The sequence below is a fragment of the Rana temporaria genome, chromosome 2 (genome assembly GCF_905171775.1).
Source record: "Rana temporaria chromosome 2, aRanTem1.1, whole genome shotgun sequence".
In the NCBI taxonomy this organism is placed as follows: domain Eukaryota; kingdom Metazoa; phylum Chordata; class Amphibia; order Anura; family Ranidae; genus Rana; species Rana temporaria.
This window is the reverse complement of record NC_053490.1, coordinates 56,472,615-56,616,793: the sequence shown is the minus strand read 5'-3', so window position 1 is coordinate 56,616,793 and position 144,179 is coordinate 56,472,615. Positions and strand designations below refer to the sequence as shown.

Genomic DNA, 144,179 nt, shown 5'->3' with positions numbered 1-144,179 from the left:
CGTTCCCTTCTTCCCATAACGAAAATCACCCCAATATTCCACGAGGAGGGATATCCCTGGAATCGCCCAGAAAGCCACACATGAGACCAGCTTACTGCTTGAACAACACAGACTTTAATGTTATAACACACAGCTTATATGTCATTTCCAAAACTGTTACAATGACAAATCTCCGCCCCCCTCACACTGGGGCTTCCATACAGATGAGTAGGTAGACACGACAGGGCCGATGCTGAAACACATTTTCTTTAGACAATGACATCAATGACGCTGAGCACTAGCTGTACTGAATACATCAACCAGACCGCTCGACCCCGCATATAGAGAGATAATTACCACAATGAAGCAATCAGAATAATTAACACAAGCCACTTAAACCCAGCTCTCCTTCACACAACACAATAGATCAATTAACCTTTAGAAATAGTGAGGGGACATTAGCACATCAATAACCTGGCTAGCAGGGAGCAGTAAACTGAGACATATAGGCACATGTATCACAATGGCCCCCCTTTTGCTCCCTGCTCCGGCAAACCCGGTTGGACCTTCCCTGGTCCAGTAGGGTTGACGGGTTCAGAGCTATTAGTCAGAGGTTAACTCCGTTTGGCATGACTGACCTCCCTTGGCAACTGCTTCAGACTCAGGTATGTCACCGGGTCGTCAGATCACACGCCGGTCAGTCCCCAAGTCTTTGTGCGATCTGCAAAGTCACCAGAAGTCAGTGTGAAGACAGCGAATGGGTCTGTGCGCCGCCGTCTAGGTGTCCCGCTATGGGAGGGGGCAGGTTATGGCTCTGAAGTGACAATCCCAGGAGATTCATAAAAAGAAAAAGTTATATTTGTTGAAATGCTGTAGCACTGGTGCTCAGAGTCCGGGGGGGGGGGGAGGGGAATCAGAGCCCCATAAGGTCAGCCACCCCCTGCTCCCTCCGCAGCCGCCGGTTCTCCTCTTGGAGCTTCTCCAGCTCCATCTCCAGTTCATGCTGCTGTGACCTCAGGTGGTTGTTCTCCTCCTCCATGCGGCTTATGCACTCCTCCAGCTCTATGTACTCACGGATCAGCTCCTGCTTGCTCATGTCCTGCAGGCTCTCCACGTGGTCCTTCATCATCAGGAACTGGGTGGTGGTGTAAGGGGCCACCGGTGGGCCCTTGGCGAACATCTCGGCACGCATCTGGGACGCCCGCTGCGACTCCCTCTCCTCCAGTCGCTTCTTCTCCTCCCAGGTCAGCTTGTTATACGGCTTCCAGGACCTCTTCTTCTTGAAGGGTGGCCGGCGGTGCCTCTTTCTGCCCAGCTCCCTCCAGGGCCCCTCCGGCTCAGGGCTGTCGCCCATGACCAGCTGACAATGGTGTTCCCTGTTGTCCGTAATAACAGATTGTACCATGAGGGCTTCGTAAGGGGTGCCCAATGGTTCTTCCTGACCCAGCTCCTTTGGATCCCAAGCCGAGTCTACACAATGGGCTGCTGATGGTGGGCGGTACCCAGGTTGAGACCAATTTGACCTGGTGTTGTCATTCATGGGGCAATTCTGCTTGAAGTGACCCAGCTGTTTGCACCGGAAGCAGCGTTGTTCGTTGCCCTCCTGGCGATGATAGCGAGGGCTAGATGTCACCGGTCTGTTAGGAGGTTGGTATCTAGCGGTTGGTGGGTGTGAGGGCACCGTTTGTGGTGGAGGTTGTTCCTGTGGTGTGACCTGGTTCGTCTTGCGAGTATCTGCATATTCATCCGCCAACTTCGCGGCCTCTGGTAGAGTCATGGGCCTGCGATCTCTCACCCAATCCTTGACGTCCGTCTGGATGTGATTGTAAAATTGCTCCAGGAGCATTAGTTGCAAAATGTCCTCTGCGGTGGTGGCCTGGCTGCTGTTAGCCCAGTTAGAGGCCGACCGGGACAATTGGCATGCCCATTCCGCATAAGAGTCTTTCGTGGTTTTGCGTGAGTCCCTGAACTTCTGTCGGTGGGACTCTGGGGTTACTGCATAACGAGCCAGGAGCACTTCTTTAACCCGGGCGTAGCTATGAATATCCTGATCTGGCACGGTCCGGAAAGCATCAGAAGCTTTGCCTGACAGTTTGCCTGACAATATTGCAACCCAGTCTCCTCTAGCTATTCGGTGCAGGTTACATTGTCGCTCAAAATCCGCCAGGAAGTTATCAATCTCACAGTCCTTTTCATCAAAAGCTTTAAAAGCGCTAAACGGAATCTTCCTTGCGTCTGCTGTGCTGTACTCACTGTTTGGAGAAGGTGCGGCTGCTTGTTGGACTGCTGCCAGTTTTAACTGTAGCTCTGCGTCTCTTATTTGTTTATCCTTCTGTAGCTCTGCGTTTACTAACATGTCCATCACTTTCAGTACCACATCTGGCGTTGGGTTCGGGCCGAACCACGCTAGCTTCTCTCTCATTAGCTTGTTGGCTGGCGATTCCTCCTCCTGAATCACTGGTGTCTCCATCTCTTGTACTGCTGGCGTTGCTGCAATCCCGTCCTCCTGGTCTAGCTCCATTGATTCTGCTATGATGACCCGCTTGGTTTTGTTGCTAGCAATCCTTCCACGAACTTCCAGTAGTTCTTCCAGTGTCTGCTTGGAATCCGGGTGTGAAGGGGAATAGAAGGGAAAAATCCCACTGCTACCAACCAATTGTGACGGTATCGGTATGATATCCCCGTCAACGTTCCCTTCTTCCCATAACGAAAATCACCCCAATATTCCACGAGGAGGGATATCCCTGGAATCGCCCAGAAAGCCACACATGAGACCAGCTTACTGCTTGAACAACACAGACTTTAATGTTATAACACACAGCTTATATGTCATTTCCAAAACTGTTACAATGACAAATCTCCGCCCCCCTCACACTGGGGCTTCCATACAGATGAGTAGGTAGACACGACGGGGCCGATGCTGAAACACATTTTCTTTAGACAATGACATCAATGACGCTGAGCACTAGCTGTACTGAATACATCAACCAGACCGCTCGACCCCGCATATAGAGAGATAATTACCACAATGAAGCAATCAGAATAATTAACACAAGCCACTTAAACCCAGCTCTCCTTCACACAACACAATAGATCAATTAACCTTTAGAAATAGTGAGGGGACATTAGCACATCAATAACCTGGCTAGCAGGGAGCAGTAAACTGAGACATATAGGCACATGTATCACAACATGTACAGTATGCTGTTTTTTTTTTTTTTTTCGCCGTACATACAGTTTAATTGTTATTTTCACCCCGGCTTCCGGGTTCTGATTCCCGCGGGACTGGGCGTTCCTATTGAGAGCTTAGATGATTGACGTCTGGTGAAAAACTTCCCATGGCGCATCACCAGTTTTCCGTAAATAGCCGACCTGCGAGTCGGCTCTATATGGCGCCTGCGCAGTCAGCTCTACACGGCGGGCGCAGGCGCCGTATAGCGTTGACTCGCAGGTCGGCTATTTACGGAAAACTGGTGACGCGCTTTATGCGCCATGGGAAGTTTTTCACCAGACGTCCATCATCTAAGCTCTCAATTGGGACGCTCAGTCCCGCAGGAATCAGAACCCAGAAGCCGGGGTGAAAATAACAATTAAACGGTATGTACGGCGGAAAAAAAAAATACCAGCATACTGTACATGTCGTTAGTATGCTGGATGTAATGTTAGATAATTGTTTTAGGGTGAACCTCCACTTTAAATGCCAACAAGGGTAGAAGGCATTAGTGCACACCTCATGTTTCCCAAAATACATTCAAGAGCCTACTATACAGCAGGGCTGGTCCCACTGTGAGTGATTGGTGCACATTGGACCAGAAGCATCTCAACTACATGGGCACAAACATGATAGGAAGGACAGACAAACTGTTCCTCTTATATCACATTCCTTCAACACTACTAATGGCCTCAGCAGCCCTTACTACTGCTGATTTTGGTGAGAAGGCTGGAGCTTTAGTTTCTTTTAAAATAGGACTTGCGTAAAAGAGAGTTCCACCCAAAAGTGGAACTTCTGCTTATCTTATCCCCCCCCCCTGATGCCACATTAGTCACCTTTTGGGCGGAGTCGGAGCGGGTACCTGTTTTTTACAGATAGCATGTCCCCACTTCTGGGAGACCGGGCCATGGCGAAGTACGTCAGCAGCTCGGCCCCCCTCCGCCTTCCTCCTCTCCCCCCTTCTGCCAGGCCAGTGAGAGAGTGCAGCGCGCTTTGCGGAACCCAGCCATGAGGCCGAAATGTCGGTACCCAGCCATGAGGCCGAAATGTCGGTACCCAGCCATGAGGCCGAAATGCTACACTGCCGGGTTCCCTTACCAGCAATGGCGGCAGCACAGCACCCGACCAGCCCATGTGAACCTTGACTGCAGTGCTGACATCGCTGGACTCCAGGACAGGTAAGTGTCCTAATGTTAAAAGTCAGCTGCTACAGTATGTATGCTGACTTTTAATTTTTAAAGGAAAGGGGTGGGTGGAACTCCTCTTTAAGCTTCTCACCCTGGTAGCTAGCTAGCAGTGGCAGCTGGTTGGAAGCTTGTGATCGATCGACAGATGGAACACAGTGGTGATCCACTTGTCACACTACACAACACCCACCCCCCCGCTCTATAGGCGGCAATGTCAACATAGCTTGGCACTGGTCCTGTGGGCAGAGATGGGCATGCTATATTACCATATGTGTGCTACCAGGGGTTGGTTCTAGCAAAGGAAAATTATGAGGTAAGCATGATACAATTTTCTGATTTGTATTTTTTTTGGGTGCAGGAGGTCTTACTGAGATCAAGTCTGTTGCAAAGCAGGTCGAATGTAAGACTGAACCCAAAGCATTTTTCAATGCATTACTCTGCTTTAGATTGTTTAGAGACAATTATTGTGCCTTCTGACCATGTGATCTTAGCCTAGGCTGCATGGGATTAAAAGAAGAAAGAAGTAACTTTTGCCCAAAAGAACACATCTGATTATTAATGAGATGTATGGATTTTATCATCAGTCAGCAGTGCTTTTTAGGGAGTTTTTGCAACAAAATAGTGTAAATAGGAATGGATACACAACTGTTTTTTTCTAAGATAGACTAGAGCATTCATATGAAATTTACAGCCTTTACACGACTTCTTGCAACCTGCTACAGGTCTGTTTGCTTGCTGAAGATGGGCACACAAGTGGGTCTCTACAAATGAAAATGGAAAGGCAGGCGCCACAGCTGAGACTTACTGGTGGTGGGCAGGCAAGCACCATAGTCAGTGCAGCAGTGGATACAACCAGTGAGTTTCAGTCAGCGGGTGGGCACAATAGTCAGCGCAGCGTTAGTTCTAATGTGACGCTAGTGCGAGCAAGCACTTACATGAGGGTCTTGTCACTTGTGCGAAGATGGTGGACAAGTAGTAAATGGTGTGAAGATGGTAGGCACATGGGGCAGATTCACATAGAATTAGATTGGCGCAGCGTATCAGAGATACGCTACGCCGCTGTAACTTACTTTTGGCTGGTTCGAATCCTGGAAGAATTTGCGCCGTAAGTTACGGCGGCGTAGTGTATCTCTGGCGGCGGAATTCAAATCGGCGATTAGGGGGCGTGTTTCATTTAAATGAAGCGCGTCCCCACGCCGAATAAACTGTGCATGCTCCGTTTCTAAATTTCCTGCTGTGCATTGCGCGAAATGACGTCGCAAGGACGTCATTTTTTAAACTTAGACGTGACTTATGTACATTCCGATTCACGGACGACTTACGCAAAAAAAAGAAAAAATTCAAATTTCGATGCGGGAACGACGGCCATACTTAACATGGCAAATCTAACTATACGCGACGAAATAGCAGCTTTAACTATACACCGGAAAAAGCCGACTACAGACGACGTAAAAAAATGCGCCGGCCGCTCGTACGTTCGTGGATCGTCGGAAATAGCTAATTTGCATACCCGACGCGGAAAACGACGTGAACGCCACCCAGCGGACGCCGAAGAATTGCATCCTAGATCCGAAGGCGTACGAAGGCGACCTGTCGGATCTAACCCAGAAGCCGTCATATCTTGTTTTGAGAGTTCAAAACAACGATACGACGCGGGAAATTTGAAAGTACGCCGGCGTATCAGTAGATACACCGGCCTACTCTGTCTGTGGATCTGCCCCATGGTTGCCAGTGCATTTAAGCTGAGAAATTCCAAATATATACATTCATCAAGATTTTATTTGGACATCTTGCTGCCCTAGACACACCTGGTAGATGAAGCCCTTTAGTACAAGCCCTGCCCCTTGTGTTTTGTTATTATTTCATGATAATTGTCTCATGCTTCTTAAACTTTAAGGAGCTTCTTTTCATATCTTGCACACCTTTCCCTTTTTTTTAATTGTCATACCTAATTTACCCAGAAATGTGGATAGAAGAGGGAAGCACAATAAGGTAAAAGTCATAACAACTCATAAATGTTGGGTCTTGGTGCTTCCCCTCCGACCCTTCTGCCCTAGACACCCACCTATGCATGTTTTTTAGTAAATACAACCCTTCATTCACCTTGCTGAACAATTTGTGATAGATTTCTATGCACCAATCCTACGGTCCAATTGGTGATCAGGAGAGGATTTGGCCATCTAGATCTTCTCATAATTTGGGTCTCTTACCATCAAAAGTGCTCATTATGTTAATTAAGATTTTACAATTCCTTTCTTGTTAAAAAAAAAAAAGATTTTACAATTTCTGCTAAAATCTCCATACAGCATGACTGTCTCATTTAGAACAATGGAAGGAAGTGATTTAATTGCAGTGATCCACTTCCACCAGTTGGCCAATTTACACAGAAGATCTTACCTAGTTTAAGCAGGTTTGAGGACAGGCGGATGTTTTGCCATCTGTTTTTCTCAATGAGAAATCTGTCTGTGTATTTCTAGCCTTAGGCATGATATTATTTCCATGTAAATAGTGTCGGCAAAGATTTTTCTGTGTTGTGCAATATATCTTATACAAACCAAACAGTCACTCTGTATACAAATATCACTACGATGTCTAGCCTCCAGTAATGCATGAATAATATTTTCTAATCGGCATAACTTCCCCTAACTGAATGATTATCTGATACAGGAAACAGATCTTAGTAGCTCTCAGACAGATACAATACAAGTAACCTTACATCATCATCTCAATCAGGAGCACTGATCCCTGGAGAATTTATTGCCACGGTGTTGACAGACTCTTTAACAAAGGCATACACAGACATCAGCTAATGGTTTAAAGCGGATGTGCCACGGAAACAAAATATTAAAAGCCAGCAGCTACAAATACTGCAGCTGCTGACTTTTAATATTAGGACACTTACCCGTCCTGGAGTCCAGCGCCGATCGCAGCAGAGCACGAGCGATCGCTCGTCACTCTGCTGCTCCCCCCGCCATCCACGCTGAGGGAACCAGGAAGTGAAGCGCTGCGGCTTCACTGCCCGGTTCCCTACGGCGCATGCGCGAGTCGCGCTGCGCCCGCCGATTGGCTCCCGCTGTGTGCTGGGAGCCGAGTGTTCCCAGCACACAACGGGCGAAAGACGGGATGTGACGGAATGCCCGTCTTTTGCCCGTAGCGTGTGGCCGGAAGTGGGTGCAAATACCTGTCTTTAGACAGGTATCTGCACCCCCCTCCCCCCTGAAAGGTGTCAAATGTGACACCGGAGGGGGGGAGGGTTCCGATCAGCGGGACTCCACTTTAGGGTGGAGAACCGCTTTAATGATGGTAACAGGTTCTTTACAGCAGATATCCAGAATTTGTGTCCTTAAAGGGGTTGTAAAGGTTCAAATATATATATAAGAAAAAAAAAATAACAAACATGTCATACTTACCTCCACTGTGCAGCTCGTTTTGCACAGAGTGGCCCTGATCCTGGTCTTCTGGGGTCCCTTGGCGGCTGTCTCAGCTCCTCCCCACATGAGCTAACCTCCTTCATGGGAAGCTCTCTCCCAAGCTTGCATGTGCGCTCCCATGATACAGCCAGCGGCTATATCAGCCGACTGTATCACTTGGCCCCGCCCCCCGGCGCGCAGCATCATTGGTTAGATTGACAGCAGTGGGAGCCAATGGCTGTGCTGCTATCAATCTCCAATGAAGAGCCGAGAACAGCCTGAAGACAGGGGCGAGTAGCCAGCGTGTTCTCGACGCTGGACTTTCGAGGGCTCAGGTAAGTAAACCGGGGGGCTGGGGGGCTTGTAAGCATCAGATGTTTTTTCACCTTAAAGGAGTTGTAAAGGATTTTTTTTTTTTTGCTGAAATGACTGTTTACAGGGTATAGAGACATAATAGTTAACTGATTCCTTTTAAAAATGATTAAAAATAGATAAAAATCAATCATATAATGTACCTGCAGTTTTTAGTTTCGTTTTTGCATGTTGTTTCCTGCTTCTGTGATGTACGGAGCCACAGAGCCAATACAGGGCAGTGATGGTTTGGAAAACGAAATTGATTGGTGCTGTGGGGTTTTAGACACACAGTAATCACACCTCTTTGATTAGTGACCACAGAGAGAAAGCTCCCAGTACTGTGGTCATCGGGAAACAGACAACCAGGAAGTGTGGAGATCAGAGAAGAATTACAGCAACTTGAGAGCAAAAACAAGCAATGAGGACATGAAACCAGGACTGCATTAAGGTAAAGGAAGCTATTACAGTAAGATAAAAAAAAATTCCTTTACAAACCCTGTAATGCATTAAGATGAAAAAAACAAAGCTTTACAACCCCTTAAAAGCCCAACTCCAGCATTTATCCTAGGTCATAGGAATAAGCAATAATTCTTACCTTATTCCTTGTGCCTGTAGCCTTCCTTCCAGCTGCCCAACATGTCCCCTGAAGACCCATTCCTTCACTGCTCTACCCATTGCAGGCACTTTGCATCACTTACAACGCAGGACCAGCAAGAGTGACATCCTGGATCGTCAGAGAGAGAAGAAGAGTGTTGGTTGCCAGGGGAAGGAGGAATGAGGTTGCTTAGTTTATTCCCCTATCCTAGATAAACAAAACAAGCATTTAAATCCTGCTGGACGGGGGAACCCTCACTGCATGGTTTGAAGCCCAGCTCTGGGAAATTTGAAAATGCCCTTGCAATGGGCCAGCGCCAGCTCCACCCCTCTTGAAGACTCCTCTGATGTATGACATACTTTGCCAAGGCAAGAAACCAGGAAGTAACTAGTGCTGCCACCTTTTCTTGAAGTCAAACCCGAACACTTCAGCAGCGCACAGTAATTTTTTTTTTATAAACTATACATAGATTTTGCTATTAAAGCGACGCTCCACCGTAATAAAAAATAAATAAAAGCCAGCAGCTACAAATACTGCAGCTGCTGACTTTTAATATTACCAGTCCTGGAGTCCAGCGACGTCGGCAGCAGAAGATGAGCGATTGCTCGCCTCTCGGCTGCCCCCACCGCCATCATGGGTGAGGGAATCAGCAAGTGAAGCGTTGCAGCTTCACTTCCCGGTTCCCTACTGCGCATGCGCGAGCAGCGCTGAGTGTCTTTCACTGGTCACCGTTGTGTTCTGGGAGCCGTGTGTTTCCCAAAACACAATAAGGGGGGGGTAGGGAAGTGATGTACTACCCGCAGTCTACCCGCAGACTGTAAGCACGGAAGTGGGTGCAAATACCTGTCTTAGACAGGTATCTGCACCCCCCTCCCCCTGAAAGGTGCCAATTGTGGCACCGGAGGGGGGGAGGAATACGATGAGCGGAAGTTCCACTTTAAAGAAAGGGGGGTGAATGGCAAATGTATGCTTGTACCACATCCAGTATATATGAGAAAAGAAAAAGGGGGTTCCCCTGGTGGACTTTTAAGGCACTAATAGTATTCCAAAATATACAGGATATTGAGAGTAAAAAAATAGTTTTATTCACAATTGTACATATTTATCAAAAGAATGAAATATTGAATTAAAATATACAGTTCCAATGATTGTCACCATATAAGTAAATACATGAAGAGCCTTCTTTACATCCGACGCGTTTCGGGGTAACCTTCTTCAGGGGTGTGTAGAGAAGGACAATTAATCTCTTGCCTCATCGTATCCAATGAAATATTAATCATCCTTTATAATACGTGAATGATTACATGTATATACATCACATATAAAGAAAACTGTTTGTATATATTTAATAATGTTCTAAATGCATGTAATTAACTTTATGTATTTTTATGCTTAGATGAACTAATTGTCCTTCTCTACACACCCCTGAAGAAGGTTACCCCGAAACGCGTTGGGGTAAAGAAGGGTCTTCATGTATTTACTTATATGGTGACAATCATTGGAACTGTATATTTTAATTCAATATTTCATTTTTTTTTTTTTTTACAAACAATTTTCACATCATCTTTACAGGGCATATATATTGTCATTACTATTAATATAATTCAAAATCAAAAGGTCGGTACATAATTAAATATATTTTCCCACCATCTTATTCTTTACATACATTTCAAACAAACAAACTATGGTTAGGGTCAGAGGATTCTATGCATCGCACATTGTAAATTCCCATTCTCTAAGGAATAAAAAACTAAAAACGGGGAAAGAAAAGAAAAGAAAAGAAGAAAGAGAAAAGAAGAACCAGGGATGCAGAAGGGCACATAAAAAACATCTCTCCACCATCATATACCCTCCCAATGTCCCGTCATGGGGCGACGCTTCCCCAGACCCGACCTCTGCATCCCCGGTTCTCACCACTCCATCTCCCCTCTCCCTGCCTCTGATTCCTGCCTATCTGACTTCATACCTCTGTACCTCCCATCATCCCTCCCCCCCCCCCAAAAAAAAAAAAAAAAAAAGGCCCATAAATAGAAAACAAACTACCCCTCCGCTCCCCCTCCCTCTCCCCCCCCCCCCCCCCCCCCCCCCCCCGCCATCTCCCTACCCTCCTCTGACAGAGCCAAATCATTCCATGGTGACCATATTTTAATATATCTTTCTCTATTCTTCCTGCTTGTCCATATTAATTCCTCCATTCTGTTAACCTCTTCGACCTTCCTAAACCACATATTCAAAGTAGGGGGTTGTGATTGTTTCCATTTTAGTGGGATACACGCTTTAGCAGCGTTCAGCAAATGGTGTATTAGTGGATTCCCTTTTATTCCCCCCGGTATATTTGACAGGTGTAGAAGGAAGAATGCCGGGTCGTTTGGTATATCAGTCTCGGTAAATTTTTGGACTACTTCCCGGATTTCGCCCCAATATTTCTGAATTTTTGAGCAGTTCCAGAAGATATGCATCATCGAGCCTTCTTCTACTCGACATCTCCAACATACATTTTTGATACTTGGGAAGTATCTATGCAGCTTCTCTGGAGTCCTGTACCATTGTGATATTACTTTATAATTATTTTCTTGCATTTTAGTACAGGTTGCTGTTGTAAATATAGCCTGTATCATTCTAGTTTTTTGAGTTTCTGCAAAGACTCTTCCCAAGTCTTTTTCCCATTTTTGAATAAAGGGCAACTGGGAATTCGCAGCTTGGTTATTCAATAACGTATACATCTTTGATATTGTGTGCGTACTTAAATCTTTTCTCATACACAACTCCTCGAATACTGTTAGTTTACGTTCCACATAAAATGGAATCACTTTACTTTTTAAAAAGTGTATCAATTGCGCAGCTTGCCAAAATTCTAGTTTATAAGGTCCACTTTTATCCACTAGATCACGCAATGTAGCCCAGTTGCCCCTCTTTCTAAAATGAGAAATCTGGTATATACCTTTCTCGATTAATACGCTAAAAGGGCCTTTTTGCATACCTGGTATAAAACGTGGGTTTCCCAATATAGGTGTTAAAGGTGAGTCATACTTCGATATTTGTTCTCTTAAGAAGAGGTCATGACAAATCCGCAACGTAGTTCCAATTGTTGGGTGTTTTTTTATGTCCGCTGATATTTCTCTATAACACCACGGGGTCCTAAATAGTAACTCTCTACACTGTGCTTGTTCTATATTTGGCCATATCTTTGTTTCCTTATGCCGACACCAGTCTATCACCCTCCCTAAGTGGACCGCCTGATAGTATTTAAAAATGTCTGGGATGGCCAATCCTCCATATTGTTTAGGCAATGATAGAAGAGACCTTTTTATTCTTGATTGTTTACCTGCCCAAATAAACTTAGTAACAAGTGTTTGTAAGTTCCTAAAAAACGATCTCGGTAAGGAAATTGGAATTGTCTGGAGGAGGTATAGGATCTTTGGTAATACATTCATTTTAATTACATTACTTCTACCAAACCAAGAGAACATGCCCTTGTTCCATTTTTCTAATAATCCACGAATTTTGTTTAGAAGAGGTAAAAAATTCAATTCAAACATTTTCGCTGGACTAATGGCTATGTTTGTCCCTAAATATTTCAGACTTTGGTCTGTCCATTTTAATTTATAGCTCAAAATCATTGCTTTTGACATTTCCCTTGGGACCTATACTATCAGGGCCTCTGATTTACTGCAATTAATTTTGAAATTTGAAAGTCTTCCATATGTACCCATTTCTTTAATCAAATTTGGTAGTGCTACCACTGGGTTTGTGATTGAAAACAGCATATCATCAGCATATGCAGTTATTTTATGCTGTCTATCTCCTATCTGAATACCTTTAATGTCTTTATTAAGTCGTATTTTACATAAGAAGGGTTCTAAGGTAAGTGCAAATATCAAGGGTGAAAGTGGGCAGCCCTGTCTTGTCCCATTGTTGATCTTAAAAGCAGATGATATTACTCCATTTGCCTTAACTTGGGCAGTCGGATTCCTGTACATGCTAGCAATCCACCTTATCATTCTCTCCCCTAAATTTATGTGTCGCAAGACAGAGAACAGGAATTCCCACCCCACCCGGTCAAAGGCCTTTTCGGCATCGCTTCCAAGAAAAACACATGGAGTTCCCACTGTATTTGCTATATGTAACAGATTTATGGCCTTGATAGTATCATCTCTTGCCTCTCTTGTCGGTATGAAGCCTGCTTGGTCTTGGTGAATTAAGGAGGGGAGGTGTGTTTGTAACCTAAGCGCCAATATTTTACTGAAGATTTTAAGATCTACGTTCAGTAATGAAATTGGCCTATAACTACCACAGGCCTTTGGGTCTTTACCCTCTTTAGGGATTACTGTTATTGTGGCCTTAACTGTTTCAGAATGAAAAAAAAGTTTTATCTCCTATCTCGTTAAACAATTTAACTAAAAAAGGTATCAGTTCTGGACCCAATGACTTATAATAATACGCTGTAAACCCGTCTGGGCCTGGTGCTTTCCCATTTTCCAGTAAACTTATTGCATTTCTTATTTCTTCTGGTGTTATTGGTGATTCCAACTCCTCGCCTACAATGTTTGGTAAACCCGGCATTCCACTTAGTGCCAGATATTCCTCTATTTCTTCTCGGTCCGGTGTCCCCAGTTCCAAGTTATAGAGCGAGGAGTAGAAATCACCAAACGTTTCTGCAATCTGATCCGGTAACTGTACCTCCGATCCATCATTTCTCTTAATTGAGGGTATATATGTTTTGGTTTGTATTTCCCTTAATGCTCTGGCAAGTTGCCTGCCACATTTATTTCCTGATTCGTAGGTACATTTACGTCCAATCTGCAATGCCATTTTTGCTCTGTATTGTAGTAATTTAGTTACCTGGGACCTTACTTTAAATAGTTCTTGTTCATCTTCAATTGTCTGAGCATGTTTATGTCTTGCCTCTAAGATGTGAATCTTTGTTAGTAATTCTGTTAGTTTAGCCTCCCTTATCTTCTTAATTCTTGAGCCATGCTTGATCAAAATCCCTCGAATGACAGCTTTGTGTGTTTCCCAAATTGTCCCTTTAGTGCATTCTAAATTATCATTTGTTTGAAAAAAAAAAAGACAGCTCTTTCTGAATATCCTCTATCACCTCAGGTTCTTGGAGAAGACTCTCGTTTAATTTCCAAGTTGTAGGTGTAGAGCGAGATCTCTCTGTTAATTTATATTTTAAAAATATTGGTGCGTGGTCAGACCAGGTAATTATACCGATCGAGGTTTCTGTAACTGAATGTAATTGTTTGTGTGGTATTAAAAAAATGTCAATTCGTGAGTATATCTTATGGGGGTTGGAAAAGTAAGAAAAGTATTTTTCCTTTGGATGTTGTAATCTCCATATATCTATTATCTTTGCCTCCACCATTGCTCTTGAAATCCCCTTTCTTACTTTAGCTGGTATTGATGATGTCCCTCCTGAAGTGTCTTCGCTGGGTATCAATGGGACATTAGCGTCTCCTCCTAAGATTAAATGCCCCTCTGAAAAATCCATAAGTTTACCCAACATTTTTTTAAAAATAATATCTTGTTGTGTATTCGGCGCATAGTAAGTTGCAAATGTTGTCATGACCCCTCCTATTTTCCCTTTAATGAACAGATATCTTCCTCCTACGTCTATCAAAACTTCCCTATATTCCCACGCCACTCTATTTGAGATCATAATAGCGACTCCCTTGGTCTTAGCTTCTGGATTGGTTGAATGGTATACCGTTGGGTAATCTCCGCTCTTAAGTAAGAACAAGTTTTCCCCCTTAAAATGAGTTTCTTGGATAAAGGCGTATCCACCTTATTCCGCTTAAGGTCCTGTATTAACATTCGGCGTTTTTCAGGGATATTAAGTCCCCTAACGTTTAATGACATGATCTTTAATGTTTCCATTCTGCCTTACTCAGATTTGTGCCAGTTCTGAAAGAGACCAGGGGAGTACACAGAGGAGGTCCAAAGGGGAGGAGGAGAGGGCAACAGGAGAGGGCAGAGAGAGAGGAAAGAAAAAAAAGAAAAAAAACCCGCACCCCACCCCTAATCTAACCCACCCCGCTCCCCCCACCCCAGATATCTAGGGACACTACAACCAATTCCCCACTTGGCTGACAGAGCCCGTAAAGCTTCCAATGCTTTATACACTCAGCACCAATCTATGGATCTTGAGTGTTGGCCCATTCAGGGGCCGAGATTGAGCACAGCTGCTTCAGACCCGGCCTCCTATCCACGTTCCACCTTATAAAAAAAAAAAAATTGATAGCTTTTTAACTTAGACTTCATCTTTTACTTTAAGCTTTAAGTTTGAGAGAGCTTCCAGGAGAGATTCCAACGGAAAAAAAAAAAAAAAAAAAACACAAAATGTGTTTCTTTCTCTTTTCCCCCCTTTCCTCCTTATATAAAAAACCCATATAAACTTCAGTTATTTCATATCTTATCCCATGCCAGTAGGAGAGGTTCCCACCCACACCTCAAAAAAAAGAAAAAAAAAAAGAGAAAGCAAAAAAAAAAAAGGGGGACCTCATCAACTCCTCCCCCCTCCACCAATAATAAATAGTAATGTTAGTGCTCTATTTTAATTCCTTTCAGTCTCCCCCCCAACCCCACTCCTCATCTTCCTCCCCCTCCCCCTACCCCTACCCGTCCCCCCCCTCCCGTCCCCCATCCATCCCCTATCCCCCCTATCCAAGGGGAAGTCTCCACTTCGGGTTAGACCTCCGTTACCCCTCCCCCCCCAAAAACAATTGTGTATAGAGTGTATTACGTATCAGTGATAACTAATATTGAAAAAAGTGTTCATCTATTAAGATGATATAACAACTCACCCCTCATACCCCTACCCCCCCCATCTGGCACCCGTTTAATGATTGATATAACATAATATTCAATAATAATATTTAGCAACCACATTATTCATTTGGCGTTCAGTGAAACATGTAAATATTGATAAATCTCATGCAAAAAAAAGAAAAAAAAAAAAAAAGAAAAAGACAGAAAAAAAAAACAGAAAGAAGGAGAATCACAGAGAATCCTGATAATACATCAAATCTCAGGGGTTCACTAGAAAAAGAGGTAAAATAATAAAAAAGGTAAAAAAAATTCCTTTCTCTTTCTTCAAAGATTCACAAATCCCAATTGACCGTACCCCCAACTAAAAAAAAAAAATGGGATGGGGGTCATAGGATATCATAATAGTAATACGTAAAATCTCGGGTATTCCCCCATCCCAATTAACCATTTCCCAAAAAAAAAAAAAGATCGCAGAGGAAAAGACCTGATAATACGTAAACTCTCAAAAATTTCACAGATCCCAACCGACCCTCCCCCCCCCAAGAAAAAACAAAAATTTTCAGGGATTCATAGTAAATTTTAAACAGTTCATAAAATCCCTTCTTTTTTTCTTCTTTTCTATCTCTTTATCTCTTCTCCCTCCCTCTCTCTCTCCTTTCCTCCTCTAAGTCACCATTTTATCTAACTCCTGCAATAATTATTATTGTCTTGCGAGAGCAATTCAGTTGTCCCCTGTTTTGGCCAGTCTTGCCAATTTCACAAACTTTTCTCTTTCTTTTTATTTTCTTTTTTTTTTCTTTCCCTTTTCTTCCCTTCTTCTTTTCCTTTCTCCTCCCCCCCGATTTACTTCGTATCTTGCTTATTTCTATTTTCTCTCATATTTCTTAAGGGGAGCCTCCAGTTTGGTACCTCAAAGGAGTCCACATTTAAAAAGGAAAACAGTCCAGGAAGATCACTATGCGTTTGTAAAATGTACGTAGCTGCGTTCTTTCTTACGGCAACTGCAATGGGGTATCTCCACCGATATGTGCCCCCCGCACTCCGCACACAGTCCAGGACTGTCCGTAACATTCCTCTACGCTGTAACGTAGCTCGAGAAAGGTCTGGTAAAATTTTCACCTTGGCCCCCTCAAAGTCCACCACCCCCAGGTCCCAAGCTTTCCTTAGCAGGGCCTCTTTATGTGCATACCTGTGCAAACGACAAATAATGTCCCGGGGTCTCTGAGGGTCAACTGATTTGGGACCCAAGGCCCTATGTACTCTGTCCAGGTCCATATTTAAAGGAATATTCCCTTCCAATATAACATGAAATATACTCATTGCTTTTTCCTGTAAATTTTCCTGTTCTATAACTTCTGGGACCCCACGGATCCTCAAATTACAGCGGCGGCTTCGGTCCCCTAATTCTTCAATCTGCAATTGCATCTCTACCAGCATCTCATTATGCTCCTCTCTTTCTTTATCCAGCATGCACATTTTACCTTCAAGTCCTGTTATCTTCACTTCTCCAGCCTCTACCCGCTCTGAGACCTCCTGTATCTCAGTGTAAATCTGCTGCATCTCAGCGCGGTGTGTCTCCTCCACTTTGGCAATCAAAGCCTCTATATCTCCCTTAGTGGGGAGCGCTTCTAAATCCACCCTTGTTGGTAGGGCTTAAATCAGAGCCCTCAAATCTGGCTCCATCTCGCTAATACAATTTAATACCCCTGGAGAAGTGCTTACCGCAGTTGCCGCACTCACCGTGCTCACAGTGTCCGTGCAGCGCTCGCCGTCTCGCTGTCTCAGGCTTCCCCCCGAGCCGCTGGCAGTGCTGGAGGGTTCCGGACGGCTGTTTGGTTCCTGCCTCCGCACAACGCTCACAGTGTCCGTGCAACTTGCGCTGTCCCTCTGTCTCAGGCTTCCCCCCCAAAACACTGGCAGCACTGGAGGGTTCCGGACCGCTGTTAGATTCCTGCCTCCGTATCGCTGGGAAGAATTCCTGTATAGCAGACTGGTACTGGTATGTAGGCTGGATAGAAGGCTGGGTAAAAGGCTGCTGTGCACACTGCTCCCCCGCCTTGCGAGAGTTCCTTGTCAAGCGCTGTTTTTGTGTTTTCATGCCGGTTTTCCACGCTCTCAGACTGCAGGGTCTTCTTTCACAAGCTCACAGTCTCATTAAACCACGGTGGAGTGGACGGAGCTCCAGCTCTGTGCGTCTCACTCAGCCATGCTCAGATCACGCCCCCAATATTTCATTTTTTTTATAAATATGTAAAATTGTGAATAAAACTATTTTTTTTACTCTCAATATCCTGTATATTTTGGAATACTATTAGTGCCTTTAAAGTCCACCCAGGGGAATCCCCTTTTTCTTTTCCGAAGTTCCACTTTAGGGTGGAGTTCCGCTTTAACCACTTAAGACCCGGGCCAAAATGCAGCTAAAGGACCAGGCCCCTTTTTGCAAATCGGGACTACGTCACTTTAACTGACAATTGCGCGGTCGTGCGACGTGGCTCCCACACAAAATTGGCGTAATTTTTTTCCCCGCAAATATAGCTTTCTTTTGGTGGTATTTTATCACCTCTGCGGTTTTTATTTTTTGCGCTATAAACAAAAATATAGCGACAATTTTGAAAAAAATTCAATATTTTTTATTTGTTGCTATAATAAATATCCCCCAAAAATATATAATTTTTTTTTCCCTCAGTTTAGGCCGATATGTATTCTTCTACCTATTTTTGGTTAAAAAAAATCGCAAAAAGCGTTTATCGGTTGGTTTGCTCAAAATTTATAGCGTTTACAAAATAGAGGATAATGGAATAAAAATCTCGCGCCAAAAAGTATATAACTAAAACAAAATATGTGTATATAGAATAGCTGCTCCCCAAACCAATTCAAATAAGAATAAATTCAAATAAGAATGAACATATGGAAAAAAATTATTAAATAGGGGGCGCTGACATTGATAAAAAATAAATAAGAAGTGGCAGTAAAGTGCCTGTGCAAACAATACAAGAGGTTTTTTTGAAAAACCAGTGTGAACGTAAAGTTAATAAATATGGGTATAAATACCTAACATATGTGTGCCAAAAAACAAGTGAATAAAGTGCATGTGCAATTTATAAACAGGAAAAAAATGTATGAACCTTCGATGTAAATCACACAGGAAAAGACTTTAACATATGTGCACTAAACAATGTATGTGTCAAGTAATCATATATGTGCACTGAGTCCCCCAAAAAAAAGAAAGGGGGGAAAACTCAGCATAGGATTTAAGAGCAAAAGAACAAAAACAAAAACTCAAAAATCCAAAACAATAATGGTGATTTGTGGAAATTACACAAAGATGAAAACCAGTGAAGAGTCACAAGAAAAAAAGTCCAAAATCATAAATGGTATGAGTCCATAGATTTCTTATTCTTTACTACTTGTGTGGTAAGTTGCAGAGAAGTAGTAAAAAAAGATCAAATAAGCTTTGCTGTCACCCTGGACAGATGGTGGATGATCCACCATCTGTCCAGGGTGACAGCAAAGCTTATTTGATCTTTTTTTAGTTAAAAAGATCAACTCCATGCGGTAAGGGGCCATCCTTTATGCACATTTGGGTGATAGGATTGGTGAAGGTGTAACTCCTACTTCTCTGCAATTTACCACACAAGTAGTAAAGAATAAGAAATCTATGGACTCATACCATTTATGATTTTGGACTTTTTTTCTTGTGACTCTTCACTGGTTTTCATCTTTGTGTAATTTCCACAAATCACCATTATTGTTTTGGATTTTTGAGTTTTTGTTTTTGTTCTTTTGCTCTTAAATCCTATGCTGAGTTTTCCCCCCTTTCTTTTTTGGGGGACTCAGTGCACATATATGATTACTTGACACATACATTGTTTAGTGCACATATGTTAAAGTTTTTTCCTGTGTGATTTACATCGAAGGTTCATACATTTTTTTCCTGTTTATAAATTGCACATGCACTTTATTCACTTGTTTTTTGGCACACATATGTTAGGTATTTATACCCATATTTATTAACTTTACGTTCACACTGGTTTTTCAAAAAAACCTCTTGTATTGTTTGCACAGGCACTTTACTGCCACTTCTTATTTATTTTTTATCAATGTCAGCGCCCCCTATTTAATAATTTTTTTCCAAAATAGAGGATAGTTTTATTGCATTTTTTATCAATTTTTTTTTTTTTACTACTAATGGCGGCGATCAGCGATTTTTCACGTGACTGCGACATTATGGCAGACACTTCGGACAATTTTGACACATTTTTGGGACCATTGTCATTATCACAGCAAAAAATGCATTTAAAATGCATTGTTTACTGTGCAAATGACAGTTGCAGTTTGGGAGTTAACCACAGGGGGCGCTGAAGGGGTGTGTTTACAACTGTAGGGGGGTGTGGCTGTAGGTGTGACGTCATCGATTGTGGATCCCTATAAAAGATATTACACGATCGATGACACCGCCACAGTGAAGAACGGGGAAGCCGTGTTTACACACGGCTCTCCCCGTTCTTCAGCTCCGGGGGGGACCGATCGCGGGACTCCAGCGGCGATCGGGTCCGCGGGTCCCGTGGTCCCGGAGCTTCGGACCGGGTCGCAAGAGCACGCCCGCGGGCGCGCACCCGCGACCCACAGCTAGGCTTAAAGATCAACGTACATATACGTTGATGTGCCCAGCCGTGCCATTCTGCCGACGTATATGTGCAGGAGGCGGTCCTTAAGTGGTTAAATAACCTTTCTAATCATATAAAGTTAATAACAAGAGTCCCCCTTTACGTCAGAGTCCACAGAGTTCCCCTTTTACATCTGAGTCCACAGAGTTCCCTTTCACTGTAAGGGGGGACTCTGCAGACTCTGATTTAAGGAAGGACTCTGGGGCCTCTAACATAAGGGATGCTCTTGGAACCCTGACTTAAAGGAGTTGTAACGGATTTTTTTTTTTTTTTTTTTGCTGAAATGACTGTTTACAAGGTATAGAGACATAATAGTTAACTGATTCCTTTTAAAAATCATTAAAAATAGATAAAAATCAATCATATAATGTACCTGTAGTTTCAGTTTCGTTTTTGCATCTAGTTTAATGCTTCTGTGATGAACAGAAACAAAGAGCCAATACAGGGCAGTGATGGTTTGTAAAACAAAACTGATTGGTGCTGAGGGGTTTTAGACACACAGTTATCACACCTCCTTGATTAGTGACCACAGAGAGAAAGCTCCCATGACTTTTTTCATCAGGAAACAGACTGCTCAGAACAGAGATGGATTACAGCAACATCAGAGCAAAAACGAACAATGAGGACATGAAACCAGGACTGCAGTAAGGCAAAGGAAGCTATTTAGCTAAAAAAAAAAAAAAATTCCTTTAGTGACCCTTTAAAGCGGATCTCCACTCTAAAGTGGAGTCCCGCTGATCGGAACCCTCCCCCCCTCCGGTGTCACATTTGACACCTTTCAGGGGGGAGGGGGGTGCAGATACCTGTCTACAGACAGGTATCTGCACCCACTTCCGGCCCTACGATACGGGCAAAGGACGGGTTTTTTCCTTGCTTCCCGTCCGTCCCCCGTTGTATGCTGGGAACACTCGGCTCCCAGCACACAGCGGGAGCCAATCGGCGGGCGCAGCGCGACTCGCGCATGCGCCGTAGGGAACCGGGCAGTGAAGCCGGAGCGCTTCACTTCCTGGTTCCCTCACCGAGGATGGAGGGGGGAGCAGCAGGGTGACGAGCGATCGGCTCGTCATCTGCTGCGATCGGCGCTGGACTCCAGGACAGGTAAGTGTCCTTATATTAAAAGTCAGCAGCTGCAGTATTTGTAGCTGCTGGCTTTTAATATATTTTTTTAGTGGCACATCCGCTTTAAGAGGGAACACTGAGAATTCTGATGTATGGAGAAGACTCTGATGTAAGAGGAAACACTGTGGCCCTTGGTGTAAAGGGTAACCAGGGATGGACTGGGACAGAAATTTGGCCCTGGACTTCATCCAGACTGGCCCACTTTGACAGGTCTCTCCCTTGGCAGCCGGACAACTCCCGCACCCCCCCCCCCCCCCGGCCACCCGCACCCCCTCTCCCCCTTCACTAGCCACTAGCCATTCTACTTTATTAGAGTAGAACGGCTGGTACTGGTATTCTTATAGGCAGTACCAGTGGGGAAGCTAGACATTATTTCACCCGAATCAGTTTGGTGCCCCCCCTTATGGTACAAGATTAGGCAGAAGTGAGAAACTCCCAGGCCTTAGCTGTTGAGTCAGCTGTCTGTCCCCTCCCCCCATGCTCCTCTGTCGTCCCCCCTGCTCCTCTGGTCCTCCCCCTGCTTCTTTGTTACCCCCAGGTGAGTGCTGTGGGGAGGGAGAGACAGAGGAGCGGAGGGGGGCAGCAGTCCGCTGTCACTGAAGCCGGCCCACTGAGCCATCGGCCCACCGGGAAACTCCCTGTGGTCCCAATGGCCAGTCCATCCCTGAGGGTAACTCTGGTGTAAGGGGTGCTCTGAGAACCCTGATTTGCCTTAGTGTACTCACTCAGAGGTAAGAGAGAGAAGGGGGAGACTTCAGTCACAGATAGGGATGGATTGTGAGCCCACTCACCCCTTGGCAGTCAGTACCTCTCATCCAGATGTATCTAAAGCTGCTCGACTTCAAATTTCCGGCCCCAACTTTCCTTTTCTAAAGGCACAGACAGTGCTGGGGATTGGAGTGTGAACAGACACATAGGGGTAGGGGTGTTGGGGGGGGGGGGGGGCAGTGTGAAAGAGTGTAACAGACACTCTCAGCTCAGACAACTGCAGCCAGCAAACCTGCTGGGAAGCTATAGTCCAGTCTAAATAATGTGTCCGTGTTTCACACGGTCTGAAACCCAGACTCATGATTCCAAATCCCAAACTGTCCGGGTGAATCCTGGACAGGTGGCAACCCTAGAAGTAACTGAAGAATTGTAGAATTTTTTTTTTTTTTTAAACAAGTAAATATGATATATGTTTGTATCTATTTGCTAATGCTAGCATGAGGATTAAAAATAATCAATGTTGATTGGGAGAGTGAAGTTCCACTTTAACTTACCTGATCCTCTTCTTCCCCAGGGGGTGGTACCCCCTTATGCTCCAGGGGTGTACTCTCGCTCCTTCAGTATCACCATGTCCAAGGCATAGCTATGGACCCTGTGTTGGTCTTGATGACGTCAGGACCGCTGTAGAATGTGGAAGAAGATGATGCAGGGACCAATCTAGCAGTGCGGAGGAGCAGAGGATCAGGTACGTAGATCATTTCTATGTCCCCTAGACCTAAACAAACAAATAACCCTTGCAGTGTAGACACAGACCTACTGATGATTTTTAAGTTTACCAGAGTTGGGCTTTAACCTTTCCTGGAGTTTAGCTTTATATTAATGAAACTTGTCAAAAGATTTCTCTCAGTGGGATCTGATTACTAGATGTTGAAAGGACAAGATATGTACTGTTTTATAGGGTGTACACATTCACACATCTCATATATTTTTTTTCTACGCTATAGTTTTTAAAAAAATGAGATTTACTGCTTTTTAACCATTTTCAGATTGTGCTATAGTAGAAAAACGACTACAGCATGGTCGTCCAGTTCTAGAAGGACATCCATGCCCCCCCCCCCCCAGAATCACACCCCCTGCATGTCCCCTTAAGAGGAAAGGAGAGCTAATAACTGACAAGGCTGTCAGTACATAGTTTACACTCATTATCAGGGCCCTGATTATCAGTGCAGCCCCACCAGTGCCAATCAGTGCCCATTAGATCAGTGCCCATTAGATCAGTGCAGCTTATCAGGGCCCATCAATGTAGCTTATCAGTGCCCATCATTGCCCATTGGTGCCCTTCAGATCTGTCTGAACGGTGCAGACTCATCAGTGCAGCCTCATCAGTACAGCCTATCAGTACCCATCAGTGCAACCTCATCAGTGCCTCCTTATCAGTGTCCATCAGTGTCACACCATCATTGCAGCCTCATCAGTGCACATCAGTGCAACCTCAACAGTGCCTCCTCATCAGTGACCATCAGTGCAGCCTCATCAATGCCCATCATTGCCGACCCAACAGTGCAGCCTCATCAGTGCCCGTTAGTGCAGCCTCATCAGTGCACATCAGAGCAGCCTCATCAGGGCCCATCAGTGCACATCAGTGCAGCCTCATCAGCACACATGACTGAAGAAGAAAAATTACTTATTTGCAAAAGTTCATAACAGAAACTAAAAAATGTTTTGAGTTCTTTTTCAAAATGTTCTTTTTTGTTTTTGTTTAACAAACAAAAAAAATCCAGTGTTGATTAAATACCACCAAAATAAAGCTATATCTGTCTCAAAATATGATACAAATTTAATATGGGTACAGTGTTGCATGACCGCGCAATTGTCATTCAAGATGCGAGAACACTGAAAGCTGAATATTAGTCTGGGCAGGAAGGGTGAAAGTGCTCGATATTGAAGTGGCTAAAGCCCAGTATGTTTTGTTTGGGATAAAGTGGCGGAGGGTTAGAAGCTAAGTCAGGGTTTATTGAGGCGATTTATCATCACTTCCTGTCCTGACGACAGGGGGGTCAGAGGGGCGCTAAGGGCTGTGAAGTCAACAGGGGATCAAAAGAGCAGCAAAATATGTTGTTTAGAAGTGAGAAGAGTATACTGCGGAAGTGGTTAATTGAGACAGGTATACACTATAGAGCAGTGGTTCTCAACCTTTCTAGTGCCGTGACCCCTTGATAAAATTTCACAAGTTGTGGGGACCCCTAACAGTAGAATTTTCGTAGCATGGGTTGTCAGCACCTAAGGCCAGACAAGTAATTTGCGCCCCTAGCCCATGGACATTTAGGGCTCCCTAAGTCCCTTACACTTGTTCAGTATTAAAACCCTTTATGATACATTTTAGGAGTGCTGGCGGGGAGTTCTGATCAGCCAGCTTAGATGCTCTTGATCAAGATCATCTGCTGATCTGAGAACGGTAGTGGGGACTTTAAATGGCAACTATAATCACAGGTAGTGTTACTCACTGTATCTCCAGCTCTGTGGTGTCCCGCAGCGGTGACACCTATGCCGAAATCAGGAGATAGGGTCTCCTCCAGCCCCTCCCACTTCACATTTCTCACCAGTCAGCTGACCTCTAGTTTATGCCCCACAGTCATGCCGTGAACCGAATGGGTGGGCAAGGGCTCCAGGAGCAGCCCAGCTGGGCGGCCACAAGCTCCAGGGATAGCCCTGCTGGATGGCTGCGGGCTTCAGGAACAGCCCAGGATTCAGTGACCCCTGGCAAATTGTCATTTGACCCCCGAGGGTGTCCCAAACCCCAGGTTGAGAACCACTGCTATAGAGGGTTATGTTTTGTTCATATTTCATGTCTGAGGTTTGCAGCCAGTGTTGCCAACCGCCAGTAAAAAATGGGCAATTTTCTCCTGCCAGTAAATGCCAGTAAGAGGAAAAGGTTGCCAGTAAAAAATATGGCTGTGACACTCAGCTCGGAACTGTGCATGGGCAGCTCGGGTCCGGAGGCGGCTGAGACCATCCAAGTGCCTGCTACAGTGTGTTTGGGCAGTGCTGGTGGGGGCACGGGTCTGATGGAGGCCGTGTCTGAGTGTGTTGTGTGATGTCATGGTGCAAAGGAGCCGAGCCGAGCGGCCAGAGCCTCGTGTGTGGGTCTGCACGATGGGAGTAAGGCAAGCCAGGAGCAGGACTGTCAGTGCTGTTTGGACTGGAGGGGACTGAAGAAACCACCTGGCATGGAGAGAGACTGTCACTGTGACTCAGGAGAGGACGTGTCATGTTGGTGAGGAGTCATCATCATCTGTGCTGCTGAACACTAGACATGTGCACACTGAAATATTTTGTTTCGTAATTTCGTTTTTGCCCGAAAAATAAATTTACGAAATTCGTTTTTATTTATTTTGTTTTTCGTTAAAAAAATGCATTCGTCCGAAAATCCAAATTAAGGTCGAATCTGTCATTGAAGGCTTATGGTGTCTGTCGAATGTTCTAAAAAAAAAAGAAGATTCAACAGAATCTTAAAAAAAAAAAAAAAAAATATTTGACTCTTCATGTGTCTCTATGTCGAATCTTCATGTCTCTCTATGTCGAATCGTTTCTCTCTGTGTAGAATAATATTGGACTAATAGAGTAAGCCTTAGGCTTCATTTCCACTGGCGTTTTTACAGCCACTTTTCTGAGCGTTTTTTACAGCTTAAAAACGCCTGTCCATGTTATTCTATGGCATCATGCCCACATAGACGTTTTTGAGCTGCAAATGGCATAGGCGTTTTTAAGCTGTAAAAAAGCCTAACAACAGTGGCTGTAAAAACGCCAGTGGAAATTAAGCCTTAAGGTTAGGCACATTCGACTGCAACGAAAACGAAAATAAAGCATTTGTTTATGTCGGATCTTTTGGTTTTCGTTTTCTGAAATTCGGACGAAAATGCATTCGGACGAAAACGAATGCACATTTCTACTGAACACTGCTGTCAGTATCACTGTGAGAGTACATTCTAATTTCTTGCCCTCCTGAGTCCTGTCCCTTAGCTACTTACTTACTATATTGGGAGAAAAAAAAAACAAGAAATATGCTTTTTGCCTTAACCATTTAAGACCTGGAACAAAATGCAGGTAAAGGACCCGGCCAGTTTTTGCGATTCAGCACTGCGTCGCTTTAACTGACAATTGCGCGGTCGTGCGACATGGCTCCCAAACAAAATTGGCGTCCTTTTTTCCCACAAATAGAGCTTTCTTTTGGTGGTATTTGATCACCTCTACGTTTTTTTTTGCGCTATAAACAGAAATAGAGCGACAATTTTGAAAAAAATTCAATATTTTTTCCTTTTTGCTATAATAAATATCCCCCAAAAATATATAAAAAAAACGTTTTTTTTCCTCAGTTTAGGCCAATACGTATTCTTCTACCTATTTTTGGTAAAAAAAAACGCAATAAGCGTTTATCGATTGGTTTGCGCAAAATTTATAGTGTTTACAAAATAGGGGATAAATTTATTGCATTTTTATTAATATTTTTTTTTTTACTACTAATGGTGGCGATCATCGATTTTTTTTTTCGTGACTGCGACATTATGGCGGACACATCGGACAATTTTGACACATTTTTGGGACAATTGTCATTTTCACAGCAAAAAATGCTATAAAAATGGATTGTTTACTGTGAAAATGACAATTGCAGTTTGGGAGTTAACCACTAGGGGGCGCTGAAGGGGTTAAGTGTGACCTCATATGTGTTTCTAACTGTAGGGGGCGGGGCTGGACGTGTGACGCGCCCGTGACCCACGGCTGGGCACTTAAAGAGGACGTACAGGTACGTGCTTGTGCCCAGCCGTGCCATTCTGCCGACGTAAATGTGCAGGAAGCGGTCCTTAAGTGGTTAAAGGAGTTGTAAAGGAAAAATTGTTTTGCCTAAAATTAATGGGCCAGATTCAGAGACATTTGCCCTGGCGCAGCGTATCAGAGATACGCTACGCCGCCGTATCTTACCTGGCGGAATTTCGAATCCAGGAAGATTTCGCGCCGTAAGTTACGGCGGCGTAGTGTATTTCTCGGCGCGTATTTCAAATTGGGCGGGTAGGGGGCGTGCTTCATTTAAATGATTGAAATGAAATGCGCATGCTCCGCTTTGAAATTTCCCGCCGTGCTTTGCGCGAAATGACGTCGCACCAACGTAATTTTTTGAACGTAGACGTGAGTTACGTCCTTTCCTATTCACGGACGACTTACGCAAAAAAAAAAAATTCAAAATTCGACGCGGGAACGACGACTATACTTTAACATGGCAGGTCTATCTATACGCCACGAAATAGCAGCTTTAACTATACGCCAGGAAAATCCGACTAGCGACGACGTAAGAGAATGCGACGGACGCGCGTACCTTTGTGGATCGCCGGAAAAAGCTAATTAGCATACCCGACGCGGAAAACGACGCAAACTCCACCCAGCGGGCGCCGAAGTATTGCACCTACGATCCGAAGGCGTACGAAGCCGTACGCCTGTCGGATCGAAGCCAGAAGCTGTTGTATCTTGGTTTGAGGATTCAAACTAAAGATACGACGCGGCAAATTTGAAAGTACGCCAGTGTATCAGTAGATACGCCGGCGTACTTCTTCTGTGAATCTGGCCCAATGTCTGCAAGGTAGACAGACAGAAAAGTGTAATGATTCTGTTTAAAAACAAGTAAATACCTATTAAATTCCTTCATCTATATCACCTCCGGCATTCTAGTTTCTGTTCACTCATTCACTTCCTGGTTTGCGGCGCTCGTTCATGTAAGAACTACCTTTCCCAGTATGAATTGTGGCACGCCCAGTAATTTACACCTCCTTCAAGTCTCTAACACGTAGAGAGCATCCTGCCGCACAGATGTAGTTCCCAGGAGAGGGTGAGCACGTTACTGACCACCACAGTAAAGCCTCCCATCACGGTGGTGAGTAACAATCAGACAAGCAGGAAGTGAACAGAACAGAGAAGAAATAGAGCAACTTCTGAGCAACAATGAGGAAGTGAAAAGAGGAATGTCTGCAGGTTTTTCCTTTACAACCCCTTTAATATCTACCTTAAATCGCATTGCTACTTGCATATTGTACTTATTTGTAGCATAAATACTGGAATTTGCACTGTAAGTTTGTAACTTTTGGAACTGTCAGTAAAAATTTAGCTGTGCCAGTAGATTTTGGGTGTTGTGTCAGTAAATTTCAATCTGGTAGGTTGGCAACACTGTTTGCAGCCACTTTAAATAACAGTTTATTTGTTTTATTTATTTACTTATTTTATGTATATATATATAGCACCATCAATTTACGTAGCTCTTTACATTCACATCGGTCCCTGCCCTCAGGGAGTTTACAATCTAAGTAGTTGATTTACTACCAGTAAATGGTTAGTGACATTTTCAGAGCAGGTTTGAATCTGATTGCTGGCTGGAAGTAACTTGTAGGCAGTTGCATGTTTTTACACGTAGCTTACAGTATGTGAGTGGCTACAAAGTGGGTGCTTTAGTATGTCAGGTGCATTTCAAGATTACCAAAAAAAACAATGCTTAGATGAAACACTGCACTATTGAGTAGGATAGGCTATGGGCCAGATTCACAGACAATTACGTGACTATGCGGCAGCGTAACGTATCCCATTTACGTTACACCGCCGCAGGTTTACAGCGTAAGTGCCCGATTCACAAAGCTCTTACCTGTAAACTTGCGGCGGTGTAACGTAAATGCGCTCAGCGCAAGCCCGCCTAATTCAAATTAGTTATGTTGCTCTCATTCACTGATTTGTTAAATTTGGCTGTCGCCAAATCTGGATTTTCCTGTGGGTCAGTCTGTACTCCAGAGATGCAGCCTCATCTCTGGACGGTAGATGGCGCCAGAGGGGTCCAGGCGGAGTCACTTCTTCACAGCAGCCAATGAGAGGAGTTGGACCTCGCTGTGCATGCTGGGGAGAGGTTATCCTGTGGCGGAGGCCGTTGTTTGGGGTTCTTCGCGGGTTCCTGGTTCCAGGTGCGGCACCCACCTTTAGGGTGTGCGCACATCACGGGCCCCACCACTATGGCCTACCAGGCCGGGGTCGCGTGCTACGCGGAGTTCCTGACTCTAGGCTCTTATAGCCCGGAGCAACTGATGCTGCCAGGCGACCCCAGTGACTTCCCAGAAGTTCTAAGTGGCGCCCTGGCTGCCAGACCTGTGAGAGAGGTCTGTCCAGGGGCACTTTACCCACTCTGGCGGGGGTAGCGACGAGACGAATACAATTACAGAAGGCAGGACTGCTTTCTCTATCCATAGCCTGATTCTGCGAAGTTATTCTTCCTACGTCAACCAACGGCCTGGACATTCTATTACTGCTCTCATCACTACCATCACCCCTAGACACCACATAAAGGTAACTTAAATACGCCGATCCCAATTCTAACCAGCGGCTCCTCCGGGGGGTAGCGCTACACATATATTGTACAGCATATAGCCATGATAGTTTATATCAAAACATTGGGGCTGATTTACTATGCTCTGTGCGCTGCGCTGGTTCATGCCTTAATTAGTGCGCCGGGTGAAGCCTTAATTAGGCGCATGAACCAGCGTAGCAGCCGGCGCATTGAAAGTAAAATGTAAAGCCGCGCCGAACTCCCTATAGAAGTCTATGGGAGAAGACGGCAAGACGGCAAGATGTGGACGAGGAGACCCAAGAAAGAAGCAGAGGAAGAAACCCGAATGAAAGAAGAAGAAGGACCAGCGGAAAGAAGATTTTATTAAAAGAATTGTCAAAAACCGGCTACTGTCATTTTTAACACTTTTGTCACTTTTTTTGGGGGTGAAATGGTAGAGGTACAATGTACCCCATTACCATTTCACACAGGGGGGGGGCCGGGATCTGGGGGTCCCCTTTGTTAAAGGGGTCTTCCAGATTCTGATAAGCCCCCCGCCCGCAGACCCCCACAACCACCGGGCAAGGGTTGTGGGGATGAGGCCCTTGTCCCCATCAACATGGGGACATCCTCCCCATGTTGAGGGCATGTGGCCTGGTGCGGTTCAGGAGAGGGGGGGGCCGCACTCTGTCCCCCCCTCTTTTCTGCGGCCGGCCAGGTTAACGTGCTCAGATAAGGGTCTGGTGTGGATTTTTAGGGGGACTCCACGCCATTTTCTTTTTAATTTGGGGTGGAGTTCCCCTTAAAATCCACACCAGACCTGAAGGGCCTGGTATTGATATTTGGGGGGACCCCACGCCATTTTTTTTTGGTTTTTACGGCGGGGTTCCCCTTAATATCCATTCCAGACCTGAAGGGCCTGGTAATTTAATTTGGGGGGACCCCCATACATTTTTTTTTTTTTTAGTTTTAATGAGCAACGCCTGTATTCTTTATAGACATGAGTACTTTAAAATTACTTTTTGTTTTTCACTTCAGAAATGACATCTTGTACAGGGACAGTTCTAAGCACGGGAAACATGCGTGTAAACCCCCCTCCCCCCCTGTATGAAATTTAAAGGAATATTTCACTTTTATTATTTCACTTTAACCACTTCCATACCGCGCCTATTCTGGCACTTCTCTCCTTCATGTAAAAATTATATTTTGTTCCTGGGAAATTACTCAGGACCCCCAAACATTATCTATAATTTTTTAGCAGACACCCTAGGGAATAAAGTGGCGGTCATTTTTTATTTGATTTCCAACGGTATTTGCGCAATCATTTTTCTAACGCCTTTTTTTTTGGCCCAAAAAAAAAACACGGTCCATGAATTAAAAAATAACATGACAGTAAAGTTAGCCCAATTTTTAGGGATAATGTGAAAGATGATGTTACACCGAGTAAATAGATACCTAACTTGTCACGCTTTAATATTGTACACACTCAGGGAATGATGCCAAACTTCGGGACATAAAAATATACATAGGCGATGCTTGTTTTTTTTTATACAGGTGACCAGTTCAGAGTTACAGAGGAGGTCTAGGGCTAGAATTATTGCTCTCGCTCTAACGCATGCGTCAATACCTCACATGTGTGGTTTGAATGGTGTTTACATATGTGGGGACTTACATGCATATTCGCTTCTGAGTGCGAGCTTCTAGGGACAGGGGCGTTTTTTTTTTTTTTTTTTTTAGCTCATATTTTTCTGCTTGCACTTTTTTGATTTTGGATCACTTTTCTTCCTATTACAAGGAATGTAAACATCCCTTGTAATAGGACTAGTGTGTGACAGGTCCTCTTTATGGAGAGAGGCGGGGTCAATAAGGCTGGAAAGCATGGTATTGAAAAAAAAAAAAAAGATCTCATGCTTTCAGCTGCAATCATGTTCGTTCAGCACAGTGGTGTAGTGTATAGCACTTTGACCTAGCAGCAAAAGAGTCGTTGGTTCGAATCCCGCCCGTGACAGCATCTGCATGGAGTTTGCATGTTCTCCCTGTGCCTGCGTGGGTTTCCTCCCACACTATAAAAACATGCTGTAAATCGGATCCGGTCTAAATAAGCCCTAATATGCAGTAGTATATTTAGGTTTTGTGCTGCCCTAGGCCTGACTACATTTATGCACCTCCTAATAGAAAAATTACCCACCCCTTCCTGTCAAAGCCACACCCTGTTTTTGTATCACCCGCCCAGGAATTTTCAGGGCACACACACACACTAGTTCTGGGGGGGGAGGGGGTTACTGGACTCCCTTAATTTGCATAGTTTTTCTCTCACTTCCTGTTTGACTATGGGGCAGGAAGTGAAGGCAAATATCCCCAATTGGACACAGATAATACAAAATAAACTGACAGGAGCTATAACCCTCCCTCACTCTATCCAAAATTAAAGAAAATAAAAAGTGTTGATTATAGTTCTAGTCAGGGGCGGACTGACCATTGAGTCACTCGGGCACTGCCTGAGGGCCCCATGCCACTAGGGGGCCCCATCAGGGTTGCCAGGCTCAGTAAAACCAGGGACAGTATGTAAAAATCTGTGTTTTTTTTAGATCTGTCCCTGATATGTCCGAAACTGACATGCTTTTAATGTGAATATCCCAAGATTTTAGCTGCCCTGCCTCTGCACTGCCTCCTGGCGTGGTGGCCATCTGTAAGCCAGAGGGGCCCCATAATCTTCTATTGCCCGGGGGCCCCATGAGTTGTCAGTCCGCCCCTGGTTCTAGTTTAAGCACAAATTTCATAGAGTTTTATTGAGAGGCCTAAGAAAATATAACCATGCCAATAGGCCAGGATACAGCCTTGCTAATATGTATGAATGTGTGTGTTGGGCACCCCACAAACACCACCCAATGTTAACTAAAAAATTATTAATTTGCAAATAAGTATTATCTGCTCATTTTTTGGGGATGTGTGCACCCCTGATAGTGACAACATTTGTGAGGTGTCTTCACCCTTTCTAACTCAAATTCATTCACTTCCTGTCACATAGCCAAACAGGAAGTGAGGGTAAAACCTTACTAATATCTTTTCTTGGGGACACAGAGATCAATCTAAATAGTTTCCCATTATGTAAATTGCACTCTAGCATTTTGCTGTGTACACCCCAAATTATTAGGGATCTTGGACTTTGGGGTCCATTTACTAAAGGCAAATCCACTTTGCACTACAAGTGCAAAGCAAGGAAGAAAACAAAACAACTTTGCTTCTACAGGATTGGATGTTAAAACCATCAGTGCTTCCTCTCTCATTTTCAGCAACTATGCTTGTACTTGCAGAGTGGCTTTGTCTTTACTAAACCCCAAACAAAATAATCATTTGGGGCAGGGATCCTCAAACTACGGCCCTCCAGCTGTTGAAGAAATACACATCCCACGAGGCCTTGTAATGCACTGACATTCACAGACATGACTAGGCATGATGGGAATTGTAGTCCCTGAACAACTGGAGGGCCGTAGTTTGAAGACCCATGATTTGGGGTGTACACAGCAGTGCTGGAGTGCAATTTGCTTAATGGGGACACTAGTTAGATTGACCTGTGTCCCCAAGAAATGACACTGGTAGGGTTTTTACCTCACTTCCTGTCCAGCTGTGTGACAGGAAGTGAAGCCAATTTTAAGAAAAGGGACACAAAGCACAACCCAAAAAAACACAAGCAGGGGTTCTAACACTCACTTGGCTTCCCTCAAACACCCACAATTTGAATAGGATTGCCTTGCGCTAGATTTAAGCACAGTGCTGTAAATCAGCATGTCAAGCCTGTCCACCAATAGCAAACCCCCCCCCCCCCCCCCCCAACAGGCCATGTTTGCAGGTTTTCCTTCATCTTGCACATGTGCTTTAAAAGACAGTCTGGACAGCAATTCTTGATAAGAGAAATCCACAAAACATGTCCTGTCGGGGGTACTTGAGGGCTGAGGACCACTGCAGTAAAAAGAAAATACTTACCACTTTGTCTTTAAAGTCATGGAGAATAAACATGGCAAACATGTCATGATTACACACCAGGAAAGAAGCTTAGACAAAAATCACACATAATTTGTTAGGCCCAAACCGATTTCAGCTGCAGCTGTCAAAATATGTTGCATGAAAAAGTAACAAAAAAACAAACTTCAAAAATTTAAAGTAATTTTTATTGGTCAACAAAACAAGGAAAGCAAAAAAAGACAAACAAACACACACACACAAACAAACAAAAATACATTTCAATAATCACAATAAACATAGTTTTAACGTCGCAACATCTTCACACATTTTTCATAAAAAAAGGCTGCAGAGACAAATACATCAAAGTGAACATCATTTAAAAATAAACCAAAACCATTGTCAAAATAAAACAAAAACATGCAACAAACCACATTTGTGTTTGGCAACAGCATTTCTGCCTGCCTGCCCCTATGAGGGCAGCTGAGGTCTGATCGATCTCTGCTTTTTATAACAGTGCTAGTAATGAAGCAATTGAAATCACATGAACAAATTGCAGTCTCTAGTTTGGGTGAGCTTTTTAAGTGCTTCCACCTGGTATTAACCCAACCAAGCTTCTATGACCATCCAAGTGATTTTCACCTTTTAAAAAGAAAGGATAATTTTTTTCTAAGTGTCTGAGCAGACTCAGTTCATCACACATGTAGGAACAAAGCTGCAATGGCATGAGAGCTTTTTTTTTTTTTTTCCCTGAATTCCTGCTTTCCAGCCTGAAGGGGAGGTCTTAGTGAATTATTCCTTAACAAAACTAAATAATAATAATTAAAATGCCCCTATCCTTACAGACAGAAGTGAACACGCACATTTAATAATCTATTTGTGGAAAAAAAAAGGTTGCCAATTTTGTTTGGGAGCCACGTCGCACGACTGCGCAAATTGTCAGTTAAAGCAACGCCGTGCCGAATCACAAAAACTGGCCGGGTCATTGACCAGCAATATGGTCCGGGGCTCAAGTGGTTAAAAATTAACAAAACACTAAAGTTAGCCCAATTTTTGTTGATAATGTGAAAGATGATGTTACACCGAGTAAATAGATACCTTACATGTCACGCTTTACTATTGCAAACACGCCTGGAATGGGGCCAAAATTCAGTAATTGAAAATCCCCATAGGCGACTTTTTTTTTTCAGGTTACCAGTTTATAGTTACAAAGAAGGTCTAGTGCTAAAAGTATTGCTCTCGCTCTAACGCACGCATCAATACCTCACATGTGTGGTTTGAACGATGTTTATATATGTGGGCGGGACTTGCGTAAGTCCCGCCCACATATGTAAACACCGTTCAAACCACACATGTGAGGTATTGACACGTGCGTTAGAGCGAGAGTAATACTTTTAGCACTAGACTTTCTCTGTAGCTATAAACTGGTAACCAGAAAAAAAAAAAAAGGTCGCCTATGGGGATTTTCTAGTACTGAATTTTGGCCCCATTCCAGGAGTGTTTTCAATAGTAAAGCGTGACATGTAAGGTATCTATTTAATCGGTGTAACATCATCTTTCACATTATCACCAAAAATGGGGCTAACTTTAGTGTTTTGTTAATTTGTAACCACTTGACCCCCGGACCATATTGCTGGTCAATGACCAGGCCAGTTTTTGTGATTTGCACGGCGTCGCTTTAATTGACAATTGCGCAGTCGTGCGACGTGGCTCCCCAACAAAATTGGCAGCCTTTTTTTTCCACAAAGAGAGCTTTATTTTGGTGGGATTTGATCACCTCTGCGTTTTTTTTTTAGAGCTATAACCAAAAATAGAGCGACAATTTTTTAAAAAAATAAGAATAATTTTGACTTTTTGCTATAATAAATATCCCAAAAAATATATATTCTAAAAATTAAAAAAATCCCTCACTTTAGGCTGATACATATTCTACATCTTTTTGGTTCCAAAAAATCACAAATAGCGTTTATTGATTGGTTTTGGCAAAAGTTATAGCGTCTATAAAATATGGCATTTTTATTTATTTTTTATTTTTAACTAGTTATTGCGGCGATCAGCGATTTTTAACGGTACTGCGACATTATGGCGGACACATCGGACACTTTTTTGGAACCATTGGCATTTTTCTAGCGATCAGTGCTCTAAAAATGCATTGCTTACTAAAAAAATGCCACTGGCAGGGAAGGGGTTAACACTAGGTGCGAGGGAGGGGTTAAATATGTTCCCTGGGTGTGTTCTAACTGAAGGGGGTGCGGGACTGACATGGGTAAATGACAGATCGCTGTTCATGAAGGGGAACTCCAGACCAAAAAAAAAATGTGGGTTCCCCTCCAGGTGCATACCAGGCTCTTAGACTTGGTCTGGAACATAAGGGGTTAAAACCGCGCCGAAAACCAGCGTGGGGTCCCCCCCAAGATCCAGACCAAGCCCTTATCCCAGGCACACAGTCTGGCCGGACAGGAATGGGGGTGGGGACGAGCGAGCGCCCCCCCCCTCCTGAGCCATACCAGACCGCATGCCCTCAACATGGGGGAGTGTGTGCTGTGGGGGAGGGGGCATTGCCCCCCCACCCCACAGCACTCTTGTCCCCATGTCGATAGGGACAAGAGCCTCTTCCCGACAACCCTGGCCGTTGGGTGTCGGGGTATGCGGGCGGGCGGCTTATCAGAATCTGAGGCACCTTTAATAAGGTGTCCCCCAGATTCCAGCCCCCCACCCTATGTGAATGAGTATGGGGTACATTGTACCCCTACCCATTCACCTGGGGGAAAAAATGTAAATAAATAAACCACACACATTAATAAATTAATTTATTAGTCAGCCGGGGGTCTTCTGCCGGGGCCCCCCACCACCACCCCATTAGGCCCCGGGCTTCGCCGTCTTCTGCCGGAACCCCCTTCACCATGAGGCTTCCTGCCTATGGGGGAGGGTCCCGGGCTTCGTCGGTTTCTGCGGGGGGGTGCACCTGCCCCCCGCCCCCGTCTTCAGCGCCGTATTTCGCCGGGACCCCCTTCACCATGAGGCTTCCTGCCTATGGGGGAGGGTCCCGGGCTTCGTCGGTTTCTGCGGGGGGGTGCACCTGCCCCCCGCCCCCGTCTTCAGCGCCGTATTTCGCCGGGACCCCCTTCACCATGAGGCTTCCTGCCTATGGGGGAGGGTCCCGGGCTTCGTCGGTTTCTGTGGGGGGGCACCTGCCCCCCCTCGTCTTCAGCGCCGTATTTCGCCGGGACCCCCTTCGCCATGAGGCTTCCTGCCTATGGGGGAGGGTCCCGGGCTTCGTCGGTTTCTGCGGGGGGGGCACCTGCCCCCCCTCGTCTTCAGCGCCGTATTTCGCCGGGACCCCCTTCACCATGAGGCTTCCTGCCTATGGGGGAGGGTCCCGGGCTTCTACGATGTTTTCCGCCGGAGGGCGCCATCCTCCGGGCTTCTGCGGTGCCTTCCGCTTCTGCCTGGCCCCTCCGCGGAGCACAGGGCTTGTCTTCTTCCTTCTCTTCCATTCGATGTTGACACGGCGAGGTCCGGCGCTGGAGTGCCGTGTGAGCGATTGGGCATTGACTTATATAGGGCAATGCCACCATGTGACCTCAACCCATGTGACATCACATTCCCATCATGCCCAGGGAATGTGATGTCACATGGGTTGAGGTCACATGGTGGCATTGCCCTATATAAGTCAATGCCCGTCGCTCACACGGCATGTCAGCGCGGAACCTCGTCGTGTCAACATCCAATGGAAGAGAAGGGAGAAGACAGCGCAGACAAGCCCTGGGCTCCCGGAGGAGACAGGCAGAAGAAAGAACAGAGAAGAAAGAAGAAGGAAGAAAGCCCTGAGCTCCCGGAGGAGACAGGCAGAAGGAACAGAGAAGAAAGAAGAGGGAAGAAAGAAGAAGGAGCAGAGAAAAGACCGGGGAGTTGGCGCACCCCCGGCAGAAGACTAGGAAGACCGGAACCCTGGCGGAAGGCACCGGAAAGACCGGGGGATAGGCGCCATCCCCCGGCAGAACTCGCCGAAGTCCGGATGCCCCCCCCTAATGTAAAAGAGCTTAAATGGGGTGGGGGCCCCCGGCGGAAGGCTCCGGAGAGGACCGAGGGATGGCGCTCTCCCCCGGCAGAAATCACCGAAGCCCAGGGTCCCGGCGGAAGATCGGGAAAGAAGAAACCCCCCCTTGTGAAAGAGCTAAAGAAGAAAGGGGGCGGCCCGGAGCTGATTAATAAATTATTTTATTCTGTGTGGTGTTTTATTTTACTTTACACTTTTCCCCCAGGTGAATGGGTAGGGGTACAATGTACCCCATACTCATTCACATAGGGTGGGGGGCCGGCATCTGGGGGCCCCCTTATTAAAGGGGGCTCGCAGATTCCGATTAGCCCCCGCCCGCATACCCCGACAACCAATGGCAAGGGTTGTCGGGAAGAGGCTCTTGTCCCTATCGACATGGGGACAAGAGTGCTGTGGGGTGGGGGGGCAGTGCCCCCCTCCCCCACAGCACACACTCCCCCATGTTGAGGGCATGCGGTCTGGTACGGCTCAGGAGGGGGGGGCGCTCGCTCGTCCCCACCCCCATTCCTGTCCGGGCCAGACTGCGTGCCTGGGATGAGGGCTTGGTTTGGATCTTGGGGGCGCGGGTTTAACCCCTCACGTTCCGGACCAAGCCTAAGAGCCTAATGTACCCCTGGAGGGGGACCCGCGCCGATTTCAAGTTTGAAATTTGGCGCGGAGTTCCCCTTCATGGCTGAAAACAGCTCGGAGATTCCCGTGCGCCGCGTCACGCAGCGCAATCACGGGTACGCGGCTTGGTATTTACCAAGATTTTCTCGGCGTACTGACAAGGCGCACGGGAATCCCTGACATTTCTCTCTACGCATGCCCAGTATGCAAATTAACCTCCCCGAGGTTCAGGCGCACTGTGTAAGCGTACGGGATCTGTTTTCAAAAAACACTTTCACTTTTAATTCGGCCCGCCAAACACTTTAAAACACATGTCACTTCACTTCCCCTGCATCACCCCACCTCCCCCCTAATAAACTCCCGCCCGAATCCCCGATATTTACATTTCAATGTGCCGTGCGCCAGGTTATAGTGGTGCACAATGCGCCCTCTCCTGGGCGCACTGAGCACATTAGTAACTACTGAAATACACTGCACTAGCAGCGTATTTCAATAGTAAATGTCAAAACGGCTGTTACTCCTGCTTTTACTCCATGAGTCATGGAGTAAAGGCTTTGGTAAATCAGCCCCCATATATCCTAGAAGCGTCTGATACTGTTCTGTAGCAGCAAAGCAAAGATAGGCAGCAGGACAGGTAGGTATTAATTATTTTCTTTGCTTAATTAACTTTTTTTATATATAAAACAAGAGTGACTTTAAAAGTGAAAATGTAATAATTTATTTGGCTTTGCTCTGATGCAGTCTGCAGTAGATATTTTGCAAAGTGGCATAGTACTGTGCTGCATTCGCTTTCAAATGGCGACATCTAGTGGAAACAGCTAGAAATGCGCACAAAACATTTCCAAGTATATAACAGTTACTGAGGGCAAGATTCACATATAATTGCGGCGGCGTAACGTAGCGTATATGCGTTACACCGCCGCAAGTTTTCATCGCAAGTTCCTTGATTCTCCAAGCACTTGCGTGAAAACTTACGCCGGCGGCGTCTGGCGCAAGCCCGCCTAATTCAAAGGGGCGTGCGCAGTTGCTCCAGAGCTTAGTAAATGAGCAGAAGCTTTGCTGACTTCCATCATCCAATCATGTGCAAGCAAAAATGCAGGTGATTGGGTATTCTTTGCAAAGTGAAGCTTTACCTCATTTACTTTGTAGCAACTGCACAGTCCATTTGCCTTTAGTAAATCAACCTCCACTCACTTCCAGCCCATCCCTCTTAACTAGAAGGAAAAAAGCACAATCCCATGTTTTTCTCATACATGAGAACCTGCTGCAGAAAATGTACTGTTTTAATCAAGCTAAATAATATATTATTAATGCTATATGTTATAACATAATAATTTATTATTTATCTATTTACTGTGAAATTACTGGTTTGAAGTTATGATAAGCCACATGTGTGTGCGCAGCCTATAGCATTAAGGTGTGCACTCCAAAGCCCAAACACACACTACCGATTTCTCACGGTGTTCATTCAGAAAGGGAAGGGGGCCGGTAAATTACCTATTTACTGGCCCCTTCCCCACTCCTAAAACATCCCAGCAGCAACTGCCAATAGGAAAGGAGGGAAGCTGTCAGCGCTGCGGGGGGAAAGAAGGGAGCCAGGGCAGTAGGAGAATCTGTGCTGCACAGGGTGATTAGGGTGTGCCTGGGCACACCTGGTACACCCTGTGCGCACGCCTATGATAAGCCACCGGTTTGTGTACAGTTTATGAAAATATAGTGAATTACCTTAAAAACAATATATAATAATTATTTGTATATTACGGTACTTATGGTAATTAACCCCTTGCCACCCAGGCCAATTCTGACAATCCTCTCCTTCATGAAAAAATCATCATTTTATTTCTAGAAAATTATTTAGAACCCCCAAACATTATATGTTTTAGCAGACATCCTAGGGAATAAAATAGTGGTTGTTTTTAACTTTTTATGTTACATGGTATTTGCGCAGCAATTTTTCAAACGAAAAAAGAATGTTTCATGAATAATAAAAAAAAAATAAAAACTGTACTATGTAGACTATGAAAGATTATGTTACTCCGAGTAAATAGATAGCTAACATGTCACGCTTTAAAATTGCGCACACTTGTGGAATGGCGCCAAACTTCAGTACTTTAACCCCTTAAGGATCACCTCACCCCAATATAAGTCGACAGAATGGCACGGCTGGGCACAAGCACGTACAGGTACGTTGCACTTTAAGTGCCCAGTCGTGGGTCGCGCTCGCTACCCGGTCCGAAGCTCTGTGACCGCACCCGCGGGACCTGTGGACCCAATCACCGCCGGTGTCCCGCGATCGGGTCACAAGAGCTGAAGAACGGGGAGAGGTGAGTGTTAACAAACCTTCCCCGTTCTTCTCTGTGGCTTGTCACTGATTGTCTGTTCCCTGTCATATGGAACGACGATCAGTGATGTCACACATCCAGCCACGCCCCCCTACAGTAAGAAACACACAATTGGACACACTTAACCCCTTTAGCGCCCCCTAGAGGTTAACACCTTCACTACCATTGTCATTTTCACAGTAATCAGTGCATTTTTATAGCACTTTTCGCTATGAAAATGACAATGGTCCCAAAAATGTGTCAAAAGTGTCCGATGTGTCCGCCATAATGTCACAGTCACGAAAAAAATCACTGATCGCCGCCATTACTAGTAAAAAACAATTTAAAAAAATAATAAAAATGCCATAAAACGATCCCCTATTTTGTAAACGCTATAACTTTTGCGCAAACCAATGAATAAACGCGTATTGCGATATTTTTTACCAAAAATATGTAGAAGAATACGTAACGGCCTAAACTGAGGAAAAAAAACTATTTTTATATATTTTTGGGGGATATTTATTATAGCAAAAAGTAAAAAATATTGCATTTTTTTTAAATTGTCGCTCTATTTTTGTTTATAGCGCGAAATATAAAAACCACAGAGGTGATCAAATACCACCAAAAGAATTTATTTATGGGAAAAAAAGGACATCAATTTTGTTTGGGAGCCACGTCGCTCGACCGCGCAATTGTCAGTTTAAGCGACGCAGCGCCGAATCGCAAAAAGGGACCTGGTCCTTTGGCTGCATAATGGTCCGGGTTAAAATCTCCATAGGCAAAGCTTTACATTTTTTTTACAGGTTACATGTTTAGAGTTACGTAGAAGGTCTAGTGCTAGAATTATTGCTCTCCCTCTAACGATCATCGTGGCGTATGTAACCTGTGTGTATCTGGCTCTGATACTAGCCAGTGCTTACCGCACGTCCCTGCTGCAGACATATACATATATTGTATATGTTCACAAAGGCAGTCCGTGCACTGCCTTTGTGAACGCACACACACACGTGCCTGTCAGGCCCCGTACACACGTCCGAGGAACTCGACGGGCAAAACTCATCGTTTTGCTCGTCGAGTTCTGTGTGAAGCCGCCGAGGATCTCGGCGAGCCAACTTTCCTCATTGAACAACGAGGAAATAGAGAATATGTTCTCTATTTGGCTCGACGAGGAACTCGTCGGCTTCCTCGGCCGAAAGTGTACACACGCCGGGTTTCTCGGCAGAATTCAGCTCCGACCGAGTTTCTGGCTTAATTCTGCCGAGAAACTCGGTCGTGTGTACGGGGCCTCAGTGTTGCCAACCGTCAGTATAAAAAATATGGTTGTGACGCTCAGCATGCGCAGTTCCAGTCTGGAGTCGATTGACAACCTTTACAGAATGCATTTGACTTTACAACCACTTTAATAGCTACCTGAAATCATATTGCTAATTGCATATTGTACTTGTTTGTAGCCTAAATACTAAATTTGCAATCAAAACTGTTGTTTTGTAACTTTTGGAAATGACAGTAAAAACGTGTCTGTGCCAGTAAATTTTGGGTGTTGTGTCAGTAAGTTTCAATCTGGTAGGTTGGCAACTCTGGTGCCTGTGTGTTTGGAATGCAACACATTTAAAAATAAATTATAATACAGTAGTTTTCTTTCTGTGTGCCACATAGGCAGTACAAATAAAGAACACTTATGCCACCTAGTGGAAAAATTTAAAATGTAACAAACGTTCTAGATATCTTGAAATATAAACAAAAATTAGATCTCTCTCGTGCCCATCCTGCAGCCCAAGCATGTGATTCTTTGGTACTTGGACCCTCTGGCCAATGCAGGCAGTAATTCATGTTTTCTTTGCCTAGGTGCTTACTTTTTCTTACATTTTCCATTCTTTTTTATTTTTTTATAATGAATCCTGCTAAGGCCCCATACACACGACCGAGAAACTCGACGGGCAAAACACATCGTTTTGCTCGTCGAGTTCCTTGTTCGGCTGTCAGAAAACTCGTCGAGCCAAATGTTCCCATTGCCCAACGAGGAAATAGAGAAAATGCTCTCTTTTTGGCTCGACGAGTTTCCCGACGGGTTTCTCGGCGAAAAGTGTACACACGACCGGTTTTCTCGGCAGAATACGTCTCCCATCGAGTTTCTTGCTGAATTCTGCCGAGAAAACCGGTCCTGTGTACGGGGCCTTCGAGGAATGTCAAATGTGATGCAGGTCATTTTTTTAGGGAACTCTAGGGAGTGAACTGTGAGGGACTATACAGACAGTGGGGCTGATTTACTAAAAACAATGCCAGCGCATTCCTTTAGCAAATGTCAAAACGGCTGTTGCTCCAGCCTTTGCTCCATGAATCATAGAGCAAAGGCTTGGTAAATCAGCCCCAGTGTGTTTTTTTCAAAATTGTCGCTGTTCTTTTGTTTATAGCATAAAAAATTAAAAACGCAGAGGTGATCAAATACCACCAAAAGAAAGCTTTATTTGTGGGAAAAAAGTACGCACATTTTGTTTGGGTACAGCGTCGCACGACCGCACAATTGTCAGTTAAAGCGACGCAGTGCCAAATTGTAAAAAATGCTCTGGTTAGTAAGGGGGTAAAATCTTCCGGGGCTGAAGCGGTCAAATAAGCTTATGCTGCTTAGAACTAATATACTGTTTTACATTCTCCATCAGCTCATCCCCCACAGCTATTACCTTTTTGTATCAATTGACCCTCCCTCCTAGATTGTAAGCTCTAACGAGCAGGGACCTCTGATTCCTCTTGTACCAAATTGTAATGTAACTGTAATGTCTACTTTCATTTTATTAAGCGCTGCGCAAACTGTTGCTGCTATATAAATCCTGTATAATAACATAGGCGTGCGCACAGGGTGTGCCAGGTGTGCCTGGGCACACCCTAATCACCCCATGTGCCACACATTCCCCCTATTTAAAAAATAAAATAAAAACAAACAAAATTAAAACAAATACAATTGTAAAAAGAAAATACAAAATAAAATAAAAATAAAAACTATTGACACCATCCACTACCCTACTGAAACCAATTTCTACCCTACTGACACCGTCCACTGCTCTAATGATACCATCAGTATATATACACATACACACAAATATGTGTGTTGAGCTTTGGGGTGCACACCCTAATACAATGGGCTGCGCACACCTATGTATAATAATAATATGCAATGGAACTGATTTCAAAAATAGGTAGAGTCCGATTTTTTAGGGAATAAGGGGAAGCTGTGGTTAATTGGAACACCCAATCACGTGAAAGCAAAAATAAATGTTCTTTATTTTTCTTTGCGCATTATCAGGTATTCAAAGTACACACAGGTTCAGCTTATTTATTAACATTTACTTTGCAGGATGAAAATTCACTTTGATAAATGAACACTCTATTCCTTTTAGAAAAGTATCCAAGACCTATAAGAGCCTAAGGGCCCTTTCACACTGTGGTGGGCGCGGCGGTAAAGCGATGTTATTTTTAGAGGTGCTTTACCGCCGATTTTGCAAAGCTATTTGGCTGCTAGCGGGGCAGATTTACCCCCCGCTAGCAGCTGAGAAAGGGTTAAAAACCATCGCAAAACACCTCTGCAGAGGCGCTTTGCCGGTGGTATAGCCGCAGTGTCCCATTGATTTCAATGGGCAGGAGCGGTGGAGAAGTGATATACACACCTCTCCTTCACCGCTCCAAAGATGCGGCTAGCAGGACTTTTTTTACCGTCCTGCTAGCGCACCGCTCCAGTGTGAAAGCCCTCGGAACTTTCACAATGGAGACACAGCAGCGGCTGTTGCAGGTCGGTTTGCAGGCGCTATATTTAGCGCACTAGCGCCTGCAAAACGACCCAGTGTGAAAGGGGGTCTAAGGGGCTCAGCACACCAGACTGGACCTTGATATTGGCCATGAACAGAATCTGATCATTTGTTTAGCTAGTTAAAGCGGAGCTCCGGCCACAATTTCACTTTTTAAATATAAATACCCCTGTAATACACAAGCTTAATGTATTCTAGTAAAGTTAGTCTGTAAACTAAGGTCCGTTTTGTTAGGTTGTTACAGCATTTAGACACTTTATAAAATAGAAATTGACTGGGGCCATCTTAAGTGTGGGCATCAAGAAGCCAGACTGTATGACTTCCTGGATTTCAGCCTTGCAGATCTCGCACATGCTCAGTGCTGCACAAGCAGTGTAATAGGTTTCAGATCAGGTTTCAGCACCTGTACTGTCCAAGTCACATGATTCTTTGAGACTGGGGAGTGCACAGACTCCTGGAAAGTTACACCCACTACATTCCCAGGAGTCTGTGCGGTGTAGGTTAGGAAGCTTAAGCACCTAGGTGCAGGAAGAGGGAAGATTAACTATTCTGCCTAGCAACAACACTTTGAAGGCATCTAAAAAAAAAAGGACTAATGACATTTTTTTAAAACTACTGGTGTAATGTTATATTTATGGGTGGAACTCCATTTTAATGACCAGAAGAATTAGCCCCCTTAATGACTGTGCTATTATTTGAGATATGGCACTGCAATGCTTTAACTGACAATTGCGCGGTCGTGCGACGCTGTACCCCAACAACATTTATGTATTTTTTTTCCCCACAAATAGAGCTTTCTTTTGGTGGTATTTGATCACCTACGTTTTGTTTATCTGCACTACAAACAAAGAGCAACAATTTTGAAGAAAAAAAGTTTTTTTACCTTTTGCTATAATACATATCCCAAAAAAATGTATTCATTAGTTTAGGCCGATATGTATTCTTCTGCATAACCAGTGTTTTCTCACTGTGTGGGAAATGCTTTTACTCAGGGCTTTTTTTCTCAATAAATAGGTACAGGAAATCCCGTTTGAGTCACCGCTCGTCTCTGTACCCTACCCACCTCTGCGCACTGTCCCTTGGTTCCACCCCCTACCCACTTCCCAGTACCACCTATTTTAGAGAACACAGAACCAAGTTTCATTTTGTGGTTTTAAGAATTTTGTATGGAATTTGTTAATGATATCAAGAAAAGTAGATCCCCCTACAGCCAGCAACAATGGGTCCCTCCCACAACAATAGACCCCCGAGCAACAATGGACCTCCTGAAACAAAATACCACCCAAACAACAACAGACCCCCCACACAAACAAATTGATCCCCTCCAGCTCCAATAGATCCCCCAGCATCAATAGACCATTCAGCACACCCCATGATATACATTCAGTGCTGGAGGTGCCGGAACTGCGTTCCCCCACGTTTCTGCGGAACAAAAGCCCTGCTTTTACTAAGGGAAGGCATAGATCCCTGTCTCTGCTTTGCAGGAACACAGAATCAATGTCTTTCATACTAAAAGAATGATGATCTGCCTTGTTTACATTGGCAGACCGCTGTTCTGTCTGTGTACAGAACGATCGGCAGGTACCGGCGTACATTGAGTTCCAGAAATGCAGGATCACGTATATATACACATGATCCTGCGTGGCGTGCCAACCGTGTAGCCAAAAATCTGTTATAGGGTGGTCTGCAACTGGTTAGGATCCTCAGCATTATAATAACACACAGGCAGCAGGCACTCTATCATGGCTCTGTCTGGCTCTGTCACAGTGTGTCACATGACATGTCTGCTGGGTGGTGCTGATACTTATGACCAATAAGTTAAACAAAATCAGCACCCAGCAGACATTTCATGTGACACACTGCCAGGGCACTGCCAGTCAGAGCCATGATAGAGTGCCTGCTGCCTGTGAGTTATGATTCCATCCATGATCCCAGAGAGACACAATGCAATGTCTATTCACAATCATAGACACTCCCAAACCACACCTGTGTTGAAGCCTTGAAGGCACTGGCAGCCTCACCATGTGATCCGTTTCCCCTCTGTTCCTGCTGCTGGACATTGTCAGCTGAGCCTATCTCTGCCTGTCGCCGCCGCCGCCTGCCTGAGCTGACTCACAGCCTCTCAAGTCTCAGGCCTCGTACACACGACCGTTTTCCTCAACAGAATCCATCAAGAAACTTGGTGGCAGAGCTTTTTTGCCGAGGAAAACGGTCGTGTGTATGTTTTTCATCGAGAAACTGTTGTGGAACTCAACGAGAAAAAAAAAGAACAAGTTCTCTTTTTCCTCGTCGGGAGTCTCAATTTCCTCGTCGTGTTTCCCGTCGGGCTGGATTACGACGAGAAACACGATCGTGTGTATGCTAAGAAACCTGCGCATGCTCAGAATAAAGTATGATACGGGAGCGCACCTTCGGTAAAAGTAGCGTTTGTAATGGAGATAGCACATTTGGCACGCTGTAACAGACTGAAAAGTGCAAATCGTCTCTTACCAAACTTTTATTTAAAGGGGTGGTTCACCCTAAAAACTACTTTTTCTTATTACACTGGCCCCCCACATTACAATACGATTAAGGCTATTATTATTTTTTTGATGCTGTACATACCTTTGTACAGCATATTCACCCGTGGCATCCGGGTTTGCGAGTCCCGCGGGAGTGGGCGTTCCTAACATGTCTGTGATTGACGTTTTGCCCAAAAACGAGCTCCCCCCCCGTCGCGTAAGCCGCGTCACGATTGGCGAAAGGAGCCGAACGGCGATGCGCATGCGCAGTATAGCGCCGACTCGCTGTTCGGCTCCTTTCGCCACTCTCCCGCGGGACTCGCAACCCGGATGCCACGGGTGAATATGCTGTACAAAGGTATGTACAGCATCAAAAAAAAAATAATAGCCTTAATCGTATTGTAATGTGGGGGGGGCAGTGTAATAAAAAAAAGTAGTTTTTAGGGTGAACCACCCCTTTAACACGCAGTAACATGACATTAGCAAAAGCAGCCCCAAGGGTTGTGCCAGTGGAATCGAACTTCCCCTGCCGTCGTATGTGTTGTACATCACCGCGTTTGAGAACGACGAGATTTGGTCTTGACTGTGTGTATGCAAAGAAAGCTTGTCAAGTTTCTCGACAAGCCTAACAAGAAACTCGTCGAGGAAAGCGATGTTTCATTTATGACGAGTTCCTCGGTCATGTGTACGAGGCCACACTCTCCGGCCCGCGCTACTACTGGGTGGGGAGCGGAGGAAGATCACTCTGCCAGGGAAGGCAAGGCAATAAGCAGGCAGGCAGCTGGCCGGGACTTGAGCCAAGGCAGAAGAACATGTGAGTGGGAGCGGAATGGGCATGCGCCCGAAAATGAAGAAACAGTTCCTCCACTCCGACCAGCACAAGATTATCATAGAGGGGCAAAGATAATGGATACAAATACACCCCCTAAGCTAGTAGGAGTGGCAAAGCAGGGGGGTGTAATTCAGATTTTGATTTATTTTTTTATCCCTCACTGACTGTCTTTTAAATTGCTCGGGCCTTTGTTCAAATCAAATTCGGGGACAAAACTGGGGACAGATTTGGTCCAGGGACAGTGTCCTCAGTCCAGGGACTGTCCCCGGAAACCGGGGATGTCTGGTCACCCTTCTCTGCAAGGCTCCTTGAGGCAAAAGCCCTTATGCAACAGGACTATACTGAACAGACCGGCTTCACAGGTCCAGACTCAATGGGCCAGATCCACAGCCAGCCGCCGTAACTTATCTTTTCCCATTTAAGTTACACTGCCGGAAAATTTCTACCTAAGTGCCCGATCCACAAAGCACTTACCTAGAAATTTTCGGGTGTGTAATTTAAATTCCGCCGGCGCAAGGCGTTCCTATTCAAATGGGGGCGAGTCCCATTTAAATTAGGCGCGCTCCCACGCCGGACGTACTGCGCATGCTCGTGACGTCATTTTCCCAACGTGCATAGCGCAAAATTACGTTACGCCGAGCTTCGTGAATCGCGCCGGGTCAAAAAAGTTGCGTCGGGAAAAAAAAAAGATACGGCGAAAAAAAAAAAAAAAAAAAATAACAGCGTCGCGGGTAAGAAGGGTCTACTTTTACAAGGTGTAAACAGTTTACACTTTGTAAAAGCAGCCCTAATTTTACACATGCAACTTAATACTTACGGAGAAAAAACGAAGCGTAAAAGCTTTGTGGATCTCCGTAAGTGCTAATTTGCATACGCAAAGCGGCATTTCGACTCGAAATGCCCCCAGCGGCGGATGCGGTACTGCATCCTAAGATCCGGCAGTGTAAGTCCCTTACACATGTCGGATCTTCTGCCTATCTTTTGGAAACTGATTCTGTGGATCAGTTCCATAGATAGAAACAGGGATACGCCGGTGTATCCCTTTTGAGGATCTGGCCCATTGTTTTTTTTACACCCCAAATAAAAGGAACATTATTTTGAGTACAGCGAGGTTCACATTTTAGAGAGGACAACTGGTTTGCAAGAGGTGTGAAGGAGGTCATCTATGTCAAACTAGAACACCCATTGTTGAACACAGGTGGCGGCCTTTAACACCACCTGTATTCCACATATATTGATGTTTTAACATCTCTACCCTGGCATTTTGACAATTCACACCCTTAAACCAAGCAAATTAAAAGATTAACGCTTATGAAGTCTTCTATGGGATTATGTACCTAGTAGAGTGTGGTCCCACAACTGTCACACCTCCCATTCAGTCTATGGACAAATATCTGCCTTTCTATGGTAATTGGTTAAAGAGGTGCTGCCTGTTTAGATGTACAGGCTGGGATTGCCAGGGCAATCGATCACTGTCTTCATCAATGTGCTGACTGACCAGAATGGTTAGCTGTCATGTAAACTGCATCTCATTTTTAATTTTTACTTTTGTCTACGGACTACTTTTTAACCTGTTTTAATAAAATATACTTTTTTATATACCGTTGAAGTTATTGGTGCCCCAAAAAGTCCCATTAAGAGGTTTTCGTAATTTTGAGTATTATATTAGGGATGTAAGAAAAGAAAAAAGGTGGGACTTTAAAATAAAGCACACAGTCAATGGCGAGGGGTCAAAACATGGTATATATGTAGATCATAATGAACAAATCATAAGTCAATAACATTTCACAATATTATTCATCTATATACATATCGGAACATGATAATACATGACAGGGGAGAGGGATTAGGACTACACCACCTTTGGGACTTCCTATTGCACAGGAAAATATTGATCATCATAATAATATACAAATATTCATATGAATAGAATTGAATACATAGTCGGTTTGAACATTGCATGTAAAGAGTCTTGACGCGTTTCGTGGAGTATTTATATTTACTCTTCAGGAGCAACAATGGCCCGGATCCACAAAGCACTTGCGCCAACGTATCTCGAGATATGCCACGTAAGTGCAAATATGCGCCATCGTATCTATGCGCCATGCCCACAAACTGAGATACGCCTAAAAATAGGCTTCATCCGACCAACGTAACTTGCCTACGTCGGCGTATCGTGGGCGCATACTTACGCTGGACGCATGTGGCGCTCCCATTGATTTCCTATTCAAATATGGAAATGAGGGAGATACGTCGATTCACAAACGTACTTGCGCCCGGCGCATAATATACGCGGTTTGCGTAAGTCGTACATCCGGCGTAAAGTTATTCCCCATATATGAGGCGCAACCCATGCAAAGTTATGGACCAGGGAACACAAGCCGTTGTATCTTTTGTCGTTTGCGTTGTACGTGAATATGACTAGGCGCAGGTTACGTTCACGTCGTAGGCAGTGATCCGGCGTATCTTAGGGAGTAGTTCCGACGTGATTCTGAGCATGCGCACTGGATGTGCCCACGGGACAGCGCATGCGCCGTTCGTTATCCGTATTTTTATGGCGCTCAGCCCATCATTTGCATGGGGTCACGCCTCATTTGCATGGCTCACGCCCACTTCCACTTACGATGACTTACGCCTAAGAAACCCAGCGCAGATTTGATGGCAAGTGCTTTGTGAATCCAGTGCTTGCCTCTCTGCGCTGCGTCGGCGTAGCGTAAAGAAGATACGCTACGGCGGCATAAATATGCGCCGCTGTATGTGAATCCGGGCCAATGTGTGTATCTGAAATGGAACATATGGGAAATTGGATTCATAAGATGCATCACCAGCATAAGAGGCAATAACAACAACGTGTTATAGCATGTTCATTGTGGTAATTGCATAGAGTTATACAGTATATCTACCATCAGCATTCTTCACTCATGAGACTATTGATGTCATACCGTGTAATTACAGTCGTTTTCTTCTAAATACACAGGTGCAACATGAAAATGAGAACCATAAACAGAATGGGGGAGATTCACAAAGAGATACGACGGCGTATCTCCTGATACGCCGTCGTAACGGCGTATCTCCTGATACGCCGTCGTATCTCTGAGATCCGACGGTCGGATCTATGCGACTGATTCATAAGAATCAGTTCCGCATAGATCTTCCTTAGATCCGACAGGTGTAAGTGACTTACACCGTCGGATCTTAGGCTGCAATATCCCGCCGGCCGCTAGGTGGCGCTTCGTTTTTTTTTACGCGACGAATATGCAAATTCCGATTTCCGCCGATTCAGAAACGAACGCCCGCCCGTCGCTTTTTTTTTTACGTCGTTTGCGTTTGGCTTTTTCCAGCGTATACTTACCCCTGCTATATGCGGCGTATCCAATGTTAAGTATGGCCGTCGTTCCCGCGCTGAGTTTTGAATTTTTACGTCGTTTGCGTAATTCGGTCGCGAATACGGATGGCTGTAATTTACGTTCACGCCGAAAACAATGACGTCCTAGCGACGTCATTTGGATCATGCGCACTGGGAAATTTCGCCGGCGGCGCATGCGCAGTTAAATCGGCGCGGGGACGCGCCTGATTTAAATTGTACACTGCCCCTAGCCGCGGAATTTGAATTCCGCTGGGGGAGTAACGATCCGCCGGCGCAAGTTTGGAGGTAAGTGCTTTCTGAATACTGCACTAGCCTCGCAAAATTGCGCCGGCGGATCGTAAATCAGATAGATTACGCAGGTTTATAGAGCCGCTAATCTATTTGAATCTAGCCCAATGAGTTTTGGAAATTCTACAGAGCAGCTTGCTCTTTTACTTGAATGATGAGAAAAATAAACTTGGCAATGCTTAACCACAAACTCACTGTTAATTTGAAGACAATTTGTTCATTGAAAAAAATAAGTAAAATTATCAGTCATTTTGTGAAAAAATCTGCAAGTTTGTGAGTATAATATCCTTTCCAAAGTCATAGACCCCATTCACACCTGAGAGTTTTGTAGCACAAAGCATGTTACTCGAAAAACATACATGAGCTTCATTTGGTCTACAAGCTTTAAACATTTTTGGCCTCAATAGACTTCAATAAAAGCACCTGAAAAATGCGCAGACATTTGTTACAAAATACACAAAATTGCACATGTTGGGGACTTATTTTCCCTAGTAACTAGGTTTTCATTGGCTAAAAATTAATAAAAACCCACCCCAACCTGTGATTGGATGGTAAGAGAGCAGTGGAGTGATGAGCTCGTCCCCCTGTCCTTCTGCTTTCCCTTCCTGTTAAGGTCCGTACACACGATCGGATGTTCCGACAACAAATGTGTAATGGCAGGGTTTTGTTGGATAATCCGACCATTTCTACGCTCCATCGGACAATTCTTGTTGGATTTTCCGACAACAAATGTTTTATAGCATGCTCTTAAATTTTCCGACAACAAATGTGTGCCTTAAGATTATCCGATCGCGTGTACACAAGTCCGTCGGAAAAAATCTAAAGTACAAACACGCATGATCCGAACCAATGCTAACCATAGCACAACATTAGTATAAGTTGCCCAAAGGGTGGCGCTAAAGAGCTTAAAAACCACATAGTTTGTGTATGTTGACTGAAAAAGTTCTGCCATCTGTATGCATACCAAGTTCACGGCCAATGCCCTTTGCACAAAATTCCACGTATTTGTCTGATGGAAATCCGATCGTGTGTACAAGGCTTTAGATTGTTTCTTGTCAGCATATGGCTTCTTGTACTTGAAGCGCCCCCTTACTTTCAGTGTAACTCAGTACCAGACGTGCACAGGTCAGCTGGAGAGCAGCTGCAGCAGCACCGTTACGGACGAGCTGAGCAACCACACTTGCAGGACAACACATCTGTATGCCAACATGCCAGGCAGGGCCGCCATCAGGAATTATGGGGCCCCTTACACAGCTTCAGGCATGGGCCTGGGGGGTGCTGCCGCGAATTGAGAAAGACGAACTACAGAAAAATATATAGAAAAAAAGGAACTAAAAAGATTAAAACAAAAAATAAAAAAATATCCCAATTTTTTTTTTTTCAATTTTTTTTGAAAAAAGGGGGCTTGCCATCTGGGGTTCTGTGCTCACACACACACCACATCCACCTCACATTGGATTAGCCCAAGTCCACCATGCAGGACTTGGGAGCAGCAACGCCACGCCAAGGCCCCAATGGTGTTACTGTCCATTCATACCACATTCACACGGTCATAGGGATAACCTCTCCCCGACGACCCAGGGTGACACGCCTTGCTGGCAGGTATGCCCTTACTGTAGGCCGGCACATCCTTCTATGCACAACACTCCAAAATAAAAAAGCTCATAACCTGAGCAAAAAAAAAGGCACTCATTTGCCCTGTCGTGGGCCAGGCATGGTGCCACGGCTCCGGCTCCTCAGTTGCCTGGGGGGAGCCTCGGGTGGGGGGGGGTGGGGCATCAGGAGGAGGATCATCCCCAGGTCTGCCACTCCTGGCAGTTGCTGGCTGCCTGCCCTCCAACGCCAGGGCAATGCGGGTGAGGACGGCATTAGTCTGCGCCTGCATCCGCAGCTGGCAGGTGGTGGTGTGCCGCTGGTGGCGCCTCGTCTGCCTCCCCCTCGATGGCAGCAGTATTGGCCTGTACAGCCACTGCCAGGCTCTTTACCTCTGCCACGAGGCCTGCTGTTGTGGCCTGCAGCTCCCCAACGCAGGTGACCAGAGCAGCGCAGTTACCACTCACATCCTGCAGGCTGTCAGTTATCTGGGCCGAGGAGGCCAGGCTGTCTGCCACACGTCGCAGGTCCCCGGCTATAGCACCCATATGGCGGGTCTGGCGGCCCTGTTCCCTCGCAAGATTTTCCACAAGGGATTCAGGAACACCCCTTGTCTTCTGCCTAGCCTTTCTGGGGGCAGGAGAGGCTTGGGGCCGTCTGTACGGGGAGGCCCTTGAGGGGCTTTCCCTGATGGGTGGACCCTGAGGGGCTTCCCCTGATGGGGGAGGAGGGTGAGGGGCTTCCCCTGATGGGGGAGGAGGGTAAGGGGCTTCCCCTTATGGGGGAGGAGGTTTGGGAGGGTCCAGGGATGATGTTCTCCTCCTGGAGGTAGACACCTTCCTCAAGGTCAAAAAAATACGTATGTGTAGCGCTAAAATTAATAAATGAATATCAAAATACCAAAAAATGTGTATAGTAAAAAATAAAACACATATAACATTAATAAATGTTAGACACAAATTGTGAAACATGTGAGATTCCTCTGTAGCGAGGGGTGACAACAGTGCCAACTGGCACGTGAACTGATGCACCTAAGGTGGTATCAAACATAAAAACAAAGTCCAACAAAAACTCCTAAGTGTGATGATCCGAGGTATGTAGCAAAGTTCATCAACATCCACAAGTCATTCAAGTGAAAAGGTGAATAAATAGAAAAAGCGTGACTCCTTTAACGTGACAATCCCATCACCGGAAAAAGTGCAGGCTTACCGGAACTTGTTGACCACTGGTGGCATATGCCAAAAGAGGTCAGTCAAGGCTTTATATGACGGTTGTCAAACAGCAATCCTTGGCAGGAAGCGTAGGTCCAACTGGTGGGTAGGTCCTTATATGGAATAGGTCCCCAGGAGTAAGCCGGAAGCTATACTGATGTTGGTATCCCAAAACCAATTGGCTCAGTGTGTTAGTGGTGCATAGAGAAAAATAAAGAGAAGTGGCCACATAGCGTAACTCCGTATAAAAGAAAAAATACGTGTTTATTCACAGCTAACAAACTTACATTTGGCTGGAAGTAAAAGAGCTCTTGCATGTAAATGGGGCGACAGTGGAGTCCTCCCGACGCGTTTCGTGGTCAAAAGCACATCGTCTGGGGTCGATGTGCTTTTGACCACGAAACGCGTCGGGAGGACTCCACTGTCGCCCCATTTACATGCAAGAGCTCTTTTACTTCCAGCCAAATGTAAGTTTGTTAGCTGTGAATAAACACGTATTTTTTCTTTTATACGGAGTTACGCTATGTGGCCACTTCTCTTTATTTTTCTCTATGCACCACTAACACACTGAGCCAATTGGTTTTGGGATACCAACATCAGTATAGCTTCCGGCTTACTCCTGGGGACCTATTCCATATAAGGACCTACCCACCAGTTGGACCTACGCTTCCTGCCAAGGATTGCTGTTTGACAACCGTCATATAAAGCCTTGACTGACCTCTTTTGGCATATGCCACCAGTGGTCAACAAGTTCCGGTAAGCCTGCACTTTTTCCGGTGATGGGATTGTCACGTTAAAGGAGTCACGCTTTTTCTATTTATTCACCTTTTCACTTGAATGACTTGTGGATGTTGATGAACTTTGCTACATACCTCGGATCATCACACTTAGGAGTTTTTGTTGGACTTTGTTTTTATGTTTGATACCACCTTAGGTGCATCAGTTCACGTGCCAGTTGGCACTGTTGTCACCCCTCGCTACAGAGGAATCTCACATGTTTCACAATTTGTGTCTAACATTTATTAATGTTATATGTGTTTTATTTTTTACTATACACATTTTTTGGTATTTTGATATTCATTTATTAATTTTAGCGCTACACATACGTATTTTTTTGGTTGTTTTGCTTTTTTGAATAAGCCGTGTCAGCAGCTACCATTTACGCACACCTGGCAGCGCAGGGTATCCACTCACCTTCCTCAAGGTCCACTAGCTCCTCCTCAACTTCCTCTAGAGGAGAGGTGTGGGCACACTCCTCCGGGGATGGCATTGGTCGTCCAGCAGCTGGCGACGGGACCGCTCCCTCCAGCACATCTGTGGATAACACAAAGCATTCACATGTTGGTGGACCCACACACTTGTCACATGTTCCCTTCCACCCCCTCACATGCTACACACCGGATGGGGGATATAAAACACTTACCTGTCCTCAAGGCCTGGTCAATGGAGTCAAAGCCCTCCAGGCCCTCCACTTGCTCCCGCTCCAGACACCTGGCGATAACCTCCTCCTCCGGGGTCAACCTTACAGCAGATGGTGGTCCGCCCCCGTGCCCCTGTGGTGCCTTCTGATGGCGGCCACTTTATCCCATAAATCGGCCTGAAAAGTGGAAAATTGAAAACTGTGGAGAATGTCACTTGCCATGCTGCCTGCCACTGCATTGGTGGCAGCACTGGTCCATTTAGCACAGAGGGGTGGCAGAGTGAAGGCAGGAGAGCGGTGAGAGATGATGCCATCTCTCTGCTCCCCACCACCGACATTGAGGCTGTCAGGGCTGAAGAGCAGCGATGCAGGGGCGGAGAGAGATGATGTAATCTCTCTGTTACCCGCCGCACCTCCGACATTGAGGCTGACAGGACGGAAGAGCAGCGATGCGGGGGCGGAGAGAGATGATGTAATCTCTCTGTTACCCGCCGCACCTCCGACATTGAGGCTGACAGGGCGGAAGAGCAGCGATACGGGGGGCGGAGAGAGATGATGTCATCTCTGCTTGCCCAGCGTTTGCTTATCTCTCCACCCGGCGGTGCTCATATGCCAGCCGTTTCATGCTGCTGCCGGAATCTCTCATGCCGCCAGCCCGCACCAGCAGCCCAGCTGCAGAAAGGCCACGGCCCGGTAGTGAGCTGCAGCCCAGGGGTTGATGACCCCTGTTGTAGAGGATCCCTCCAGCACCTGAGCCCCAGACTAGGGGGTTTCCCTCAAGGGCCTCCAACATCCTTCTCAGCACTCCATTTCCAGTCTTCCACCTGAACTATATATAAGAGGTCCATACAGTGGACTTGGTGTTGAGTTATTCACTTTACCGTCAACACTGAGGACAAGGGGGCACTCTTTACGTCTAGAGGAAAAGAGATTTCACCTCCAAATACAGAAAGGTTTTTTCACAATAAGAGCTGTGAAAATGTGGAACAGACTCCCTCCAGAGGTGGTTCTGGCCAGCTCAGTAGATTGCTTTAAGAAAGGCCTGTATTCTTTCCTAAATGTACATAAAATAACTGAGTACTAAGATTTGTAGGTAAAGTTGATCCAGGGTAAATCCGATTGCCTCTCAGGGGATCAGAAAGGAATTTTTTCCCCTGCTGTAGCAAATTGGATCATGCTCTGCTGGGGTTTTTTGCCTTCCTCTGGATCAACTGTGGGTATGAAGTTGGGTGTATGGAATTGTACTGTGTTTTTTATTTTGTTTGTTTATTTTTTGTGGTTGAACTGGATGGACTTGTATCTTTTTTCAACCTGACTAACTATGTAACTATGTAACTCCACTGCCCCTGCTGGACTAACCCAAAGTATTTAAGAGGTCCCTCCCCCTGCCAGCCCATTTAGCCAGGATTGGTTGGGGCTCTCATTAATACTCCAGGCAGCTCCTTCAAACCTCCCTCCCATTCTTCTGGAAGATTCTCAAAAGTTCCAGCAAGGCAGAGGTAACAGAGATGCTGCCTAATGAGTCATTCCAGCCTCCCTGAGTCACTCACCCTGACCCAGATGCAGCCCAGCCTGGCTCTCAGCCAGGCTAATTTACCTACACTAACAAACTATGTACACTCCTATGTACACTAGAGGGTGCTACATAAGTATACAGACACAGCAGGTTTGTTGTGAAGGAAACCTATTAGTACTAAAAATCATCCCAAACTAGCAGCATAAATGCAATGTCGAAACATACTTTACGAATATACATTCTAAAGGACACTGTGAGCCCTGGAACTCAGGATCTTCTTATAGGCAAAGAGTTATGGGCTGAACTTTATACCTGCCTACTGATCCTTTGCCATGATGACCAACTTCAACAATTAATAGGGAGTTGCAGAAGTATGTAGCCGATGCATCTAACTATCAAGTCTTTATAACCCCAAATCCTACTGTTCTGATTTGTGAAATATTGGTAAAATCTATTGCTTGTGTGTTGCCGAGACCTACTTTGGCATGCCTAGGCACATGCAAAGCTATTCTCCAGGCATAATAAAGTAAGACCTCCACCTCTGAACACATTATTATTTTGCCTGCTGCAATTATTGTTTTACTTCACTTAGAATCTGCAGCTTTGTAATTAGTGCACACTATCAGACATGAATCATCCTGGCTGCATCTTCATAAACATGTCTGCAGTATAAAAGATGCACTTGGTTTTTTTTTACCAGCCTGAGGAACGGATATGAAGAGGTCTAACATAATCTGGATGTTATGTTCCTGGTTCACTTCATGGACTTTATCATCAGCTGCTCCTGCTCGCTATGCCTTTCCAAGAACCACAAACTGGAAGGACATGTACACTGCAAAGGTTGGTTCTAGCTAACAAACTAAGTATAACATTTGATATTTTAATTAAAAAAAAATTGTATATTTACAACCGCTTTAATATACAGTTTCCGATTTCAGTAATGTAGTCTCTGTTGTCACTAAAAAAAAACTTGTCAGTTAAAATATGACTTTGATATGAAATATCAATATGAATATCAATATGAATATTGATATGGATATCAATATGAAATATGAATATCAATTTGAAATATGAATATGGGGGGGGGGGGGCATTTAGGGGCCTTTATAAAGCATCATCACCTTATCAATGGCATACTTCTGCTTTAACCTTTTCGCTGCCAGCGAAAAAGTTTTTGCGTTTTTTGCACACATGATTAAAAAATAATTTCAACCCTGAAGATGATGTAAACTCCACAAACATTATATATTTTCTGAAAGCAGACACCCTAGAGAATAAAATTGTGGAAGTTGCAATTTTTTATGTCACACGACATTACCGCAAAGGTCTAATGCCGCGTACACACAGGCGTTTTTCAGCATGAAAAAAAAAGACGTTTTTAGAAACGTCATTTAAAATCATCGTCTGTGGGCTTCACATCGTTTTTCGGCTTCTGAAAAATGACGAAAAACAAAAAATCGAACATGCTGCATGTTTTATTGTCGTTTTTCAAAATGTCGTTTTTCGGGTTGTAAAAAATGATCCTGTGTGGGCTAAAACAACGTTTTAAACCCGCGCATGCCCAGAAGCGAGTTATGAGACGGGAGCGCTCGTTCAGGTAAAACTACCATTCATAATGGAGTAAGCACGTCAGTAAGTAAATCGTCTTTTACTAACAAGGAATCAGCTAAAAGCAGCCCAAAGGCGAATAGAACTTCCCCTTCAGAGTGCCGTCGCATGTGTTGTACGTGACCGTGCTTTGTTCATAATTTTTTTTAAACGATGGTGTGTGGGCAACATCGTTTTTAATGATGAAGTTGGAAAAACGTTGTTTTTTGGACATGCTGAAAATGTAGTTTTTTTTCATGCCGAAAAACGACCGTGTGTAAGCGGCATAAGAAATGCAAAATTTCAGTAAAAAAAAAAAGCACACCAAAATTAATTTTAGGGCAACAGAATGCAATATATTACCCACATTTTCAATAGAATATAAAAGATGAGGTTGTGCTGAGTAAATAGATACCCAACATGCCAAACCTTAAATTTGTGTGCGCCCATAAAGTAGCGACAAGCTTCAGTACCCTATATTTTCAATAGTTGATGCTTTAAAAGCCCCCTATAGGTATCAGTTTAGTGTTAGAATTATTGCTCTCATTCCAGTGTGTGTGGTGATATGTAACATGCAGGGATGGACTGGCCATTGGGACTACAGGGAGTTTCCCGGTGGGCCGATGGCTCAGTGGGCCGGCTTCAGTGACAGCGGAACGCCGCCCCCCTCCGCTCCTCTGTCTCTCCCTTCCCGCAGCACTCACCTCCTCTCCCTCCCCGCAGCGCTCACCTGGGGGGTACAAAGAAGCAGGGGGAGGACCAGAGGAGCAGGGGGGATGACAGAAGAGCATGGGGGGAGGGGACAGACAGCTGACTCAACAGCTATGGCCTGGGAGTTTCTCACTTCTGCCTAATCTTGTTCCATAAGGGGGGGCACTGAACTGATTCTTTGCCCCGGGTGAAATGATGTCTAGCTTCCCCACTGGTACTGCCTATAAGACTACCAGTACCAGCCGTTCTACTCTAATAAAGTAGAACGGCTAGTGAAGGGGGAGAGGGGGCTTGGGTGGCAGGTGGAGGTGCAGGAGTTGTCCGGCCACAATGGGAGAGATCTGTCAAAGTGGGCCAGTCTGGATGAAGTCCAGGGCCAAATTTCTGTCCCAGTCCAGCCCTGGTAACATGTGCATGGCAATCAACATTTTCACACGTGTATATGTGGACGTGTGGGGGGGCTCAAACTTTTTGGGGTGGGGATTTTATGTGCTTGAGTGTAAGCAATTTTTTTTCCAAAAAATCCTTTTTTTTTAACTTAACGTTTTGTTTTTTTCGTCGCACAGGGGACAAAAAGTCCCCAATGTGATGTTTTTTTAGGTGACAGGTTCTCTTTAGTGAGACATGCAGGGTCTAAAAGACCCTACATGTCTTCTCCTCTTGGCTCCACTGAATATTTTGCAATGCAGATTGCATTTGTTTTCTTTTTTTTGGGGGGGGCTTTTTTTCCTCTATTTTCACCTGGTGATCTGGCCAGTAACACACCTCGTGACCCCACTCTGGATGAAGGAGCACAGGGGGGACCTTTGGACAGAAGCATTGTGGTAGTAGGTTTTTTATGTCACACAACATTACCGCAAAGGTCTAAGAAATGCAAAATTTCTGTAAAAAACACTAGATACCCAACATGCCAAACCTTAAATTTATATTTTATATAAGTGACGCTTTAATAGCCCCCTATAGGTATCCGTTTAATGTTAGAATTATTGCTCTCACTCCAGTGTGCGTGGTGATATGTAACATGTGTATGGTAATCAACATTTTCACAAGTTTATATGTGGAGGCGGGGGGGGCCTCAAAATGTTTGGGGCGGGTATTTTATGTGCTTGAGTGTAACTTAATTTTTTCCATAAAATATATATATTTTTGTATCTTAAATTTTGTATTCATCACATAGGGGACAAAAAGTCCCCAATGTGATGTTTTTAGGTGACAGGTTCTCTTTAGTTCTCTTTAGTGAGACATGCAGGGTTTTTTAGACCCTGCATGTCTCCTCCTCTGGGCTCCACTGAATATTTTGCAATGCAGATTACATTTGTTTTCTCTTTTTTTGGGGCTTTTTTCCCTCTATTTTTACCTGGTGATCTGGCCAGTAACATACCTCCTGTGCCCCCACTCTGGATGAAGGAGCACAGTGGGGACCTATGGACAGCAGCATTGCTAATCTGGGGGTAAATCTTTTACATAAACAAAAAAGATGATCACTGTAAACACCCTTGTCAGTAGTCAGTGGTTTGTCCCAACTCTGTAACTGCTACACCTACAGAACAGATTATTCTGTTGGAACGTAGCGCAGATCAGCGAGCACAGTATTCACAAAGCACTTGCTCCCAAATCTACGCTGGGTTCCCTCGGCGTAACTTGTCGTAAGTGGCAGTGGGCGTGAGCCATGCTAATGAGGCGTGACCCCATGTAAATGAAGGGCCGAGCGCCATCAAGATAGAATAACGAAAGGCGCATGCGCCGGCTCATGGACGTATCCCAGTGCGCATGCTCAGAATCACGTCGGAACGAACGCCTAAGATACGTCGAATCACTGCCTACGACGTGAACGTAACCTACGCCCAGCCCTATTCACGTACTACGCAAACAACGTAAAAAACGACAGCTGTGTTCCCTGGTGCAGCCATTTGCATTGATGCTGCTGACTTACACCTGCTTTATGAGGCTTAACTTTACGCCGGACGTACGACTTACGTAAACCTCGTATATTAATACGCCGGGCGCAAGTACGTTCGTGAATCGGCGTATCTCACTCATTTGCATATTCCAATCGTAAATCAATGGGAGCGCCCCTTGTGGCCAGCGTAAATATGTGCCCACGATACGACGGCGTAGGAAACTTACGTTGTGCGGATGGAGCCTAGTTTCAGGCGTATCTTGCTTTCAGAGTCAGGCGCATAGATATGACGGCGCATATATAGACTTACGCGTGTATCTCGAGATACGTCGGCATAAGTGCTACGTGAATCCGGGCCATAGCTTTTACCACAGAGATGAGATCAGCTACAAACCTATAAATACTGACATTTACTGACTGATGTACCGTATTTATCGCGGTATAACGCGCTCCCGCGTATACCGCGCACCCCTAAAGTTGCCCCGAATCCTGTGGAAAAAAAGTTTTTTTTGTACTTACAGTTTTGGTGTCTTGTGCGGCGTCCATCGGCGGCCTCGTCGGGTCCGGCGTCCGTCTGCGGCTTCGGGTGTCCTCTTCGTCGGGTCCGGCCTCCTTCTGCGGCTTCGGGTGTCCTCTTCGTCGGGTCCGGCGTCCGTCTGCGGCTTCGGGTGTCCTCTTCGTCTGGTCCGGCATCCTTCTGCGGCGTCCTCGCGTCCTTCCCGCTCGTTTCCCGCGCCGAGTTTGAATACTGCGCCGACATATACAGAGCGCAGTACACTCGGCAATGCTCGGCTACCCGCGCTGACGTCCTGTACGTCCAGGACGTCAGCGCGGGAGGAGCCGAGACTGCCCGACAATACACGAGTGTACTGCGCTCGGTATATGTCGGCGCAGTATTCAAACTCGGCGCGGGTATCGGCGTATACCGCGCACCAACGATTTTGCCCTGATTTTCAGGGCAAAAAAGTGCGCGGTATACGCCGATAAATACAGTAGTTATTGCACAAAATACATGAACAATGTATTCCACCACCCCCACTCAACAACTACTCCTTAGTCCCAATTTAGATCTCAGCTCTATAAATCTGTTTCTTGTAAGCTGTTTTGTCAAAGCATTTTCTCTACTTCTGTTTCTCATAAATTGGAAGTCTTTGCATCTCATGAATCTGGCTCTGGTTTTAATGCTACGTGTGCAACATAGATCAGACGTTTGGCTGGGATGCCTTTATTGCTTCTGGTGGATTTCCCAATGATTGAAGCCTCTTGTGGCCTGGTTTAATGTTTTACAGCATTTGGATTTCTATTTCTGTGTTACTTTGTTGCTCATCTTCATGTGACACTTATGTGGAATTTCCCTCATTTTGAAGCGTTCGTGTTAGTTCATAACATTTTGAACACACTGAAGTTTCATCGACAATTACACTTCTACTGATGGTTGCCTTGCTTGTGTCTTGGTGTAGAATTCTGTATTATTTTTGAGATTCACTGTACCCCCAAGTACACTTTTATTTTGGGTACAGTAATAATTGCCCCCCCCCAGTATGTGGTTGGCATATCTGCATAAAACAGCATGGTTCTTCCACTCTCACATAGAGTATGATTCATTCTTTCTGCAACCACGTTTTATTATGGATGGCAAAGTGGTTTGAAATGTTATGCCATGCTTTCTAAGAATCTCCTGTGTGTTATTACCTGTATATTCAGTTCCATTGTCTGTGCACAATACACTCTGGATTCTGTTAAAGTTATTGCTTACTGGAGCTAAATACTGTTCAAGTTTCCCTGGTATTTCACTTTTGTTGTGTAACAGATATAGGGGTTGATTTACTTAACCACTTCAGCCACGGAGGATTTGGCTGCCAAATGACCAGAGCACTTTTTGCGATTCAGCACTGCGTCAGTTTAACTGACAATTGCACGGTCGTGTGACGTGGCTCCCGAACACAATTGATGTCCTTTTTTCCCCCACAAATTAGGGGAGAATTTTATGGCATTTTTATTAATATTTCTCTTACTAGTAATGTCGGCGATCAGCGATTTTTATCGTGACTGTGACATTATGGCGGACACTTTTGATGATATTTTGGGACCATTGTCATTTATACAGTGATCAGTGCTATAAAAATGCACTGATTACTGTGTAAATGACACTGGCAGGGAAGGGGTTAACCACTAGGGGGCGAGGAAGAGGTTAAGTGAGTCCTAGGGAGTGATTCTAACTGTGTGGGGGCTGGTTTACCTATTACACAACACTGATCACTGCTCCCGATGACAGGGAGCAGAAGATCAGTGTCCTGTCACAAGGCAGAACAGGGAGATGTTTTGTTTACACAGGCATCCCCCTGTTCTGCAGCTCCGTGACACGATCACAGGATACCAGCAGACATCGAGCCGCGGGTCTCGCGGGCACAGTCACGGAGCTCGTGGCAGGGGTGCAAGTGCCCTGCCGGCGGCTTGTGCGCCCATGCGTCAGCAAATTTAAAGGGATGTATATGTACGCCCATTTGCTTGCTCGTGCCATTCTGCCGACATAAATGTTCGTGCGGCGGTCGGCAAGTGGTTAGGGAAAATACACTTTGCACTACAAGTGCATAGCAAATGCACTTGACAGGGGGAAGATCTGAAATGAGGAGATGCTCTGCTGTTTTTATAATTTAGTCATGTGCAAGCTAAAATGCTGTTTTTTTATTTCCTTGTAGTGCAACATGGATTTGCCTTTAGGAAAATAACCCCCATAGTGTAGTATTCCTGGAGTAATCATCTATAGAAGTGAGAAAATACCTCTTCTTTCCTGGAGTAAATTTTTCAATTGGACCACAAAGATTTTAATGAATTAAAGCGGAGTTCCGGCCACAATTTCACTTTTTAAATATAAATACCCCTGTAATACACAAGCTTAATGTATTCTAGTAAAGTTAGTCTGTAAACTAAGGTCCGTTTTGTTAGGTTGTTACAGCATTTAGACACTTTATAAAATAGAAATTGACTGGGGCCATCTTAAGTGTGGGCATCATGAAGCCAGACTGTATGACTTCCTGGATTTCAGCCTTGCAGATCTCACACATGCTCAGTGCTGCACAAACAATGCAATAGTTTTCAGATCAGGTTTCAGCACCTGTACTGTCCAAGTCACATGATTCTTCGAGACTGGGGAGTGCACAGACTCCTGGAAAGTTACACCCACTACATTCCCAGGAGTCTGTGCGGTGAAGCTTAAGCACCTAGGTGCAGGAAGTGGGAAGATTAACTATTCTGCCTAGCAACAACACTTTGAAGGCATCTAAAAAAAAAAAAAAATTTCTTAAAGGACTAATGACATTTTTTTAAAACTACTGATGTAATGTTATATTTATGGGTGGAACTCCACTTTAAGTCCAAAAGTTTCTTATCTTAGCTCTACTGTTACTCTGCTTTGGAAAGGTTTTTCTTGTCATTTTTTCTTTTGTACAGCTGGTGCATTTCATTGTTTGATCACATTGACTAATTTTAATCCACTTGCATAGTCTTCTCAGTTAATTTCTTTATTATGTCAGGAGTTCTGCACCCAAGTTGCCTATGTTTGAATATTTTTGCTCCTTGGCAGTATTAACCACCTCATTCATTCAAGTTCAGCTGATACAGTTCATCTGTTATTTTAGCATTTGCAAGAAAGATATCCTCTTTTGTGATGACACAACTGTCATCTTGGAAGGTCACTACACTGCCTTGTTTTGTGTGCTTCTTCTCTGACAAATGATTAGCTTCAAGAGCAGGGACATACAGTCCCTCACAAAAGTCTTGTCGCTTCTCTATTTTGTAGAAACTCCTGCTATTAACCTGACTTTTAATTAATCAATTTGTGTTAGAAATAGCTCATATGAAAAGCTAAAGCCCTCCCAAATGATGTTTAACCACTTAAGCCCCGGACCATATTGCTGCCTAAAGACCCAAGGGGTTTTTACAGTTCGGGACTGCGTCGCTTTAACAGAGAATTGCGCGGTCGTGCGACGTGGCTCCCAAACAAAATTGGCGTCCTTTTTTCCCCACAAATAGAGCTTTCTTTTGGTGGTATTTGATCACCTCTGCGGTTTTTATTTTTTGCGCTATAAACAAAAATAGAGCGACAATTTTGAAAAAAATTCAATATTTTTTACTTTTTGCTGTAATAAATATCCCCCAAAAACATATATAAAAAAGTTTTTTTTCCTCAGTTTAGGCCGATACGTATTCTTCTACCTATTTTTGGTAAAAAAAATCGCAATAATCGTTTATCGGTTGGTTTGCGCAAAATTTATAGCGTTTACAAAATAGGGGATAGTTTTTTTGCATTTTTCTTTTTTTTTCTTTTTTTTACTACTAATGGCGGCGATCAGCGATTTTTTTCGTGACTGCGACATTATGGCGGACACTTCGGACAATTTTGACACATTTTTGGGACAATTGTCATTTTCACAGCAAAAAATGCATTTAAATTGCATTGTTTATTGTGAAAATGACAGTTGCAGTTTGGGAGTTAACCACAGGGGGCGCTGTAGGAGTTAGGGTTTACTTTGTGTGTGTTTACTAGTGTAGGGGGGTGTGGCTGTAGGAATGACGTCATCGATCGTGTCTTCCCTATAAAGGGAATGACACGATCGATGCGCCGACACAGTGAAGCACGGGGAAGCCGTGTTTACACACGGCTCTCCCCGTTCTTCAGCTCCGGGGAGCGATCGCGACGGAGCGGCTATAAACAAATAGCCGCGCCGTCGTCCCGGATCGCTCCCCGAGCGGACCCGACCTCCGCATGTACCGGGGGGGGTCCCGATCGGACTCCCCACCCACGTCTAGCAGAGGACGTACAGGTACGTTGATGTGCCTGTCCGTGCCATTCTGCTGACGTAAATGTACATGAGGAGGTCGGGAAGTGGTTAATGCACTGAAATGAATTAGTTTCAGTGAAAAAAGATTTATCATTTAATCAAGACAGAAAGGTCAAATTTTGGCAAGACAAACGTTTTGTCGCCTATAAAGAAATTGAACAACTTTACTGAAAATCCAAAAATATGTCAGCAAATTAAGTAGTGGTGCTGTGAGATCCAAATGTAATATATTATATGACTTCCATGAGCTTGAAGGACAGCACCCATGCGGTTTGGCAAGGATTCATACAATTTATTGATGAAGTCATCAGGAATAGCAAAGAAAACAGTCTTGCATTCCTCCCAGAGTTCATCAGTATTCTTTGGTTTCGTCTTCCATGCTTCCTCTTTCATCCTACACCAAATATGCTCAATGATGTTCATGTCTGGTGACTGGGCTGGCCAATCCTGGAGCATCTTGATCTTCTTCACCTTAAAGGGTCACTAAAGGAAAAAAATGTTTTTGCTGAAATGACTGTTTACAGGGTATAGAGACATAAAAGTTAACTGATTCCTTTTAAAAATGATTAAAAATAGATACAAATCAATCATATAATGTGCCTCTAGTTTCACTTTCATTTTTAAACTGATTTCATGTTTCTGTGAAGTAGAGAGAGACACAGAACAAAAACAAACAAATCCAGGGCAGTGTTTTGTTTTTAAAATGAATCTGATTGGTTCTGAGGAGTTTTAGACACACAGCTTGGACCACAGTGAAAAGCTGCCATGAGATTTTTCATAAGGAGCCAGACAAGCAGGAAGTGTGGAGATCAGAGCAGAATTACAGCTACTTCAAAGCAAAAACGAACAATGAGGACATGAAACCAGGACTGCAGTAAGGTAAAGGAAGCTATTTAGCGAAAAAAATATTTTCCTTTAGTGTTCCTTTAAGGAACTTTGATGTGGAGATGGTAGTACGCGATGGAGCACCATCCTGCTGCAAAATTTGTCCTTTTTTATGGTTGGGAATATAAGAGGTAGCTAAGATTTCTTAGTATTTTAGACTATTGATGTTGCCTTCCACCCTGCAGATCCCTCGCACACCCCCATACTGGATGTAACCCCAGACCATGATTTTGCCTCCACCAAACTTCACTGTTTTCTGGGTAAATCTCGGCTCCATGCGGGTTCCAGTAGGTCTCCTGAAATATTTGCGGCAACTGTGGTGTAATTCAACAGAAGATTCATCTGAAAAATCCACCTTCTGCCACTTTTCCAGAGTCCATCCTTTTAGCAGGCTGTGGCCCTTGGCAAATGCCACAAGGTTTTTCAATTGTCTTTTGTTTAGTGCTGGCTTATGGGCACTGATTCGACCATGGAGGCCATTTCGAGACAGAATCCGACAAACTCTTCTGGTTGACACAGGGACTTCAGGTGACCAGGTCTCGTGGAGCTCTGCTGCAGTGGATAATGGGCTGGCCTTGGATTTTCGAGCCAACAAACGGTCCTCTCGAGCAGTTGTCTTGCGGGGTCGGCCTAACCTGGTCTTGTCCAAAACGTCTCAAGTCTCTTCAAATCTTTTTTTTATCCTCGGAACTTGACGCTGAGACACATTGAAGGTGTCTGCCACATCAGCAGTGGATCTGGTCTTCAGCCTCTTGATAATAAACACTTTAGTCTCCGGGTGAATCTTAGGCATGTTTGCAGAGGTCTAGTTGCAGTTGAGAAGGTATACACCTGAGACCTAATTGATCTATTTTTAGTCACAGGTGAAGCTCATATAAAAAGGCGACACTTATGTCTTGGCAAAAATTGACTCAATGGGCTTTACCAAGCTGTGAATATTAGAATACTTTTTGTGAGTTTCGTTTTGCACTGAAACATTATTACAAAAGCTGTTGGAATTAAAATTACCCATTTCTTGTAACAAAATCTTGATTAGAAATATATTTTAGCGGCACTTCAGGTCGATTTGTACACAAGCGACAAGACTTTTGTCAGGGACTGTGGGCCAAATCCTCAAAAGGGATACGCAGGCGGAACTGCTGTTCAGCCTGCGTATCCCTGTGCCTATCTTTGGAACTGATCCTCAGAAGCAGTTTTCCAAAGATAGGCAGAAGATCCGACATCTGTAAGACACTTACACTGTCAGATCTTAGGATGCAGTACCGCATCCGCCGCTGGGGGCATTTCGCATTGAAATGCCGCTTTGCGTATGCAAATGAGGACTTACGGAGATCCACAAAGCTTTTCAGCTTTGTTTTTTCTGCGTAAGTTTACGTTTGCATACGTAAAATTAGGGCTGCTTTTACAAGGTGTAAATTGTTTACACCTTGTAAAAACAGACCGTTTTTTCGATCACCGCGATTTTTTTGAAAATTTAGAATTTTTTTTTCCGGCGCGTAACTTTTTTTTTACCCGACGCAACTTTATTGTCCCGTCGCAATCCACAAAGCCCGGCGTAACGTAATTTCGCGCGCTGCCCGTCGGGAAAATGACGTCACGAACATGCGCAGTACGGCCGGCGGGCGCAGTCACGGAGCTTCGGACCGTGTCGCGTGCGCACGACCCACAGCTGGGCTCTTAAAGGTGATGTACCTGTAGTGCCTGTGCCCAGTCGTGCCATTCTGCCGACGTATATTGTCGGTAGGCGGTCCTTAAGTGGTTAAAGCCGACTCTGCAACAGAAGCACTATCACTAATAATGCTTTCTGTTTTTTACGCTTATATTTTTCCCTACCCTTAACATATCCGAATGTCAGTTCATCATCTGGGCAAGTGCTGTGACAAGCGTTTCATAACTTTCTGGTAAGCCACTTAGTAATAGTGCTGAAACATGAAAGTGCAGTCATGTGATCGCAATCTCTGCAACATTTATTTTTATAAATCACACAGAGGGGGATACTACAATAAGAGACAGTGCTGATGGTGTATACAGGTTAGAGTGGCTTAAAGGGGTTGTAAAGGTACAATTTTTCCTAAATAGCTTCCTTTACCTTAGTGCAGTCCTCCTTCACTTACCTCATCCTTCGATTTTGCTTTTAAATGTCCTTATTTCTTCTGAGAAATCCTCACTTCCTGTTATTCTGTCTGTAACTCCACACAGTAATGCAAGGCTTTCTCCCTGGTGTGGAGTGTCATGCTCGCCCCCTCCCTTGGACCACAGGAGAGTCAGGACGCTCTCTACGTTGCAGATAGAGAAAGGAGCTGTGTGTTAGTGGGCGTCCTGACTCTCCTTTAGTCCAAGGGAGGGGGTGAGCATGACACTCCACACCTGGGAGAAAGCCTTGCATTACTGTGTGGAGTTACAGTCAGAAGAACAGGAAGTGAGGATTTCTCAGAAGAAATAAGGACATTTATAAGCAGAAATGGAAGGATGAGGTAAGTGTAAGTGAAGGAGGACTGCACTAAGGTAAAGGAAGCTATTTAGGAAAACATTTTTTTACCTTTACAACCCCTTTAACATCCACTTTAATTTAGCATTCACAATTACTGAATCTATCAAAATATGATAACTAAATATACATTTTGATTTAACAGATAAAAATAAATAATATGTCGGCAAAAGTATGTTCAAATACATTTACGGGACACTGGAAATACAAACCTTTAACCACTTACCCCCCGGACCATATTGCTGCCCAAAGACCAGAGTACTTTTTGCGATTCGGGACTGCGTCGCTTTAACAGACAATTGCGCGGTCGTGCGACGTGGCTCCCAAACAAAATTGGCGTCCTTTTTTTCCCACAAATAGAGCTTTCTTTTGGTGGTATTTGATCACCTCTGCGGTTTTTAGTTTTTGCGCTATAAACAAAAATAGAGCGACAATTTTTAAAAAAATTAACATTTTTTACATTTTGCTATAATAAATATCCCCCAAAAATATATAAAAAAACATTTTTTTTCCTCAGTTTAGGCCGATACGTTTTCTTCTACATATTTTTCGTAAAAAAAAATCGCAATAAGCGTTTATTGATTGGTTTGCGCAAAAGTTATAGCGTTTACAAAATAGGGGGTATTTTTATGTCATTTTTATTAAAAAATTTTTACTAGTAATGGCAGCGATCAGCGATTTTTTTTTCGGTACTGCGACATTATGGCGGACACTTCGGACACTTTTGACACATTTTTGGGACCATTGGCATTTTTATAGCGATCAGTGCTATAAAAATGCATTGGATTACTATAAAAATGCCACTGGCAGTGAAGGGGTTAACACTAGGGGGCGGGGAAGGGGTTAAGTATGCCTGGGTGTGTTCTTACTGTGGGGGGGGGGTGGCCTCACTAGGGGAAACACTGATCCTCGGTTCATACATTGTATGAACCGAAGATCAGCATTTCCCCTGCTGACAGGACCGGGAGCTGTGTGTTTACACACACAGCTCCCGGTCCCCGCTCTGTACCGAGCGATCGCGTGTGCCCGGCGGCGATCGCGCCCGCCGGGCACACGCACGGGAGTCGGGGGCGAGCGGGGGCGCGCGCGCGCCTCCAGCGGCGCACGCGCGCCCCCTAGTGGCGGCTGGGAGAGAGGACATCATATTACGTGCTCTCGCCCAGCAGAGCCACCTTGTGGACGTATAACTGCGGTGCGCGGTCGGCAAGTGGTTAAAAACTATATTTTGCCAGTTTTTCAAACACTGATTAAGCACCGTGGGCCAGATTCAGGTACAATTGCGGCGGCGCAACGTAACCCGTTCACATTACACCGCCGCAAGTTTTCAGTGTAAGTGCCTGATTCACAAAGCACTTACCTGTAAACTTGCGTCGGTGTAACGTAAACCCGTCCGGCGCAAGCCCGCCCAATTCAAATGGGGCGTGTACCATTTAAATTAGGCGCGCTCCCGCGCTGGACGTTCTGCGCATGCTCCGTTTGCAATTTTCCCGACGTGCTTTGCGCGAAATTACGGCGGCCCGACGTGTTTGTGAATCGCGACGTGCGTAACGTATTTACGCCGGGAAAAAAAATTCTAAATCGGCGCGGGAACGACGGCCATACTTTAACATGGTGGAGTAATTTTACACCATGTTAATAGCACACTTAACTTTGCGACGGGAAAAAAAGACTTGCGCCGACGTAACGAACGCGAAAACCTTTGTGGATTACCGTAACTGCTAATTTGCATACCCGACGCTGGAAAACGACGCAAACTCCACCCATCGACGGCCGAGGTACTGCATCCTAAGATCCGATGGTGTAAGTCAATTACACCTGTCGGATCTTAGGGCTATCTATGCGGAACTGATTCTATGAATCAGCCGCATAGATACGACAAGCGATACGACGGTGTATCAGGAGATACGCCGTTGTATCTCTTCTGTGAATCTGGCCTCATGTTACTACAAGATAACTATAAAACTAGGTAATTCCAGTTTACTGCATATATTTATGATATTCAATAATAATTTAAAAAGATGATTTTCCAGGGTCTCATAATAATTTTAATCCAGGTAACAAATAACTATCAACACATAAACACCAACTGCTATCCACAGTATTCACGTCTTGTCAATGTTAAATGTGATAATTATGTTATTGTCAATTGTAGAAATATCTCAATAAATATTATGGTGATGAAAGAAGAACTCCCGTGGCTGAGATGGTGACGGGTGACATTCTGATGTCAAGGAAAATCAAGAAAATGCAAGAATTTTTTGGCTTACACGTGACAGGAAAATTGGACTATTCAACCCTGTCGGTAATGAAGAAACCACGCTGTGGCATGCCAGATGTGGCCAATTATCATCTCTTTCCTGGAGAACCCAAGTGGCAAAAGAATACTCTAACTTACAGGTGATTATTGTGGAAGGAGTAAAAGATGCAAACTGGGCAACATAACGCCCGATTGTCCCTCTTTCAGCAGACAGAACCCAATATTCCTACCATGACCCTGTGTGATCAGGCAAGACTCCATGGGGATTTGGTCACACATAAGCAGATGACAGTCGCATAAATATGGCCAATAGAGGTGCCTCAAAACAACTTGGATAATGATTTAAAGCACAATCAGGCCAAACTTTTTTTTTTTTTGATAGAGCATGGAAGAGTCAAAGCCCCATTAGGTTTTTATGACTGTATGTATCCTTAATGGGAGAGTCTCCTCACTTTCTGTGAGGGGGAAACAAAAGTGACAAAAGATTAGAATGTCTGATAATGTTTTTACTGCTGTTTGTGGCTTTGTGTTCCTAATGACAACAATTTCTCCAATTTCTTGTACAGCACTTTTAGGTATTAAAACTGCATGTTCATGAGTTTGTCCTATACTGTCACCCACAGCCATTATGGAAAGGCGCTCAGCCAAATCCAAAGCAATAAAATAACTAGCAATCTAAAATGGGGAGAAGAAAACTAGCAGAACGTGAATTTAAGGGTCCTTTCACACGTGCGGACCGTTCGTCCGTTTTTTCATACGTCCGTTTACGGACTGCAATGCTTTCCAATGGGATAGCATACGTTAGCGGATGAGCATCCGCTAACGTCCGTTAACATCCGTCTCCGTTAAGCTCGTTTTTTTTAAACGGAAGAAAACCCTATTTCTCTTCCATCAAAAAAACGTAACGGACGAAAAACGGATGTTAGCAGACGATCCGTTTAACGTCCGATCCGCTAACATCCGTTTTTCATCAAAATATGTAATAAAAATAAAGTTCTAACAAAAAAAAACGGATGAAAAAACGGATGAAAAATTGATGAAAAACTGATAAAAAAACTGATGAAAAACGGATGAAAAACGGATGAAAAAACGGATCAACTGATGATAAAAAACTGATCTAAAAAACGGTCCGCACGTGTGAAAGGACCCTAAATCCCATAGCAAACAATGATATGGAGGCACACAGACCTCCATTATCAAGGTGACGAGACATAGCACAGTGTATGTTTCGTCATACTAAAAAAAGAGGCCACCACGCCTCTAAAACTTTGCTTTCTATGGGATTCTTTTTCTTCTCTGAATTTTCGAGTACTGTCTATTTCCTGATTCTAAAAATGAAAACCTGATTGAGATTGTAATTCCTCCCCACTACCTATATCCAAAAGAAAAAAAAAGAAAAAAAAATTGAATTCTGGAATTACGCCTTAAAACATTAAAATATATGTATGTGCTGACATAATACTTTTCTAAAACCAGAATTTTTGCATGAAAGTAGTTATAAAACATTCTTTACCTTAATGTATTCATGGAAAAAAGTTAAAAGTAGCAGTATTCCCCCTCATCCCCCCTATACATACCTGAAACCCAGTGGCAGCCCCCTTAATCCATGTGTCTGGCACTCAGTCTACATGCAGGGTGCTGGACACATGGATTTCAATAGGGGATTATTTTATTTTTTTGAAGCACATGATTAGAGCCTGAGGCTCTAATTTGCTTAAAAAAAGGGTAGACTCTGGGCGCAGAGCACTGCACCCTAAACCCACCCAGTTGTGTGACAATAGCAAATTAATATTTGCTATTGTCTTCCTGATTCTCCTCCCAGCCAATCAGGAAGCAGGTCCTGAGACTCGATTGGCCAGGGAGTCTTAGGACTCCCTGGCCAGCATGAGTGCCCCTAAAGGAAGCGGCTTCCTATTGAGGCACTCTCCGGAGAGGAGGAACCAGAATCACTAGCAGCATACCAGACAAAAAAAGGATTGGGGCTAAGTATAACCCGTTTTTTTTTTTATATACTTACAATCACTTTAACCATTTAAGACCCGGACCTTTAGGCAGCTAAAGGACCCGGCCAGGTTTTGCGATTCGGCACTGCGTCGCTTTAACAGACAATTGCGCGGTCGTGCGACATGGCTCCCAAACAAAATTGGCGTCCTTTTTTCCCCACAAATAGAGCTTTCTTTTGGTGGTATTTGATCACCTCTGCGGTTTTTATTTTTTATTTTTTGCATACTCAACGCGGATTACGACGGAAACGTCACCCAGCGGACGCCGAAGAATTGCATCTACGATCCGAAGGCGTACGCCTGTCGGATCTAACCCAGATGCCGTTGTATCTTGTTTTGAGGATTGCCACCAAACATTAGGATTTCAGGCAAGTTAAAGGGTAATTCCACTTTCCCGGAAATTAGGGAATTACGGGAAGCACATAAAAAAATATTATAGCATATACAATTGCGACACAAGTCATATTGTAACTGGATGTTATTAAAAGTAATCTTTCCTTTTCAGTCTGCAGCTCTGTAATTTTCTGTAAAATGCAATACAGCTACATGAAAGCTGTACAGAGATGGTGTGCAGAACGCATCCTGAGAATATAATTCCCTGCTTGTGTGATTAGCTTACTTTCTTTCCCTGAAGTCTGCACTAAGATACAAGTCAGTTTTGTATGCATCCCCTGCAACAAACATGTCATTTTGGTGAGATATGCCTAGAGGCAAATCACGTCTAAAGGGGTGCAGACCCTGCCAATTTCCTCATTAGGGCCCTGCAGATGCAGCAGCTGATTTATAATTGTAAAACCACTCCTATTCACATTTACATATGGACACAGACAAACAAACAACTATGGCCCAGATTCTCAAAGGGCTTACGACGGCGCAACGCAATGTACGCCGTCGTAAGTCCTAATCTGGGCCGTCGTATCTATGCGACTGATTCTTAGAATCAGTTACGCATAGATATCCATTAGATCTGACAGGCGTAAGGCTCTTACGCTGTCGGATCTTAAATGCATTTTTTTTTCGCCGCTAGGTGTCGCCTCTGTCGTTTTTCCCGTTGAGTATGCAAATTAGCAAAATACGCGAATTCCCGAACGTACGCACGGTCGACGCAGTGAAGTTACAACGTTTACGTTAGATTTGCGACGCGTAAAGTTGCCCCTGCTATATGAGGGGCAACCAATGTTAAGTATGGCCGTCGTTCCCGCGTCGAAATTTAAAAATTTACGTCGTTTGCGTAAGTCGTCCGTGAATGGGGCTGGACGCCATTTACGTTCACGTCGAAACCAATGACATCCTTGCGACGTCATTTGGAGCAATGCACCCTGGGATATTTTCAGGACGGTGCATGCGCAGTACGTTCGGCGCAGGAACGCGCCTAATTTAAATGCTCCATGCCCCCTACCCGGCTCGAACAAGCAAGTTCTTTGTGAATAAAGCACTTGCCTGTAAAACTTGCGGCGGCGTAACGTAAACCAGATACGTTACGCCCGCACAGTTTTACGCCCAGATACGAGAATCTGGGCCTATATCTTCAGAAAAACAAAAAGTAGGAATCTAAAACAAAGTTTGTTAAAATGTTTGCAATATACATAGATCACCCAGAGGGCAGCTTTTTTTTTCAACAAACGTGGAGTTACTCTGTAAGTGATATGTTATTTGTGCATACATAAAGTAATTAAAAATGTGTCGGTTAGAGCAGGGGAATTCTACAGATCTTAATTTGAGTGACATTTGAGTCTGCCGGGGTCTACTGATTTCCCATCCAAATCATAATATTATCAATATTTAAAGGGAGATTAAATGCATAAAACCGGTAATTTGACAAACTGTATGATTTTATAGGAAGGTTGTTGCTGACAGTAATATAAGAACAAAGGTGCTGTCTTTCTGAATACCGGCAAGTGTTAAGCCTCATACACACGATCGGATTTCCATCGGACAAATCCAATGAATTTTGTGCGAAGGGCGTTGGCTGTGAATTTGTTCTGCATACACGGCAGAACGTTTTCAGCCAACATACACAAAACTACCCTTTGGGCAACTTCTGCTAATGTTGTTTTATGATTGGAATTGGTTCGGAGCATGCATGTTTGTACTTTGGATTTTAATCCGACGTAACTAATTTGTTGTCAGAAATTCCGACAACAATTGTCCGTTGGAGCATAAAAACGGTCGGATTATCCGACAAAAACTCTACCACCACTCAATTGTTGTTGGAAAATCCAATTGTGTCTACGGGCCTTTAGACTAATGCTATGTACACACAATCGGTTCGTCTGATGAAAACGGTCTGATGGATTTTTTCATCAGATATCCGATGAAGCTGACTTTCATCAGTCTTGCCTACACACCATCGGTTAAAAATCCGATCATGTCCAACGCGGTGACGTAAAACACAACGACGTGCTGAGAAAAATGAAGTTCAATGCTTCCCAGCATGCGTCGACTTGATTCTGAGTATGCGTGGATTTTTGACCAATGGATTTCCCCGCAGACGATGGTTTTTTAACCATACGAAAAATTTAAAACAGGTTCTATTTTTTTTCACCGATGTGGGGAAAAAAACTGATGGGGCCCACACACGATCGGTTCGCCCGATGAAAACGGTTCATCGGTCCGTTTTCATCAGACAAACCGATCGTGTGTACAGGGCATTACACATAACATAGCATGCATGCTCTTTAATCCACTTATTTTGCCAAGGAAACTTTTTTTAATTAGCTGTAAATGAGCAACACGATCCAGCTCAATAGGGGAAAGAAAAATTGACATTGGGGCTTTGAATTCATAACATGTCATAATATAAAACATCAATATTAAATTCATAAGCCTGTCCTTGAGCATTGAATCAGTGGCATTGCTTAGGCTGGGATGATGTCATCAGAAAAAAGTAGACATGTGCAATTTTTTAAGTTACTGTACGAATACGTTTTCCATCAATTTTCGTTATTTTAGTTGATTCGTTAACATACGAATGAACGAACGGTTTAGCGCAATTAATAACGAATAACAATATTTTCAAAATAACGAATATGGAAAACAACGAAGATACGAAAGAAGAAAGAAACGAAAACATAGAAACAACGAAAATACCGAACCCAAAAAAATTACGAAAAACAAAATGAACGAAAATGAAAACTTACTAATATTCGAAGACCGAAAAGAAAACAACCGGAATGCCGAACAAAGAATAAAAAACGAAAATCAAAACTAACGAAAAATAAATTACGAATCTTCGAAAAACGGAAATGAAAACAACGAAAATACGAAATAATGTAAATTAGCTTTCGTTAGTACTTAAATATTTCTGGACATTGACCAATAGCCACTGAGCGCTGTCCCTTTCCTCTGAAGCGGTTTGTTCCTTCCCCCAATGAGCTTCTTTCTCATTACCTCCTGGCTCCTTGTGTCTTTTTCTGTGTTAGACTACAGTGCATCTAATTTCTAGATTTGTATTTGTAATATCTGACATATTTTAGTTTTCTTCTACGTCAGACTTCATTCTAGACAGGGTGTGTGTGCTAACTAAGACCGTCAAGTCAATCACAGTAAAGTACGAGTTACAAAATTACGACGACTAGTGTGTCGAATAAACGTAAAATGTATTCTAACAGAATTACGAATGCAATAAAATCTATAAAAGTACGTTTTTACAATCAAAGGAAATTAGACACGAAAATACGAATGATCATAAAGCAACGAAGATATATTTTTTACGAAAATACGAACGCGGCATGATGGAAAATATAATGTAAATACGAATAGCAAAATAACGAAAATTAAACGTAAAAACGAAGGAACGAATAAAAACATTTTAAAAATACGAACGCGGCAGAATACAAAATATAACGAAAATACTAATCTCGATTCAACGAAAAATAAACGAACAGAAAAAAACGGAAACGGAAAAAAAGTGTTACGAAAATACTAAAGAGTACGAATACGATAACTGACGTCTTACGAAATTACGACTTGTTACGAATCACGATAAACGAACAGAAACGAAACAGAAATAAACAAATTTTTTTGCTGTGCACATGTCTAGAAGAAAGCATTTCCCCAGTCTCCTCTCCCCTAGTGGTCTGACTGCAACATTGTGGCTTTTTATAAAATCACAGGGTGGGAGGCGACAACAAGTGGCTGATCTATGTTAGACATCCTTGGATACAGCACTGGTATCAGGATTTACATTGTCCTATCTTTGAATTGGCACGTCAGTCTGAGAATCAGATGCTGATCAGGTATAAAATGCATAAACAAACTTGCTGCTATTCTTCTGATGAGGTCAAGTCATTGATCAGGTAGTACAGCCAGGCCTCCTGTACTGGACCCAGGCTCCATCAGTTCAAAATGGTGGGGGGGGGCTGCACTGACTTATCGCTGACTCTTGTGGCTCACCCTGTAGTGCAGGGGGATTGGTTATCTGTCCCATCTTCCCCCTGCTGTTTGACCCCCCCCCCATGTGCATTTTAGCGAAAATAGAATTTGATATTTTTGGAGGGGGGGTGTCAGGTAGACTGTACCCTGTGATTTATAATGGCACCCTCACCCTGGATGAGGTAATAAATGCCTGTTACACATGGAACTATACTGTATATCTGATGCTTGGTCTGGTGAGGCCTTTCTTTCTGACTACAGCTTTCCATTAGGTTATCCATTGTATTTATTTTTTTAATTGTTAATTGAATGTGTCACACTTTTCATTGGTGAAAAACCATCTTTCTTTTTTAGAGTCACAAAATATACTCCCACCATGAGTAAAATAGAAGTGGATGGAGCCATAGACATGGGCCTGAAAGCCTGGAGTGATGCTGCACCTTTAAACTTTGTCAAAATAGATCAAGGGGAAGCAGATATCATGGTGTCCTTTGAATCTGGAGGTACTGTACCTATTCGTTAGAACATCAAAACAAATAGGACCGGAATGCATAATGATATAGGTGCTGTGAGGATTTCTTTACAGAGCAGTGCAGTGCACAATAAATGTATTCACAATAAATGGCCCAGTATATGTAACATGTGTTCCTTTGAGTTGCAGTAACACACATGTTTGGGGCTTGTTGTAGAGTGAAGGACTTTGCAATAATTACAAAATATTCCAAGGAGAAAATATCCACTATGACAGCCCATGGCAGCTAAGAACGCATAATGCATAGATATTAAGCAGTATAAAGTGTTTTAAGACATATTGATGTGTATTTAGAACTGTGCCTGCTGTACTTACTATAAAGAACATATCAAATCTAAGCTTTAAAGTATAACTAAAGTTTTTGGATGGAGTGGAGAGGGATTAGAACACCTGTCAGGTTCAGTGGAGTGGTGGCTGGTGCTCAATTTTTTTGGGGGGAGGGCAAACAACTCCACCCCCACCCACGCAGGGCCAGATTAAGAACATCATGGGCCTGGTGCTGAGGATTTTGGTGGGGCCTTTTATAAATAATAATTAAATGCGTGGGAATGACATGAACGCAGCCCGGCCAAGGCAAGTGACCAAAGGCAGAGAACCCAGAAGAAAGACTGGGTGAAGATGGAAGTGTCCAGGCCCCGCCTGATTCATCCCAGCGCAGCACTGGAGGGCTCAGTCTGAAAATGTAAGTGTACCCTAATGTGCTAATATGCTGTGCATATTTGTACATTGTGGCATAACCTACCCCAGGGCCTCTAAAAAGTAGTAATGTCAGGAAAGTTTACTACCGCTTTAATATCACAGGATCCCAGGAGCCTCTCATGGGGCCCCTACTGACCCAGTGGCCGGGTGCCCTTGGGCAGTGCCTAAGTGCACAGTTGCCAACATTTAAAAAATATTTTCAGTGACACTTTTTTTTCAAGTGCTATATTTAGAGTATGGGAAAGAAACATTAAATAGGGGGCGCTGACATAAAAGATAAATAAATAAGAAGTGGCAGTAAAGTGCCTGTGCTAGCGATACAAAAGGTTTTTTGAAAAACCTATGTGAACATAAAATTGGGTATAAATATCTACCACATATGTGCCAAAAAACAAGTGAATAAAGTGCATGTGCAATCTATAAACAGGTAAAAAATGTATGAACCTTAAAAAACACACAAAAGTTTTAACATATATGCACTAAATGATATATATGCTAAGTAATCATATATGTGCACTGAGCCCCCCAAAAAAAGGGAAAGGAGGGGGGAAAAAATCAGCCTGGTATTTAAGAGCAAAAAAAACACAAAACAAAAGCTCAAAAATCCAGACGCTAGTGGTGATTTGTGAAAAAAACACAAAAAATATAATGAATTAAAAACAGTGAAGAATCTCAAGAAAAAAAGTCCAAAATCATAAGTGATGTGAGTCCATAAATTTCTTATTCTTTACTGCTTGTGTGGTAAGTTGTAGAGAAGTAGGAATTACACCTTCACCAATCCTATCACCCAAATGTGCATAACGGATGGTCCCTTACCGCATGAAGTTGATCTTTTTAACTAAAAAAAGATCAAATAGGCTTTACTGTCACCCTGGACAGATGGTGGATAATCTGATTTTCCTACGGGTCAGTAGTAGCTTAGTAGAACATCATAGAGGATACAAAACAGAGAGATGCCGCCATAGCATATTATCGTTTATTAAAAACTTTTAAAACAAAGCAGGTGACGAGTGAAGGCTTACTTGGCAAGTGCCCACATCCCGGCACTGAGGCTTTGGGCTAAAATCAGAAGGTACCGATCCTGAAGACCTGTTCCGAGGGGAGAAATGTCCGCGCTGGGGTGATCTACGGCGTGCGTTCCACCGAGCAGAAGCCGAGAACCAGCTGGACAGGAAGCTGTGCGTGGTCTGCGTGTCGAGGCGACACGCAGACCACGCACAGCTTCCTGTCCAGCTGGTTCTCGGCTTCTGCTCGGTGGAACGCACGCCGTAGATCACCCCAGCGCGGACATTTCTCCCCTCGGAACAGGTCTTCAGGATCGGTACCTTCTGATTTTAGCCCAAAGCCTCAGTGCCGGGATGTGGGCACTTGCCAAGTAAGCCTTCACTCGTCACCTGCTTTGTTTTAAAAGTTTTTAATAAACGATAATATGCTATGGCGGCATCTCTCTGTTTTGTATCCTCTATGATGTTCTACTAAGCTACTACTGACCCGTAGGAAAATCAGATTATCCACCATCTGTCCAGGGTGACAGTAAAGCCTATTTGATCTTTTTTTAGTTAAAAAGATCAACTTCATGCGGTAAGGGACCATCCGTTATGCACATTTGGGTGATAGGATTGGTGAAGGTGTAATTCCTACTTCTCTACAACTTACCACACAAGCAGTAAAGAATAAGAAATTTATGGACTCACATCACTTATGATTTTGGACTTTTTTTCTTGAGATTCTTCACTGTTTTTAATTCATTATATTTTTTGTGTTTTTTTCACAAATCACCACTAGCGTCTGGATTTTTGAGCTTTTGTTTTGTGTTTTTTTTGCTCTTAAATACCAGGCTGATTTTTTCCCCCCTCCTTTCCCTTTTTTTGGGGGGCTCAGTGCACATATATGATTACTTAGCATATATATCATTTAGTGCATATATGTTAAAACTTTTGTGTGTTTTTTAAGGTTCATACATTTTTTACCTGTTTATAGATTGCACATGCACTTTATTCACTTGTTTTTTGGCACATATGTGGTAGATATTTATACCCAATTTTATGTTCACATAGGTTTTTCAAAAAACCTTTTGTATCGCTAGCACAGGCACTTTACTGCCACTTCTTATTTATTTATCTTTTATGTCAGCGCCCCCTATTTAATGTTTCTTTCCCATATGTTCATTCTTATTTGAATTTATTCTTATTTGAATTGGTTTGGGGAGCAGCTATATTATATTCACATATTTTGTTTAATTATTTAATTATTTTTTGGCGCGAGATTTTTCATTCTACTATATTTAGAGTAGCTGAGATCCCCGATGTTCCTCTATAGATCATAGTAGTAATCACAAAATTAAATGAGTACTAATAATGGGGCAGAACAAATATGAGAACTGAGATTTCCTTTAGTTGAACTAACACAAGTGTGTCCATTCTAGAGCTGGTAACATTGAGGATATTCAGTATAATTTTAAAGAACTGTTTTTGTGGGTAAGCGACATAGGGGAGGAGTATGGATGGTATATAAGTGGGAAGTATGTGCAGGTGAGGGAGAGGAATGTGGAGGGTCTAACAGTGGGCACTATGTACAGGAGAGGAGTGCAAAGGGTACGACAAAAGGCACTATGTACAGGAGAGGAGTGTGAAGGGTATGACAATGGGCAGTATGTACAGGAAGAGTGTGGGGGTATGACAGAGGGTAGTACGTACCAGAGAGAAGTGTGGAGGGTATGATGGAGGAGTATGTACAGGAGAGGAGTGTGGAGGGTATGACAGTGGGCAGTATGTACAGGAGAGGAATGTGGACGGTATGATAGTGGGCACTATGTATAGGAGAGGAGTGTGGAGGGTATGATAGTGAACGCTATGTATAGGAGAGGAGTGTGGAGGATATGACAGTGGGCACTATGTACAGGAGAGGAGTGTGAAGGGTATGACAATGGGCAGTATGTACAGGAAGAGTGTGGGGGTATGACAGAGGGTAGTACGTAGCAGAGAGAAGTGTGGAGGTTATGATGGGGCAGTATGTACAGGAGAGGAGTGTGGAGGGTATGACAGTGGGCAGTATGTACAGGAGAGGAATATGGACGGTATGATAGTGGGCACTATGTATAGGAGAGGAGTGTGGAGGGTATGACAGTGAATGCTATGTATAGGAGAGGAGTGTGGAGGATATGACAGTGGTCACTATGTAAAGGAGAGGAGTGTGGAGGGTATGACAGTGAGCAGTATGTACAGGAGAGGAGTGTGGAGCCTGCGACAGTGGACACTATGTACAGGAGAGAAGTGTATGACAGCAGGCACTATGTACAGGAGAGGAGTGTGAAGGGTATGACAGTGGGCGCCCTGTATAGGAGAGGAGTGTGGAGGGTATGACAGTGGGCACTATGTACAGGAGAGGAGTGTGTAGGGTATGACAGTGAGCACTATGTATAGGAGAGAAGTGTGGAGAGTATGACAGTGGGCACTATGTACAGGAGAGGAGTGTGGAGAGTATGACAGTGAGCACTATGTACAGGAGTGGAAGGATATTTAGGGACTGCGTAGTGGTTAAGTGGGTCATACATGGATTGAAATTGCGCCAATTATGCAGAGACCAGCCATAGTCGATCTATGTATGGGCTAGCTGGTTTTACACAAGTCAATCTATTAATCGACTTGAGTACAACCAGCCTGTTAGGTTTTTCCCAAAACAATCAGTGCTGCCAGCTATAGTTAGCAACACTGATCATTGTACTCACTGGCAGAACACAATAACACTGCAGGAGTGATTCCCCCATCCACAGGTCAGCAGGCGAGAGGGTGTGTGGGGACAGGCTGGGGAGAGATAGTAGTCAGTGGCTGGGTAGGCACTGGTAGTATCAGAGCCAGATACACACAGGTTACATACGCCACGATCGTTAGAGTGAGAACAATAATTCTAGTACTAACTTAACTAACTAGTGTCTTTTTTTTAATGAATGAAACAGTTTTTTTTCCCAAAAAAACATGTTTGAAAAATTGCTGCGCAAATACCGTGCTAGAGCTGCACAATCAATCGATAAAAAAAATTGTGATCTTGATTCAACCCCCCTGATGATCTCCAATGCAGTTTGCCGATTCTTTCATATAACAAGTGGAGAGACTTTCAGCTATCAAAAGAAAATATCCAGGCAGTCTGCCAAGTTTTTAACAGGAAACATTGTAACTAACGCTTCCTTCTTAGATCAAAGGGATAAACTTCTGTGTGTAAAGAAAAAATCTGGGCAGTCTGCCAAGTTTGTAAACAAAATGAAACATTGTAACCAAATCCTTCTTAGATCAAACTTCTGTGTGTAAATGCGGGAAATGTAACCACTTAAAGTCCAACACTTGTTTCTTAAGTTAAAAAGCAATATTATTTGCTAGAAAATTACTTGGAACCGCCAAACATTATATATATTTTAGCAGAGACTCTAGGGAATAAAATGGCTATTGCTGCAATATTTTATGTCACACTGCATTTGCCCACTTCAATGAATAATAAAAACCATAAAAACAAAACAGTAAAGTTGGCCCATTTTTTTTTTGTTTTAATGTGAACGTTGATGTTACGCCACAAGAATGGTGAGAGAATCGTGATCTATATTCTAAGCAAAAAAATTGCAATTCTCATTTTAGCCAGAATCGTGCAGCTCTACACCGTGCAACATAAAATGTGCAAAGACCACCATAGAGTAATTTTCTAGCAAAAAACAAATTATGATTTTAACATGTAGGAGAGAAGTGTCAGAATTGGCCTGGGTGGCAAGGGTTAATTACCATGAGTAATATACAAATGATTGTTATAAGCACTGTGGGCCAGATCCACAGCCAGCGGACTTAACTTAAATGTTCCTATTTAAGTTACACTGCCGCAAAATTTCTACCTAAGTGCCCGATCCACAAAGCACTTACCTAGAAATTTGCAGCTGTGTAACTTAAATCCATCCGGCGCAAGGCGTGCCCAATCTAATGGGGCGAGTCCCATTTAAATTAGGCGCGCTCCCGCGCCGGACGTACTGCGCATGCTCCCGACGCTATTTTCCCGACGTGCTTTGCGCGGATTTACGTTGCGCCGAGTTTTGAGAATCGCGACGGGTGTAAAAGAAAAAAAAAGAGTTGCGGCGTGAAAAAAAATTTTTGACAGTGACGCGGGAAAGAAGGGTCTACTTTTACATGGTGTACTAAGTTTACACTTTGTAAAAGCAGCCCTAATTTTGCGACGGCAAACTAACACTTACGGGAAGAAAACAAAGGGAAAAAGCTTCGTGGATCTCCGTAAGTGCTAATTTGCATACCCAACGCGGAATTTCGACGAGAAATGCCCCCAGCGGCGGCCGAGGTACTGCATCCTAAGATCCGACAGTGTAAAACTATTACACCTGCCGGATCTTAGGAATATCTATGCGTAACTGATTCTATGAATCAGCCACATAGATAGAAACAGGGATACGGCGGCGTATCAGTAGATACGCCTGCGTATCCCTTTTGTGGATCTGGCCCTGTGATCCTATCAGTATTTATATTGGCCGCTCTGAATGTAGCTTCTGACAGGCTGTGCAAGCAGGCCCGTATCTCCGGAACCATAAATTATAGCTGTCCCATATTTTGACCAGTTGTGGGGTAGGTCTTCAACTGCCTACCCCCCAAATGTGGGGTTTCTGTGACCTCTGGTCGTCTAGATACAACCCCTGAAGTCAATCTTTTTTTTTTTTTCTGAATTTTTTTTATTTTTTGGGGGCAAATGGGCCTATCTTGAGAAAGGGGCCTGGAGCTGCAGCTCCATCAGCCCCCTTGTTAATCCGGCCCTGCCCCCACGCCAGGTCCGCACTTACCACATCACCGGCTTCTCCCCTGGCCAGTCCGGTCCTTAGACCTGCTTCCTGTCCTGATTGGCCAGGAGGAGAAACTGGAAGACAACAGCGAACATTGATTCGCTAATCTTGCACAAGTGGGGCACAGTCCTCCGGCTCTAATCATGTGCTTTCGAAAAAAAAAAAAAATCTAGGAGCCGCCGCTGGTCAGGTTTTTATTTCTAAGAAAAGATATATACCTCAGCTTGCACATGTATTTAAACTGTATCAGGTGCTAAAGGGGTGTGACCACTTATTAACACTACAAATTCTGGATAGACCCGCTGCACATGGCTACACCCTTTCCAGCAAACTATGGAATGAAAAACAGGGATATTTAGTTCACATATATTGCAATACATGTTTAAGCGAACCAACTGCATCAAAGTAAACCCTCTTCTGGCCAGTCCTACACTGCCTTGCCACTGCAAATGCTATGGGGGACACCATGCCAACATAAAGACCCAAGGTGGAGGAGAGCGACTCGGTTCAGATCCGGTCATTGACCTGTGTTACAATAAATAAAATATATACTTATGCTCAAATCCCAATAGCTTGTACATGTATTTAAGCTATAGGGTACTTAAGGGATGTGACCACATGTTAAAGCTTTTTAATGCCCTGAGATAAAAAATAAATAAACCTTTTAGTGCTGGTTCACACAGGGGGAACCCGACTTACAGCTCGACTTTGCAAGGCAATTTATAAGCGACTTCAGCGCAACTTCACTGTGACTCTGAGCAACTTACAACGCGACTTAAAGTTGCCTCCAGGACAGGCGACTTTGGCTGTGGCCAGTCACAGAATAATCAGCTCTGTGGGAGAGAGGGGTTTGCCTAAGTAAACAATTTTATTTTCATGTAAAGTTGCTTCAGTTAAGATGGAGATCCGACTTGGAGGCAACTTCCATTGAAATCTATGGGTACAAGTCGCCTAGACGTCGCCTTGAAGTAGTACAGTTGGAGCAACTTCAGTAGTGTACATTGAGACAGCTCTCATTCACTTCAATGGAATTTCTTATGTCCAGTGACTTGGGGCAACTTGAGGTCTGACAAGTCGGATCCCAAGTTGCTGTCGTGTGAACCGGCACTAAGGCAAAGGCATAATTCTCCGTTAAGGAGATTAATCCTCTCTATTTGTTTTGTTTAGCATTATCATTAAAAGTAAAAGAAAATCCCACATTTTAGGTTGTCCCCAGAAAAGTATTTGAGGGGAAATCTTCCAATGGGGACACTAGTTCTTGTAACCTGGGGTTCCCCAAGGAATTCCCATACTGTAATTTGCAGAGATTTTCTCTCACTTCCTAGTTAGTTATAGGACAACGCAATGGGTCTGACAAGGGTTATATCCTTCCCTTACTCTATCCAAAACGGAAAAAAAAATGTTGCCTATTCTTCTACTTTAATCTTTCTCAGATTTTCCTATCTTGAAAACGTTTTGATTGAATTACTGTATTTATTGGCGTATAACACTCACTTTTTTACCCTGAAAATAGAGGGTAAACTGTGCCTGCGTGTTATACGCAGGGGGCTGTGGAAAGTTTTTTTCCTGAAACTTCCCTCTTAAAGTTAGGGTGCGTGTTATACGCCTGTGCGTGTTATACGCCGATAAATACGGTATTTAAAGTGATTATATACACCTAAAACTTTTTTTGGGATTATGCATAGAATAGGGAAAAATTTAATCCATATTATGTTTTTTCCATTTGTGATCCAATAGGACATTTCGATCTCTAACTAGTTCCTGTACCGGAAGCTAGAGAATTTCTTTCCAAAGGGAGGGGTAGCCTCTTAAAGTGGAGGTTCACCCGGAAATGAGATTTTTTAAGATTAGATTCATGCTCATTTTGTCTAGGGGAATCGGCTAGTTTTTTTTTAAATCAAAGCCGTACTTACCGTTTTAGAGATACATCTTCTCTGCCGCTTCCGGGTATGGGCTGCAGGACTGTTCGGCTTCTTTCGGCTACTCGTGACGCGATAGATGCGACCGTCGGAAGCCTGTCGGAAGACTGTCAATCAAGAAGGAACGCCCAGTCCCGAAGACCATACCCGGAAGCGGCGGAGAAGATCGCTCTCTAAAACGGTAAGTACTGCTTCGTTTTTAAAAAAAATTGCCGATTCCCCTAGACAAAATGAGCATCAATCTAATGTTAAAAATTTTTTTTTAGGTTGAACTCCCGCTTTAAAGAGTTATTGCAACAAATGTCCACATTGGAAGACGTCCCCTGTTCCTGTTGTGGTGGAAACTCAACAAAAACTAAGTCATATCAGAACTTAGCTCTCTACATGGGTAATACTTTCCTAATGGCCCGTACACACGATCCAAATATCGTACGACAGATCTTACAACTTTTTTTGCGTAATAGTCGCAAGTAGAAATTGAATAGGTTACCAAAGTCACGAAAATTCTCGTACGACAGAAAAAAGAATTCGGAAGTGATGTCATGTGTTGTAATGTATTTGTATTGTATTTTTGGATAACAACTATACTGACTAAACAAAAATCGTCCGATCTGGTATCGTACGAAGACAATTTTCGTGCTTGTCCGATTGAATAATATCGGATGAATTGTTGTGATCGGCTCTCGAAAGCTCTGCACTAATGATCCAATTATCGTATAGTTCTTCTTCGGACGACAGTTTTCGTACGATATTCGGAACGTGTGTACGGGCCATAAGAGTCACTATGGAGTATACCGCACACAATGCACATTGCATATCTTCAAACATGAAAAGGGCATAATAAATAGTTAAAGCATTCGTAAAAATGACTGATAATGTGCATTATCATAAGCTTTAACTCTAGCTGATCCCAGTGTTCTAAAATTAGATCATGGAGACTCGTATCCATTTGATGGACCTCGGGGAACTTTGGCCCATGCTTTTGCACCAGGTGAAGGTCTTGGAGGAGATACCCATTTTGACAATGCTGAGCTGTGGACGTCAGGTGCAAATGGTATGTACATAATATGTACACACGGTCGCTTTATGTGATGCAAAAAAACGACGTTTTTAAAAACGTCATTTTAAATGACTGTGTGTGGGGAAAACGTTGTTTTATGTCTTCTGAAAAACGACAAAAAAAAAAAATTGAAGCATGCTTCAATTTTTTGTGTCGTTTTTCAAAACGTCGTTTTTTGTGTCATAAAAAAATGACCGTGTGTAGGCTAAAACGACGTTTTTAAACCCGCGCATGCTCAGAAGCAAGTTAAGACGCGAGTTTGACTGGAACAGAGTGCCGTTGAACTTAACCGCGCTTTGCTAGAGCTTTTGGAAAAAACGATGGTGTGTATGCTACATCGTTTTTGAAAATGAAGTTTGAAAAACGTCGTTTTTTTTCATCACATAAAACGACCGTCTGTACGCGGCATAACAATTTATGTATTGTAAATAAGGTTGTACGTGTCAGACAAGGTTGCTTCATGAAATAAACTTGTATTTCGATGATATATTTTATTCATTTATTCCTTTAAAAATAAACAAACTTTAGTATCAGGCCTTGGATATGAAAGAGCAGTCCTGCTCTTAGTAATAATAAGATCAGTTCGTCGCCACTCTAGCCAGAGTGGGAAAAGTGCCCCCGGACAGACTTCTGTCACAAGCCTGGCAACCAAAGTGTCACTTGTAAATCGTTGGGAGGAACAGACCTCTGCCACAGGCCTGACTCTGGACCTCTGCCACAGGCCTAGCGATTTAAGGTGCAATAATTGGATTGAGCGAATCCTCCCAGTAAATTCAGTTAAGGTCACTGGTTGACAGCTGAAATATACCTGTCAGTGTCGTGGTGACCAGATCCCGATGGTTCGTTCAGGCCGCCTGGATAACCTCTCTCTGGGTTCTCCCTGAGCCGATTCCCCACCGCACAGCTCTCAGCTTAGGATCCTCTTAGCAAAGGTTGGGACCCAGCAAGTCACTGGGGCCCTTCTCATCATCAGAATGAAGCTCCGCATGGTGCGCAACTCCGGCCAGGTAGGCCATGGTGGCGGGGGTTCATGGATGCGCGCACCCTGAAGGTGGATGCCGCACCTGGAACTCGAACCCTGCGAAAAAGGACCTAGATTCAATGGCGTCTGCCCCAGATATACCCTTCCCCAGCATACCCAGCGAGGGAAAAACTCCTCTAATTGGCTGCTGGGCAAAAGTGACTCTGCCAGAACCCCTCTAGCGCCAACTGCCGCCCAGAGGTGAAAACGCACCCCTGAAACGCAGACTGACCTACAAGACAGTTCTGAAAGGACAGCAGCCCTGCAATTTAACAAATTGTGAATGGGAGCAAAATAACTCTCCCATTCCCCACTAACTTTAGCGTAGTGCCCATACTGAAAGTAAGGGGGCGCTACACATACAAATTACTCAGCAGCACCACACAAAAAACCCTGGTGTGGCCTATAATTCTTGTGAGCTATCTCAAACGATTCCCTTTCTGCACAAATAGGTAGATTCAGAAAGAGTTAGGCCGGCTTATCAGTAGATAAGTCGACCTAACTCAGAATCTACGCCGACTTATGTTTAAGTGTATTCTCAAACAGAGATACGCTTAAACATATCTAAGATACGACGGCTTGTGCCGTCCTATCTTAGGTTGCAATATTGAGGCTGGCTGCTAGGTGGCGCTTCCATTGCGGTCGGCTTAGAATATGTAAATTAGTAGATACGCTGATTCACGAACGTACGCCCGGCCGCCGCAATACATTTACGCCGTTTCCGTAAGGCATTATCAGGCCTAAAGTTATTCCATCTAATAGATGGAATAGTAATGTTAAAGTATGGCCGCCGTTCCCGCTTCGAAATTCGAAATTTTTACGTTGTTTGCGTAAGTCGTCCGTGAATAGGGATTTACGTAGTTTACGTCCACGTCGAAATCAATAGGCCCGTGCGGCGTACTTAGCCGCAATGCACACTGGGAAATGTAGGCGCCCGGCGCATGCGCAGTTGAAAAAAAAACGTCAAAGACGTAAGGTCAAGCGCCATTAACATAAAACACGCCCCCTTACACACATTTGAATTAGGCGCACTTACACCCGCCTGCTTTAGGCTACGCCGCTGTAACTTAGCAGGCAAGTACTTTGAGAATCAAGTACTTGCCTCGCTAACTTACGGTGGCGTAGCCTAAACACGCTAAGCTACGTCGCCGCAAGTTTACACCATTCTCTCTGAATCTACCTAATAGTTTTTTTACCCAATTTTATACATGTGTATATCAACAATGTAAATTTCTCTGTGAATTTTCTTGCAGGATTTAATCTATTCACAGTGGCTGCTCATGAATTTGGCCATGCACTGGGGCTTGGCCATTCCAGCGACTCATCAGCTCTGATGTATCCTACATACAAATATCAACACCCCGCTGGATTTCGCCTGCCCAAAGACGATGTGAAAGGGATACAAACATTGTATGGTGTGTTCTATGTATTGTTCTGATGCTTTACTGAAATGCACTGCTAATTTCTCTTTAATCCTTCTTTTCTATTATCCATACATTATTGCTCCCAGCATGATGCCCTGTGATTAGGAAACGTCAATATATGTTCCCTTTTACAACTAGGTCCACTCAATTTTTAATTCCCCTAATCATGAGACCACAGATCCTGTTTGATCATGTGACCACAGTTGTGTAATAACATGGTTTGTTCATAAAGCTGCCGTAGTATTTAAATATTTTGTTTTAAAAGAAGACAGTACAATATTTAGAAATATTGCTATTAGAAATATGACTTAACATATGGAAGTGTCAAATGACCACTACTACTGTCAGAAGCCTTATGCCGCGTACACACAATCGGAAATTCCGACAGCAAAAGTCAGATGTGAGCTTTTGAACGGAAATTCCAACCGTGTGTATGCTCCATCAGACTTTTGCTGTCGGAATTTTCGCCAACAAAAGATTGAGAGCTGATTCTCAAATTTTCTGACAGAAAAAAATTCCTATCGCAAAATCTGATCGCCTGTACCAATCCTGACGTGCCAAATTCCGACGCATGCTCGGAAACAATTCAACGCATGCCTGAAGCATTGAACTACATTTTCTCGGCTCGTTGTAGTGTCGTATGTCCTGCGTTCTTGAAGGTCGAAACTTCACAGAACTTTTGTGTGACCGTGTGTATGCAAGCCAAGCTTGAGCGGAATTCCGTCAGAAAAACCATCCAAGGTTTTTCCAACGCAAAATCCGATCGTGTACGGGGCATAACTTGGCACAGAGATGTTCATAAGGTTTATGCATGATGATGTTATCATCACCTTCCCCATATAAAAATAAGATTATAGCAACAGTGCCCACCGATGTAAAAATAATGTCCTAGCTAGTCTGAGGCCCCGTACACACGACCGAGGAACTTGATGTGCCAAACACATCGAGTTCCTCGGCGAGTTCAGTGTGGAAACCGCCGAGGAGCTCGGCGGGCCGACTTTCCTCATTGAACAACGAGGAAATAGAGAACATGTTCTCTTTTCGGCCCGACGAGTTCCTCGACGGGTTCCTCGCTGAAAAGTGTACACACGACCGAGTTTCTCGGCAGAATCCAGCTCCGACCGAGTTTCTGGCTGAATTTTGCCGAGAAACTCGGTCGTGTGTACGGGGCCTGAGAGTAAAACTGCCAATACAAGGTCCAAATGATTCTTGATAAAATTGGCCAAAATCTGAGGTGTGTGTGGCCCAATCGGCATAATATTGCTCAACTTTTGTTGAAGGAGGTGGGTGAAAAATTGTTGGCCGAACAATGACTGCATCCAACAATGACCACCAACAGGGGAGATTTTATTAAGGCTTTTAGGCGTAGGGGGAAAATGCTAGATAATATACTTACCTTTCCTCAGGGTCATGCTCCTGGCATCTAGACGAGGGTGATGTCATCCTTCTTCCAATGAGATGTGGGGAACGTACAGTGCTCCCAATCTTGAGAATGTGCTCCCAGAAATGTGCTACACTGACTACTCATTTGGTTTGGCATGCTCACTATTTCTAAGAATCCCATGGCACAGAGATGACTTCACACTCTGTACTAATAGCCAACCTTTCCCCCCTACAGGTCTATTTATGCTGTGTTTGAACAAGGGAGGTGGGACACTTAAAAAGCAGACCATGGTCCACTTTAACCTGTATAGCAAAGGGGGCTTTATATCACCCATCCAAATCAGTGGCGGTTCGTTCATAGAGGGCGCTGGAGCGCCGCCCCCCCTGGCTCTCACCACCACTGAGTCTAATAACATAGATTTATGCATTGCATGAATCTATGTTATTGTCACCGCTGCGCTGTTCTATTCAGATGGCCGGACATGAGGCGCAGACCATCTAAATAACGGCAGCTGGTTGGCTGTATGGAAGTGCCTATCAGAGCCAGCGGCTCTGATAGGCTTTCCGAGTACAGCCCTCGGGACCCCGGAAGCCTATCCTCGGAACGCACGGGGTGTGCGTTCCTTGGATAAGACTGACAGGCGTCTCAGCCAATCAGGTTGGCCGGTTCTGGCTACCGGTAACCTGATTGGCTGAAGCGTCATCGAGGGCGGGAGAAGACATCGAGGATCGAGGACGTAGATGGCTGACTCCAGTAAAGGTAAGTGCCGGGGGGGGGGGAGGGGCACAGCGGCGACAAGGGGCACAGTGACATCAATGGGCACAGTGGCGACAATAGGCACAGTGGGGACAATTGGCACAGCGGCATGAATGGGCACAGTGGCGACAATTAAAGGGCACAGTGACGACAATAGGCACAGTGGGGACAATTGGCACAGCGGCATTAATGGGCACAGTGGCAACAATTAAAGGGCACAGTGACATCAATGGGCACAGTGGCGACAATTAAAGGGCACAGTGGTGACAATTGTCACAGTGGCGACAATTGATGGCACAGTGGCTGTGTTTGATGGCATGGCACAGTGGCTGCGTTTGATGGCATGGCACAGTGGTGACAATTGATGGCACAGTGGCTGCGTTTGATGGCATGGCACAGTGGCTGCATTTAATGGCATTGCACAGTGGTGAGAATTGATGGCACAGTGACTGCATTTGATGGCATGGCATAGTGACTGCATTTGATGGCATGGAAGTTGGAACAGTGGTGCGAATTGATGGCACAGTGGCTGCGTTTGATGGCATGGCATAGTGACTGCATTTGTTGGCATGGAACAGTGGTGACAATTCATGGCACAGTGGCTGCGTTTGATGGCATGACATAGTGACTGCATTTGATGGCATGGCACAGTGGTGCGAATTGATGGCACAGTGGCTGTGTTTGATGGCATGGCACAGTGGTGACAATTGATGGCACAGTGGCTGCATTTGATGGGCACAGTGAGGCTGTGCGTCCGTTTGCGCCCCCCCAAAATATTTTGATCACCAGCCGCCACTGATCCAAATATCCTTTACTGTTGAACAAAAAAAATAAAAATAAAAACAAGAACCAGGGCTATAGTTTCTAGCCTTTCCCTTGACCTTAACCATATTCCTGATATGTGCCTGCTGTACCATTTACTTGTATGAGAAAGTATCCTGTTCTCTTTGTATTGCTTCCTTTGTGTGAAATCTCGGAGGTTCCTGTCGGTCCCTCTGCTTTGCTATTAAAAACTGACCACACTAAGTCAGTTCTCTAGCTGTGCTGGGAACTCAGTGTACTCTCCCTCCAATGATCAGACTTGTCCTGACCCCCCCCCCCCCCTCCGCTGAACAGCCATTCACTGCGAAGATCGGTATGCTGCTGTGCTTCTCCTCCCCCAGCTCTTATGCAGCTGAGAGTTTAGATTTTCTTAAAAAACTGAGGGAATTTAATCACAAAAAAAGAAAATAAGGTATGTATAATGTTTTCTTGTAGCTATACAAAAATGTTTTGCCTTTCATTTTTAAACTGAATAGGTTGTTTTACAAGGTGATCAGTTACAATCACTTTATTGATCAATGTTCTAGTTTTTGCCAGTTTAGTGTGGCCAATTATCTTTATATATAAATATATATTGCTGTCTCCAATTTTACTGTAGGAACAAAAAATTCTGGACAAGAAAAGTCTGCGTTACCTCGACCACCTAAGCCAGATCATTGTGACCCCAACTTGTCATTTGATGCTGTAACAGTTTTAGGAAATGAACTGTTATTCTTTAAAGACAGGTGAGCAAAAGAATATCAATAGCATACAATAGATACTGTATGCAACACTTTCACCATAATATGCATAAAAGATAAGAAGAGAAATGTATTTTTTACTTTTTGTGTCAACTTTATGAAACAGCAGAAGAAAAACTGTACACACGACCGTTTTTAATGTCATGGAAAAAACTAAGGGCCAGATCCACATAGATGTAGAACGGCGCAGCGTATCAGAGATACACTACGCCGCCGTACCTTACCTGGCGCATTTTAGAATCCTCAGCGAGTTCGCGCCATAAGTTACGGCGGCGTAGTGTATTTCTGTCGGCGGATTTGAAATTGGGCGGGTTTCATTTAAATGAAGCGCGTCCCCGCGCCGAAAGAACTGTGCATGTTCAACCACCATGTTTCACTGTGTTGATGTGATGTGTTGGGTTTACGCCAGACATAACGTTTTCTTTGATGGCCAAAAAGTTCAGTTTTAGGCCCCATTCACACCTGAGCGTTTTTTTGCCTGAAGCGCAATGCTCCAAAACGCTAGAGGGGAAAAAATACATTATTCTCTATGGAGATGGTTCACATCTCCACTCCAAAACGCCTGATGCCGAACGCCTGAAGCTCAAACAAGTTCGCGCGAATCGGGCGGTTTGGGCATTTTTGAGCGTTTGTATTTCCCATAGAAAGTAATGGAAACACTCGATTCAAGCGTCTAGGGCGACAATGAGCATTTCTACGGGCGTTTTGTCGCTTTAATCAATAGAACATTTCACCCAGGCAGAAGATAAAAAAAATCTACAAACATAGCAACGAGTGATGAAAAGATGATAATTTTTCCTATTGGCTAAAATAAAAAACGTCGGACGACTCTGTATGCAAACACGTAAATACGCATGAATACGCGCAACAAAACGCCAGAAAAAACTACCAAAAACGCTACGCTCAGGTGTGAATGCAACCTTAGTCTCATCAGACCAGAGCACCTTCCTCCATACAGTTTGGGACTGTCCCACATGCCTTTTTGCAAACTCTAAACGTGCCATTTTGTATTTTGCTAAAAGTAATGGATTCCTTCTGGCCACTCTGCCATAAAGCCCAACTCTATGGAGCTTACGGCTTATTGTCCTATTTACAGATACTCCAGTCTCTGCTGTGGAACTCTGCAGCTCCTCCAGGGTTACCTTAGGTCTCTGTGCTGCCTCTCTGATTCTTGCCTGGTCCATGAGTTTTGGTGTGTGGCCATCTCTTGGCAGGTTTGCTGTTGTGCTATGTTCTTTCCATTTGGTTATGATATATTTGATGGCGCTCCTAGGAATCATCAAAGATTTGGATATTTTTTATAACCCTGACTTGTACTTCTTACATTGTCCCTTACTTGTTTGGAGAGTTCCTTGGTCTTCATGGCAGTGTTTGGTTAGTGGTGCCTCTTGCTTAGGTGTTGCAGCCTCTGGGGCCTTTCAGAAAGGTGTGTATATGTAATGACAGATCATGTGACACTTAGATTGCACACAGGGGGACATCATTTACCTAATTATGTGACTTCTGAAGGTAATTGGTTGCACCAGAGCTTTTTATGGGCTTCATAACAAAGTGGGTGAATACATACGCACATGCCAATTATCAGTTTTTTATTTCTGAAAAATTGTTTTATGTATATATTTTTCAAATTTTACTTCACCAACTTAGACTATTGTGTTCTGATTCATCACATCTAATTCAGATTAAAAAAAAACATTGCACTAAAGGCTGTAATGTAACAAAATAGGTGAAAAGCCAAGGGGGGTGAATACTTTTGCGAGGCACTGTAGCTCACTCCTGGGACCTGCACCCTGTACATAACACACTGCTGAACCATGTGCCCTGTATATAGTGCACTCCTGAGTCCTGCACCCTGTATATAATGCACTCCTGAGTCCTGCACCCTGTATGTAGAACACTTATGTGCCTTAAACCCGTTACGTAGCACATTCCTTGTTTCTGTACCCAGTACATAGCTCACTCCTAAACCTTGCACCCTGTACGTAGAGCACGCCTAAGCCCTGCAACTTGTACATAGTGCACTCCTGATCCCTGGGCCCTGTTAATAACACACACCTGGGCCCTGCACACTGTACGTAGCATACTTGTGAGTCCTGTGCCCTGTACATATTTCACTCCTTAACCCTGTACAAAGCGCACACCTGAGTCGTGTGCCCTTTACATGACACACTCCTGAACCTTGCACCCTGTATATAGCACACTCCTGAACCCTGTACCCTGTAAGTATGTGGGCTGTCTCTGCTGAATTGGGGATCTCTTTCCTGGATTGGGGATGTTTCTTTGCTGGATTGGGGATGTATCTTTGCTGGATTGGGGAAGTCTCTTTGCTGGATTGGGGATGTCTCTTTGCTGGATTGGGGAAGTCTCTTTGCTGAATATGGAGATGTTTCTTTGCTGAATAATTTTGGATTTCTCTTTGCTTGATTGGGCTGTCTCTTTGCTGTATTGGGCTATTCCTTTGCTGGATATATGGGGGCTTTTTTTTAGTTGCTGGATATAAGGGGGCTGTCTATTGTTGCTAGAGGAAACTATTCTTGATGTAGTGGGTCTATTATTGCCTTTACTTCAATAACAAACTCAAGGCTCATGCTAGCCCCCTAAATTATACTTGGTTCCCTATTCTCTAAAGGGGGCGGTTCTAGGGCAGAGACAAGTGTGACATAGGGGAAAGAGGTGAATTCCTGCACCTTCTCTCTGAGAAAAAAAGCCCTGGGTAAGCATATAATAAAACTTACTTATAGGTACTGTAAATATCTCCTAAACATGCGCCGTTCAGGAGATATTTACTGTTTACAGCGCTGATGATGTTATTGGCGCATGCGCACTGAAGGAACGGCTGCCTGTGCCATTTCTTCAAAGCAAGTTGCCCACTGAGCAAGCGCAAGCAGTGCTGCAGTTTTCAAATGGTCCTGCGGTCTTCTGGGACCTGCAACGCGCCCCAGAAGACTGCGGAGAGTAAGGGGAACTTGTCAAAACTAGGTACCCGCTCCCCCCTCCAAAAAAAATTACATACCAAATGTGGCAGGGCAGGACAACTTAAAATGGAACTTCCTTTTTTGGAAGGAGTTCCGCTTTAACGAGCATATAAATATACTCCCTACATTGAGGGGAGTCCCACTGCAAGTGTAGTGTTTTTTTGGTAATTCCTGAAGTTGGGTTTTAACTGCAACAGAGAAAAGAGAGGACTTTCCTGTGTGGCAGAGTTGTTTGAATCTCAGAATCTGATGGACAGGACAAATATAAATCCTTGCAGGTAAAACAGCTCATTTACAACATCACCCCATCTACATCACCAATAGGGATGAGCTTCGTATTCGCGTCAAACCCATGTTTGACTCGAACATCGTATGTTCGATCGTTCGTCGAATTACGAACATTATGGGTCGTTCGCGCCAAATTCGAGTTGCGTTTCACAGCCCATAATTCACTGCGGCATTGCTGGCTGATGATTGGCCAAGCATGCACTATGACCCGCATGCTTGGCCAATCACAGCTTGCAAAAAACGGAGAGCCATAATTGGCCAAAGCCAGGGTGGCTTTGGCCAATTATGGCTCAGGGGGTTTAGTACACGCCCCACACTATAAAAGGCCGCCTGCAGGTCGGCCTTGTGTAGTGTGTTGCGGCGGTTAAGAGAGAACAGAGAGAGACAGAGAGAGTGTCATTTTTTGCAGGTAGATAGAGCAGGCAGGCTAGTCAGTTAAAGTACAGTGTGTAGAGGATATATATGCATCCCAGGTGTTGTGTATATATATTTACACACTGTATAGTATAGCTAGATCAGTTCTTCCTAATTTACTGGCAGGCAGGTGATTGTGCTAGCTGCAGTATTCTCACGTGGTGTATTGCCTGTGTCTTCTGCAGTGTGCACCATAAAGCTACACAGGCATACTATAGACACCCAGCAGGTGCAATATTTAAAGGAATTTTTCATTTTTTTTTATAAGCATGATGCTTAAATAAAAAAAAATGAAAAAAAATGAAAAATTCCTTTAAATATTGTACCTGCTGGGTGTCTATAGTATGCCTGTGAAAATGTCTTTGAGAACCCGGGTCTTTCCCCAGGGAACGTGTATCAATGGAATTTTTTTTTTTAAACTGTCATTTTTTCTGGAGCAGTGATTTTAATGATGCTTTTTAAAACTTTTTTTCCATTAATACATGTTCCCTGGGGCAAGACCCGGGTTCTCAAAGACGTTTTCCGACAATAACTTGCATATTGGGCTTTAAAATTAGCACTATTGAACGTTCGAGTCCCATTGAGGTCAATAGGGTTCTAAATGTTCGAACCGAATGGGGGGGTGTTCGGCTCATCCCTAATCACCAACCTCATCTGCAGATATCACCCAAATCGTCCCCTCCGCTCCTCCCAGGACCTCCTGCTCTCTAGCTCCCTTGTTACCCCCTCCCATGCTTGCCTTCAGGACTTCTCCAGAGCCTCTCCCATCCTCTGGAGCTCCCTGCCTCTGTATGTCCGATCAGCCCCTACATTGTCCACCTTTAGGAGATCCCTGAAAACTCATTAATTCAGGGAAGCCTATCCCACACCACCTAACTGTCCCCAAGCCACCAGCAACAAATCAATCTCTTCAGCTATTACCTTTTGTACCACTACCCCCTCCCTCTACTGTGCTTCAGCCTTAAATTATTTTATTACCCAAATGACCAGACAGCTATTTCTAACTCTTGGCTCATAGAAAAAGAAAGATGTGGACATTCCATACTAAAACAAACCAGATGAAACACAGCTACATTGCTACAATTCTAACCTAATACCACATTAGCTAAATTGCACATCGTCCTTTCCACAGGGAGGTGGTGATATAAAGTGCTGACATGAGAACATCTGCACCCTGTCTAGCAATACTTCAGACCAATCATCTTCAATTTCACCAGAATTTCTGTGAAACATCAATTTGATCATCTGGAGCGCGCAGGCTATTGTTAAATATTTCATTTTTCAGTTTGTAGATAACAAAAACAAAAACATTTCACAATCAAAATGTAAGAAAAAAAACAGTTGAAAGAAAATTGACATAAAAAAAGAAATTCTGCAGGTACCAAGTACAAGCACCTGTACATATCTTCAGGATCCTTTTTAGCCAAATGTTGGGTCAGTCCAACAAGCCAAGCTCTAAAGCCTGGGACACACGATCGGATTTCCATTGGACAAAGCGTAGGACTTTTGTCCGAAGGGCGTTGGCCGTGGACTTTGATTGCATACAAACGGCAAAGAATTGTCGTCCAACAAACAGAAACAACTTGTTCTTTCAGCTCTTTAGCACCACCCTATGGGCAACTTCTGCTAATGTTGTGTTATGGTTAGCAATGCTTATGAGCATGCGTGTTTGTACTTTGGATTTTTCCGACAACAATTGTACGATGAAGCATACAAATGGTCGGATTATTCAACAACATCCTACCATCACACTTTTCCCGTCAGAAAATACGATCGTGTGTATGAGGCTTAACACTAAGACCCCTTTCACACTCAGGAGTTTTTCAGGCGGTACAGCTCTAAAAATAGCGCTGCTATACTGCTTGAAAAACTCCTGCACTGCATACTCAATGTGAAAACCCGAGGGCTTTCACACTGAGGCCCCGTACACACGAGAGGATTATGCGCTTGAAACGGTCCTCCGGACCGTTCCCGCGGATAAATCCTCTGGCGGATATTGATCTGATGGTTGACGCGGTGACGTGTCGCGCCGTCGCCGCGATGATGACGCGGCGACGTGCGCGACGCTGGAAGATAAAGACTTCCACGCATGCGTCGAATCATTACGACGCATGCGAGGGAGAGGAGCGGACGGACTGATCCGGTGAGTCTGTACAGACCACCGGATCAATCCGCTGGACAGGATTCCAGCGGATAGATTTCTTAGCATGCTAAGAAATGTATATCCGCTGGAAATCCATCGGGCAGAAATATATCCGCGGAAAAATATCCGCTCGGACGTACACACCACCAGATCTATCCGCTGGAACTGATCTGCGGATAAATCCCAGCGGATAGATCCGGTGGTGTGTACGAGACCTGAGGCGATGCGCTGGCTGGAGAGAAAAAAATCTCCTGCCAGCAGCATCTTTGGAGCGGTGAGAGGAGCGGCGTGTATACCGCTCCTTCACCGCTCCTTCCCATTTAAAACAATGGGAAACCGTGGCAAAACCGCCCGCAATGCGCCTCTGCAGAGGCGCATTGCGGGCGGTATTAACCCTTTATTGGCCACTAGCGGGGGTTAATACCGCACTGCTTGAGGCCGAATCCCGTGGCAATTATTTTTAGCGGCGCTATACCGCCACCGCGCCTCCCGCCCCAGTGTGAAAGGGGCCTTAATCTGACTCACACCTACCTTTAAGTCTAGCGTCATGGTAAGCTACCTGACTGGGGCTATAGCTGGCGGCGCTGATTGAGAGGAGGAAATCTGACAGGGTAATTGAACAAATTAAAGTCCATCTGTAGATCGTCTTCTGTACAACCTCCCTACCTGTACATGTATCAAAATTCGACTAGTCCAGCGGAATTTCAATCCTTGTATGGCTGGCCTAACAGAGAAAAGCGCGATAGAGAAAAGTGTTATTGCCATGCTGGCTGTGTAGTGTGGCAGGAGTATGTAAATCACATAATGCATGTATAGAGTTGCAAAAATGTTAGCATGCAAAACAACGCACATATACAGTATTTATTTCAGTAGGGTATTTTTGTACTGTTTGGATGACGTTCTACCCAGTGTTCCAAGTTGCGTGAAGGATAAATTCACCTTTTCCAGAAAAGAGTCTATGCAGTCAAGGAAAGGAGACGTCTGGTGCACTGATAGAAACAAACTCCAAGTGGGTTCAGTGGTTTAAGGCTTCATTTCCACTGACGTTTTTACAGCCACCTTTCTGAGCGTTTTTTACAGCTTAAAAACGCCTGTCCATGTTATTCTATGGCATCATGCCCACATAGGCGTTTTTGAGCTGCAAATGGCATAGGCGTTTTTGAGCTGTAAAAAAAACGCAGGACCAGGGCGTTCTGAAGCTCCAGAGTAGAGCTGTAAAAACGCCAGACGTTAAAAAACGCTCAAAAACGCGCGAAAACGCTCAAAAACGCTACCGTTGCGTTTTTGAGCTCCAGCTCAAAAAAATATAAATAAATAAATAAATAAACATGGACAGGCGTTTTTAAGCTGTAAAAAAGGCTAAAGAAAGTGGCTGTAAAAACGTCCATGGAAATGAAGCCTAAGGCAAAGAAGAAAAAGTCTTTAAAAATTCAAATGATGTCAGTATGCTTGACTCAGTGGCTACCGCTGCTGAAGAGCTAGAAGAGACTCTGCATTGGGACAAACAGAGAAAAAGAGCAGCGCCGTTCTAAGTGTAGCATCAAAGCGTTATTTATTTGGAGTCAACAAAATGGCAACTCACAATGTAATGGAGATAAAAGCACTCATCTAGTCATGTAACATTGTTGCAACAAGCCGTTCCAGTGTCGTCATCCCGCTGTGGTGGATACTGAAAGGAGCTCCTGGCCGTTCTGGTGGCTCTGGTAGGTCCAGGTCCCTACCAGAAATTTCTGGGAGCCACCAGCACTGCCAGGAGATCCTTTCGGTATTCACCACAGCGGGATCACGAGACTGGACCGGCTTGTAGCAGCAGTGTTACATGACTAGATGAGCGCTTTTATCTCCATTACATTGTGAGTTGCCATTTTTGATAATTCCAAATAAATAACGACACTGCTCTTCTTTTCTGTTTGTCCCTATGCAGTCAAGGAGCCATAGTAGATATAGATATAGCATACTCTGAACTCTGCACCCTGTACATAGCACACTCTGAAGCCTGCACCCTGTACATAGCTGAGTGAGTGAGTGAAAAACATATATAGCGCTACACATGCAAACTGAATCGCCTCAAGGCTCACTCCTGGGACCTGCACTCTGTACGTAACACACTGCTGAACCCTATACCCTGTATATCGTGAACTCCCAAATCCTGAACCCTTTATTTAGCGCACTTATGTGCCTTGAACACTGTACATAGCACACTCCTGATTTCTGTACCCAGTACATAGCTTACTCCTGAACATTGCACCCTGTACATAGAGCACTTCTGATCCCTGGGGCCTGTTCATAACACACACCTGGGCCCTACACATTGTATGTAGCATGCTTGTGAGTCCTTCGCCCTGTTCATATTGCACTCCTTAACCCTGTATATGGTGCACACCTGAACCCTGCAACCTGTAATGGATGCAGGGTTCAGAGTGTGCTATGTACAGGGTGCAGGGTTCAGAGTATGTAATGTACCGGGGGCAGAGTTCAGAGTATGCTATATTTACACTTCTGAACTCTGTACTCTTTATAAAGTACACTCCTGAGCCAATTGCACCCTGTATATAGCGCACTCCTGAACCCTGCACCCTGTAAGTTCGTGGGCTGTCTCTTTGCTGGATTGGGAATGTCTCTTTGCTGGATTGGGGTTGTCTCTTTGCTGGATGGGGATCTCTTTGCTGGATATTTAGGATGTCTTTGCTGGATTGGGGATGTCTCTTCGCTGAATATATGGAGATATTTCTTTGCTGAAAAATGTTGGATTTCTCTTTGCTGGATTGGGCTGATCTTTTGCTGGATATTTGGGGGGTGGGGGGGCTGTTTATTGTTGCTGGATATAAAATGGCTGTCTATTATTGCTAGAGGAATCTATTCTTGCTGTAGTGGGTCTAATATTACTTTTACTTCAATAACAAACTCTAAGAGCTCATGCTAGCCTATTCATGTGTCCGGACCCTTTCAGGACGCCGGGTGCATGAATTACAGTGGCGGGGGTGTTTTTTTTTTAGCACCTAATTAGAGCCAGAGGCTTCAAAAATAGGGTGGGCTCATGGCGCAGAGCATTGCGCTACAAGCCCACCTACATGTTACAACAGGGGATTAATATTCGCTAATGAAAAACGAATCCTCAATCCAGCCAATCAGAAGCAGGTCTGAGACCTGTTTTCTGATTGGAAAAGAGTACTGCTCCAAGCCCTGCGACCTATGATGTGCTCTTGCCCTGTAGTACTGACAGGTGCAGACTCTGCGCTGATCCGTGGAAAAAAGAAATGTTCCTGGACTGCCGCACTCTGATAGGCGATTTATTAAAAACAAAATGAACAAAGGATAAAATCCAAAGCTGTATAACATCCAAAAATTCATGCAACACTGCAATCAATGGTAGAAAGTGGACATAGGGGACAAAAAAGCGAACATGTTTCACATCATGGATAGATGCTTAGTCATAACCTGTTTTCTGATTGGCCGAAAAGAGAAGAGTCACAATTGGCCGCCAAGGAAGAGGGAGGAAAGGGAAGCCGCCACGCTGCCTGTGGAGAGCAGGGGGAGGGAAAGCAGCTGCTGCTGCCAAGCAAGGGAAGCCACCGGTGAAGCCCGGGAGAAGCACTGCCCACCATAGATGGGGTAAGTGCACCAGACCCGATCAACTGACCGGGGGGAGGGAGGGGGGGTAGTACTGTTTGCCACCCCCCCAAAAAAAACTTACAACCGGCCACCAATGGGATGGGGAATAGCAACTCTGCATCACAACCAGGGGTTCTCAGGTCACCAGGCTTCCCTGTGTTGTGCTACTTCACAGTGCTGTTGGCTTACCCTCCACTCTATTCCCCCCTGCGGGGGATGTTTCAGAATGGAGAGTGGGGGAAGGGGCTAATAAATATGTAATTTACCATCCCCTTCCTTTTCTAAATGAACACACTCAAGCATTGTGTTTCTTCATAACTGAAGCATAGTAACTTAATCATTGTGTTCCTTTATAATTGAAGCATAGTAACTCAATCATTGAGTTCCTTCATAACTGAAGCATACTATGCTTCAGTTTGTTAATGAAAAGGAATCTGCAGAGCACAGAGCACTATTCCATGTATTCAGCTGAGGCTGCAGAGAAAGATGTGTGTGTTTGAGCTTTTGGGTGCACAGCCTAATGCAATAGGCTGCGCATACCTATGGCCCCCAGATTTCTTAGAAAAGGGTGTGAGGTGGACTCGTGCACTAAAACAATATCTGGGTAAAAACTAAATTAAAGATTAAGTATCACTGTATACATTTAAAGGAGATATGTTCAACTGTAGATCTAATAGTGATTTATATTTACTTGTTTCTAAAACTGAACTCTATAGGTATATAAAAGGCACAAATCAATGCAGCTCTGTATTATCTAAATTTGGCTTGGTATCAGCCTCTAGCAAATCCCTGTACAGCAGAGCTCAGAGAGGGAGAGGAAGTGTGACTAGAAGCCAATCAGTGCTGCACTGCTCAAATGTTAATGGGCTAGATTCACATAGATCAGCGGATCTTTAGATCCGCGTGACCTATGTGATTTAAGATCCGCCGCCGCAAGTTTGAGAGGCAAGTGGGTAATTCACAAAACACTTACCTCCAAACTTGCGGCGGTGGATCGTAAATCCCCCGGCGGAATTCAAATTCCGCGGCTAGGTGGAGTGTAGCATTTAAATCAGGCGTGTCCCCGCGCCGATTTAAATGCGCATGCGCCATCCGCGAATTTTCCCGGCGTGCATTGCTCCCAATGACGCTATACTTAACATTGGCTGCGCCTCATAGAAGCAGGGGTAAGTATACGCCGGGAAAATCGCTACGTAAACGTCGTAACAACACTGCGTCGGGCCCGCGTACGTTCGTGAATTGGCGTATCTCGCTGATTTACATATTTCTCAGTGTAAATCAGCGAGAACGCCCCCCGCGGCCATTTTTAAATTGCAGTTAAGATCCGACGGTGTAACACAGTTACACCTGTCGGATCTTAGGCATATCTATGCGTAACTGATTCTATGAATCAGTCGCATAGATACGACAGGCCTAAGTCAGAGATACGACGGCGTATCAGGAGATACACCGTCGTATCTCTATGTGAATCTGGCCCAATGAGTCTAATAAGAGAGAAGAGGAATGAGCTCATCAGTCTGTTCCTTCTCCTTTCACTGTCTACTCACAGGCTGGGGAAGGAAAAAACTTGTGTTACTTAACCTCCCTGGCGGTATGATTATGTCTGGAATTTTGTACCAAAAGCGGTACAATTATTTTGCAAGGAAATGTTGCGTTTTATACTGTAGGCCTTGCAATTCTTAGGAATAACTCACTTAAATCTGACCAAACAAGAGACTAGTAGGCATCCCGGGTATGACATTTTTTTAAAAACAAAATTATAAATTTATTATCGCTGTTTTCTAGCTGCTCTAAAACCATTTTTGACATAAAGGGACACTTTTGGTTGCTATGGACAATCTACAGTTTTCAGGCAGAAAGAAAGGTTTTTATTATATAAAAGTACATGTAGGGCACTGGGCAGACCACTAGGGACAAAGGGGATGTGTATTTTTTACATACAGTACTGTAATCTATAAGATTACAGTATACTGTATGTAATGTGTTTGTTTACTTTTTTGAATTTGGCGCCGTTCTCCGCCCCGTGCGTTGTAACGTCGCAGGGAACGGAGATCGCGGCACACAGGCACTGTGAATCAAGCGAGGACCCGCTCGCTCACACAGCGGGGATGCTTTGCTGGATCCAGGGACAAGGTAAGTAATTCCCTGCCTATGGACACTGCGAGAAGGTAAGCCGCGCCGCTGCACGCTCTGCACAGCTACCCCGAGCGTGACTTGGGGTTACCGATAGTAGCATAGAAAAAACACCCCGAGTCACGCTCTGGATCATGGCTAAGGAGGTTAAAGAGGAAGTAAACCCAGGACTTATATATATATATATATATATTTATATATATATATATATATATATATATATATATATATATATATATATATATATATATACTTTAAAGTATTGTAAAACTATACACATCAAAATCGGCAAAAAAATAGCTTTGAAAATACCTTATTTCTCTTTTATATTATTTTGTGTCTTACGGTATTGGCCACGCCATTGTAACTCCTGTATGTTGAATCGTTTGTGGACATCATTTCTGCCCTTACTATGTTTCCCTGTTCAAATCTCGCGCAAGCGCCATAGTGTCGAGAACCGAACCATCTAGCTCGATTGCCGTTACTACGGCAACCTAGCTAATCCATTGATGCATCGTGAGACTGATCTCTGTGCCGGTCTCGGAGGAAGCAAATGACAAGGCATGCAGGGGAGAGAGAAACGGCACACATAGTGTGCCATTAAACAATATACCTAATGTGCAAACGCGGCTGACGTCACTAAACACTGCGGGATGATTTCTATGGCAACTAAAACAGTGAGTGCACTTTTACAGGCAGCAATCAGCTGCCTGTGCCATCTATATTTCAAGGAGCTTAAAGGGTTTGTAAAGGATTTTTTTTTTTTTTATCTTAATAGCTTCCTTTACCTTAATGCTGTGCTGTTTTCATGTCCTCATTGTTCTTTTTTTGCTCTCAAGTTGCTGTAACACTTCCTGATGACCACAGTACTGGGAGCTTTCTCTCTGTGGTCACTAATCAAGGAGGTGTGATTACTGTGTGTCTAAAACCCCACAGCACCAATCAGTTTTGTTTTCCAAACCATCACTGCCCTGTATTGGTTCTGTGGCTCTGTACATCAGAGACAGGAAACAACATGCAAAAACAAAACTAGAAACTGCAGGTACATTATATGATTGATTTTTATCTATTTTTAATCAATTTTAAAAGGAATCAGTTAACTATTATGTCTCTATACCCTAACCTATTACAACTCCTTTAAGTTGTATTGGAGGGTTTACAACCACCATTGCCCATGAGGATGGCAGGGGACCACTTACAAACTGGAGGGGAACACCAGAGTCTGCCAGAGGATGGAATAAGGTAAGAAAAAAAAATGGTCAGCAGCTACAAATCCTGTAGATGTTGACTAATAAAAGGACACTTAACTGTCCAGAGATCCAGCATTATCTTTACCCAGGCTAGTTGTTCACTGGCCTTTGGATTCCCGGCACCGCCATCCTAACTGTTGGCAGCTGGCTATGCTGCTTTCTGCTTCAAAGCCAGCTGCCCACTGAGCAAGCGCAAGCCGCGATGCGGTTTGCAAATGGTCCTGCGGTCTTCTGGGACCTGCAACGTGCCCCAGAAGACTGCGGGGAGGAAGGGGGAGTGGAAAACTTGTCAAAACTAGGTACCTGCTCCCCCCCCCCCCCCAAAAAAAATGGCATGCCAAATGTGGCAGGGCAGGACGACTTAAAATGGAACTTCCTATTTTGGAAGGAGTTCCACTGTAACAAGCATATAAATACTCTCTACAGTGTGGGGGAGTCCCACTGCAAGAGAAGTTGTTTTTTGGGTAATTCCTGGAGTTGGGTTTTAACTGCAACAGAGAAAAAAGAGAACTGTCCTGTGTGGCAGAGCTGTGTGAATCAGAATCTCAGAATCTGATGGACAGAACAAATAGAAATCCTCTGGCAGGTAAAACGGCTCATATATATATAGATATATATATATAATCTCTGTACTTCAGCCTTAAAGGGGTTGTAAAGGTAAACAAAAAAAAATCCTAAATAGCTTCCTTTACCCTAGTACAGTCCTCCTTCACTTACCTCATCCTTCCATTTTGCTTTGAAATGTCCTTATTTCTTCTGAGAAATCCTCACTTCCTGTTCTTCTGTCTGTAACTACACACAGTAATGCAAGGCTTTCTCCCTGGTGTGGAGTGTCATGCTAGCCCCCGCCCCTGGACTACAGGAGAGTCAGGACGCCTACTAACACACAGCTCTTTTCTCTATCTGCAACGTAGAGAGCGTCCTGACTCTCCTGTAGTCCAAGGGAGGGAGCGAGCACGACACTCCACACCAGGGAGAAAGCATTGCATTACTGTGTGGAGTTACAGACAGAAGAACAGGAAGTGAGGATTTCTCAGAAGAAATAAGGACATTTAAAAGCAAAATGGAAGGATGAGGTAAGTGAAGGAGGACTGCACTAAGGTAAAGGAAGCTATTTAGGAAAAAAAATATTTACCTTTACAACCCCTTTAATAATTTTATTACCCAAATGACGAGACAGCTATTTCTAACTCTTGGCTCATAGAAAAAGAAAGATGTGGACATTCCATAGTATAACAAACAAGTTGAAACACAGCTACATTGCTACAATTCTAACCTAATACCACATTAGCTAAATTTCACATCGTCCTTTCCACAGGGAGGTGGTGATATAAAGTGCTGACATGAGAACATCTGCACCCTGTCTAGCAATACTTCAGACCAATCATCTTCAATTTCACCAGAATTTCTGTGAAACATCAATTTAATCATCTGGAGCGCGCACGCTATTGTTAAATATTTCATTTTACAGTTTTATGAGAGTCAGTTTGTAGATAACAAAAACAAAAACATTCACAATCAAAATGTAAAAAAAAAAAAAAAAAAGTTGAAAGAAAATTGACCTTAAAAAAAAAAAAAAAATCCAAGTACAAGCACCTGCACATATCTTCAGCATCCTTTTTAGCCAAATGTTGGGTCAGTCCAACAAGCAAAGCTCTGAGGCCCCGTACACACGAGAGGATCCATCCGCTGGAATTGATCTGCGGACCGGCTCCAGCAGATAGATCCTATGGTGTGTACAATCCAGCGGATCTGTTTCCGCGGATTTTTATCCCCTGGGATGGATTTCCAGCGGATAAAAATTTGAAGACATGCTTTTAAATCTATCCGCTTGAATCCATCCCAACGGATTGATCCGCTGGTCTGTACAGACTCAGCGGATCAATCCGTCCGAATGAATCCCCCGCATGCGTCGTAATGATTCGACGCATGCGTGGAATTCCTTATATGACAGCGTCGCGCACGTCGCCGCGTCATCATCGCGGTGACGGCGCGACGCGTCATTGCGATGGGATTTCGGCGCGGATTTCGATCCGATGGTGAGTACACTCCATCGGATCAAAATCCTCAAGAGGATTTATCTGCGGAAACGGTCCGGTGGACCGTATCCGCCGATAAATCCTCTCGTGTGTACGGGGCCTGACACCAAATCTGACTCCCACCTACCTTTAGGTCTAGCGTCATGGTAAGCTACCTGACTGGGGCTATAGCTAACGGTGCTGATTGAGAGGAGAAAATCCGACAGGGTAATTGTACAGAAGTCCATCTGTATGTAGATCGCCTTCTGCACAACCTTCCTACCTGTACATGTATCAAAATTCGACTAGTCCCTGCTGAGCCAGTGGAATTTCAATCCTTGTATGGTTGGTCTAACAGAGAAAAGTGCGATACAGAAAAGAGTTATTGCCATGCTGGCTGTGTAGTGTGGCAGGAGTATGTACTGTAAATCACATAATGAATGTACAGAGTTTCAGAATTTTTTGCATGCAAAACAGCACACATATACAGTATGGCCCGGATTCAGGTAACACTTACACTGACGTATCTTTAGATACGCCGCGTAAGTGCACAGATGCGCCGTCGTATCTATGCGACTGATTACTAATGCAAGATACGCCTGAAATGTGGCTTCATCCGACCGACATAAGTTTCCTATGCCGTTGGAGCCTGGGTGTATATTTACGCTGGCCACAAGGGGCGCTTCCATTGATTTACGCGTCAGAGCCTGGGCGCATATTTACGCTGGCCGCATATGCAAATGACCGAGATACGCCGAATCATGAACGTACTTGCGCCCGTCGCAGTAGTATACGCCGTTTACGTAAGGCGTACGTCTGGTGTAAAGTTTTTCCACCTACAGGAGGCGCATCCCATGCAAAGGTATGGACGACGGAACAGCCGTCGTATTTTACGTTGTTTACGTAGTAGTACGTGAATGGGGCTGGGCGTAGGTTACGTTAACGTCATAGGCATTGAGCCGTCGTTTCTTAGGGAGTATCTTCGACGTGATTCTGAGCATTCGGACCATCATTTGCATGGGGTCACGGTTAATTTAAATGGATCACGCCCACCGTCCACCTACTTTGAATTAGGCGGGCTTACCCTGGATAATTTACGTTACGCTGGCGCAACGTAGGGAGCGAGTGCTTTGTGAATACTGTTCTTGCCTCTCTATGTTACGTCGGCGTAGCGCATATGAGATGCGCTACGCCGGCACAAAGATGCGCCGATCTACCTGAATCTGGCCCTATGTATTTCAGTGGTGTATTTTTGTACTGTTTGGATGAAGTTCTACCCAGTGTTCCAAGTTGAGTGAAGGATAAATTCACCTTTTCCAGAAAAGAGTCTATGCAGTCAAGGAATTAGACGTCTAATGCACTGATAGACACAAACTCAAAGTGGGTTCAGTGGTTTAAGACAAAAAAGAAAAAGTCTTCAACCGCTTCAATACAGGACATTTTCACCCCCTTCCTGCCCAGACCAATTTTTAGTTTTCGGCGCTGTTGCACATTGAATGACAATTTCGCGGTCATGCAACACTGAAACCAAATGAAATCTTTATGGGTTTTTTTTCCTCACAAATAGAGCTTTGGTTTGGTGGTATTCGATCACCTCTGCGGTTTTTATTTTTTATGCTATAAACAAAAGAAGAGCGACAATTTTGAAAAAAACACAATATTTTTTACTTTTTGATTGAATAAATATCACAATTAAAAAAAAAAGGTTTTTTTCCTCAGTTTAGAACGATACATATTCTTCTACATATTTTTGGTAAAAAAAAAAAATCGCAATAAGCATTTATTGATTGGTTTGCGCAAAAGTTATAGCATCTACAAAATAAGGGATAGATTTATTTATTTGTATTTATTTAAATTTTTTTACTAGTAATGGCGGACAGATCGGACACTTTTTACACGTTTTTGGGACCATTCACATTTATACAGCGATCAGTGCTAAAAAACTGCACTGATTACTGTGTAAATGTGACTGGCAGTGAAGGGGTTAACACTACGGGGCGATCAAGGGGTTAATTATGTTCCCTAGTGAGTGATTCTAACTGTAGGGGGAGGGGACTCACAAGGGGAGGAGACCGATCTGTGTTCCTCTGTACTGGGAACACACATCGGTCTCCTCTCATCTGACAGGACATGGATCTGTGTGATTACACACACAGAACCATGGTCCTGCCTTGATTGCGGGCAATCGCGGGTGCCCGGCGGACATCATGGCCATCGGGCACGCACACTCGGCCACGCCCACCTGGAGGGAGGGTTCCTGCCGACGTCATTTTACAATGACTCGGTAAGGAAGGGGTTAAAATTCAAAATGGTGTCAGTATGCTTGACTCAGTGGCTACCGCTGCTGAAGAGCTAGAAGAGACTCTGCATTGGGACAAACAGAAAAAAAGAGCAGCGCCATTCTAAGTGTAGCATCAAAGCGTTATTTATTTGGAGTCAACAAAATGGCAACTCACAATGTAATGGAGATAAAGGCGCTCATCTAGTCATGTAACACCGCGGCAACAAGCCAGTCCAGTCTCGTTATCCCGCTGTGGTGGATACCGAAAGGAGCTCCCGGTAGTGCTGGTGGCTCCCAGAACTTCCTGGTAGGGACCTGGACCTACCGGAGCAACCAGCACTGCTAGGAGATTCTTTCGGTATCCACCACAGCGGGATCACGAGACTGGACCAGCTTGACCAAAATTATTTGACATTAATCATTACACTGCATGGAAAATGTTCTGGAACAGATTTTGCATGGCTGCTAACTTGCCCTGGACTGGCCGCCTCCCGCCCTGCAAATTCAGACCAAGAACTGCCCATTCGATTCTAAAACAAGTCACCAAGAATGACAAAATGTAATTGTGGGAATCACAGGTATATCTTACAACAGCTGATGTCAAAATGCATGCATCTACAATCAAAAAGAGATTTAGCCTGCATGTGAGATGTTCCAGGAAAAAAAAAATTATAAAAATATTGAACACATAGGCAAAGAACTGATGAATCAAACATGATGCTTTTTGGCCACAGTAACATTAACCATGTTTGCCCTAAACCAAAGAATTTTAAGAAAATAACCTCATTCCAACTGTAAAGCCTGATGGCGTGATTGGACCCTTAGGCCTTGTACACATGGTCGGTCAAAACCGATGGAAACGGACTGAAGGTCCGTTTCATCGGTCCAAACCGATGGTGTGTGGGCCCCATCGGTCCGTTATCCTTTGGTCGAAACATTTAGAACTTGCTTTAAAATTCAACCGATGGACGCCTAACCGATCGGTCAAAACCGACGCTTAGTATGCAAAAGCATCGGTTAAAAGCCCGCGCATGCTCAGAATCAAGTCGACGCATGCTTGGAAGCATTGAACTTCATTTTTCTCAGCACGTCACTGTGTTTTACTTCACCGCGTTGGACTCGATCGTTTTTTTAACTGATGGTGTGTAGGCACATCATACCATCAGTCAGCTTCATCGGTTAACTGATGAAACGGTCCTTCAGTCCGTTCTCATCGGATGGACTGATCGTGTGTATAGGGCTTTAGACATAAAGGCCCGGATTCACAAAGCACTTACGCCGACGTATCTCGAGATACGCCGCATAAGTGTAACTATGCGCCGTCGTATCTATGCGCCGTACCCACAATCTGAGATACGCCTAAAAATAGGCTTCATCCGACCGACGTAACTTGCCTACGCCGGGCGCATTTGCCGCTCCCATTGATTTACTATGCACATATGCAAATGGGGGAGATACGCCGATTCACGAACGTACTTGCGCCCGGCGCATATTATACGCGGTTTGCGTAAGTCGTACGTCCGGCGTAAAGTTATTCCCCATATATGAGGCGCAACCCATGCAAAGGTATGGACCAGGGAACACAAGCCATTGTATTTTACGTAGTTTACGCTGTACGTGAATATGGCTAGGCGTAGGTTACGTTCATGCCGTAGGCAGTGATTCGATGTATCTTAGGCAGTTGTTTCGACGTGATTCTGAGCATGCGCACTGGGATGCGGCCACGGGACGGCTCATGTGTCGTTCGTTATTCGTATCTTTATGGCGCTCGGCCCATCATTTGCATGGGGTCACGCCTCATTAGCATGGCTCACACCCACTTCCACCTACGCCGGATTACGCCGAGGAAACCCAGCACAGTTTGGGAGGCAAGTGCTTTGTGAATTCTGTGCTTGCCTCTCTGCGCTGCGTCGGCGTAGCGTATATTAGATACACTACGGCGGCATAAATAGGCGCCGATGTATGTGAATCCGGGCCAATGATTTTAATTTTTAGTGGGATTGTTATTGTTACAATGCTCAAATGCCCTAGCAATGTTATAGTTTGTCCCAGACGCCAGACCCTTCCATTCTGAAAATATTGTTACATGTAATAATGTTTTTTCTTAGTAAATTTGCTAAGTAATGTGATTTTCCTAACCATAACATTTTCTTTTAGGTCATTTTGGAGAAGACAGGCTCAACTTGTCAGTACAAGACCAAACCCTATTGCAAGCTCCTTCCCACAGCTCATGTCTAATGTGGATGCTGCTTACGAGGTGGCAGAAAGAGGAACTGCATATTTTTTTAAAGGTAAAACAGATGATACAAAGCAACATGGTTCCCCCAAGGTTTGTAACTAAAGCTAAAGCAGACCATCCAACCAGAGCCAGATCAACCATAAAGCAAGCTTGGCAGGGGCCTAAGACCCAGTGGATATCCAGTTGGCACAGCTATAACTTTTATGCATCTGCTCGGCACCTCGCAGGGGAGGATGTTTTTGTAGGGCAATTGATGTCTGATTGGGTACACAAAACCAGTACTGGCAATTCAAATGGGTAGGCTTTGCTGTGATTTTCAAAATCCTTATCAATGTCAAAAGGAAAATGCCAAATCTACTCTGCTTAGGACCATGTTCTGCCTTAATCCATATCTACATCCAGCTGCGATCTTGCCCAGAAGCATATAGGCCAGAGCTGTCTGGCTTCATAGTGGCGTATGCAGGTAGAAACAGCATTTGTCAAATACATTTGGATGAAATTAATTTAAATAATTAATACAAGTTCTATGAAAACAATTAGTATTCTGTAGTATTATAAAAATGACCTTCAAAATTAAATTAGAGAGGGGTTCCTAATGAATTTTCTATGGTTACCATTCAGTTAGAGCCCTGTGGATGCCTATCAAAATATAGTTTAGAGAGGTGTAGAGTGAGACTGCTACATTGCAGGATATCTTTGCTTTCAGTACTATAATGATGACATTTGCATTACATTATAATGATCACACTGGCATTGAAAACAGGCATTTGAGGGGCATTTTTAATGGCCCTCAAACGCCTATGCAAATGATTCAATGGACAGCACACAGTGCTGTTCACATTACCAAACACGAAGCGTTAGCGTTGCTTTGCTTCAAAATTGAAGCCTCATGTCTAGTCTGGAGTTGTTTGAAGCCTTTCGATGCCACCCATTCAAGTCTGAGGTAAAGCTTTGCAAACGCACTTGCAGGTGTTTGCAGCGTAGTTTGCTGGCGTATTAGAATTAGGTTTAAAAAAAATCATGCAGGAAGAATATGTACAGCCAAAAAAAAAAAGCATGTACATGTCGGCAGTATGCTGGATGGAATGGTATATACATGTTTTTAGGGTGAACCTCCACTTTAAATGTATTTTATTGGGATTTTATGTGATAGACCAACACAAAGTGGCACATAATTGTGAAGTGAAAGGAAAATGATAAATGTTTTTCAAATTTATTTACAAAGAAAAATCTGAAAAGTTTTTGCGTGCATTTGTATTCAGCCCCTTTACTTTGATACCCATAACTAAAATCTAGTGGAACCAATTGCCTTCAGAATTCACCTAATTAGTAAACAGTCCACCTGTGTGTAATTTAATCTCAGTATAAATACAGCTGTTCTGTGAAGCCCTCAGAGGTTTTTAGAGAACCTTAGCAAACAACCAGCATCATGAAGGCCAAGGAACACACCAGACAGGTCAGTGATAAAGTTGTGGAGAAGTTTAAAGCAGGGTTAGGTTATAAAAAAAATATCCCAAGCTTTGAACATTTCACAGAGCACTGTTCAATCCATCATCTGAAAATGGAAAGAGTATGGCCCAACTGCAAACCTAAGACATGGCCGTCCACCTAAACCGATAGGCCGGGCAAGGAGAGCATTAATCGAAGAAGCAGCCAAGAGGCCCATGGTAACTCTGGAGGAGCTGCAGAGATCCACAGCTCAGGTGGGAGAATCTGTCCACAGGACAACAATTAGCCGTGCACTCCACAAATCTGGCCTTTATGGAAAAGTAGCAAGAAGAAAGCCATTGAAAGCTATAAGAAGTCCAGTTTGCAGTTTGCGAGAAGCCATGTGGGGAACATAGCAAACATGGAAGAAGGTGCTCTGGTCAGATTAGACCAAAAAAATTGACTTTTTGGCCTAAAAGCAAAATCATTTCCCCTCCGCCTCGCAATTACGTGGTGCTACTTTGTGTTGGTCTATAACATAAAATCCCATCAAAATACATTTATATTTTTGGTTGTTATATGACAAAATGTGGAAAATGTCAAAGGATATGAATACTTGTTCAGGGCACTGTAGTTTCAATACATGCACAGAACTTGAAATATTTGGCACTTGGTTTACATGTGCTATGTAGCAAGTTACATGATGTATGTTTCTGCCATAGAAGGTATAAATTTTACAGGACTTTAGTATAACATTATTCTATCATAATGCTTTATGTTGTCTCCCCCTTTGATGAAGCCATGCAAATATTTCAAAGTGGCCATGAGAAGATAGTCCAAAATGTGTTCAATTCTTTCCCAGGTCCCCATTACTGGACAACAAGAGGTCTCCAGATGCTAGGACCTCCCCGGTTTATCTATGACTTTGGATTTCCCAGTAATGTGCAGAAAATAGATGCTGCTGTCCACCTCAAGAACAGCAATAAAACCCTTTTCTTTGTTGGGGAAGATCTCTACAGGTATATTTAAAAAAAACTTGTAGAGTTCATGCACATGGACGTTTGTAGTCATTGTAAATGCCTAGTGTAAATTTCCTGGTGCCCAACCAGCAGCTCAGACAGGCACACTAGCCAGTGCTTTGCAATCATGTAACTGCTTGGGAAAAGATTTAGGTTATATTTAAATTATTTACTTAGAGGTTCCCAAGGAGAGCAGGCGCAAAGAAAACATGGCTTACATAGAATGCGCTGCTTGCGTTCTGTGCAGAAATGTCTACTCTGGTCTGAAGAATTCTGTTAGTGTGTCAAGTGTGATGTTCGATGTCACAAAAAATCCTGCAAAGTCGCAGTAAAGTGCACAAGGAGGTATTTTATGTGTACATTCCTTTATTCTCAAATATTAAGGCCCACGAGCCAGTATGCTGTGAGCGGGCCTACAGCCAGGAGTACAACACAATGTGATGGAGTGTTCCACCAACAGCAGGTGGGTTGTTGTCCTTTTCAAGAAGAAACAGGGTGGGGACATGTGTAGTTTGGCACCAACACCTAGCCTTTGACTTTAATTTTAAGCTTGATAAAAGATAGATATTTTGAAAATTGCTCCAAGTAAATAAAGGTGGTGACTTTTTTCAAATGATAAGGACGCGCAAAAATCAGCTCTTGGTAACATGATTAAGAATCATAAGTTCACTAAATATTAATAATAAACTAACATAAATTAGTCATAGATTGTGCTGTCATTCCAGGAAAGAAAATATGTGCACTGCATATAAATACACATATGCTTTCCATGTATAGAATTTTTCATCTCTTGAATTGATGAACCACTGTCACATGTCCTCAATTTGGTAGTGCAGCGTTTCCTAAATAGGTACCCAGGGTTGAAAGATCTGCTAAAGCAGGCCTACCAATTTATAAACAAAGTGTAAAAAATAGTAAAAACACAGGAGACACTTTGGGGCGAGTCCTTTATTAAAAAAAAAATGTCCCATGATGTAAATCCATCTCACGCCACCCGACGAGCCGAAAAAAGAAAAAATGTGAAAGCTCTGTCTCCCACCGAGTGACGCTTCTTCTCGCTTTGACAGCTGTTATATATCTGAGGGTGGGGCCACCCGGTGACGTAAGTTCGGAATTCCCCTTTATATCCTTTTTATATTCATACCAGACCCAAAAGGGCCTGATAATTGACTGAGGGGTGGAACCCATGCCGTTTTTTTTTCAATGAGTTTTATCTACAGTATATTGCCGCAATCAGTTTTAAATTACTTTTTTTCCTTTTAGAAATTTAATTTTGCTGTGGTACTGTTTTAAACAGAGGGAAAATGTGCTACTTTACAGGCATGCTATGGTCACCCCCGTCACCCCCCCCCCCTCCAGGCACAGTATTTAAAGGAATATTTTTTTTCTATTGGTTCACTTTAAGCATTATTAACCACTTAAGCCCTGGACCTTTAGGCAGCTTAATGCCCAGGCCAGGTTTTGCGATTCGGCACTGCGTCGCTTTAACAGACAATTGCGCGGTCGTGCGACATGGCTCCCAAACAAAATTGGCATCCTTTTTTCCCCACAAATAGAGCTTTCTTTTGGTGGTATTTGATCACCTCTGCGGTTTTTATTTTTTGCGCTATAAACAAAAATAGAGCGACAATTTTGAAGAAAATTCAATATTTTTTAGTTTTTGCTATAATAAATATTCCCCAAAAACATATATAAAAATGTTTTTTTTCCTCAGTTTAGGCTGATACGTATTCTTCTACCTATTTTTGGTAAAAAAAAATCGCAATAGGCGTTTATCGATTGGTTTGCGCAAAATTTATAGCGTTTACAAAATAGGGGATAGTTTTATTGCATTTTTATTAATTTTTTTTTTTTTACTACTAATGGCGGCGATCAGCAATTTTTTTCGTGCCTGCGACATTATGGCGGACACTTCGGACAATTTTGACACATTTTTGGGACCATTGTCATTTTCACAGCAAAAAATGCATTTAAATTGCATTGTTTATTGTGAAAATGACAGTTGCAGTTTGGGAGTTAACCACAGGGGGCGCTGTAGGAGTTAGTGTTCACTTAGTGTGTGTTTACAACTGTAGGGGGGTGTGGCTGTAGGACTGACGTCATCGATCGAGTCTCCCTACATAAGGGATCACTCGATCGATGCAGCGCCATAGTGAAGCACGGGGAAGCCGTGTTTACATACGGCTCTCCCCGTTCTTCAGCTCCGGGGAGCGATCGCGACGGAGCGGCTATAAACGAATAGCCGCGCCGTCGTCCCGGATCGCTCCCCGCTGGAATCCGACCGCCGCATGTAGCAGGGGGGTCCCGATCGGACCCCCCACCCGCTAGAAGGCAAGGACGTACATGTACGCCCATGTGCCTGTACGTGCCATTCTATGGACGTACATTTACATGCGGCGGTCGGGAAGTGGTTAAAATCACTGCTCCCGAAAAAACAACTGTTTTTAAAACTTTTTTTACATTGATACATGTCCCCTGGGGGCAGGACCCAGGTCCCCAAACACTTTTTATGGCAAACACTTGCATATTAGCCTTTCAAATGAGCACTCTTGATTTTTCATGTTCGTGTCCCATAGACTTTAAGGGTGTTCATTTGTTCTGGTGGGAATCGAACCGGGGGTGTTCGGCTCATCCTTATGTCTGAGCAGAGAAGACTGGTGTTTCAGTTTCCTCCAGGTTTTGTAATCCTGGATCAGGGTCTGGAGCTTGGAGACTTTGAAGGGACTTAGGTGGGAAGAAGTCCCCAATCCTGTGTCCAGGTGTTACTGGAGACCTGCAGGTACTCATTATAAGGGGGGACCCGACTGGTAGCTGGCTCTCAACGGCTGAGCCTCCTGCCCCCACCACAGAGCTCCAGTCACCAGCTCTCCATCCTACAAAGACTGAGAACTGATCGATTAGTGGTCTTTAATTGCTTGGTTTTCTGTGTAGAGGTGGTGGGGGACAGATGCAGCGTCAGATCAATGCTGCATCCACCTAGGAACAAATACATATTTTTTTGTAATTTTTTTATTCTACCCACAGTTCAACTTTAACTTAAAATAGTACAATCAGAATGTTTTCAGTTATATAATTACATTTCTCCCTCTGCAGCTATGATGAAGCAAACCAGGTCATGGATAAAGATTACCCGAAAAGCATTGATGATGAGTTTTCTGGGGTAGAGGGAAATGTGGACGCAGCAGTTGAAGTAAATGGTGAGTGACCCAAATAAATAACTTAAGTCAATTATTTTAAGTGAATTAAGACTGATTTTAAAATAGAATAAAAACACCACAAGCTTAATATGTACACCAGTCTTTGTCAAACATTTTATACTCAAACTACAACTGAAAGCAAAACTTTTTTAATATACAGTATCTCAAAAAAGTGAGCACACCCCTCACATTTTTGTAAATATTTTATTATACCTTTTCATGTGACAACACTGAAGAAATTACACGTTGCTACAATGTAAAGTAGTGAGTGTACAGCTTGTATAACAATGTAAATTTGCTGTCCCCTCAAAATAACTCAACACACAGCCAATAATGTCTGAAACACTGGCAAAAAAAGTGAGTACACCCCTAAGTGAAAATTTCCAAATTGAGCCCAAAGTATCAATATTTTGTGTGGCTGCCATTATTTTCCAGCACTGCCTTAACCCTCTTAGGCATGGAGTTCACCAGAGTTTCACAGGTTGCCACTGGAGTCCTCTTCCACTCTTCCATGACAACATAATCGAGCTGGTGGATGTTAGAGACCTTGTTAGAGCGAGAGCAATAATTCTAGCACTAGTCCTCCTCTGTAACTCTAGACATGTAATCTGTAAAAAATGTAAAGCATCACCTATGGAGATTTTTAAGTACTGAAGGTTGGTGCCATTCCACGAGTGTGCGCAATTTTAAATCGTGACATGTTAAAAATCTATTTACTTGGCGTAACGTCATCTTTCACATTATACACAAAAATCGGGTTATCTTTTTTTTTTTTTATATTCATGAAACTATTGAAAAATGTATGTGTAAATACTGTGTAACAAAATGTACTCAAGCAGGTGGCTTAACAGACAAATTACTGAAGTATGAAGTTATAATTTCAAACCAGTAATTTCACAGTAAATAGATAAATAATAAATTATTATCTTATAAGATAAAGCATAATAATATATGATTTAGCTTGAATATAACAGTACCTTTTTCAACAGCAGCAGATTCCCATTCCCCCTCAAAAATGTATGAGAAAAAAATGGGATTGTGGGTAAATCTTCTACTCATAAACCCATGTTTTTTCCTTGTAGTTAAGAGGGCTGGGCTAGAAGGGAGCATTTGTCTTTTAGACACATGACCCTTCTATGACACTGTAGTGAGAGGCGTGCCTCCACTGCATCATTTTTATTGGACAGCAGCTGGGGCTAATGGTACTTTAACATTGGCCCAAGACTCCAAGCTGTCCATTGAGCGCAGTGCCTCTTACAAGAATTGAGGAGAGGCATTGTGAGCTCAACCTCTCAGTCTGCTGCAAATAGAGTGTATTTAAACTGGCCGCTCTGTATGTAGCTTCTGAAAGGCTTTGCAAGGAGCCTTGTATCTCCGGAACTATAAGTCTTAGGAGCCCCAAACCAGTGGTGGGGTAGGACTTAGGCTACATACCCCCCAAATTTGTTGTCTCTGTAAACTCGGGTCGCCCAGTTATGACCCTTTAAAGCTCGATTTTTATCACCTGCCCCACAGGACATAGTTCCAGTAATCCATATCTTTAGTCTGCTTGTCTTCAGCAAACTGTTTGTGGACTTTCTTGTGCATCATCTTTAGAAGAGGCTTCCTTCTGGGATTAAAGCCATGCAGACCAATTTGATGCAGTGTACGGCGTATGGTCTGAGCACTGACAGGCTGACCCTCCTGACTTCAACCTCTGCAGCAATGCTGGCAGCACTTAAACATCTATTTCCCAAAGACAACCTCTGTATATGACACTGATCACGTGCACTCCACTTCTTTGGTCGACCATGGTGAGGCCTGTTGTGAGTGGAACCTGTCCTTTAACTGCTGTATGGTATTTGGGCACCATGCTGCAGATCAGTTTCAGGGTCTTGGCAATCTTCTTATAGCCTAGGCCATCTTTATGTAGAGCAACAGTTCTTTTTTTCAGATCTTCAGAGAGTTCTTTGCTATGAGGTGCCATGTTGTGCCATGTTGAACTTCCAGTGACCAGTATAAGAAAGTGAGAGCGATAACACCAAATTTAACACACCTGCTGCCCATTCACACCTGAGACCTTGTAACACTAACAGTCACATGACCCCGGGGAAGGAATATGGCTAATTGGACCCAGTTTGGACATTTTCACTTAGGGACATTAATGGACATTAATGGCTGTGTGTTGAGTTATTTTGAGGGGACAGCAAATTTACACTGTTATACAAGTTGTGCACTCACTACTTTACATTGTAGCAAAGTGTAATTTCTTCAGTGTTGTCACATGAAAAGATATAATAAAATATTTACAAAAATGTAAGGGGTGTATTCACTCTTGTGAGATACTGTGTGTGTGTGTGTGTGTATGTATGTGTATATATATGTATGTGTATATATATATATATATATATATATATATATATATATATATATATATATATATATGTATGTAAGTATATAACATTTGCTATTGTGGCTATGGGACAGAAAGGAAAGGAACACTACCTCTTACTCAGTTCTACTTTAAAGTGGTTCTAAAGGCTCAAGCTTTTTTACCTTCATGCATTATATGTATGAAGGCAAGAAACCTTCTGTGTGCAGCAGCCTCTCCTAATACTTACCTGGGCCCCATCGCAATCCAGCCATGTGCACGAGAGCCTCAGCTCTATGGGAATTCTCTCTCCTCATTGGCTGGCACAGCAGTGGGTGTCATTGGCTGGATGGCATATGTCCTATGGCTCCGTTGATCTCATAATTATAGGCTCAGACAGCATCATATACATTGTGACAGGAAGTCAGGTAAATCTGTGGGTGTTGTCACAGATGGGAGATACATTTCTGCCTTGTTTAGACAATACACCAATTATTATCAGGCGTCGGCTGCATCCTGAGGCTTTTTGAGTGAAGGAGAGCAGTGAGCAAAAATACTTCTGAAGAGGTGAGGTGCTGTTGATTTTTCTGTGTGATAAAAATCAAAAAGTGTCTGCTCAGCAGTAGGCTGTGCCAGACTCCATAGATAGGTTCCTGTGTGGTGAAGGTAGACGCCCCAAGTGGCCATGGTTTATTTTGTGTTTGATTTTGTTTATGCTGTTTGGATGCTTGCACTTGTTTCCAGCAAGATGGAAGAATAAACCAAAATCTTTGTGTTCAACCGTCTTCGGCTGTTTCTCTGTATAAATCAGTGTGTAGTGAACCCATCCAGGGGGTCACACACCCCTGCTACCTAGCTAACCCCTTACAACATAAAGAAGCCAACATTCTTGATTTTGATAAAGAAGCAAAACATGCTCATAAAAAAGTCCTGTTGAACCAATCACAAACTCCATTTACTTGTGGAAGATGATAAGGGGTGGTATGAGACATACACATACCACTGAGGGAACATAATGTATGGACCTAGCCTGTGCACTGGTGTGCAATCATGTTGGAACAAGAATGGGCCATACCCAAACTGTTCCCACAAAGTTGGGAGCATGAAATTGTCCAAAATGTCTTGGTATGCTGACGCCTTAAGAGAATTCCATTCAGTGTGACTAAGGGGCCAAGCCCAACCCCTGAAAAACAACCCCACACCATAATCCCCCCTCCACCAAATGATTTGGACCAGTGCACAAAGCAAGGTCCATAAAGACATGGATCAGCGAGCTTGGGGTGGAGGAACTTGACTGTCTGCAGAGTCCTGACGTCAACCCGATAAAACACCTTTGGGATTAATTAGAGCAGAGACTGGGAGCCAGGCCTTCTTGTCCAACATCAGTGCCTCACAAATGCGCTTCTGGAAGAATGGTTAAACATTCCCATAGACACACTCTTAAACCTTGTGGACAGCCTTCCCAGAAGAGTTGAAGCTGTTATAGCTGCAAAGGGTGGGCCAACACAATATTGAACCCTACGAGCTAAGCCTGGGATGCCATTAATGTTCATGTGCGTGTAAAGGCAGGCGTCCCAATACTTTTGGTAATACTTACATTTTTTTGTTTTTTAATTGTTAAATGTGAATATTAGTTTAATGACTGTGGTCTCTCCTTTTGCAGGATACATTTACTTCTTCTCAGGCCCAAAAGCATACAAGTATGACATTGAGAAAGAAGATGTGGTCAATGTTGTGAAATCCAGCTCCTGGATTGGATGTTGAGCCAGAGCCAAAAGAGTTATTACGAAAAGTTTTTTGTGAGAACATAGGAAATTGTATGAAAGATGTAAAATTGCATCAACATAAACAAACCTGTCAACAAGACCCAATTGTTTCCAAATACCTTGCACAGTAGCCTATGCAATATACGGTATATATGGCAGGAAACACATTGCAGGATGAAACAAAAAATAAATATGTAAATTAAATATTGTGTAAATTGCTTCCATTTTGCAAATATGTGCATGTTTTTATTTATGTAATATTGGATGTCATTAGTATTCCACTTTTGAATTTTCAATTGTATATCACATTTTTTTTTCACAGAACTTATCCCATTCAGTGCAAAATTTTACACAGCCCACTCACCCAGCATGGAGCCCTTTACCATCCTTTCATTTAAATATTTTTAAAGAGAACTTATCCCATTCAGGGCAACATTTTACACAGCCCACTCACCCAGCATGGAGCCCAGCTCCTTCACCAAGTACCTGCACATCTGTAACTCTGCAGAAGCAGCCAATAACCTGTGCCGAACACTGTGAATTGGGGTGGTGCCATGATGTCATCCTCCTTGTCTAAACTCTGACATCAATCTACACCAGAGCTTAGACAGGTGGGGATACTGAAGCAGGAGGCAGAGAGGAGTATGGCGGGTTAACTATACATAACTGGGGAACTTTGTGCAGCTACTGAATCGACCCGAGTGATAGTCTGTCTTTAAATTTTAGTCCTATGTTATGAGCCACAACATGTATTAAATCAACTTCTATAACCTCTATAATCATAAATAATGTATGCCATCAAAACCACAGTGGCAGCTTTAAGATGCACAAGAGAAGTGGTTCATTTATTGTCTAAAATTAAACTATTTGCTAAATTTTTCTGGAAAAAAAAACAAATTTTGCCTTATATCAAACTTTAATTTAGTTGTATTAACTTCATGTAGAAGTTGTATCTTACTGGGTTCAAAATCCAGATTGTTTTATGGGTTTTCTGAGTATGGTCCAAGACCACTGTCGTATAACGCTTTGATTGCTAACAGCAAAAAGGTCAAATACAAAAAGCAGCGGATTCAGTTGTGGATGCAAAATGCTTGTAAATCAGTCTGTCTGTGTTGCCTCTACTATTTATTAAATATACAATATTTTATATTTACTTGGAAAAATAAATGTTGGCATTTTTTATGTTAGTCCTGACTATAAAAATAAAAATAAAAAGTTGGTAAAAAAAATTGTACATTTGCTTTAAATGCACCAAAATGAAACAAAGGGTCAGTTTAGCACCCCCTGAGGGACCAGTAGGGGTTACTATCTGTGTCACTGTGTCTTAAAACAGAGACCTTCAGAACTGGTATTTGGATCTATCCTTCCAGTTCAACTAATTTATGTTTCAAATATTTTATTGAATTTTATAATTATCAACAAAATTCCATTAACAGAGCATATACAATAATATAATAGAAATAGATATTTCATTAACAGAACATGTACAATATTATAGTAGAAAAATGCATAATCGTTCAGAAAAGTAACTCTTATAAATGTAAATGAAAATACATAACCTAGCGGATTGTAAGGTAAGATTATGTAACATGATGTTTCATAATTACAGCTTCTTGGCAGCTATTTGACGACAAGTAATTGAGAAATTAAGTTGATTGAAATAATATAATATAATTATGTCATCTATGAAGAGAATATAATTGAATGAACCTGTAGTATAAAGAAATATAAAGTTAATGTGTTGTAGAATAGTGGGGAAATAAATTAGGCTACACCAGGGCCAAGTTCCTTCTCTTGGCTTGGCTTTATCTGGTGTGAAGGTCAAAAATCCCATTCAAAGCATCTTCTATTACAGTTGGTATATCAGATAATTAACAATAATAAACCTAGTAGAGGAGATAGGGCACAGAGGGGAGAGAGAAAGAAATGTCCAGGGGGACCAATGGTTAGAGAATCAGGTGAAGGTAATCATAGTAGCGGGGTGGATATTATACTGTAATCCCTGAGGGAGAAATTACTGAACAGTCAAAATCAGGGGTTAAATAGTGTTTGATCCAAGGTCTCCATAAGGATTCAAAATTAGAAACTTTATCTAGCAGTATAGCTTCAATTTTAGCATGTATTATAGATTGTGTGACTCTTTGTTTGACTGACTTTATGCAGAGAGAGTTCGATTTCCATGCTTTTGCTACAGTTTGTTTAGCTGTTGTGGTTATAAAAATAAGTCCTTTAAATTGGCGGTGTGTTATGATTTGTGGTTTTCTGTTCAGAAGTGCTACTGAGGGATTGGGTTTAAGGGTTATATTAAACATAGTAGAAAGAATTTTGAAGATTTCTGACCAAAAGGAGCTTACTATGAGACATTCCCACCATATACTGTATGTACATGTGAACCCAGAGTAGTACAGCCTCGAAAACAGTGAGAGGGATGTTGGGGGGAAAATGTGGATATTCTGGATGGGACAAGATACCATCTAGTGGCACCTTATAATTTGTTTTGAGAGCCACTATATTTGGTGTGGCTGATTTAGTTGATTGCCAAATTTGAGACCAGTCTAGTTCATGTGGTTGAAGATGAAGATCAGTTTCCTATTTGGTTGTGTATTCTGGAGGAGATGCGGATACATGAGAGAGTAATTGTTCATATATGGCAGAAATAAGTCCACGTCTATGGGGGTCCGATTTACAAGCATTTTCAAAGACCGTGAAGTCAGGAGTTTGTGTGTCAGTGGGTTTGTTGTGTTCCAAAAAAAATGTAATTTGGAGATATCAAAAGGTTTCTGTAGATGAGTCCAAATCTGGTTTTCAATCTGTCTCAAATGGAAAGGCTGTGTTTGGTAATAGGATTTGTGATTTTCTTCCACTGTGTAGGAGTTAACCATCGTAAATTTGCAATAGAAAGAGGGTCACAGTCGATTGAATCCAATGATACCCATAATGGAATTTCCTTTGTAGCGTGATATTTGGGTAAATGGGCTAGTTGTCCTGCGTAATAATTAGTGTTGCTCACGAATATTCGCATTACGAATATTCGACTCGAATATAGCATATTCGAGAAATCGCGCTATATTTCGAATTTCGCGGTGAATATTCGCAATTCCGAATATTCGATTTTTTACAATTTTTTTTTTTAAAACAGATCACATCCTAGATATCTCCATCGACGTCTAAAAGCATTGCTGGTATGATTAGAGACCCTTGGCCGAGTAGCTGAAGCGTTCATTGAATTTTCCCGAAAAATCGCAATGCGATTATTCGGCAAACGCAATATCGCGCGATTATTTTCTTCGCCCCTATCTTCCGCATCAGAGCGATTTTTACAGTTTCATTTTTAAAACAGATCACATCCTAGTGATCTCCATAGACGTCTAAAAGCATTGCTGGTATGATTAGAGACCTTGGGCCGAGTAGCTGAAGCGATCATTTTATATTGCCGAATATTCGCAATGCGAATATTCGGCAATAGGAATATTGCGCGATTATTTTCTCCGCCCTTTTGCATCAGAGCCAATCAGAGTTCTCCTTCCACACTCGTCAGAGGTTAGCAACCAATAGGAACCTGCCTGCACGGACATTATATAAGGTCACTCCCAGCACCATTTCATTGCAGATTCAGAAGCTGGCTAGAGAGTGTGGAGGCTGTTTCTGTGTTCCTATGTCTGTTCCTGATTGATTTATATCATCACCAGCATAGTGCTGCATTGCTATTTAGTGATTCCAGTGCATCTTTTCCAGTATATCAACTGCTTTTTTCAAAGCAATAGACCCAAGAGCTTTTTTCAAAGCTACGTTTTGTGCTGTTTTGTGCTGTTTTTTTCATTTGTGTTACTGTTTGATCCTGCAATCCTCGCTGTTCAGTGATATTTGCAAGAGATTTCAGAACACATTTTGCTGAGCTTTATAAAAGAGCTTTTCTAAAAGCTAAGTTTTGTTCATCTTGTGTTACTGTTAGATCTTGCAGGTTCGCTGTTCAGTGATATTTGATAGGCATCTCAGTTCACATTTTGTTTAGTTTTCCCTAAAGAGCTTTTATAAAAGCTAAGTTTTGTGTTCAGTTTAGTTAAATTTTGTGTAGTAAGTGTACACACTGTTAGTGTACATTTATTTCATCTAGCTTAGCTTAGTGTGTGTTTAGTGTCTGTGTTTTGTGTTTAAAAAAAAAAAAAAAAAAAAAAGTTAGTGTTTGTTTAGTGCTTTTTTTTTTTCTTTAATTTTGTAGTCCTTGTCTGGTGTACTACTTTTCTTATAGTTTAGTAGCTGTCTGTGTACGTCTTTGTCTGCGTGCCTGTCTTGTAAAAAATACACAAAAACACATTTTGTTCACATTTCCCCCCCCCAATAAAGTTTACCCCCCCCACACACATATCAGCAATAATGAGCGGCATCCGTGGCCGTGGCAGCAGGGGTAGGGGAGTTACTCCCAGTGCTGGATCGCTGCCAGCACGGGGTACCTCTCGTGCCCCTACTAGTGGTAGAGGATCGGGTGCAAGGGGAGTACGCCTGATCCGGGAGTTCTTCCCATCGGGCAGCCGCCCGATATTGCCATCTCAGGCTCAAGTAGTGGTGGACTACATGGGGCACAGCAGTGCCACTGAGTCGTCGGTCCCGACTCACAGTAGTACCACCATTACACCGGTGCCTGTACTACCCCCCCCCCAGCCCCCAAGAGTCCAGCATCTTACTGTTCGACAGCGACAGTGAGAGGGATCTCTTGGGGGAGGCCATGCATCAGGCAGACCTCCAGCTCTGTCCTGATGGTCAGGACCTTTTTGAAGGGATGGATGAGGAGGATGGGATACCTGCTGGCAGTATCCCAGAGACATCCCTTCAAACTGGTGCTGCTGTTTTGGTGCAGGAAACAGCAGCACCTAGTCAGACCCAGGCGTGGGTGAGGGGACAGCGGAGCCAGGCTAGAGGCTCCATGTCAGGTGGTTCCCTCAGACCAACACATCTCAGCCCTTGGTCTGACATCTCTGGGGGCGAAGAGGGTGACCCATCATGGTTGCCATCTGACGCGTCGGCTCACTACGTCAGTGACGACGGGGAAGGTAGGCACCCTGGTGAAACGGTGCGCCAGGTCACCACCAGGGAGACCATCGTCAGGGTCTCCACTGGTGATGGCAGCAGGAGGTGTCAGGTGGAGCAGCAGCAGCAGCAGCAGGCAGCTCCACCTGTGCGCACCGAGTCCCAGCAGGTGCAAGTAAGCGTCACCCCATCTGACAGGAGGGCGGTGCTGAAGTCACCTGTCTGGAACTACTTTACCCTGGTGGCAGACAACCCTACCGTGGCCATCTGCCGGATTTGTAAAGTGAGGGTGAAGAGAGGGAAGTGTTTGACTCGGGTGGGTACCACAGCCCTGAACCAGCACCTGAGGATAAACCACTGGGCGGTGTTTGACGAGATGAAGCGTGGTGGTGGTAGCAGCGCCACCACCACAAGTGAGCAGGGTACAGCAGCCCCTGCCACATCTTCATCTCTTTCCAGCAGGTCATGCCCCCCCGCTCCCTCTAGTAGAGGTACTGGTACCGGCAGCCAGACCTCTACTTCCACAGCACCCTCCGCGTCTGTGTCCCGCACTGCCGTCCGGCGCCAGGCGTCAATTTCAGACGCCTTTGACCGCACCACTCCCTTCTCCCCTGGAGACCGACGTGTGCGTTCCCTCAATGGGCTCCTGGCAAGGGTTATTGCCCAACATCTGCTGCCCTTCAACATAGTTGACAGCAACCCCTTCAGGCAGATGTTGGAGCAGGCCCAACCCCAATGGCGTGTCCCCAGCCGCCATTTCTTTGCCAAGACTGGTGTCCCTGCCCTACACCAGCACATTGTGCAGAATGTAACCCTGTCGCTGGATCACGCTGTCAGCGACAGGGTTCATCTGACAATGGATGGCTGGACCAGCAGGCATGGGCAGGGGCGCTACATCAGCTTCACGGCCCATTGGGTTTCCCTCCGAGGCGTCGGTGAGGGATCGGCGGCAACCGATCTTGTGGTGCCGCCCCGGGGTGTCCAGGGGAGAACTGCTGGTCTCCCTCAAGCCACTGTCTCCGCAGCTGCTGAGCCTCCCAGCAAGCGCCCCCGTAGCTACTCAAGTGTGGGGCACGTGCGCTGTCAGGCCGTGCTCCAGCTTGTTAGTTTAGGGGACCGGAGACACACTGGAGAAGAAGTGCTGAAAGCACTTCAGGCTCAGGTCCAGAAGTGGCTGACACCCCGAAGGCTCCAGGCAGGTATGGTTGTCTGCGATAACGGCAGCAACCTACTCGCCGCCCTCAGTGCTGGCAGTCTGACCCACGTGCCCTGTCTGGCACATGTCCTCAACCTGGTGGTGCAGAAGTTCCTGCGCACTTATCCCGGGTTGAGTGACATTGTGGCAAAGGCGCGTAGGATTGCCAGCCACTTCAGGCGCTCCCCAACCGCTACCGCGTCCCTGTCCGAGTTGCAGCGGAAGTACAGTCTGCCCCTTCACAGGCTGATTGTGGACAGTGTGACGCGGTGGAACTCCACCCTCCACATGCTGAAGAGGTTGTGGGAGCAGCAAAGGGTGGTGAGGGAGTACCTGATGGAACTACGCACTGAGAGGGCTTCACCACAACTCCCTTTCATCGCCTGTGCGGAGTGGGGGCAGATAAACCAGGTCTGCCAAGTGTTGTCCTCCTTCGAGCAGGCGACCAAGATGGTCAGCAGTGAGCACGTCGGCCTCAATAGCGTGCTGCCAATAGTGTTCATGCTGGAGAGGACACTAGATCGCCTGCTCGAAGCTGGGGAGAGTGCCTTGGTGGAGCAGGAGGAGTCAGCAATGCTCCACCGAGACCAGGGCCAGGACGAGGAGGAGGAGGAGGATGATGATGATGAGGAGGAGGTGGTTGCTGGTGTCGTCCCGGAGTCAGGGCCTGGTCAGGAGGGAGAGCCGGTGTTGGGGGCACCGATAGTCCGGGGGTTGGGCATCTCTGAGCGTGACCAGCAGCGCCTCAGGGATGAAGAGTCGGACCTCATTCACCTGGCCAGCAGTGAGGAGTCACAGCGGGCTGTGCTCTTCCCCATGGCTGCCCACATGCTGAGATGCCTCAGGAGGGACCCCCGGGTTAAGACCATCAAGGCGAGGGATCATTTCTGGATGGCCACCCTTTTGGATCCCAGGTGCAAGGGGAAACTGGAGCAGTTCATCCCAGCCAGCCGGAGGCAGCACCGGATGGAGGAACTGCAGGCAGGCATTGTCAGCCGGTTGGAGCAGGCAACTCCCCGGCCTCCAGTTGTCCCCCCTCATCTCACCCAGCAGGTGGCTGCACCCAGCAGCAGCCGAGCAGGGGACCTAATGGATGAGATGAGGATGTTCTTCCAAACCGAGCGACCCAGTACCAGCACCAGCAGCAGCAGCAGTCACCACCAGCGGCTGGCCCACATGGTGGCAGACTACATGGCGTCCGTCGGTGCTTCTGACAGTATGAGCACCGACGACCCCATGGAGTACTGGGTTGCCAGATTGGACACCTGCCGCGAGCTCGCTCAGTATGCGCTGGAGTTATTGTCTTGCCCCCCCTCCAGCGTACTATCTGAGCGGACATTCAGCGCGGCAGGTGGGGTGGTCACGGACAAGAGGACCCGGCTGTCCACAGACTCCGTGGACAGACTCACATTCATAAAGATGAATAAATCCTGGATCGGCGGTGACTTTCTGGCACCCGTCGTCGGTTCAGGGCGCTGAAGGGTCCCTTGTCATGCATTCCCTGATGGAGCCCCGGACCTGATGTATTTACAGTGCTGAATATAACTATTTTAACATCTGAGAAAATCAATGTTAATATTTGGTACAGTAGGCTTTCTTTGCAATTACAGCGGTCAAACCTTTCTTGTAGTTTTACGCCAGCTTTGCACACACTGGAGGAGGGATTTTGGCCCACTCCTCCACACAGATCTTCTCTACATCAGTCAGGTTTCTGGGCTCTCGCTGAGAAACACGGAGTTTGAGCTCCCTCCAAAGATTCTCTATTGGGTTTAGGTCTGGAGACTGGCTAGGCCACGCCAGAACCTTGATATGCTCCTTACAGAGCCAATCCTTGGTTATCCTGGCTGTGTGCTTTGGGTCATTGTCATGTTGGAAGACCCAGCCTCGACCCATCTTCAAAGCTCTAACTCAGGGAAGGAGGTTGTTGCCCAAAATCTCGCAATACATGGCCCCGGTCATCCTCTCCTTAATACAGTGCAGTCACCCTGTCCCATGTGCAGAAAAACACCACCAAAGCATGATGCTACCACCCCCATGCTTCACATTAGGGATGGCGTTCTTGGCATGGTACTCATCATTATTCTTCCTCCGAACACGGTTAGTGAAATTATGATCAAAAAGTTATATTATGGTCTCATCTGACCACATGATTTTCTCCCATGACTCCTCTGGATCAGTCAAGACACCTATGTCAGCAGTTATTTCACACCCTATATACTCTTATTAACACTGCTGTTCATCATGGCACCTCCTGCCCAAGTGATATGACTCTGTATCAACTACTACTGCTAATACTACTACTGCTGCTTCTGCTGCCCAGTCAAGACACCTATGTCAGCAGTTATTTCACACTCTATATACTCTTATTAACACTGCTGTTCATCATGGCACCTCCTGCCCAAGTGATATGACTCTGTATCAACTACTACTGTTAATACTACTACTGCTGCTGCTCAGTCAAGACACCTATGTCAGCAGTTATTTCACACTCTATATACTCCTATTACCACTGCTGTTCATCATGGCACCTCCTGCCCAAGTGATATGACTCTGTATCAACTACTACTGCTAATACTACTACTGCTGCTTCTGCTGCCCAGTCAAGACACCTATGTCAGCAGTTATTTCACACTCTATATACTCTTATTAACACTGCTGTTCATCATGGCACCTCCTGCCCAAGTGATATGACTCTGTATCAACTACTACTGTTAATACTACTACTGCTGCTGCTCAGTCAAGACACCTATGTCAGCAGTTATTTCACACTCTATATACTCATATTACCACTGCTGTTCATCATGGCACCTCCTGCCCAAGTGATATGACTCTGTATCAACTACTACTGCTAATACTACTACTGCTGCTTCTGCTGCTGCTGCTGCTGCCCAGTCAAGACACCTATGTCAGCAGTTATTTCACACCCTATATACTCTTATTAACACTGCTGTTCATCATGGCACCTCCTGCCCAAGTGATATGACTCTGTATCAACTACTACTGCTAATACTACTACTGCTGCTTCTGCTGCCCAGTCAAGACACCTATGTCAGCAGTTATTTCACACTCTATATACTCTTATTAACACTGCTGTTCATCATGGCACCTCCTGCCCAAGTGATATGACTCTGTATCAACTACTACTGTTAATACTACTACTGCTGCTGCTCAGTCAAGACACCTATGTCAGCAGTTATTTCACACTCTATATACTCCTATTACCACTGCTGTTCATCATGGCACCTCCTGCCCAAGTGATATGACTCTGTATCAACTACTACTGCTAATACTACTACTGCTGCTTCTGCTGCTGCTGCTGCTGCTGCCCAGTCAAGACACCTATGTCAGCAGTTATTTCACACTCTATATACTCTTATTACCACTGCTGTTCATCATGGCACCTCCTGCCCAAGTGATATGACTCAGTATCAACTACTACTGCTAATACTACTACTGCTGCTTCTGCTGCCCAGTCAAGACACCTATGTCAGCAGTTATTTCACACTCTATATACTCTTATTAACACTGCTGTTCATCATGGCACCTCCTGCCCAAGTGATATGACTCTGTATCAACTACTACTGTTAATACTACTACTGCTGCTGCTCAGTCAAGACACCTATGTCAGCAGTTATTTCACACTCTATATACTCCTATTACCACTGCTGTTCATCATGGCACCTCCTGCCCAAGTGATATGACTCTGTATCAACTACTACTGCTAATACTACTACTGCTGCTTCTGCTGCTGCTGCTGCCCAGTCAAGACACCTATGTCAGCAGTTATTTCACACCCTATATACTCTTATTAACACTGCTGTTCATCATGGCACCTCCTGCCCAAGTGATATGACTCTGTATCAACTACTACTGCTAATACTACTACTGCTGCTTCTGCTGCCCAGTCAAGACACCTATGTCAGCAGTTATTTCACACTCTATATACTCTTATTAACACTGCTGTTCATCATGGCACCTCCTGCCCAAGTGATATGACTCTGTATTGTCAATGTCTACTACTACTACTACTGCTCAATCAAGACACCTATGTCACTAGTTATTTGCCACTCTATACTACTATTACCACTACTGATGCTGCTGCTGCTGCTGTTCATCATGGCACCTCTTGCCCGAGTGATTTGACACTGTATTGTCAATGTCTACTACTACTATTACAGCTCTGTCAAGACACCTGTGTCCCAATTTTTTGGTACACTATTGACTACTATGACCACTACTGATGCTGTAAAGTATTCCCCAAGTGTTTTTATGCTATCTAGTACTATTACCACTACTGCTTGTAAATCCTGCCTGTGTGATACTTAGTGGGAATGCTTTAATAAGCATTCCCAGTATGGATACCCGTAAATGTATTAATCTTAATTAGTGTGAATGCTTTAATAAACATTTCCAGTATTGATATCCGTAAATTTAGTAATCTTATTATTCCTTACGTTTTTTGGTTCTGGGTAACTTCGGCATACTTTCAGCTATTGAGACCATTCAACTGTAAAAATGTTCGTCTCGTTCAGCTAATGATGGGACTTCTTCAAGTTTTTTTCGACTATTTACACTTTCATAAATTTTAAGCTTTTAGACCCTTTTTTTTAACATTGAAGTCAATGAGAACATCCTTTTCCCCTTTGAATTCACATGCCCTGCCAAAAGTTTCAGCTACTTCATACTTTCACTTACAGACACTAAACAAACTTTAAAGCGGTCACAAAATATTTAGCTATCCGGCTATGACTTTTCAGATCGTTATCGTTTACAATTTTTTGGTGAAAACGCAATTTACATTTGGCGAATTTTTTACAAAAATGCAATCGGTTATAATGTAATCCTATGGAGGGGATTTAGAGTCTGTCATGTGACCTTAACATTGGAGATCTTTGTAATTAAAAATATCTTTAGAAAAAGGGGAAACAAATTGCTCTCACGCCCACAAGATCTACTTTTCATACACAATTTTTATATCAAAACGTAGCTATGCTTGTCTGGTTTCTGGCAATGTGATCAATTCTGCGATACGTATTTTAGTTTTAGTTATTGGAGCAACAGCCAGAAATTATGTCTCATAGACTCTCATGTTAAATTATCTAAAAAATGTTGCTGCAGAACTCACAAAGACGCTCTTTTCTAAATCGCAGACATGGCCACATTTTTAAGTTTATCAACATAAATTTCATATCGATGCGTTTACAAGGGCCGTGTATTTCAAACGGTGTAGTCGTTGTATCGATCGCATGTACGGTTGAGGATTTATTAAGCTTTGTTTGGAAGCTTAAATCATGTATTAGATCTGTGAATTAAAAGCGTTTGTAATGTTATTTCTTTCCATAAATAACTTTCCTGACCTCAGTGCAATATTCCTCCTCACTGACCTGGGGGGGAGGGGAAACCTATTGAGGGGGGAGGGGCGACCAAAAGTCAGCATACTCTATACTTTGCAGATAGAGAAAGAAGCTGTGTGTCCTAAAGATAGTGTAGTGGTTATGGTGAATGTCTTTGGCAAGGGGCTCAGCAATTAAGCTATTCAGCATTCCCACTCGCATTTTCCTCAGGAAATGCATTGTCTAGTTATATTATATTTTAATACTACTGCTGCTGCCTCCATGCTGAGTAAAGCTTCATGACCTCTCTGGCACAGCGGATCCACCAACAGCCTCCGCTACAAGCTACCAGACCGGATCTAAACAGCAAGTGTAACTATAACAATGAACCTTATGTTAAACCCTGTTTTGTGGCATTTATACTGCAACCATTGGGCTGTCTGCAAGAGCTCATCTGCATTCTCTCTCTCTTTCTTGCTCTCCCTCTCTCTCTCTTTGTATATATATATATATATATATATATATATATATATATATATATATTGTTGCTTTTGTTATGTTCATTTTTCAACAGTTTATTTTGTGTTCGTCGTGTCTGTGTCGTGTGCTTTAGTTTGTCCTAGTTTGTCCTAGGTTACTGTTAAATAAAATAATAGTATAAAATGTTTTTGCTTATTATGAAGTTAAATGTGTTGATGTTGATTTGTTTGATGTGAAGTTAGATGTGTTGAAAAACCTACAAATCTATCTCAAAAAGAAATGAAACATTTCCAAAAAATAAGATTTTTTAATAAAAAAATAAATTCAGATATAACTCTGATTGCGTTTATGAATCCGTTCCATTTCCGCAATATTTTCGGATTGCTGCTGCTCTAGCAGAGCATTTTGTTGCGTCAGGTAGCGGATCTTGCGTTGGTTTTGCAGGATCCTCTGGTGGTTTTTTTTGATGAGTCTGTTCTGCCTTATCATCTCTCTTGATGCTGTTAGGATATAATAAAAAAACATTTGGATTTCAAAGAACGTTACCAAATAAATAAAATATTTTTTTTGCTTATTAATCAATCATTATCATGTGTATACACTTGTTATGTGTCTAACACATCCCGGGAGTGCAGAATTATTAGGCAAATGAGTATTTGGACCACATCATCCTCTTTATGCATGTTGTCTTACTCCAAGCTGTATAGGCTCGAAAGCCTACTACCGATTAGGCATATTAGGTAATGTACATCTCTGTAATGAGAAGGTGTGTGGTCTAATGACATCAACACTCTATATCAGGTGTGCATAATTATTAGTCAATTTCCTTTTCTTTGGCAAAATGGGCCAAAAGAAGGACTTGACAGACTCTGAAAAGTCCAAAATAGAGAGATATCTAGCAGAGGGATGCAGCACTCTTAAAATTGCAAAGCTTCTGAAGCGTGATCATCAAACAAAAGAAGCGTGTGGAAAAACAAAGGTGCAAAATAACTGCCCATGAACAGAGAAAAGTTAAGCGTGCAGCTGCCAAGATGCCACTTGCCACCAGATTGGCCATATTTCAGAGCTGCAACATCACTGGGGTGCCCAAAAGCACAAGGTGTGCAATACCCAGAGACATGGCCAAGGTAAGAAAGGCTGAAAGACGACGACCACTGAACAAGACACACAAGCTGCAACGTCAAGACTGTGCCAATAAATATCTCAAGAAAGATTTTTCTAAGGTTTTATGGACTGCTGAAATGAGAGTGAGTCTTGATGGGCCAGATGGAAGAGCCCGTGGCTGGATTGGTAAAGGGCAGGGAGCTCCAGTCCGACTCAGACGCCAGCAAGGTGGTGGTGGAGTACTGGTTTGGGCCGGTATCATCAAAGATGAGCTTGTGGGGCCTTTTCGGATTGAGGATGGAGTCAAGCTCAACTCCCAGTCCTACTGCCAGATTATGGAAGAGACCTTCTTCAAGCAGTGGTACAGGAAGAAGTCACCATCCTTCAAGAAAAACATGATTTTCATGCAGGACAATGCTCCATCACACGTGTCAAAGTACTCCACAGCGTGGCTGGCAAGAAAGGGTATTAAATAAAAAAAAGTAATGACATGGCCTCCTTGTTCACCTGATCTGAACCCCATTGAGAACCTGTGGTCCATCATCAAATGTGGGATTTACAAGGAGGGAAAACAGTACACCTCTCTGAACAGTGTCTGGCAGGCTGTGGTTGCTGCTGCACGCAATGTTGATGGTGAACAGATCAAAACACTGACAGAATCCATGGATGTCAGGCTTTTGAGTGTCCTTGCAAAGAAAGGTGGCTATATTGGTCACTGATTTGTTTTTGTTTTGTTTTTAAATGTCAAAAATGTGTATTTGTGAATGTTGAGATGTTATATTGGTTTCACTGTTAAAAATAAATCATTGAAATGGGTATCTATTTATTTTTTTGTTAAGTTGCCTAATAATTCTGCACAGTAATAGTAGTCACCTGCACACACAGATATCCCCCGAAAATAGCTAACATTAAAAACAAACTAAAAACTACTTCCAAAAATATTCAGCTTTGATATTAATGAGTTTTTGGGGTTCATTGAGAACATGGTTGTTGTTTAATAATAAAATGAATCCTCAAAAATACAACTTGCCTAATAATTATGCACTACCTGTATACTTCTAGCATAAATACCATATTATGGTTCTACAATCTGACAGGTGCGCTTTATATGTTGTCCATTTTTATATCTACATTTTATTGTTGAATAGTGTTGAGCAGAATATGCCATATTCGATTTCGCGATATATCTCGAATATATATTCGAATATTCGAGATATATTCGCTAAATTCGAATATTCGTGATATTTTATCGAAATTAATTGATTGCGATTTTTCGCTATTGCGAATGCGAAAATAATTGCGATTTTTTTTAATAACTGCGGTAGGAGCGCTCTGATTGGCTTAGAATATTCGTGATATTTTATCGAAATATCGCAACATGCGAATGCGATATTAATTGCGGAATTTCGAGATATGCTGGAGGAGCGCTCTGATTGGCTCAGAATATTCGTGATATTTTATCGAAATATCGCAACATGCGAATGCGATATTAATTGCGGAATTTCGAGATATGCTGGAGGAGCGCTCTGATTGGCTCAGAATATTCGTGATATTTTATCGAAATATCGCAACATGCGAATGCGATATTTATTGCGGAATTTCGAGATATGCTGGAGGAGCGCTCTGATTGGCTCAGAATATTTGTGATATTTTATCGAAATATCGCAACATGCGAATGCGATATTTATTGCGCAATTTCGAGATATGCTGGAGGAGCGCTCTGATTGGCTCAGAATATTCCTGATATTTTATCGAAATATCGCAACATGCGAATGCGAAATTGATTGCAGATATTTCGAAAACTGCTGTAGCAGCACTCTGAAATCGAATATGTATGATATTTTAACCAAAATACATATTGCGATTGCGATTTTTCGATCGCGCATGCGCAATTGCGCGAACAACACGCGACCATTTCCTGGAGCCTTGCCAGTTTCCAACTTATGATCGCAGCGCAATCACACAGCAACATGGTTGGAAGCAATTTCACTAAGTCTGAGGAAAAGTTGCTGATTTGTGTAAGTATTTTGACCACTGTTATTTCATCATCTTCAACTGCATTTAAGTCTAGTTTAAAAGTTAGTATATATGATCAGATATTAGTATTTCACAAAAAATGTGTCTCCTGCTTTTACAAAACTACAAGTCCCAGCATGCCTGGACAGCTGCAGACACCCTGGTTGGCAAATGTGTATTTAGGCACTTTTCCTTGTTATTTAGCATAATGAATTTAACATTTTATTGGACATAGGACGTATGCGAACGTCCTGACTTCAGTGTCCTCAAGGCCCAAGGACGTTCGAATACATATTGCCCTTTAGATGTTGCAGAACTACAACTTCCAGCATGCCTGGGAATGCTGGCACTTCTAGTATTGTAAGTTCTGCAGGCCCCCATTTTTCAGGCCTTTATGCACGGGTCTCTAAACTGTGGCACCCTAGATGCAGCAAAAGTAAAATTCTTAGCATGCACTGACAGACCGTGGCTGATGGGAGTAGTAGTTTTGCAACAGCTGGAGGTGGACTGGTCTTGAAACCCAGAGTTAGGTAACAAACCCGTAGTGTTTTGCAACCATTCTGCCTCCAGCTGTTTTTTTCCTGTTGAAAAGCCTGTGGCGTGCAAAACACAACCCAAAAACTCCACCCGGATGCAGTGAAAAATGTGCACACACCTAAAGAGTGACATCACAAAAAACTGCGACGGGTACATACGTCAGTGGTCCTCCGAAAAAGGTCCCGTCTCTGACCCCCCGGGGCGTTAGGCTCCTGACAGGGAAAAGAGTTAGCAACGCATATCTCCCCTATACGTGTATCCTGTGTTGTTAATAATATATTCATAATTATGCAAATGATAATGGCTGCTATATTTATGCAAAAAAGGTGGCGACCGAAATGGCAGGATATAAAATCTTTCATGTTACCCCTGTCATTGATTAATAAGGCGAGAATGCTTCCAATTGTTGAATAGCATACATTTACGTCATATATCCATAAGGCTGTCAACAGAAGTATTACAATATACTTTGTTCTTCATCTTGCAGAAGTTCCTGGAAACAGGATACGATAAGCTGCGGAGGCAGCCAGAGAAAAGGGCTGTGGTCAGCGCCCTAATCGCTGACTTTGGCGGCCAACACGACCACAATGCAATTGTGAAGAAGTGGTCTGACCTGAAGAGGCGCCAAATGGATCAGGTCAGACGTCTTCGGGCTAAATATCATCCAGGTAAGTTATTGTTGACAGTTATGTTTTTTTTTTAAAAAGTGTATTTTGTGCGTGAACTCGAAAGAGAGAGGAGCCGGCCTGCAGGAGTTGGGAGGCCTCCCCCAGAGGCAATCTGCCACCTTTCTCCATGCCCCGGTTGGCAATGGCGGGTGTCCTCCCAACCCAACCTCGCATAGCACACCCACCAGGGGCGGGGCTGAGACCACCAAACTCAATTCACAGGTAGCCGAGAGCGGGATCCGAACCCCTAGCTGCAGAGGTGAATCACTTGTCAGTGCAGTGGCAATCGCGTGGAGCCACCGCAGCTCCTTTGGTGACAGTTATGTAAGGTCATATGTAATTCATGTAAGGTCAGATGTTGTTAACCAAGATGCCATGTTGTGCTAACATATATCACCACCAGCCAAGGTATTCATAGTACTGTTGAAAAAAGACATGGGACAGCAGACAGGAACACAGAAGTTATGTGGGAACATAATTTTCCCATTGCTTTGCATGGGACTTTAAAGAAAAACCCCGACCATGGCAAGTGGGGGTGGGTAAGGTTTAAACCACCTATCCTATGTTTGTGGCTGACATATAAGTAACCTGTGTGCCAAGTTTCATATAAATATCTTTAGCCGTTTGTACGTGATGCTGGAACATACATACATACATACATACATACATACATTTATGCACACACACACGTTGAGTTTTATATATATAGATTACCACTAAATTCCTGTGTTAGGAGTGGGGTTGTTATAGTAATCCCGTGTGCTCCATCAGGCCCTTTTTTTAACATGAGATGGTCTGAACAAAACAAAGGAGACAAAAACAGCTCATTTTAACATGGTTGCATCCCAGCTCACGCTCAGTCCCCTGTAGTGCCCACAAGACCCTTTAATATAACATTGTCCCATTGGTTAACTGTCTATATAAATCAATTTGTATTCATATACAATACAGCAGAGTACACAGAATTTGCATACGTCATTAGAAAACATTTTTATAATATATGAACATTGTGTTATTATAGGAGCTCCAATGCCAGTTATCCGCGCCAAGCGCAGAAGGCGCCAGGCCGATGAGGAGGAGGAGGAGGATGCGGCAGAGGAGGATGCGGCAGAGGAGGAGATGGATGAAGAGGAGCAGCCAGGGCCCTCCCACTCCCCAACCCCAGCTCCTGCTGAGGAGCAAGCTGAGGAGCTTCCCCCCCCCACCACCCCAACTTCTCAAGCAGAAGAGCAGGAGGAAGAGAGCGGTCCTGTGAGCCTCGTTCAGGAAGGTAAATATGTGCACAATGATTAATAACATTTCAACAATAAAATGTAGATATAAAAATGGACAACATATAAAGCGCACCTGTCAGATTGTAGAACCATAATATGGTATTGATGCTAGAAGTATACAGGTAGTGCATAATTATTAGGCAAGTTGTATTTTTGAGGATTCATTTTATTATTGAACAACAACCATGTTCTCAATGAACCCCAAAAACTCATTAATATCAAAGCTGATTTTTTTTGGAAGTAGTTTTTAGTTTGTTTTTAGTGTTAGTTATTTTCGGGGGATATCTGTGTGTGCAGGTGACTACTATTACTGTGCAGAATTTTTAGGCAACTTAACCAAAAAATAAATATATACCCATTTCAATGATTTATTTTTAAAAGTGAAACCAATATAACATCTCAACATTCACAAATACACATTTCTGACATTTAAAAACAAAACAAAAACAAATCAGTGACCAATATAGCCACCTTTCTTTGCAAGGACACTCGAAAGCCTGACATCCATGGATTCTGTCAGTGTTTTGATCTGTTCACCATCAACATTGCGTGCAGCAGCAACCACAGCCTCCCAGACACTGTTCAGAGAGGTGTACTGTTTTCCCTCCTTGTAAATCCCACATTTGATGATGGACCACAGGTTCTCAATGGGGTTCAGATCAGGTGAACAAGGAGGCCATGTCATTACTTTTTTTTATTTAATACCCTTTCTTGCCAGCCACGCTGTGGAGTACTTTGACACGTGTGATGGAGCATTGTCCTGCATGAAAATCATGTTTTTCTTGAAGGATGGTGACTTTTTCCTGTACCACTGCTTGAAGAAGGTCTCTTCCATAATCTGGCAGTAGGACTGGGAGTTGAGCTTGACTCCATCCTCAATCCGAAAAGGCCCCACAAGCTCATCTTTGATGATACCAGCCCAAACCAGTACTCCACCACCACCTTGCTGGCGTCTGAGTCGGACTGGAGCTCCCTGCACTTTACCAATCCAGCCACGGGCTCTTCCATCTGGCCCATCAAGACTCACTCTCATTTCAGCAGTCCATAAAACCTTAGAAAAATCTTTCTTGAGATATTTATTGGCACAGTCTTGACGTTGCAGCTTGTGTGTCTTGTTCAGTGGTCATCGTCTTTCAGCCTTTCTTACCTTGGCCATGTCTCTGGGTATTGCACACCTTGTGCTTTTGGGCACCCCAGTGATGTTGCAGCTCTGAAATATGGCCAATCTTGTGGCAAGTGGCATCTTGGCAGCTGCACGCTTAACTTTTCTCAGTTCATGGGCAGTTATTTTGCACCTTTGTTTTTCCACACGCTTCTTTTGTTTGATGATCACGCTTCAGAAGCTTTGCAACTTTAAGAGTGCTGCATCCCTCTGCTAGATATCTCTCTATTTTGGACTTTTCAGAGTCTGTCAAATCCTTCTTTTGGCCCATTTTGACAAAGAAAAGGAAATTGACTAATAATTATGCACACCTGATATAGAGTGTTGATGTCATTAGACCACACACCTTCTCATTACAGAGTTGTACATTACCTAATATGCCTAATCTGTAGTAGGCTTTCGAGCCTATACAACTTGGAGTAAGACAACATGCATAAAGAGGATGATGTGGTCCAAATACTCATTTGCCTAATAATTCTGCACTCCCGGGATGTGTTAGACACATAACAAGTGTATACACATGATAATGATTGATTAATAAGCAAAAAAAATTTTTTATTTATTTGGTAACGTTATTTTAAATCCAATTTTTTTTTAATTATATCCTAACAGTATCAGGAAAGATGAGGAGGCAGACCGCGCTCATAAAGACAACCCACCAGAGGATCCAGGCAAATCAGCGCCAGATCCGCTACCTTATTCAGCAAAATGTGCTGCTGGAGCAGCAGCAATTAAAAAATATAGAGAAGCTGGAGCGCCTTCAGAAGCTCAATCAGAGTTATATCTGAAATTATGTTTTTATTAATAAATATTATTTTTTGGAAATGTTTCATTTCTTTTTGAGATAGATTTGTAGGTTTTTCAACACATCTAACTTAACATCAAACAAATCAACATCAACACATTTAACTTCATAATAAGCAAAAACATTTTATACTATTATTTTATTTAACAGTAACCTAGGACAAACTAAAGCACACGACACAGACACGACGAACACAAAATAAACAGTTGAAAAATGAACATAACAAAAGCAACAATATATATATATATACAAAGAGAGAGAGAGGGAGAGCAAGAAAGAGAGAGAATGCAGATGAGCTCTTGCAGACAGCCCAATGGTTGCAGTATAAATGCCGCAAAACAGTGTTTAACATAAGGTTCATTGTTATAGTTACACTTGCTGTTTAGATCCGGTCTGGTAGCTTGTAGCGGAGGCTGTTGGTGGATCCGCTGTGCCAGAGAGGTCATGAAGCTTTACTCAGCATGGAGGCAGCAGCAGGAGTATTAAAATATAATATAACTAGACAATGCATTTCCTGAGGAAAATGCGAGTGGGAATGCTGAATAGCTTAATTGGTGAGCCCCTTGCCAAAGACATTCACCATAACCACTACACTATCTTTAGGACACACAGCTTCTTTCTCTATCTGCAAAGTATAGCGTATGCTGACTTCCTGGTCGCCCCTCCCCCCTCAATAGGTTTCCCCTCCCCCCCAGGTCAGTGAGGAGGAATATTGCACTGAGGTCAGGAAAGTGATTTATAGAAAGAAATAACATTACAAACGCTTTTAATTCACAGATCTAATACATGATTTAAGCCTCCAAACAAAGCTTAATAAATCCTCAAACGTACATGCAATTGATACAACGACTACACCGTTTGAAATACACGGCCCTTGTAAACGCATCGATATGAAATTTATGTAGATAAACTTAAAAATGTGGCCATGTCTGCGATTTAGAAAAGAGCGTCTTTGTGAGTTCTGCAGCAACATTTTTTAGATAATTTAACATGAGAGTCTATGAGACATAATTTCTGGCTGTTGCTCCAATAACTAAAACTAAAATACGTATCGCAGACTTGATCACATTGCCATAAACCAGACAAGCATAGCTACGTTTTGATATAAAAATTGTGTATGAAAAGTAGATCTTGTGGGCGTGAGACCAATTTGTTTCCCCTTTTTGTAAAGATATTTTTAATTACAAAGATCTAGAATGTTAAGGTCACATGACAGACTCTAAATCCCCTCCATAGGATTACATTATAACCTATCGCATTTTTGTGAAAAATTCGCAAAACGTAAATTGCGTTTTCACCAAAAAATTGTAAACGATAACGATCTGAAAAGTCATAGCCGGATAGCTAAATATTTTGTGACCGCTTTACAGTTTTTTCAGTGTCTGTAAGTGAAAGTATGAAGTAGCTGAAACTTTTGGC

At 43.8% G+C, this 144,179-nt stretch overlaps 1 protein-coding gene across 1 annotated transcript; it reads left to right on the top strand.

Moving 5' to 3' along the window:
- Positions 1 to 57,432: 57,432 nt before the first annotated feature.
- LOC120929032 (matrix metalloproteinase-20-like) lies at positions 57,433 to 123,365 on the top strand. Its single transcript, XM_040340218.1, has 10 exons — positions 57,433 to 57,664; positions 71,389 to 71,633; positions 78,225 to 78,373; positions 87,770 to 87,895; positions 90,176 to 90,337; positions 93,907 to 94,033; positions 113,320 to 113,453; positions 115,692 to 115,848; positions 118,942 to 119,045; positions 123,059 to 123,365. Exons 1-10 carry the CDS (start codon positions 57,539 to 57,541, stop codon positions 123,157 to 123,159), a joined length of 1,431 nt encoding a protein of 476 aa, XP_040196152.1. The 5' UTR covers positions 57,433 to 57,538; the 3' UTR covers positions 123,160 to 123,365.
- Positions 123,366 to 144,179: the final 20,814 nt, after the last annotated feature.

Bases quoted from the DNA above. Each gene is read 5' to 3' on its own strand.
- LOC120929032 (XM_040340218.1), top strand. From the start codon at position 57,539: ATGAAGAGGTCTAACATAATCTGGATGTTATGTTCCTGGTTCACTTCA. The intron at 78,374-87,769 runs GTACTGTACCTA...TTCTAAAATTAG, and splicing joins GGTGTCCTTTGAATCTGGAG to ATCATGGAGACTCGTATCCA. The intron at 87,896-90,175 runs GTATGTACATAA...ATTTTCTTGCAG, and splicing joins GTGGACGTCAGGTGCAAATG to GATTTAATCTATTCACAGTG.